This window comes from Schistosoma haematobium, chromosome 3 (genome assembly GCF_000699445.3).
Source record: "Schistosoma haematobium chromosome 3, whole genome shotgun sequence".
Lineage (NCBI taxonomy): Eukaryota > Metazoa > Platyhelminthes > Trematoda > Strigeidida > Schistosomatidae > Schistosoma > Schistosoma haematobium.
In genome coordinates this window covers 11,377,285-11,521,463 of record NC_067198.1, presented here as the reverse complement: position 1 = coordinate 11,521,463, position 144,179 = coordinate 11,377,285, and the positions used below count along the sequence as shown (strand labels likewise).

General features: G+C 33.3%; 1 protein-coding gene across 3 annotated transcripts; it reads left to right on the top strand.

Annotated features, from left to right (window-relative positions):
- The first annotated feature begins 47,894 nt into the window (after positions 1-47,894).
- Positions 47,895-136,858, top strand: MS3_00005000 (uncharacterized protein). 3 transcript variants are annotated; one of them, XM_051213004.1, is made up of 6 exons: positions 48,150-48,915; positions 109,724-109,821; positions 125,656-125,809; positions 127,682-128,498; positions 130,552-131,213; positions 134,434-136,858. In XM_051213004.1, the coding sequence occupies exons 1-5, from the start codon at positions 48,315-48,317 to the stop codon at positions 131,201-131,203; spliced, it is 2,322 nt and encodes a 773-aa protein (XP_051068938.1). In that variant the 5' UTR covers positions 48,150-48,314; the 3' UTR covers positions 131,204-131,213; positions 134,434-136,858. The 3 variants fall into 3 exon arrangements, with proteins under 3 accessions (XP_051068939.1, XP_051068938.1, XP_051068940.1); XM_051213005.1 differs by lacking the exons at positions 109,724-109,821; positions 125,656-125,809; positions 127,682-128,498; positions 130,552-131,213; positions 134,434-136,858 and adding exons at positions 47,895-48,108; positions 84,495-85,385; XM_051213006.1 differs by lacking the exons at positions 109,724-109,821; positions 125,656-125,809; positions 127,682-128,498; positions 130,552-131,213; positions 134,434-136,858 and adding exons at positions 54,001-76,158; positions 78,398-79,602.
- The last annotated feature ends 7,321 nt before the right edge of the window (positions 136,859-144,179 follow it).

The following is a 144,179-nucleotide window of genomic DNA, read 5'->3' as shown; positions in this document are numbered from 1 at the left end:
CTGCGTCACAAGGCAAGCCCTCCCATGGAATCCTCAGGGCCAAAAGAAAAGAGGAAGACCAAAGAACACATTACGCCGAGAAATGGAGATAGACATGAGAAAAATGAACAAGAATTGGATGGAATTAGAAAGGAAGGCCCAGGATAGAGTGTGTTGGAGAATGCTGGTCGGCGGCCTATACTTCATTAGGAGTAACATGCGTAATTAAGTAAGTAAGTAACATCACGAACTAATCATCAAAGTTCAATGAACATTAAAAACTAAGAAGGAATGGATATTTGTTTTGTCTTATAATTGAACTTGTCAGTAATAAGTATCTATAACCTTATTAAACACTGAACCCAAGAACCTCTGGTCTCAATACAAGCAATTAACCTCTAGTCTAGACCACTAAACTATTATCCAATGGTTTATTTGGTTAACTTCAATTAATTCACTATATTGCACAATTATCTTCCAACGCTGTTGGTAAATAATTGTTTTACATTTTAGATAGTTGAACTCCATGAGGCGCGATTTCTGACAAGAACCCCTTAAATTACCTCTCAAAATTAGCCACTTGTGATAGTGTGATTACTGTAATTACAGAAGGTTTAAAGTGATCGAAGAAACTACTCACCAATCGCTTCGGAAGATGGTTACACAATAAAAAGAACTAACTGAGGTTAAGCACGTAAACCACTGAATGTTGGAACAATGGTCTAGGCTAGTAGTTAGCCGCTCGTATTGAGACCAGAGGTTCTTGGGTTCAGTCCTCAGTAAGGTTATAGATACTCACCATTAACTAGTCTAATTATAAGACGAACCAAATATTGATTGCTCCTTGGTTTTCAATGTTTAGTTACATATCATTAGTTCATGATAACTCCGCCTGGAGTCCCTCCGGGGGCTACTGCCGGTCCCAAGCCCGGATAAAGGAGGAGGGTTGGGTATGGGGTTAGCGTCCCCATCTCGTAGAAAACTAACTCGCTAAAAAAACGCTAACCAGAAAAAATTATTCAAACCTTTTAAACTCTGCCCTTGGAGTCAGAAGGTCTTCATTTAGAAGAATTATGACGCCTCATGATGAAAGCCGAATCCCTTCGGAAGTTACGAGGCCGATGCCCCTTCTGACAACCAGAGCGACCATTTATTTAGGTACATGGAATGTTCGTACAATGTGGGACACCGGGAGAGCCTTCCAAATTGCTGCAGAAATGAGAAGATACAACCTAGAGGTACTTGGGATCAGTGAAACACATTGGACACAAGTTGGACAACAACGACTAACTACAGGAGAGCTCCTGTTATACTCCGGCCATGAAGAAGAAAATGCACCACATACACAAGGAGTTGCATTGATGCTGTCCAAACAAGCGCAAAATGCGCTTATAGGATGGGAATCTCATGGACCAAGGATCATCAAAGCCTCGTTTAAAACAAAGAAAGAGGGTATTTCAATGAACATCATCCAATGCTATGCGCCTACCAACGACTACAATGAAGACGCTAAAGATCAATTCTACGATAGGCTGCAGTCAATCGTCGAGAAGTGCCCAACAAAGGACCTGACCATTCTGATGGGAGATTTCAACGCCAAGGTTGGAACGGACAACACTGGATATGAAGACATCATGGGACGACACGGACTGGGAGAAAGAAACGAAAATGGTGAGAGATTTGCAAATCTATGTGCCTTCAATAAGCTGGTCATAGGCGGCACCATATTCCCACATAAACGCATACACAAAACCACATGGACTTCACCGGATCACTCTACACAAAACCAAATCGACCATATTTGCATCAACAAAACGTTCAGGAGGACTATAGAGGACGTGAGAACCAAGAGAGGAGCTGATATAGCATCAGATCATCACTTACTGGTCGCCAAGATGAAATTGAAACTCAAGAAGCACTGGACAATGGGACAGACAATATCACAAAAGTTCAATACGGCCTTTCTCCAGGATACTAACAAACTCAACAAATTCAAGATAGCCCTCAGCAACAAGTTCCAGGCCTTTCATGATCTACTCAATGGAGAAAGAACTACTGTGGAGAGCAACTGGAAGGGGATCAAAGGGGCAATCACTTCAACATGTCATGAGGTCCTGGGTCACAAGAAGCACCATCACAAGGAATGGATCACTGTTGGTACACTGGATAAGATTCAAGAAAGGAGGAACAAGAAGGCAGCAATCAATACCAGCCGAACAAGAGCAGAAAAAGCCAAGGCACAAGCTGAATACACAGAAGTAAACAAACAGGTGAAGAGGAGCATCAGAACCGACAAACGTAAATATGTGGAAGATTTAGCAACGACGGCGGAAAAGGCTGCAAGTGAAGGAAACATGAGACAATTGTATGACACGACAAAGAAACTCTCTGGAAATCGCCGCAAACCAGAACGACCAGTGTAAAGCAAGGAAGGCAAGGTAATCACCAACATTGAAGAGCAACAAAACAGGTGGGTAGAACACTTCAAAGAACTCTTGAATCGACCAGCTCCACTGAACCCACCCAACATCGAAGCAGCACCCACGGACCTCCCAATCAATGTTGGCCCACCAACAATTGAAGAAATCAGCATGGCCATCAGACAAATCAAGAGTGGCAAAGCAGCAGGACCGGACAACATCCCAGCAGAGGCACTAAAAGCAGACTTAGCGGTAACTACAAGGATACTCCACATTCTCTTCAATAAGATTTGGCATGAGGAACAAGTACCAACAGACTGGAAAGAAGGACTTCTGATCAAAATACCGAAGAAAGGCGATCTCAGCAAGTGTGATAACTACAGGGGCATCACTCTTCTCTCAATACCGGGAAAAGTCTTCAACAGGGTATTGTTAAACAGGATGAAAGACTGCGTAGACGCCCAACTTCGTGACCAACAGGCAGGATTCCGTAAGGATAGATCGTGTACAGACCAAATCGCAACTCTACGGATCATTGTGGAACAATCAATTGAATGGAATTCATTACTCTACATCAACTTCATCGACTACGAAAAGGCATTTGATAGCGTGGACAGAACAACATTATGGAAACTTCTTGGACAATACGGCGTGCCTCAGAAGATAGTCAATATCATACAGAACTCATATGATGGATTACACTGCAAAATCGTACATGGAGGACAGTTGACAAAGTCGTTCAAAGTGAAGACCGGTGTTAGGCAAGGTTGCTTACTCTCACCCTTTCTCTTTCTCTTGGTGATCGACTGGATCATGAAGACGTCAACGTCTGAAGGAAAGCGCGGGATACAATGGACATCTAAGATGCAGTTGGATGATCTAGACTTCGCAGACGATCTGGCCCTTCTATCCCAAACGCAACAACAGATGCAGGAGAAGACAAACAGTGTGGCAACGGCCTCAGCAGCAATAGGTCTCAATATACACAAAGGGAAAAGGAGGATTCTCCGATACAACACAGAATGCACCAATCCAATCACAATTGACAGGGGAAGATTTGGAAGATGTAAAAACCTTTACGTATTTGGACAGCATCATTGACGAACAGGGTGGATCTGATGCAGATGTGAAGGCGCGGATCGGCAAAGCAAGAGCAGCATATTTACAACTGAGGAACATCTGGAACTCAAAGCAACTGCCAACCAACACCAAGGTCAGAATTTTCAATACAAATGTCAATACAGTTCTACTGTATGGGGCAGAAACCTGGAGAACCACGAAAGCCATCATCCAGAAAATACAGGTGTTTATTAACAATTGTCTACGCAAAATACTTTAGATCCATTGGCCGGACACTATTAGCAACAACGTACTGTGGGAGAGAACAAACCAGATCCCAGCGGAGGAAGAAATCAGGAAGAAGTGCTGGAAGTGGATAGGACACACATTGAGGAAAGCACCCAACTGCGTTACAAGACAAGCCCTCCCATGGAATCCTCAGGGCCAAAGGAAAAGAGGAATACTAAAGAACACATTACGCCGGGAAATGGAGATAGACATGAGAAAAAATGAACAAGAATTGGATGGAACTAGAAAAGAAGGCCCAGGATAGAGTGTGTTGGAGAATGCTGGTCGGCGGCCTATGCTCCATTGGGAGTAACAGGCGTAAGTAAGTAAGTTCATGATGTAAACTACAAAATTCAACAGTCTCCTTATACCTCCTATGGTTATTGTCATAAGTTAATAAATGAGCATTTTCTGCATTTGTGAAATTGACCAAGTTGATTAAGTCATACTGCAACCAAAAAAGTAAATGACTTTGGATAAGTGTCTCATTGCATTCTGTATCGACAAACCATTGAGTTCTAACTCAGTAATCATAATTACAGCTATCTGCATCCTTTATTCAATTTAATATGGGTTCATGAATAAACAACTGCTGAGATGTCCTAAAATCAAAATAAGGTTGATGTTATATAATTCTTCATTTTTCAGTAACTTCACAATTACGAGCAGTTTGTAACGTAAATCAGCTGATTAGCACATAAATTTAGGCAAAGCCAGAAGCAATTATCGAAACCTCAGACGTTAGTCTATATCTATTATCACCTGCAAATTAAACTACTCTTCAGTGGTAGCCTAAATACTTCGATAGTAACATCCCAATATGGGAAGCTTAATGAGATGGGTTTTAATTTCTAAGGATCACCAATTACTTTGAGATTCGAGATACACCTTGCTAACTAGCAAGAAACCTTAATCTAGTGTTTTATGTCAACTACCTCCGATTACATAACATTAAAACTTAGTGAATACGATGCTGTATCAATTAAACTAGTGGTCAAATTTCAATTTGACCGATAAAATTCAATCAACACTACAGCACTACAGAGAAACCATATTCGTCACCAATCAGTCATCAAATACCTCGCAGTCAAAATTACGTCTTGTTCTAAATAGTGACTTGCTTCCAAATGAGTTTTAAACATAAATCATAAGTTAAACGGTCACCTCCCACGACAATGGATGGTCATTTCCCGATATAATAGATTGATTTAATTTGTAAGTATAAACCGTCGGATTCCAATTCAATGATCTAAATTTATTGTCCTTGAACGTTTATTTGAGTTCGATTGCTGACAAGATCATAAGTTTACATTATATTTACGAAACAACTCTTGAACTCTTCTAGAAAACAACCATATAGAAATTAAACGAATTACCATCAGAATTTTAAATTTAAAAAAAACAACTCGATCTACCACCAACAATCTTACTTACGCCTGTTACTCCTAATGAAGTATAGGCCGCCGACCAGCATTCTCCAACACACTCTGTCCTGGGCCTTCCTTTCTAATTCCATCCAATTCTTGTTCATTTTTTCTCGTGTCTATCTCCATTTCCCGGCGTAATGTGTTCTTTAGTATTCCTCTTTTCCTTTGGCCCTGAGGATTCCATGGGAGGGCTTGCCTTGTAACGCAGTTGGGTGCTTTCCTCAATGTGTGTCTTATCCACTACAACAATCTACAAATGAGTGAACTTTATTTTATGACAGAACAAAATAAATTATTGTGTTCTAGAAGAATTCCTGTCTAAATTTGAACAAATAGCTTCAAAGTTGGAATCGAATTAATGAAATACATTAAAAAGGAAATGATTTCTGTAAAACTCTCAGCTTTCACTCGAAAGGAAAATAACCCAAAAAATCAAACATTATCGAATATAAATAGGTTTGCAAAATATCTGTGTGCTAAGCTACTATTTGTGAAACTAACTAATTTCATTCACGATCATAGCCTAAGGCCACATATCTGGTGTGTGGTTTATGTCACATATGATTTACACAGATACATATTTCTATTTCTCTTGCAACAACTTTCACTATATCTATATTTACATTCGTACTTTAAAAAGTTCCGTATCTCTATAGATTACACCATTCGTTCGTCTTAGGTAGATTACCACTGGAAACCAGAAAATATTGAACATTTATTACATCCAAGCGTGGGATTCTTTATTAGTGGTCATCCACGGCCCCACCACAAATCAAACCCAAGGCCTTCGGTTTCACGTGGCAACCATTTAACTTCTAAACCACTGAGTCAGCGATCAATAATGTATATGTCTAAATCCAACTGATTTTTGATGTTTTTCAATCATTAATCGGCTGTAGTAGACAATTTAACATTATCAACTAAGACAAAACAACTGTCACGTATTTCCTCTTTTTCACTGATCATCTAACTGAGATCACTGTATGATGTTATTTATGAAAATTCAATAGCTTTCATAAACTTTCCGTGCCAAAAATTTCAAATTCAACATGTTAATATAATTGAACAATGGTGTAATACACAGCTATTTTGTAAATCAGTTGGTATTTATTAATTTTTGATATTTTGAATTATTTCCCACAAAGAGGTTCACATTAGATTCTTGTGTGAATTATTAAAATAATGTTAATTTCACAGATTGAAATCATGAGTCAATTGAAGCTAGACCACCATGGAAAACGTGGAAGTACTGGACATCCGTTTCGTCTTAGTATGGGACGACTCAGCAGTGCGCATCCACGATCCCGCACTCCGTGAGATTCGAATCCAGGACCTATCAATCTCGGGCCAGGCGCTTAACCAATCAGACCACTGAGCAGGCATCCAACAGTGTTAATGTCTAACTTCAACCAATCCACGAAGTTGCGCCATCGCACACCACTGTCTTGAGTAAGCTGATATCTCACAACAGACCTGGTTGAACTCCACTGGTAACGGCTTTTTACTAGAACTGCAAGAGTATTTCTTGAAGTCAGTCACTAGTGAGCAGATGATTATTATCAGAAGGGGTTTTGTGGAGATTTTAGAAATTTCACAGATTGAAATCATGAGTCAATTGAAGCTAGACCACCATGGAAAACGTGGAAGTACTGGACAACCGTTTCGTCCTATTATGGGACTACTCAGCAGTGCGCATCCACGATCCCGCACCCCGCGAGATTCGAATCTAGGACCCGTCAGTCTCGTACCAAGCGCTTAACCAATTAGACCACTGACTCGGCATCCAATGGTGTTAATTTCAATCATGAATATATTTACAAATATAATATTCATTATAAACTGCGATGTGTATTAAATTCATTGACTCAATAGTCTAAAGGTTAAGCGTTTACGTACAAAATCGAAAATCCTGAGTTCGATTCTTTTGTGCGGGTTCACAGATGTTCACTGCCAAAGATTCTCATACTAGAACGAAACGGTTATTCAGTGCTTCCAGGGTTCGAATAGTTGTCTAACATTGATCGGTTCATGATTTCAATGTAACTCATTAAACTCAAATCATATATATATAAGGAATGCCTAAGTGCTCCTTATCTAAGAAACTTTTTAAAAATACAAAAAAATAGCCAGAGATACGGTTACACTCATAAGGTTTATTATCATCATTACTATTTTGTATACTTATTGACAAAAAATATGAACAGTTGTTTAATGATATCTAGTTATTTTTTTCTCAGTTCAATATATTTATTCATCAATCTATCCTTACTACCCTACCCCCTCCATTCACCCAACTAAAATTCATTCCAATCCAATTGTACTGGAAAGTGGTAGTTATCGTTTAAGAAGAGGGAATATAACAAAGAAAAAATTTGTTTCATAAATTAGGTGATTAATCTATACCCCACACCTATCCTTGTTGTTCACCCAATTTTCCTCTGGCACGTGTTCTTTCGTTTTTTATAGATTGTTTTTACATATCTTAAATAATATAGGTATTTTTGTTAAAATGGTGAATGATTCTTTATTCGTCCATACAACACTTACTAATCTTTAACTTTATTATTATTATTATTTGAATTCAGTCTGACAATGAACAAATAAATGAATAAATGAAAACAGCTGGTTAGTAACATGCAAACTTGTTTTTCTTTCAATAAAATAAAGTCGGTTTGTGCAATCGAAAATTGTATCTTCTCTCTTTCTCTTTCTCTTTCTCTCTCTCTCTCTCCCTCTTTCTCACTGATGTAAATTATTCGTATTAATGAAAATTAAAGTGTGTGTGTGAGAGAGAGAGGGATAAAGAGAGAAAGAGAGAGAGAAAGGGAGAGTATTAGTAATTTATTTCGAGAGAAGAAATTAATTAAACACATTTTTTTGTGTACAGTAAATAGTTTAAAATTAACAGACATATATAGAAACATGAGAAAGATGGACAAGAATTGGATGGAACTAGAAAAGAAGGCCCAGGATAGAGTGGGTTGGAGAATGCTGGTCGGCGGCCTATGCTCCATTAAGAGTAACAGGCCTAAGTAAGTAAGTAATATAGAAACAGTTTTAACCTGAATTCCGTAATTTTTTTTCTTCAGTATACTATGAAAAATACTTGATTATCATTATCAATATGCAGATAAAAAAAATGATACTTGGAACAAATTCTTTGATTTGAATGTATATACAAAATAATCTAATCCAGACAAAACTTACCTTTATTATCTCAGTTAGTCATTTTTCCGTATAATACACTTTAAAATTTCGAGGCCAGTTCTATTTTATTTTTGTGCTAGATGATGATCATTCTAAATTCCAGATTATCGGAAGATATTTCTAACACGAAATGAAACTTGTGCAAACTAGGTAAAGTGAATGATTAATGTTAATAACTCTTCTGACTAAACGCTTAAATAGGTTTCCTAAACTCTTCTAATAACTTCAGGTTAAATCTACATGACAACTTGGACACGAGAGAAAAGGAGCGAAATATAGAAAAAGAACCCCACTTTACTCCAAGGTTAGTTCATGTACTGAAAATTGAGGGTATTTATAGCATTTCAGATGGTCTTAGACTTCTGGAATGTTTTGGAACTCTACTAAACATAGTAACAGGATAGATAATCATCCAATTAGAAATGTGACACATGACTCTTCACTTTCTAGATATTTCTGCGAAACCTCTATTCAATGATGATTGGATAAAATATTTCTCAGTGTTTTAAGGGCCCCTCTGAGTCTTGTTTTTTTTTTGAGGAATATTCTAGGTCTCCTCAATAAATGCACAATAGTTCAACAGTAATCTTTCACAACCAATCGAGGAAAATCGTTCGAAACTCTGGAAAAGTATAATACCTCAACAAATCGAAATTTTAATAAAAAAAAACTTAGAAGAAGCAAATACAAATTTCAGACATAAAGAGAATTTCAAACCAATAATAAAAGTAACCAATCAGATAATAGGTCAGTTGGGTAATACAATTAAGAACAATGTTACTAAAGCTTTCTTTGAATATCAGAAGTATTATTTATTTACAAAAACAAATAAAATAAACAGTCTGAGGTCCAGTATTCCATTTAATACAGTGTTTTGTTTTAAATTATATAGTGAATATAATTATGTAGGACGCAATAATTTCAATGTCATGGTGTCATATTTCAAGGTTGAAAGATAGGCACACAAAATAGTTATACCAATCTTTATGATGTTTCCATTTAAGTTATTTAAGTATTAAACATTGAGACATATTTCAATAGTTGAGATCATGAGTCAATTGAAGCTAGACCACCATGGAAAACCTAGGAGGATTGAATGACAATTTCGTACTATTGTGGGACTCCTCAGAAGTGCGCATCCACGACCCCGTCCCGCAAGATTCAAACCCAGGATCTATCGATTTCGCGCGCGAGCGCTTAACCACTACACCAATGAGCTGGCCGGCATCCAACGGTGCTAATGTCTAACTTCAACCAATCCACAAAATTGAGCGACACATCCACCGTTGTCATTACTGAATTACTATCTCACAACTGACCCGGTTGAACTCCACTGGTCACTGCTTCTCACTAGAACTCCAGGATATACATCTGATAGATCTTGGGTTTGAATATCTCGAGGCGAGATCGTGGATGCCCACTGCTGATGAGTCCCACAATAGAACGAAACGACCAGTGCTTCCAGGTTTTCTATGGTGGTCTAGCTTCAATTGACTCATGATCTCAACTATTGAAATTACTACAATCTCCACAAACCTTCTTCCGATATATATAATCGTTTAGACTTGGCCGTATAAACTGTCTTTCTTACTCTCAGTCTTCTTTTCGAGTAGTCAGAATCGTGTACACCACTTGTCATAACAATCATCCATTTCGACCAAACTTTTTTGTGTAAAATAAATTTAGATGACTATTTTTAGAGATGATAAAAAATGATTATCTTAATTAGAGAAATTAATTCATAAAATTAATTCATAGATAACTGATTTTAATTTGTGATATGGAGAGCCAATCAGAAGTAGCCTAATGAGAAGGTCAATCGATAGCAATCAGAAGTGACCTAAAGGAATGTGCATTTCATTGGCTAATTAATGGATCGATTTCGTAAGGATTAGAGTGGTATATATATATATATGAATGAGTATTCGTACAATTTATTCGGTAGTCCAACACACTTTATCGATCACTTTTGTGTTTTCACTCAAGTAGTCAGTTGGGTGTTAGCGCGTAGCACGTCATTTACCAATATCAGATTTTGTACATCTCCTGTTACAACAGTTTGTGCCTTGAATTTGAACATAATTAAATTTCAAAAAAAAAAAGTAGTTCTATGTCCAATCGAATTATTATTACAAGATACCTGCAACTGGAACTACATTCGATTGTTAAAAAGTAAATGCAATTAATATTTAGTTTACATATCATAAGTTTACTACTACTGTGAAATGTTAAAAATTATTACTCGAGCGTTCCTTAATAAGAATAAAGCCATTTCTAATAGGAGATAATTTCCAGTTGGATGTATCAATCTGAAATTATAGCTAAAAATTGGAAAAAACCAATTCCACAAGATCCATTGTTTTATTCTTTTATACGGTAAAATCTTTAACTACATCGTTGTTCCATGTTTTGTCATCATCATGTTAGCAGACAAGTTGCTTGACTCAGTCCATCAACGGTTATCCAGACTTTAAACCGTCTATCATAAAGCATCAGAAACTGTACATTTTCAATTTTTTCACCATCCAAAGAGGTCAATGTTCGTCGTGGGTTTGTATCATCCTTACAGATTCTACATACGTTAATTAAAGGCTTGATACTTCGGAATAAAATGGACTATTCTAATTAATTACATCATCTCCATCAGAATTCTTTAATTTTCTTCAAATTTCTTGAGATTATTTTGTAAATCTAATGACAACTCATCAAGTACTTACTGGACAGCTCATCTGAAACAAAGCTGTTGCCATATCCAAGCAGAAACTGTTTATTTTATCTTCATACAATGCAAAAAAACATTAGTGTAAAGATAAACTTATCTGTTACTAAGATTACTTTTATACTGATCATTTAGGCTAAACAATATTTGCTAGTATGATTTACCAAGTAAAACTATCTGTCCTTATTTTGTTCATTAAACTCCACACGGTCGAGAATTTCATCAGTCTTAACTTCCTGCTTTACCAACCTATAGAAGTTAAGACTAAGCTTCATATGAAGAAAAAAATTTATTATTTATTGTTCCTTAACCTTTACCTGTTTCTTTTCTAGTAGAAATCAATTAACATCAGTCTAAATTAACCCCAACTGATCTTCCAAATAAAAACAGTAAGATGGATAATGAAATCAAATTATTTAATATTAAAACAGTCTATTCATAATATATCATTTCACATAGATTGAATCAGTTACACTACAATTTGCAATAATTTATAACATTGACTATGAATACTATTAGATGATATTAGTCAATAGTAAACGTCATTAGTTGAGATCATGAGTCAATTGATGCTAGACTATCATGGAAAACCTGGAAGCACTAGATGACTGCTTCGTCCTATTGAGGGATTCCTCAGAAGTGAGCGTCCACGATACCGCCTTGCGAGATTTGAACCTAGGACCTATCGATTTTGAGCGCGAACGCTTAACTTCTAAACCACTGAAATTACTATAATATTTACAAAATCCCCTTCTGATAATAATAACAAATATGTCGGTTTTGATGAAGCTGTCTAGCTCAGAGAACATAACTTCATCAAAATCATCCACCTGATCTACAAATCTTCTCCAACATCTCAAATATGTCGGTATTTGTTAAATGATCAAAAGTTTAACCGACAATACATTTCTTTAACATTTTTAGAATAATCCATCTAGCTTCTATGAATTTTTACTTATTTAACATCTATTCTCTTCTCAACATGATTGACAGAAGAAGCAGTTTTATACATTTAAATTTATATCATATTCAGTGAAATAGCAATAATTGGTGACCAATAGTGATTCAAAGTCAACTGTGAGAGAACTATTTACAGATCAATCAATTTGTTCATTTAAGTATTGAAAGGAGTTGCTAACAACCGAAACATTGATAATATCATATTATAGTCGAGTATATGAAACAAGCAAAATAAAAACAAACAATATTACGAATTTTTTACATTTCTGTTTATTATGAGAATGGGGACTTGTGGATATTGTAGTGATTTAAAAAGTTGAATTCATGAGTTGATAAAAGATAGACCACTATAAAAAACCTGGAAGCACTGGACGGCCGTTTCTTCCTATTATGGGACTCTTTATCAGTGCGAATCCGTGATCCCGCACCAAATGGACTCAAACCTAGCACCTACGGTCTCGCGCGAACACTTAACCCTTAAAGCATTGAGTCGGTGTTCAACGGTGTTAATGTCTTACTTCAACCAATTCACGAAATTGCGCCACCTTTCACCATTGACTTTAGTGAGTTACTATCCCACAACAGACACGGTTGAACTCCATTGGTTACGGCTTCTCCCTAGAACTTCAGGAAATACCTTTGGAAGCCAGTCACCAATGAGCACATGATGATTACTATCGGAAACGGGGTTTTGTGGAGAATGTAGTGATTTTTAATAGTTGAATTCATGAGTCGATTAGAGCTACGGTTCGAATCCTGTGAGCGGGATCATGAATGTGCACTGCTGAGGAGTTCTATACTAGGGTGAAACGGTCGTCCAATGCTTCCAGGTTTTCCATGGTGGTCTAGCTTTAATCGACTCATGAATTCAACTATTAAAAATGTCTGTTTTTGTTTTTTTCTCTATCAAAGAAAACGATGTTTTTCTTCTAGAGTTTTCGCTTCTTTCAAATGTCAATTTGAAAATCTGTGACGAATACTACTGATAAATTAGGCTAATTTCCATAAAACCCATTAGAATACGCTATAATTGTTAGCGCAATGGTGACTTGTTCCCAGATGGTCTTTAATTTCTTGTGAGAAGCTGTAGATTATGAGCTTCAGATATACTACGAGTGATACAGTTTTCACAAATAGGATTGGCTGATTGTTGTGTTATACCGCAAACTGACTAAAACTGAAAATGTCCCACTGGACGTCAACCCAATGGTTTTGATCGCTAAGGGCCTGGAGTTTGGTTTTTTATCGGGTCTTAGGTAAATTAGTGATAAGAAATCATATGCCACGACGAAACAGGTATTTAGTTCTTCCTGATTTTGATGATTGTCTAACTAGTACTATTTCGTAAGTAAACTACACGATTCAGTAATCTTCACAAACCCTTTATACAAACATATCATAATTTATATAACAGTACCTAAAATTAGATGAACACTTGAACCATTGACATGATTTCGGAAAGTATTTATTAAGGCAGTAAAATCTAAGCGATACAATTTATTCTATTTTTATACTTCGCTTATAGCTAAACCCAGGATCAAAGTATCCACTCTCAATTAGTTCATATAACAATGGAGAGATTGGTCTAATACAACCCTGAATACCAACACCATGAATATGTGAAATTTAACAAATAAATAAACAATGCCATATAATGATTATAAATTATTCTTTAAATGTTAAACTCAGTTTAAAAATGTCATTATAATGTCTTTAACAAATGAATAACACTTGAATACACGAAAATAATTTCAAAATGTATTAGTGTATTAGTGTTAGAATTAATTAGAGATTATTAAATTTCGTAGTTTACATTACAAACTAACCGTAGTTCGATAACCACTGAAAAATAGGAGGCACTAGACATCTGTTTCCTCCTAATATAGGACACCTCATCAGTGTGCATTCAAGACTTCATTGGGAGTCAAACCCCAGATTTCCACGTTTCAGTGTGAATATTCAACCTTTAGATCACTGAGCAGATATTTAATGATTTGCGTTTTTAACTTCAATCAATCCCCTGTATTACTCAGCTATTCATTGCTCAATCATTACTCAACCATCAGATTACCATTTGTTTCATCTTAATTTGGAATTCCACAACGATGTATGATCACAACTCATTGAAATGTACTGAAAACTTAAAATGATTATGTTTTGTACATAATCTAACATTATATCATTAATCAATCACATAGAAGTAATCGAATAATCAGCATTATCAACATAAATTCATTTAATAAAATCTGGTTACCATGATTTTTCTATTTCAGCAGTGGGCATCCACGAGGAGTTCCATACCAGGACGAAACGGCCGTTCAGTGCTTCCAGGTTTTCCATGGTGGTCTAGCTTCAATTGACTTATGATTTCAACTTGTAAAATTTCTAAAAATCTCCACAAAACCCATTCTGATCATAAAACTTGAAAGTTTTTTACAATTATGATGGTTACCTTTTTCATTTATTACAATTATGAACTCAAAATTTGAAGAATTCCCATATTGTAAATTTAGAACAACATAGATACAAGCGAACAATATTGTTTTCGATTAGATCCTCATCAGGCTTTACTCTAATATACAGTAATGTTTATATGTATATACGAAATTATTAAGCTAATCAAGGTAGTTTATGAGTCAGTGATAACAATGAAAAAGATTACATAATAAGTGAAAAGTACAAATTGATAGTATGATGATAGGTGTACTAGTTTTGATAAGGAGTCCCATACTAGGACGAAACGGCCATCCAGTGCTTCCAGGTTTTCCATGGTGGTCTAGCTTCAATTGACTCATGATTTCAACCTGTGAAATAAAGGCTTAAATCAATTCACTTGGTATTGTTTTACTTGAATCTTCTCATTGATGTTTAGGACTGAAATTGATCAGTTTCTTATTAGCACATTTGCATCCAGCGCGAATGGCTTCAATATTGCATTAATTTACAAGCATTATAAGCAAAGATAAGCAATGAAACTGATCAATTTCAGTCCTAAACATCAATGGGAAGATTCAAGTAAAACACAACAAGTGAATTTAAACTTCATCCCATTACACAAACAAGTGGTTATCAGGAATTAGTAGCTAAGTGGATAACACCATGGCATTTGAAGCGAACGGTACTAGGTTCGAGTCCCAGAGTGAACATCGACTCTGTAACGCAAGTACATCCAGCTGGCGAGTCCCTAAAAGGACGAACCGCGGGTCAAACTGGATTTCACTGCTAGCCACTATCCATGATTGCTTACAAATAGCTTTTGATTTAAGGTTATATCGAGACAATCCGCCCAGGATGCACATATGCCAATGAGAGACTGATCAATTTCAGTCCTAAACATCAATGAGAAAATTCAAGTAGAACAATACCAAGTGAATTGATTATCCTCTATTATTCTTATCAAAACTAGTACACCTATCATCATACTATCAGTTTGTTATATTCATATATACGTATAAATATTACTGTATATTAGAGTAAAGTCTGATGAGGATCTAATCGAAAACAATATTGTTCGCTTATATCTATGTTGTTCTAAATTATGAACTCATTAATTTAGACCATTGAAGTTTATATATATATATATATAATATCATTTCATGATCATTTACATAGTTTGTTTTAATCGGAAGTAATTTGCTACTTTTTTTAAAGTTATATTTGATTAATTCAATGATAATTAATGTGTCTCAGTGATTTTATTCTTTCAAACAAGACAATTATGAAGTTTCAATAAAAGGATATTGAATTTACTTGTCAAGTACGTACAGATACAAAATAATCAATACAAGAATTTTAAAACAAATTTTTTTTCGAGGGGGGGGGTGGAAGAATCAAAGTTAGTGACCAGTGAGCAAACTCATATCATTCTACAAAAAATGGTGACTAAAAGATGTAACCAAAATAATAATAAAAATAATAAAACATATATGATATTATATAGAAAATAAAATGAGTTATTCATGCATATTGTCCGTCTAAGTAAACTGACTCATTTATACTTTAATTCATTCAGTTGAATATAAAAAATAAAACTTTTTTTGGAAGGGAAAGATGAGATGTAAATGCAATCAAACATAAGCCAATTGATAAGTATATGCTATTGGCTATGATTTTCTAGGGAGGGACACGTTATTGGCTTAAAAAGTGGACTTATTTTCTAAAGGATATATATATATATATAGATTTATAAGTGTAGGTTTATATTCGATTCGAATCTTTTTAACAAAACTTCCTTCTCACTCTTGTTTTTTTTTTACTTACGAAGCTGGTTGAGTTTAAGTATGAGAAGCTTTTATATCAATGGAAGAATTGAAAGACAAACATGAATACAAACTATCATTAAAATAACATGATTTTATTACTTATATTGATTAATGTACACAGTCGTAGACACGAATTTGATTGGGAAAATGCTAAAAATTTTGTTTAAGGATATCTAGAGAATATCGGAAGATTTTTGGAAGTATGATATTTGTGTCAATCTGCAATCAAAAGGTATATCAAAACAGGCTCTGTTTATCAACCTATACAGAGAAGGTTAACTAATCTAATGATCAAAGATCAAGAGAATTCTACACTCAACGTATGTAAAGCGAATAGATATGGATAACTTTAAAAACTTGAAATGAAATCTTTATTAAAAATTACACTCTTAAATCCAATATTCATCCAATGAATGAATGAAAAAAAGAATGATTAAAAGCATTGAATACAATATAGTTTTTAAATTTGGGGAGCTCTGCAGTTAACCTCAAACCTTTAAATTTATCATATTTCAGTTAATATCAGATGGGTTTTGTGGATATTATAGTAATTTCAATGGTTATGATCATGAGTCAGTTGAAGCTAGACCACCATGGAAAACCTGGAAGCGCTGGACGGCCGTTTCGTCCTATTGTGGGACTCTTCAGCAGTGGACATCCACGACCTCACCCCCCTGCGAGATTCGAGCATATGTTGATTAATATCAAATAGGTTTTGTGGATACTATAGTAATTTCAATGGTTAAGATCATGATTCCAGTGCTTCCAGGTTTCCCATGGTGGTCTAGCTTCAACTGACTCATGGTCTTAACCATTGATATTTTAATTACACACTATCGATTATATTATAAGATCATTTTAATAGTTGAATTCATGAGTCCATCTACACTAGACTACCATTGAAAACCCTTCGCGAAATCGAAAGTTTTGAGTTTGAGTCCTTCTAGTGGAAGATCATAGATGCACACTGTTGAGGATTCCTATAATAGGACGAAACGATCGTCCAGTAGCATCTAAGTTTTTAATATTGATGATCTAGTGTAGATCAACTCACAAACTCAACTATGTAAATGACTACAATCTCAACACATTCCCATTCTGATAATAGTTATAAGATAATCTTTAAAAGATAAGAACTTATTATTAAGGAATGATCTATAAAAATGTTAATCTCATTAAACCAAACAGAGCAATTCTTCGCAACTTGTTATTCGATATCAGTGAGGATGGTGTAGTGAGTGAGGTTAATTGAACAGTACGAAAATTCTGAGCACCACCACCCGTCACGCTACCGACTGGTTGTGAGCAGAGAGCGTTGGAGGTGCCAGGGGTCGAATCCGGGACACCACGTATGTGAAGCGAGAGCTCTACCACTGAGCCACACCCCCGATATATTCTTTACTTTGTTTTCTTCTTCAAATACATTTCATTTAATGATTTATATGAAATTATTTCACATTGAAGAAATTATAGTTTGATCGCATGTTTAAAGAAGACCAAGTTTATTGTTAAAATAAAAATGACTTAATCAGATAAATTTGGGTTTAATAAGATTTATATAAACCACCATGCATTCATCCATCCATCCATACATACATACGTACGTACGTATACTCACAATAGCATAATATTTGTCAATTTTAGAAAGAAACATCAAGATTCTTTGAAAGATTTATTTTAGTGATTTATGTAGTTATGATTAATTTGAAGATAGTTGAAAGGATCCATTTATATTTATAATAGAGAAATTATTGAAAACTAGGCAGTAATTTACAAAGAGAGAAAATGTGTATGTATGTTGGTTAATATGAGATATATGAGAATGTTCTAATTCTCTCTATTGGTATTAGATAATGTCTACTCTTGAAAAGGTATACAAATCTTATATGAAGTATCATGAAAAAAATAACATATTAAGTTTGGATTATGTCAGTAAAAGTGTAAGAGATGAGAGTATGAGGTTTATTGAAGAATATTGAAATTTCATAATGTAAGATCCATTCTGAATGTTTTGTGTGTGGGTGTGTGAAAATCCCTCCATGTATACGCTTGCAGTTTGTTCCTATTGATTCCTTTAGTTGTACATTTTGTTAGGCTTTTTTGATTCCATTTGAGTTGTTAATATTTGTATTTTATTATAGTTTTTATTTTTCTTATGCCTTCACTAAGTTTCCGTGTTTCTTCCTGAACTGCATTTATGTTGTGTTACTTGATACTTAGTCCTGGTGGCTGCCATATCGGTTTGTTCCTCCTTTTGATTGCGTTGCTTGTATTGAATGGAATTGTGCATTTTTGATTGTGAATTGAGGCACTCTTCCAGAATTGGAAACACTCTATGTTATAAAGCAACCAAATATTATCTTTTGAACGAATCTGTGCGTGGTCTATCCAGACAGGATAAAATAGCATTTATTTGTTGTGATTGGTAATTTCCTTGCACCCTTTATCAACTTCCCTATTTATTGTAATTTAGATTTGATTAATTGAACAATTATTGGTTGGATAGCTGGGTGGTCATATTTGTTTAGGTAACGATGTACATTTAAATTTATGATGAATATTAGAAACGTCATTTTACCCAATTACTTTGTTTTGACTTCAACCGGGCAAAGGCGCGTATCTAACCCACCTAAACAACTATTCTTCAGTCCAAACATTAGTTTAAATCTTACACATAAGACTTATCTACATAAGTCTGTTATCCCTCCCAGTGGAGTGTAGATCGTCGGTTGACAATCTCGAAATAAATCTATCTTGGACTCTTTTTCCAAATTGTTTCCAATTATTATTTGTTCCTTTGATTTCTACTACCCATTCCCGGTGTTATGTGGTTGTTGATCTTCAATTTTGCCTTTTTCCTTCAGGAGTCAAAGTTATAGCTTGCCTCCTGATGCAATTTGATGATTTCCATAATGTGTGACCTATCCACCTCCAACGTCTTTTTCTGATTTCCTCCTCAGTTGGAAGATACTTTGCTCTCTGATACAGATTGTTGCTGATGGTATTCGGTCAATGCATATGGGCTGTCATGTGTAGACACCTGTTTATAAATACTTGATGGCTGTAGTAGTTCACCAAGTTTCAGCTATTTACAATAGAAGTGTCTTGGTGCTTGTGTTGAAAATTCTTACCTAGGTTTTGTTTGACAGTTGTTCAAGGTTGCATATGTTCGTTAATTTTGAAAATGCTTTTCTTGCTTTGACAATCCATGCCTTCACATCTTTACTCTGCTTTTTTATCGATGACGGTGCCCAGGTTGTTAAATAAAATTGTTCACCTCCTAAAAACTGAGTATGAGTCCCTATATAACCAGTAATTGTTTCACTCTTAATGGAATTAGGTAAGAACAAATTTACTTATTACTAGGACATTCATCGTGGTTTTTCCACCTCCATCTTACTTTAGATGAATAAATTTTAACGTTTTGATAACAAATGAGTGATTAAATCACATTCAATAATACTTTTTAAGGAAAAATAATGGTATTGATATAAGTATCGTTTATAGATGAGTATGAGGGCCAGTCAGTCAGCTACAACTTAGGGTCAGGTACATACATGCATGGGTTCAAGTCGCCATACCTCATTAGCACAACAAAATGAACACCAAATTCATAGAAGTAGTTACTTCACTGGTAGTAATATATAAAAGAAAATTTGCATATGGAGATATAATAGAGGAAGAAAGAATTAGTTCGTAGACAGAAAGATATAAGGCGATTTTAATCTCACAGTTAAAGGGAAGACAGAGAGTGTATACACCTACGTCATTTTGATCGATTCTGAGCCATGTCACCAAGAGTCTCCAATCATTGGTTACGATAGTCACGTGGACCCCAATCAAGTAGTCTGCATCTACCGACATGGCACAGACCAGAAATTGTTGACTTCAGAAACTGATGCCACGTTTTGGTTTGGCCGCCTCTGACTTTTTTCCAACCGTCTCCAACACTTGTCAGCATTGCGCGTCGTGGTAATCGGTGGCCCATCCATCTCAGATGGTGAAGGTTCACAACCTCATCAAGTGATTTACCATCATTCCCTAATACCCTGCGTCTAACCTCACTGTTACTTACCCGGTGATCCCAGCAGACGCCAGCAATATTTCTAAGGCATCTGTGGCCAAATACTGGTAGCTTACGAGTATCTTCTACTCTTAATGGGCACATTTCGCAGTTGTACAGTAGGATGGAACGAACTGCCGCACAATATACTCGTCTTTTATTGATAGACGGATATCTCGCCTTCGATATAAGTGATGTAAGTCGGCAAAACCCTAACGAGCTTTCAGAATCCGTACAAAGATTTCGTTAGACACTAACCCATTAGGGCTGATCAAACTTCCAAGATAAGTGAAGTTGTCAACACATTCGACTACTTCACTACTTATTTTTTACTTCAGGTATTGTTATAGATCAATCCTGAAGTAACCAATTTGCATTTTGAAGGACTTCTTAAAATGACCTTAAGGTCATTATTGTTACAGAACTAATCAAATCTGTCAGAATTTAATGGTTTCAAAAAACTATCCAAGCCAATCCTATTAATTTTCCATTCTTAACATTATGAAAATATCATGAAGTAATAATCATTAATCTGAATAGGAATTCATTCATTCTGTTAATTTCTCTCCTCTTTTTCTTCTTCTTTATGTTGTATCCCGATAAGAATAATGAATAGTAATTTTTGGGATCCATTTATGGATCAATATTATGAGTACATTTTTATCGTATAATTGTTATGTAACTAAACTATTCATATTCATGTGCCTCTTATTATGAGCTTTATTTTGACCTATGAACTATTATTATACGATTTACCATTCATGAATTATTCCCTATCTGTTAATCGCTAACTCCCTCATTCACAGCCACATTTGGCTAGTTCTTGTAGAAATGTTGTTTCATACTTTATTGGTACGTTGTGGTCTGTTTGTTTGGTACATAAACTTAGTATTTTTGAAATATAATGATTCATATCTCAGAGGCTGAGATTTGCGTTCTGGACTCAACTGGCTGGGTTAGACAGGGAAGCGGTGCCAATCAGAAATCTAAGCCGTTCTTACGTGTTTACGCGTCTTTGGTCCGATCGATAATACGCTTCGCTCTAATCTGCAGTCCACAAGACTCAACACTTTACTTATCTCTATCATAGAGATAAATAGGATCATTGAAAAATTAACGATTGGTTACAAAAAAATTTTTTTTTTAAATTTTATTTATCAATTTACTATAAAAATTATTCAAGTGAATTATTATCGGCAAAATATTGTCGTTATTAAACTGATCTAATGTATTCATGTGTTAAATATTATTATCTAACTTAGCGCTCCCGCTTTATCCATATTCTTCTGATATTAAAATGAGTTTTTATTATAAACGATGTAAATGAATAACAAAAAAAACTGACACTTGATACATTTAACACTGCCATCTTTTCTTTTTCTTTTCTTTTCTTTTTTTCTTTTTTTGGTACTTTCATCATGATAAAATGGGTTTTTCTTCTGTAACAATTTGAAACGTTTTATTCCTTTTTGCAAAAAAAGTTTTTGTGTTAAATATTTATAATGTGATTAAACATAAAAGTCATATTATTGTACAAGCTAGTAGTTATTAGAACTCGGTAACTAACTAAGTAGATAGGGAGATTGTGTTTGAGACAATAGGTACTAGGTTTGAGTTCTGAAGTGAACATCAACTCTGGGAGGCAGATATATTCAGTCTAAAAGTATCAAATAGGATATAACAACTGTACTGGATTTCACTGTTAGTCATTATCCATCTTTGATTACAAAAGTCATTTATTTTTAGATACAAAAGTAGGTATTCTCAATGATGATTAACTTGTTTCTATTATCAAACTTTTATTATAATTTTAAAACAATTAGCCTCCTTTGATAAATTGAAACAGTGTAATAGAAAGATGATGATTACTAGAATTATGTAATAGATTTGTGCAGTATATTTTGAACAGTCTGATCACACATAATATACTTGTTAAGAACATTAATATTTATATAAATAAAATATAAAGTCAACTAGACAAATTAGAAGATAATGGTAAAGTACACAATGTGAAAACAACGCTGCATAATAAATCAGTATTACCATAGTAGGTCAAGGATGAGAACAAATTCTTTCGGTGCGTATAAAGAGAAACCTACAAACAATTCGAATTTATTATGATTTATTAAAAAAAATTATAATTTATTAATGATATAGTAATTATTATGTATTCTGTTTTAATCCCCTCTCTCTTACATCATCAGTCTTTATAAATGACCAGCTGAATTTAAATCATTGGAATTAAAGTGAGGCTGTTACGTTCAGTATTTATTGGTTATTATTATTGCTGTTAGTAGTAGTAGTGGTAGTAGTAGTAGTAGTAGTAGGAGGAGGAGGAGGAGGAGGAGGAAGAAGAAGAAGAAGAAGAAGAAGAGGAGAGAGCAGACATGAAAAAGAAAAATAGCAACTTTAAAGGATTGTCGAGAACAGAGTTTGATGGAGAATCCTGGTGGGCGGTCAATACTCCTTCACGAGAGATAACAGGCGTAAGTAAGTAAATAGTGAATGAAAACATTCCAATTTTTTCGTTACTTTTAGTTTAATGTCTGAAATTTAGACGGCCGGATTTTTAAGAACATTACACACTAAATGATCATATTTCTTTAGTATAATCACAAACGCAATATTTTTCTATGTAAATACAAATGAATAAAAAGTAATTTCGGTTGATTAAAATCAAACAAAACAATCAAACAAGGAAGTATATTTTTTGATTGAGATCATGAACCGATTGATGTTAGACCACTGTTGGAAACCTGGAAGCACTGGACAGCCATTTCGTTCTATTGTGGGACTCCTCAGCAGTGCGCATCCATGATCCCGCTCACGGGATTCGAACCACGGACCTTCAGTCTCGCGTGCGAGCGCTTAACCTACTACATCACTGAGCCGGCAACCAATGGTGTCAGTGTCTAACGAAACGGCCGTCCAGTGCTTCCGGGTCTCCAATAGTGGTCTAACATCAATCGGTTCATGATCTCAATCAAAAACTTAATAATCTCCACAACCCCTATACCGAAAATTATCAAAGACATTAGTTGAAGTAGTAGAATTAATAATTGCATCACCGGTGATAGAAAAGATTAGGCGTGGTTTGGTGCGAAAAGAAATAGTGGATTAATGGGATAAAAAAATTATACAACGATTTCCAAACTCACGACATAAGGAAAGACGAACACTGAATAGATGTGGAACACTGTTGTCTATGCTGAGTTGTGTTCCCGACAGTCGCCAACCATTTATTGCGGTAATTGCACGAACCCTAGCCAAGTAGTATATATCTATTAACATAGCTTAGTCCAACACTCAATGAATCAATGGGCTAATATCACATTTTGATTTTGTCAAGAGGAAATTGACAAAGCGTGCAGTTTATTTGAATAATGATTTTCGCGAAAAGTTACACTTGAGAAGCATACTTCAGTCAATATCAAAGAACGAAGCGAATGAAATAGGATCACAATAGTGTTCAAGATGAAGATAAAAATTAGATTCAGTCGAATCAAAGCGATTGATCTCAGGTCTTATCTTCTAAGATCTACAATTATAAATTACAACTAGTATGCAAGAATATAATCTAAATATTTTCACCTACTGATGTAGGACAGACTAGCTGTTTATAATATTATGAATGATCAAGGTAATCCTCAAAGTGTTCGGTATTTGTTAAGTGTTACTCCCGGAGATTTCCATCGCTTTTTCACTTGTTCAGTGGAGTTTAATAATCATAAAAGATATCATTTCAAGCTACATTTTCGTTGAGTTGCGCCACACTGGATATATCCATGAGAAACATTTGAGAATAATCTTCAGACACGTGAAATAGCTAAAATTATACTAATACTCGGTGCTCACTATCTAAATGAACGGGAAAACGATCGAAAGCGATGGGAATAACACTCTCTCACACACACAGTGAATATTGAAACCTTTGTGGATAAGTTCATCTGTTATCAACTGATACTATAACTGATGACCTGATCATTTTCTTTGGACTAGTATGATATTATTAAACCAGTTAGCTGGAATGAATATACTCCAAACTTTATCAATTAGATATACCCATTAAAGTAAGCATCATAACTTAAAATGAGTATATTTAATGTTATCAGATGAGATCTTTTAATTTTCCCAAAATCCATAGAAAAAGTATAATCTGACAAAGATAAATCTCAATGGTTAAGATCATGAGTCAGTTGAAGCTAGACCACCATGGAAAACCTGGAAGCACAGGACAGCCGTTTCGTCCTATTGAAGAACTCCCAGCAGTGCGCATCCACGACCTCTCCCCCTGCAAGATTCGAACCCAGGACCTACTGGTTTCGCGCGCGAGCACTTAACCACTGCGCACTGCTGTGGAGTTCCACAATAGGATGAAACAGCCATCCAGTGCTTCCAGGTTTTCCATGGTGGTCTAGCTTCAACTGACTCCCGATCTTAACTGTTGAAATTACTATAATATCCACAAAACCCATCTGATATTAAAGGTAAATCTATTCATACTCTCTAATATAAATTACCAATAACTGAAAAGTTGTATTACATAAAGCCTCATCTAATTAATGACTAACTGTTTCACATAAATAAGGATTAATAACTGTAAAATACGTTCTATACTCAAACTCCATAACTGAGTAGTTCTTTTATAAATACATAAAAAAGATAATGAAATATGTGATGAAAATAACTCAGACGACAGATATTTTCATTAAAAATCTATATTCATCTCCTGAAAAACAAACATGTAAAATAATCAATACAGGATCTTATAATATTTTTATTCATTTATTAAAGCATTCATGATTGTTGATGAGTTTCAGTAAGCTTGACAAAATTATTGTTTATGCAACAGGATATATCTTTATTTCTTATAAACGTATATACCATCATATTATTTCAGTTATCTATTTTTTGGGGAGATTATTTGAATTGTCTGGATTATAAATACCTCCATATTTGAGGGGAATTATGGAATAAAATGAACAGGTTCAATGCAACTAGACGATTTGGACTTCTCAGATCACCTAGCTCTTCTATCTTATACACACCAACAAATCCAGTTCAAAATCAACAGTGTGGCAGCAACCACTTCATCAGAAGGCCCCAACATACACAAGGGAAAACCAAGATTCTCAATACAACACGAAAAACACCAGCACAATCACATTTGACGGAGATACTCTGGAAGAAGTGGAAACTCTCACGTACCCAGTCAACATCATCAATGATCAAGGAGGGTCCGATGCAGACGTATAGGAATGGATCGGTATAGCAAAGACAACATTCCTATAATTGAAAAACATGTTCAACTAAAAACAATTATCAACCAACATCAAAGTCACAATTTTCAATATGAACGTCGAGACACTTCTACTATATGGAACTGAAACATACAGAATTACTACAACCATCATCAAAAGAGTACAAATATTTATCAACAATAATCTACTGAAGATACTCATTGTCTGTTGACCGGATATAATTAGCAACAGCCTGTCATTGGAGAGGACAAAGCAGCTTCAAGTTGAAGAGGTAATAAGGAAAAGACGCTGGAGATACATTGAGGACATAAATTAAGAAAATCATCAAACTGTATCATGAGACAAGCTTTAACTTTGAATGCTGAATGGAAGAGGAAACGTGGGAGGTGAAATAACACACTGTGTTGTGAATCGGAAGCAGACATGAAAAGGATGAATATCAACTGGGAATAACTTGAAGGGATTGCTCATGACATAGTTGGATTGAGAATACTGGTGGACAACCTATGCTACCCTACGAGGTATAACAGGAGTAAGTAAGTTTATGAAGATAGTTGAATTTTCATAGTTTATAACGTTAACTGATTTTGCTTGAGCATCTATTGAAAACCAAGATGAAGTGGATAACGATTTCATCCTAGTATTAGTGTGATACATTTACCCATGTTAGGTAATAGAAGATGATTGAGCATTATTGCAAATTAACTGAAGTGAAACTTGTACACTATTAGATAATTGTTCTGTGGTCTAAAAGTCATACTCTCTCATATGAACTTGAAGTTCTTTAATTTAGTCCTCATTAGGATCATTCATCTGGACTATTGAACAGTCTCATATTAGAACGAAACAACTGCTTTCAATGGTTATTTAACTAAAATCAATCCGTAATTTTAACTATAAAATAATATGTTTCTTTCTTTTAAAAAAAATAATGATTTATTTAGCGTAGTAACAAACAAACAAACTAAAGAAAAATATTTTTTATTAAGGCCTTAAATAGTTGATTTAGAATGTCATATACATTAGATAAAGAATAATAATTATGATAAACGGTTGCATATCATGATATAAAGAAATATTCAAATTCGAATGATTTATAATCAAAGAGAATATGAAAATAAGTCAGTTATAGGGTAAGAGATCATTAATAAAATAGGTGTAGCTTAGAAACACTGGATGTTAACAGCATTGGATAGGAGAGGTTAAGATTAAAAGAATTTTTTTTGTAATCTCATTTATACAGAAATATTTTCTACATGATTTCGTTAAATAATATTATTCTGTTTGTTGATTATTATTATTATTATTACTATTATTGAATACACTTTTTTTGATTGAGACCATTAACCGATTGACGTTAGACCACCGTTGAAAACCTAGTTTCGTGAGAGAATTCTCGGAGCTCTAGTGAGAAGCCATGACCAGTGGAGCTAATCCGTGTCGGATAGAGACAGGTGTCTACCTCAGTACAATGAAAGAGGGTCGCGCAATTTCGTGTATTGGTTGTTGTTAGACACTATCACCATTGGATTCCGGCTCAATGGTCTAGTAGGTTAAGCGTTCGCGCGCGAGACTAAAAGCCCTTGGTTCGAATTCCGCGAGCGGGATCGTGAATGCGCACTGCTGAGGAGTCACTTAATAGGACTAAACGGCTGTCTATTGCTTCCAGGTCTCTAATGGTGGTCTAACATCAATCGGTTCATGATCTCAATCAAAAACTTAATAATCTCCACAATCCCTATAATGGTGAATATACTTTGTTGTCTTTTTTATTTAATTTCAATCTCCGTTTACTGTTTGATTAATAAATGGTTGAAATTATTTTGATATTGTGCACTCTTATCTTTCATTTTATAGGTTCCTTCCTTTTATTATTTTTTCTTTGTCTTTACGTCAAAGATCTTTTTTGTTGTTGTTGTCCCTTGTCTTTTAATATTGCTCTGTCGAATTTCTTCCACCACTTTGATTTTCTCTTCATAAGGTTTTTTTTTGGTTTCCCGAGAGAAGAAACAGATTTTCTCTCTATCTTCAAATAATCAGTCTTAATTTGAATTGTCTTTTTTTGTTGCTTGATTTTTCTTCCTGTGATTATCAATGTTTAACTTTAATCATTGACTATTGTAGTTCTTTGTTTGCTCTATTCTTCATCTGTTTCAGTCAATTTTCCAAATGCTTTTATATATTTAAACAAAGTGGTTTAGTCAAGACTTGTTTATAATTTCATGATTTTGTAATCTAATGTAGGTGCGTGCTACTGTGTACTGGTTACCAACTCACTGAACACATCAAACATGCCAATGGAACCTTACACAAATTTAAGCAAAGAACGGGAAAGTTTGCTTTTGGATGCAAATGTAAATCTAGAGAGGCTGAAAATGAAGTAAACTAGATATCTACATATTTTATTGAACACATTCCAAAGAATACTTATCTCAATGGAAAAAAAGGATAGTTTACTCAGTTCGACTAAATTCAATGTGATGAGCATAGAACACGATTCAGATAAGAATAAGTGTATTCGAAATGGTAAGTAACTCTATCCTATTCAGATTCTTGGAGGTGATATCATCTAGGAAGTTAAAAATCTGCCTGTATGATTCAAAAAAATATATCCTTGTTAGATTTTCAAGTGAATTCATCATAGAAATGAACAGTGTGAAGAATGTAATCCTCGTTTTTCATTTGATTGGGAATACAGTTTGATGAACTCAGGGTACAATATTTTTTTAGTTCATTTCCGTCTATTCTTAGCATCCATTCGCTATAATATTATGTAATGAAATACCTTTCCCAGTATTCCACAAGTTACCACTTTATCAAAAGAAACCTTGTCAAAATTTCACTGTTCTTTAATGGATAGTTCATCGTCTTGATTTTTAAGGTCACTAATATTTTAAACTAGTTTTGGCTTATTCGATGCTCCTGTTTTAAACTGTTCCTTTCATAATAGCAGGACGCTGAATATATGAAAGACTCGCTTGTGAAATATATATTTATCACTATAGGGTTGCGGAGATGGTTGAGTTTAGATTTATATCATGAATGGATCGATGTTGGAACGCCGTTGAAAACCTAGAAGCACGGGACGACCGTTTCTTCCTAGTATGGGAATTCCCATTTGTGTGCATCCGCAATCCCATACGCAGGACTCGAACCCAAGACCTTCGGCCTCGTGCGTGAACGCCTAACCGTGTGCGGGATCGTGGACGCTCACTATTAATCTAAAATATATATTTGTTGAAGTCTCAACAAATAAAGTTAAATGATGTTGAGAGTCCCTCAAGAAAGTATTCAGAAGCTAGGAAAAGTCGGGAAATCAGCTTAGAAATCTAGGTACATCCAGATGGTGAGTCCTAAATAGAACGAAACGCGCGTCTTGGATTCCACCACTAGCCACTATCCATCTTTCCTTATAATGCTTGTGAATTAAGACAATATCGAGGCAATACACCCAGTATGTACATATTCCAATAAAACAATGATCAATTGCAGTCGTAAACATCCATGGGAAGATTCAAGTAAAACAATACCAAGTGACATTAAAATATTTTACTCAGAACATAACTAGATTTAAACGATTAATATAATAAAATGAGAACAAAAAAATAAGTAGGTTCAACGGTCTTTTAACCAAACTACGATTTGGAGCGAAAATATGGTAATTTGAATAATAAGATTATTTCAATAATTACATTGTGACTTATGCAAATTAGTTCATTTTAAAAACCGTTCTGTTGTTTATATATCTGATTATCTAATAAAGATATATGTTTTCAAATACAGATCAATTAGATTTATTAGAAATCAATATCGTATACTTAGTGAGTTTATCATTATTTATAAGTGATCAAGATATATCGTGCCTTCAATCATGATATAATCTACCGAATCAAATTATTAAAACTGTATCAGTGATTTGTAGTATAGTTGAGTAATTTCACGTCATTTATCTTGTAGCGACGTCATTTCATATATCATGAGCCCCTTATTACAGAATAGATGAAATTTGACTAATACTGGAATTCAGGATGTGCGTTTCGTTCTATTTAGGACTTGTCAGCTGGATGTACCTGTGTCTCAGAGTCGATTTTCATTCCGGGACTCGAACTCAGTATCCTTCGGTTCAAACGCCCAACGAGATATTCACTTAGCTACTGAGTTCAGATAGACACTCACTTGTACAACGAGCAGGGTTTTTAATTCATTTCGAAGTGGATTGAATTATTTCGTTGTTGGATTGCATTTGAAGTGAATGGTTATGGTTTCGAATCCCAATGTGAACATCAACTCTTAGATGCAGGTACATCCAGCTTATGAACCCTGAAAATACCAAGCGCACATGCTGGATTCCACTGATAACTACATGTCATCTCTTCTATACAAACTTGTGACATAATGGCTTTATCGAGGTAATTCACACACACACGATTCGCATTTTCTAACTGAGACTAATCAAATTTCAGCCAAAATTATCAACAACTAGATGATTCAAACCATCACAAATTGAATTATAAATATTTTATTGTTAATTGTGTAGTTTTAGGCTTTGGTTGTCGGCGCTATAGACTGATTGTGAATTTCCTACACTTTTCATTCAAGATTTATGCCTCACATTATCATTTCAAATTTGATCTGCTGCTTTAGTGTACTTGAAATACAACCATTGAAAAAATGCACTTCACATTAGACCTTTTGACATCTTGTCGTCAATCGTAGTTGAATACAAAAACGGATTTAATGTAGGAAGATTAATGAGTTTAATCAAGATCTCACTCACTGAATATTAGACTATACTCAGTAAACTATCTTACAGTCGAATGCAAAAACATAATCCAAGTATAAAATCAGAGTGATTGTACAATCAGTTTATCATGTATAAAGTAATTTAGATAGATTTTTTTCTAAATAAATTCATTCAATTGATAGATATTTAGGACGATACTGTTAACCACCGTTCAAAGTTTAGTCATGATTTGTTTTCTAATAAGTCAATTTTAATGGTAGTTCTTATAGTTCTAGTAAGAAGATATAATCACCGAAATTCAATCATATCGTGAGTCAGATAAATATCAATAATTTTAATATGAAATTGGTTGAGGTTAGAAATATCAGCTTAGTGGTTGAATATTATAGCCGATCACCAGGAGAACTGTAGGTCATCGACAAAATGGGCATCTAGTTATTTCTGATTTTCAATAGTATTTCAATTGAAATCAGTGCATTCGATAGATTAGTAATCTGCTAGAAAAAAAAAGAACGAAATCCCGTGAAGGAGTTGGATGACAATGAAGAAATGTTCAGGAAAAAATATGTTGTCTAATCACTTCAGGTTATAAATCACTTGAGATATATATACGACTCAACTAATTGTAGTTATAGGTTTAGCAAATTTTTTCCAGTGTAATTCAATTTGTATCGAAAAAGTGAGTTATCTGTGAAAAAAAACGGAAAAAAATTTCCTGACAATGACAACATAAAGTGATATTAACTGAAATTTAATTAAATATTATTACATAATTTATTTTCTCTTTGAGTCCCTCTCTCTCTCTGTGTGTGTGAGTACTTCATACACATAAATCAAGCGATTAAACACTTACTGTTATTATCAGTCTACTTAATGTGCTTTCAGTTTCATGAATATTACTATATTAAGGGTCCATAGAGATGCATCAGTGCTATTGACATCATAAATCGATCATTAATCGGCAGGGACTAGACAGCTATTCTGTTTCAGCATGGAACTACTCAGAAATGCATAGCTACAACTGGCACCACAATGAATCAAACACAGGGCCTTAACTCTGACGATGAGTTCCTAATGTTTAGACCACTAAGACGTAGACCAACGGCTTACATGTCTAACTTCAAGAAATACCCTACATGGATATTAATTATGGTAGATTGAAGACTAATTTTTCGACCATTACAACTATTGTTACCTATCCTGATACTGTCAAAATTATGAAAATAACTGTGATATGACTAAGTGAACTGAGATGATAATAACCAACAACAAAAATGATACAATTTTCTATTCTTTGTGTAGACTTTTGAAAAAGTGTATTAATACTAAGTACAGAATGATAGTTCATTTATTCATCTTCGTAAGCGTCCATGTTTTCATTAGATAACTGGATACAAGACGAAAATGTGTTAATCTATTAATTATTTTATAAAGAAAATATTTTAATGTACCTAACCATATGCAACACTAACACTGGTCAAATAAGCCCAAAACCTTAATATGTACAAGATATTAAGCAAGAGAACTTCTAATCACTTTGAATGTAACTCCGTCCATGGTTGCAGGTTAGTGACTAAACATTTCGATGGTGTAATAAGAAGACGAAGATTATCAGAACTATGTGATGATATGTTAGCGTAATACATTTCAAACAATCTGATCACACATAATATACTTGTTGAGAACGTTTACATCTGAAGAATAAAGGGTCAACTAGACTAGAAATGGAGGGTCAGAGGAGACAAGGATAATAAAGAAATAATGTGAAAACAATTTGAAACCTCATTACTTTGAATAATAAGCTAATATTACCAGGGTAGGTTTATGGTGAGAACAAACTGTTGTTGAATACACAGAGGGGGTTTAAATTCCCATATGGAAAAGACCGTTTTACACTTTTGTACAACACCACAAAAGCCGAGTGAAGATTAATCTTATGACGTGTATTAATTATGTGTTTAGCAATAGAGGATGATAGATGTTTATCCTCTACTGTTTCTGCAACCATTTAGGTACATTTTCACATACCCTAATTTTGAGATCACTATTATTCAACACCAAATTAGTCGATAATAATATTTCATTACGTTAGGTATCAGGCAATAAAACGAAACAATGGAGGTACTAATAACTTCACAAAAACCATTGGATGGAAATATATTGTGATGTGTATTGCTTATGTTTGTAGATATAAGTAGCGTGTAACACCGATCGGATGTGGAACGCTCGACAGAAGTTTGACAAGATTGAAATGAAGTGAGGAAAGGAGGAGTCTAAAAGGGATCAAGATAACAATAGGAATGAAGTAACAATGAATAATAATAATATTTACTCCAACTGATCTAACCATGCATTTGTATATCCGGAATATTGATAATTAATAGAAACACACATGATCCGAATATCTTTGCTGATAATGTATCATAACCAAGATTCAGTAACACAGTTTAGATCACGAATTGATCTTAGCTAGATTACCATGAAAGATGTGGAAACACTTGAAGGTCGTTTCGTTCTGGCATAGGACTTCTCAACAGTGCACTGTCACTACTACGCACTTGTGGATCAAAAACAGGTTAATCAAGCTAACACTTAACATCTATATCACTTAGTCTGCGACTAACGGTGTTAATGTCTATCTTTGGTCGGTTCACAATATTGCGCAAACCTCATACATTGCCTATGGTAGATAGCTCTTTCACACCCAACATGGATTAAACTCCACTGATTACGGTTTCTCACTAGAACTCGTGACATTTCATCTAGGAACTAGTTATAAACAGACACATGATTATTATTGGAATAAAGAATTTGTGAAAACCATAAATTAAATTAATATTATAATGCATTCTGAAAATACTAATTACAGAATTCCTGCCAGTTTACAGGCATGACCAACTTTATATAGATAGTAATATTAGATGTAGAGAAAAAATATGTAGTACATTTTCCACATGTATTACAGTAATGAAATGCATTAATTGGGAACTTTTAATCCTTTTTAAGGTGACATCCTGTCGATTTATTAACGTTGCATTTAAGGTCATTTCCTGTGCCATAAATAATCGATTATAACCATTTATAACTAAAGAAAATAAGACGAAAATAGAGAGCACGGAACAAAAAAGGCAATAATTACAACGATAGATTAGTCAGGTCTACCATCATACATGTGCCAGATTACTTTATGATATATTGTTCATGTTAGATATTATTCAAATTACTCGAGGTTGTCAGGGATAATGTTAATGTTGAGTATCAGCAGGTAAATAAGTTTACTTAGGGGATTCAGCAATAAAAATGGCTAAACATTTAAAGTCCCAATAATTCATCATCACATGACTGACAACTACCAGTATTCCAATCTATCCTAGGGTAATTGGACTCTCCTGTAATAACCTTAGTATTGAAATTTGAAGTAGATGCATGTATAAACGCAATAATAACAAGATCATTCACATTATCCGAACTATCACGGGCTCTGTATATACATCCTGGGAGTAGAATATGATTCAGGGTGTTGACTGATGACCAAACCGATTCACGTAAACTACCCACGATACTGTTTTCAACCTTATTAGTCGTTAGGATTCCATGGCACATATGAGAAAACCACCCCTACTCTTAGTTTCTCTGTCATACAGATAGAGTCAGTAGTTCCAAATATTTAATTCTGAATTGGGCACTATGTGTGAGCACCATGTTTCAGTGGCAAGTATGAAAAAAGGTTTGGCTAGTAATGCTAAGATCCTTAAGGTCGAGATTTCTACTTGGAAGTGAACGTGCATTGATGAGTAAAAATGAAGTATGGAGTGAAAAAACAGAGGACGTCTTCATCAATGTTACATATTTTAGAGGTGACTTGACTATGGTTTCGTATGTTTGATTCGTTGTATGGGTTATGACTTGAACAAACTGTAGTGCTAGAGGGATCAAGGATATCTGAATGCCGGAAAACATTATTATTTTGATATGATGGACTTATTTGCTGAAATTGACTTGGCGATCAGTTAGGTAAGTCACCTACACATTGGGGTTGAGTTCATGGCGTGCAACCTAGTAGTCCATCTTGCCTATCGATAAAGTGATGAGAAGGGTTATATCTTGTAGACTCAGTATATAGAGAACTACTGGTAAGTCCTATACTAGGACGAACTAGCCATTTAGTGCTTCCTAGTTTTCAGTGGTTATCCAACTTAGATCGGTTCATGATGTTAATAATATTCAACAATCTCCCCAAAATCATAGTGATAAACAATTTTCTCATTTATTTATGACGACATAATTGATATACAGTTTTGATGCGAAGAGAAATCGTCGTCATTCATTAAACTTTAAATATAAGCCATTCCCCTAGCAGTCCTCACTTTTATTCTGTGCTGTTGTTTACCTGTGATCATCGAACAGCATCAACAAGACTGATGAAGTAATTATTTTGGAAAAAAGGTAAATTATTTATTATACCCTTGAAATATTTTTTCATTGAATGAGAAAGTAACTATGGTCTATTATTATTATTATTATTATTATTATATCCTCATCTTGGGTTGTTTCACACATACACACACATGTATACTATTTCAGACAATGACGTCAAATTTGAAGTCTGATGTCACTTTGTGAAACTGAATGTATAAATATTACTTTTCTAATTAAAATCCAATCTAAATGAAACTGTTTTTCTTCTCAGACAAAATTGCCTAAAATTAGCTATAAATTAACTAACTGTATTGTTTATGAGGTTATACATAATTCTATAGTCAATGTCACTTATTATGTTCATTGATCAATAGTGCTTACAGTTGTTGGGTATAACCGTTAACTGAACACATGTTGATGTGAATTGTGCGTTTTGTTTCCAAAATCATTTTTCCAAAGCTGGTTTGGAAGAGATGGAGATTTAGAAAAAGTATGACTTTTAGCTCTATAAATGGAGAGTGATTATTTCTACATTTTCCCGTCACGATACTTTATTGGGTTGGATTCGATCGTCTGGGTTGAGGTCGTGTATGCTCACTCGCATTGAGAGCTTCCATACCAGGAGAAAATATCTATCTAGTGCTTTCTGGTTTTCAAATGTCATCTAACTAGGATTAGTCCGTGATGTAAACCATGGAAATTCAATAAACCCTACCAACCCACTATACAATTATGTAATTACTACGTATCTGTTTCCTGGTATTTTCATATTGTCCCAATTATAAACTGTCATTTAACTCATAAACTATTAATGCATGTCTGTATATATATATATTGTTCCCAAATCACCGTCATCCTGTAACTCAGGTTTGTATCAGATATATATCCCCGTTATGTATGAATTGCGGTTTTTATTTGTGAAGATCTGTGGTCATGTAATTAATCTTGCTCTTTAGTCATGTTAATAGAAGGTTAATTGGTTTGTTATCATCATTTGAATGACCGTTGAGCATAGAAAGAAAGAGCTAGATGAAGTAATACAAGTTACGATTTCCGATCATTATTGGTGATGATTTGTACTAATGTGTAGAGAGATGGTCACTGATCTAATTGGAGAGGGTGAACACGTCATTACTAAACTCTACTGATCTGAAAAATCAATGTCATACTTACAATTGGTATCTTTTGTGGAAGTAAGTACTTTTCCATTGTGTTGAAACTTAATAACCATATTAGATTAATCACTGCTAGTGAATGGAATGAACGCCTTGATATTGTCAAGTAATTACAAGTTCATAATAATCATTATTAGTAACTGTGTGAGTTGTCTAGTTGTTGACAAATAAAAATAAAATATATGTAATATCCCGATCAGTAGAAAAATTATGATTTTGAATTTTCTGATGTTTTATGACTTACTGTGAGCCACTTCTTCGGAGAAGAAATTTTTTCTCTGAAGAAGTGGCTTACACTGAGTCCCGAAACACCAGAACATTTACAAACCAGTTGTTGATGTTCAGGACTGGAGTTTAAACAGTCTTTGTTGAAATATGTGTATCATGTGTGAATTTCCCCGATATAGCGAATTTGTCACAAGAATATTAGAATAGATAGATTATGGCTACCAACGGAACCCAGGAATTAAGTTTCGTTCTGTCTGGAAATCGTTATCTGTTTTAAACATCATATCAATTAAACAAGTTAGTGGGTATCTAGACTAGCAGGTCATTGTATAAAGCCTTGGCATTTGAAGTGTATGGTACTAGATTAGAGTTCAAATATAATTATCAACACTGAGATAGTATCGGGATTTCCAGCTGACGGGCCCTAAAAAGGGCGAAATTCATATCCTGTATTCATTGTTAACCACGTACTTTAAAATAATGATTTTTTATTAATGATTAACTTCTAGTTGAATCTTTCAACATGTAATCAACTCATGGATGAACTAAGATCATGTAGGTTAATGAATTGACAGAATTATATTTACAATCCACAAGAAATTGATAATTTCTTCAAAGATTTTAATCCACATTATTCAATGTTATGGAAGTAACTTCATGTTCTCTGTTGTCCTAATGTGAAGCCTTAGAAATGAATACAGCTATTGTTCAATAACGAATTACTATTTTTAATATATTAATGCTTCATGAGAACCGGTGTAAAGAGAATAAGTCATAATGATTTAGCAAGGTATGATTGAACACTTGTATAAGATTCTTAAGGTTATTTATTATAATCCGACTTAATAATGATTTAAGCATCGTATCAGTTAGATTTGTATAAATCATGCTCTTGTTTAACATAAGAAAAATGCAGAAAGAACTTGGAATTGAAGTTCGTTACTTCAGTGGCACATACATACTGATTATAATATGTGGTGATATTCCGAAATTAATTATATTAACATGATATATTTTTCTTAAGGTAAAATAGAAAGTCATCAAATCTTATCTAATTGTCATAAATACTGTACTATAAACACACATACAATTTACAGAAATGAAATAATGATCTTCAGTTATGACAGTCCCAATCAGAAAACTTGTCAAAAAGAAAAGAAATCCATGATGATTTTGAAGATGATATTAATGACTGGTGATCAATAGACAAACCAATCCATATACAGTAAAATAAGCAAATAGAGAAAGAATGAGAGCCTTCCATAAAAATCACGATCAAATGACTATGATTAAATCATATAATCATTTGATCACCCTTAAAATCACAGACACAATATTCAAAGTAATTGCTCAGACTATTAATCAGAATGACTCGTGAAGATAAAGAGAGATGAGGGTAGGAATCGTGGAGACTAATAATAAATGAAATGGAATATAAGTCCTTACAAAAAATGCAAAACGTGTGCACAATAATTTAAGCTTTATTAATAAGATAATAGAATATATTCAACAATGAATGAATATGGATATAAGTAGTATATTGAGTGTATACTGGGATTGTGTAAGTTTATATTTATAGTGATAATCTGTAAAAGTAAATATCAGTTTCACATCCAAATTATTCCTTCGATATCGATGTACCATAAATATACCATTAATATGAGATATTTGCAAATTGATAATCCAGTTATATGTATGCGATATTGTCCAATCAGCTTGTTTTTACATCATCTACTAGTGTAATAAGAAGGAAGACTATTTCTGAACGCATCCATAGAATGTGGAGGTGTATACTGACAAAGCTGCTCCTACTATATATTCTAGAATTGTCTAGTGGTCTTAGTTCACTTCACATTGTGACGTCCCGGTTTTTGGTCATATTGCGGTGTGTGCCACTGATGTGGACAGATCTAAGTGGTATGAATCATCAATCGCAATTGAAATGCCTGTATGCAGATTATTATGAAGATCGAAGAAAAGAGAATGAGAACAGAAAATGAATAATGTGGAAACGGAAGATCAATGAAGTCTGAGACGATTGATTGACATTTTGCAAATGAAGTATTTAGTGTCTGGTTCTCATATTTTAGTAAGATGTTCTGTAATTTTGTATTCGAATAGATTCGATTATTCTCGATTGTGTTCTCGTTCACTACAATATGACAGTATGATCATATTGCTAGTGACCAATTGAGCGTTGATATTCACGAACAATTTCAAATAACTTGTAACGACAATTTATTTTCTAATGAGAAATATCACTCTGTCAGTTATTTTATATGAAGTGAATTTAATGTGCAGTTGAAAATCAACCATGTGGAAACTCTTAGAATGTTACCCACATAGTCTATCCCAATTCAAATTCTCATTACTGTCAGTATATGAAAGTAAACTCTACAGTGGTTACCAAATTTTTACTATGGAATTAGAAATGAAGTTTAAATGTCATGCTTTTCTAATGAAAATTTTATCGATCTAATAATAATAATGATAATGTGTAATTGGAAGAATGAAGATTCAAAGAATCAATGGAATTAGCCAAGAATTAAATGGTTATTGCATTACATAATTCATAAAGACAACTAACAAAATATTTCTATGAAATGTTAGTATTATAGCCAGTTATGTGGGAAGTAAAATCCGAATAGTCCGCTATCTCATAGCACAACACAATCCGTGTTGGTTGAGTATAGGACAGGTATGAATGATCAAGTGTTCTATTCTCGCTTACTTAATGAACACAGAATATCAAGTTGACTTGAATAAAGCTTGTAAGGTGATCCACCATATTCCATCAAATTTGTCACATGATTTACGAGTTGTTTAAGCTATCGGAATCCATGTTCATAAAATTTACCGTTGCATCCAAAAGAAATTTGTACAACCACTGTGACTAACATGGCCATCAGTATAAAAGTGAGTGTTTAACTGAACTTTGATCAAACCTTTTCCTTCAAAAATATTTAAACAACTTTCTAATTTCTTCCAGTTTTGTAATTTTGCATATACCCGACATCCGTTTCTTGATTCTCACATAACGACTATAATACTAACTTGTAGTCAAAATGTGTTGTTAGTTCTTTCTATATATTATGTAATGTAACAACTGTTTAATGTTTCGGATAATTACCTTGACTATTTTAATCTTTGTTCTTCCAATTATTCAATATCATTTCATAATCACTGTGACACTGTACTACTATTACGTAATGCAACTTCTCGATGAGTGTTATTTGATTGCTGTAAATAATATGTATTTTGGTGTGAGGCTATGATGAAAAGCTGATTGGGAAGACATTTCTGCTCTCCATTCGTTATTTTTACTTGTCTACTTCAGTCACTGATGTTAGCATCAAGATAACTATTAACAGAGGTATGGAATGACGACGGAAACTTGTCACAAATCAAATAAAGTTACTTAGCACCTGATCTGCATTGCAAGCTATACCGCCGGTTATCCGGCAGCTGCAAAAAGATAGTTTTCATCACGAACTGACATCAGCTGAACAATCATTGTTAATGTTAAACCCCGACAAATCTCGATTACCTAAACTAAAATTTTCAATTTGCAAATTTATGACAAATTCCAAAATACTCTTAATATTTCAAACTACCAACTTAATTACACCTTATGGCATTATCAAACGTTTATTTTTCCTCCAACTAGTGATCTATCTGTATACACACAACATTCACTTAATATACTACTTATATAGTTTCAGTAACCTGCATAGTCATGCTATTTCCATTTTATAATCTAACCATTATATTCATGATTTTATGCATTACCTTATACCGTACTGAAATCCAAATATAAATGTGATTGGTTCGATGGAACCTTTGCTATGAACTTATTTACCATCAATATTCTTGTTGATCATGTTTTTACTCATCGAATCAAGTCATTGTTTATACAATTTTCATTTGCTCAACAGTATTGCTGATTACTTTATGTATGATAGAATTTACAAATGGCGACTCTTTAGTAAATTAAGATCATTTAGACGATAATTGACTCAAATCATGATATTTTGGACTCATATGTACATGTACTGAATAGTATTCAGGGTCAACAAATATTTTCTCAAGACCATTGAGGTGGCCGGCATCCAACTGTGTTAATGTCTGACTTCAATCGATCCATGATCTTGTGCAACCCGTCATCCATTGTTTGAGGTGAATACTTGTCTTACACCCGACACGAATTGGACTTCAGTGGTCACGACTCCTCACTAGAACTCCAAGAAATGTACCTTGAAGTCAGTCACGAGTGAACACACAATTATTATCAATATGCGAATTTGTGGATATTGTAGCATTTTGACTGTTGGATTCACGAGTCAGTCTAAGTTAGACTATTAATGAAAACTTGGAAACACTGCCGGGCCGTTTCGTCCTTGTACGGGACTCCTCAGTAGTACGCATCCACGACCACGCACGAGGGACCCAAACTCAGGACCTTCAGTCGAGCGTGCGGAGGCTCAACCTCTAGACCACTGGGTGAGATCGTGGATGCGCACCATCGAGGAGTCCCAAACTAGGCCGAAACCATCGTTCAGTGCTTTCAAATTCTCAGTGGTGAGAATTCTATATTATACCAAAATATTGAATAAAGCCATTAATAATAATAATAATAATAATAATAATAATAATAATAATAATAGCTTAGATCGACTTGTGAATGCAACTGTTAAAATACTCTGGAAGAAGTGGAAACTCTCACGTACCCAGTCAACATCATCAATGATCAAGGAGGGTCCGATGCAGACGTATAGGAATGGATCGGTATAGCAAAGACAACATTCCTATAATTGAAAAACATGTTCAACTAAAAACAATTATCAACCAACATCAAAGTCACAATTTTCAATATGAACGTCGAGACACTTCTACTATATGGAACTGAAACATACAGAATTACTACAACCATCATCAAAAGAGTACAAATATTTATCAACAATAATCTACTGAAGATACTCATTGTCTGTTGACCGGATATAATTAGCAACAGCCTGTCATTGGAGAGGACAAAGCAGCTTCAAGTTGAAGAGGTAAAAAGGAAAAGACGCTGGAGATACATTGAGGACATACATTAAAGAAATCATCAAACTGTATCATGAGGTGTTATGGATGCAGAATAATATACCAATAATTATCGTGTTAAGTCTAACGGTGACCTTGGACTTTAAATGGACATTTCCCATTGGTCGATATTTATTTCACTTGTTAAATATTGTGTAAGTGTTGTTTTCTATTTTTATGGTACGATGTGGTTTGTTTGTTTGGTATATAAATAGAGTGTGTCTGAAATATAATGATTCATAACTCAGAGGCTGTGACTTGTGTTCTGGACTCAACTGGCTGGGTTAGACAGGGAAGCAGGGCCAGTCAGAACCCTAGGTCGTCCTTACGTGTTTTCCGTGTTACTGTGATCGATCGATATAAACGCTGCTTGTCAGAACCTGCAATCCACACGTTACAACATGAGGCAAGCTTTATCTTGGGATCGTGAATGGAAGAGGAAACGTGGGAGGTGAAATAACACACTGTGTTGTGAATCGGAAGCAGACATGAAAAGGATGAATATCAACTGGGAATAACTTGAAGGGATTGCTCATGACATAGTTGGATTGAGAATACTGGTGGACAACCAATGCTACTCCATAAGTTATAACAGGCGTAATTAATTAACTAAGTATTTACAAGAGTGAGGGCATTGTGCCAACAATTTGATTTTTGTGATTATTCGTCGCTCAGTCAAATCAATTTAATTTCAGTTTAACGGATAGAACGAATACAAAATTTCTAGACCGTGTTTTTAAAAATATTTATTTAAGAACTATATGTAAAATGCTGCAAAGTAAATGTGATCAGAAACCTTGAAAAAGATTCAATAGTTCTCCAGTAAATTGATATTGTAGTAATTTCCATAGTTGAATTCATGAGTCGATCTAAGCTAGACCATTATAGAAAACCTGTAAGTACTGGATTACTGTTTCGTCCTAGTATAAGACTCCTCAGTAGTGTGCATCCCCGATCTTACATGCACAACTGGAACCCAGGTCCTTCGGTCTCGTGAGCGCTTAACCTTTAAATCAGTCAGTCAATCAGCTAGTGGTCTTTAGTGTTGTTAGAAGAATAAGGGTGGTTATCACTAACCAGTTGCTCACACCGTGGAAGGGTTCTTCTAGAGGTATCTGAAAAGGAAATTGGATTAGAGGTGGTCTTGGTGACCTGAGAGCGTGACCACAGTGCTCAAGGGACAACTGCTTGAGGTCGGTCACGCACGACCTATTTACGAGTAATTTTTGTGTTAGCCCATGCTTGCTGAAACCTTACCGCCGGAGACGGATATCCGTGGGATAAGGCGAAATGTGCATTTTTAGGGTCGACATTTTCTAACTACAACTCTCCTCGTGGGAAGGCAGCATTGCTGTTATGCTGGTTCTCTGAAGGAAACACCTCACTGCTGTCACACCTCTATACAGTCAGCAGTACGACTTCGCCCTCGGACCTTAGGTTTGTTGCCTTTAGTCTTACCGCTCTTCAACCCACCTGTCTGGCATAGTAGGACCTTGAGGAACGCTTTTTTCAGCCATTATATCTCGGTTGCTTCATCACGATAGGCTAGCCCGACCACCACGTCAAGGTAGCAACAACGGTCGCGTCTAGTTTAGATCGACTCACGGATTTTACGAATGAAATAGATGGTAGATGATTAGTATGTTGTTTCATTCTATGCTACAAATTCATAAAAGAGATTTTTAGAATGTACCAATTTGTGCATTACTTAATATCACCTCTATTGCCCTCCTTTATATGCCCAAACGACTGATGATCTACATTGAAAATCATTGGACTGGTCTAGGAATTACTGTTTTCCTTTTAAGAAAAAAGGAAAATGCCCAGTTTTTTTCTTTTTTTCAATTAATCAAAGGCGAATATAGTTTGATCTTGGTACATGAAATTTGACGAATAAAATAAAGTAATTGGTCACCATAAATTGTGAAAAGAATTTTTGATATTGAACGGCGCCAAATTCTGTTTTGTAATTTATTAGTGTGTACAGTAAATGTTTGAATATCGCTTTCAACAAACGTGTGAAACCACTGGTGTGTTTTGTCATTGGAAATAATCAGATATATATGTATGGCCGTAAATATTAATGATAATTATTATTACCACTACTACGATCACATAAATCACTTATCGGAAACAAGAACCAACATATGGAGATATGCTGAGACCTAACAGTTCGTCATCTCCAGCCCCGAAACATTTAAACCAAGTTCAATATGATAATCAATCACTTCACCTAACGATCATATATTCATCTTGAATATAGACAACACTGAAGACTAGGAGAACATAATTACAATCAGTGCTCAGTAGAATTACTTTAATTTTTATTGTTATCGACAAAAAAGGAAGACATGTTGAAAGCCCAGGTGCCATGGTAACTATAAGTTTGTTATACATTCAAACTGAATACATAACTTCAATTTGCAAACCTTCTCATCAATTTTTTGTGATTACCGACACAATGATCGGAATTTCAACTCAAAGTATTTGGCTATAACTCAGTCATGTTCATAGGTGATTGCCACTGAGAATAGGAGTTTCATACTACAATGAAACTGATAAATCTATATATTGAATGCTCGATCAAATTTCCGAGTCGCTCCTAATTACGGCAAACCAAATTTACACGGTAACTTGAATGCAAGAGAAAAGGCGCGAAGTATAAAGAAGAACGTTACTCCAAGATAAATGTATGAACAGATAGTTGTGCGTAGTCATACCACTTAACGTGACCTTGGTCGTCTAGACAGTACTAGAAGAAAAAAAATATATCAGTAAGAAGATAATCATTCGATCAAAAAGATGGAAAATGATTTGTTGTCCTTCTAGTTGTTCCAGAGAAATTTCTATTCCATCCCGATTTGATAAAATGTTTCCTTGTGTTTCCTCAACCCTTACTGACTTTTCAAATAGAATTTTGGAATTTCCTAATGGAAGTAACTAATTGGTTTAACTGGAGACAGTTCATGATGTAAATGATCATAAAGTTGAATGATCAATCACCACGAGTCACCTTAACATAATAAATGAATTTTAATTCTCTGGTTTATAATCCTCTTACTCCACATTTTTAGTAGAACATCGAATCTTGTTAAATCACTCACTGTTTCACCAGTTTTTGCTTTTAATCTCAATGCTACTTTATTACTGTCATTATTACTGTTATTATTCATTGAAACTTCGATTATTTAGAATACAGTTCAGTGGGAATATTAAAAAATTGAATGCATAAAACGTTTTAGATGGAATGATTTGGTCAGTTTAAGAAGTAGGTCTATCCGCATGAAACTGTCTTATATTAATTGTGGATTTATATAACAACCATTCGAGGGATTGACTATCGTGTTAATTCACTTTAATATGTCACTTAATAGTATTTTGCACTAATCCTATTTATATCATGTATAATGAGATCATGGTTACTGGTTAATTAACAATATCCACACATTCGAATGAAAACTACTGTTTCTACTTCTTTCCTATGTTGATTCACTTTCTATTCAGTTCTGTTCTTATCTTGTTCAAAATTTATCACAGAGAACCCAGATATTCATATTGATTTTTATAAAACAGTAATCATTATTTACCATATTTATTGGTTTATCCACTTGGGAATATTATCTAAAGATGGATAAATAGATAAATAAATAGATTTCCTTACAAAAAATTTCAGGACCGAAATGGCGATAAACACATGATAGAATAGAGGAAGTAACTCAATGTGACATTGAATAAAGAAAAGACATTGAATATCTGAAAAAAAGAATGACGCGGTGAACCTTATCCATAGAGGAAGGCAGATAAACTATTGAACTGAAAAGTAAATTTATTTGTTTAGTTGTCTGAATGTACCCATTGACGTTTAGATTCACAATTGATCAGTCTCTTTTTAGAATATGTACATCCTGTAAGGATACCTCAATATAATCATTAAGTCATAAGCATTTTTGAAGCAGAATTTGGTGGCGATATGATGGGAAGAAAAGTCAAAATTAGATTGATTCACTCATTATGATTTTTATTCAACATTATTTCCTCTTTAATTCAATGTGATGATTATTCAGTGTAGCATTTGGTTTAGTTTTCCCTTATGACATTTTATTCTCTCTAACATACGATATTCTTGTATTCAATGGACATGAACTATGCTCAGCATACGATTTGTCATAACTGAGTATTTTTTATATCTGTGATTTCATCTTAATTATTAATCAAAGTGTGTGTACAATTAATATATAAATGAATGTGTTTTCGACTAGGGTCGTCGTCATAATCGTGTTTCGGAAGTTAATAAACCTTCGCATCGTGGCAACTGAAGAAGTCCTTCGTTTCGAGTATAAGTGATAAGCGTATCCACCACAACAATCAGCGAAGACCAGATATAACAAGTAGCGTCAAATCGACAAGACATTTCGGTAGCGATGGGGTTCAAACAAAGGAACCGAGTTCAACCAGTAATTGGACGAAAATCACTGTAACTATTTTGGACAATCAGCATACAGAATGGTCGTCGGTATCGTTGAACGACATTGGTTATTAATAAGTCATACAGTATTTTTCATTAGCATGATGATTCATAAAGAAATATAAAATGGCTCTCCCTTCCGATCAACCACAGTTGCTATATCAGCGACAACAGCAGTGTTTTAAAAAGAATCAGTTTGAATTTATAGACAAATTACACACACGTTTGCTGAATCATCCATACTATGAAGATGTGACGGAAATTATTGAATTCATTTCTAAATTGTGTACAGAATTGGAAAATGATTGCATAATGAATTCATGTGTCAGTGAAGGCCTCCATAAATCCTTTCTAGCACTAATACATGTCAAATGAATATATTTGTATTTCAGTGTTGCCAATTAAAACCCAAATCCCGGTATTTGCCATTAACTACTACCTGTTTTAATTATTCTTATGATAGTTCAAAGTTTAAATCGAATAGTGTTACTATTAAGTGGCGATTTTATTCATTATTTGAAAGAAACAAAAAAACCTCAATTTTGTTATTAAAAATTTATGTTCACCTTGTCGAAACAATTCTATTCAATTCCGTATTCATAATGTTATAAGATCAAGGAGATAATACTCAGCAAGTTATTTTTATTCATGGTAACATTTTTTAAGATTTCGGTATTAACAAATCAAGTCAAGTGATAAGTTATGACTTAGTGATTAGTGATGAATTCACCCTAGCTGCAGTTCATTCAAATCTGATTATATTATTATTATTATTATTATTATTATTATTCAAAATGAATAAAATATACATAATAAGTGTGTTAGATAGTTTGAAGTAGTCGACAAGAAATCCTGAACCTAGGTTTCATGTTAGTCGGGAATCTTCAGTACGATATACCTGAGGATTCGTTTCCCAATCACTTAGCTTCACAGGTTACAATTAACTAAGAAATATTTACAATTGATTGATCACTTAAATATTGATCAATGTCATGATTATCTAGTCTGGATTGAATTCTGTCAATTAAGAGTCATAATATGACTATTAGTCTAAGTTACCTGATATCGTCTGCACTATATTAAGATGTGAGATGGGTGAAGGTCGTCAGAAAGAAACTTTGAACCTACATTTCGCACTATTTCACTTGATAACTAGAATTAGATTAGCATTAGAATTAGCAATTTAAGGGACTAGAACGTACATGACATTAGTCACTACTTTATATCTTCTATTTTATTTCGATGCTCAAGTTATGTTATATCTTACAGCCTACAGTTACTTTTATATCGATATTTCATAATAAAAATCTAAAATAGCTTTATAGTTTAACTATTTTATTTCCTCTAACATAGTCATAAGAATATAGAAACAAAGAAAATCATAGCATATGAAATTACCAAATTAGAATTTCTACTATGTGTATGTGTGTGCACATATAAATATACATTCGTATGTGTGAATATGTCTGTTTACCTCATTATTGTAGTGTACAATAGAAGAAATTCCTGTCAATCATACACTTGCATTAACCTCGAAAGTCATTTCTATCTTCATTATCATCATAACTGTTGGGATAAAACACAGTAATCGAATATTTGTTGATAGAATGTGTTAGATGTTGTTTAGAGATATTCAATGTACAGAAGAAAAAAAAGAAGTGGCATTCCCTAAAACATATAGACCAATAAGAATGATTGTTTCTTATTATGATTTGGTTGTTCGCTTATCAATTGTAATATAAACATAACGATATGCAAATTGTATGTATGTTTAGGTAAAAAAAAAAAGAGAAAAAAACTAGTACGTCATGGATATAGTCATTATTACTAATTGTATTTTTTTTCCTCTTGAAATCATCAACTTAGACCAAAGATATAAATTTACCTGTCTATTCGCTCTTCTACATCTCTATCTCCTCTCTGTCCGTGTATCGCTCATTTCATTTTATGTGATAGTGGATATCTCATTTGAATGGTTATTTAAAACAGGTACACAACTCTTTGAATAATGTGTATTGGTTTATGTGCATATGAATTAAGATATTAATAGTACGGCATAAATTCAGAAGTGAATTCAAGCCAAATATATACATTGATAGATAGACAAACATATCATATTCTCGTATAGAAAGTGTGCTCGTTTGGAATAGTTTTATCTGCGACATTATGAGTAAGAGATTGGAAAGTGTGACTAGTCTTGAATATTATTACAATTACGTCAAAACAGGTTAACTATTGTGACGCATAAAATTGAGGTCATCTTATTCAAATCAACTTTTTATTATTAGGATACATAACGACACGTGTATACCACAACACATCAACAAATACGTCTACAGTAAATCCTCAGGTATTGGAAGATTTAAATTTGTACATCTTTCTTTAAAGAAGAATTCAGATCGTTTTTTTCCTGTATTCGAGAACTTATTTTCATGGTTCATATTATTTTTGGAAATATCAAAGAAAGGAATTAAGTTTATTGGAACAACAACAACAAAAAAACAATTTTTCACTGATTACTTCGTTTAATTAATTAAAACTCCTCATCATTATCACATGCCAACATCGAATGAAACATACATCTATCCTGATCCATGCCCACAACAACAACAAACGACTAAAATGCGTTCACCTAATTCAATTGAACAAAATCGTACAGAATCAATGAAAGATTTAGCGGATTGTGTTGAACAAAATGGTGGTCTTAGGGGATATTTATCTAATGAATCCATTCAATGTTCCAATAATAATAATAATAATAACAATAATCCAAAGCCAGCTAGTATAAACGTAAATACAACAATGAGTAGTATGAATGATATCACAATGACATCGGATCAGCATAGCAGTAGTAATAGTATCACAGGTGGTGGTGTTACTGGTAGTGATGGAGATCGAGATGGAGGTGGTGTTAATCAGTTTGGCAAGAAATTTTCAAAAACCAATTATTCCACACACAATCACCCTCATCATCATCAATCACAATTGCATCAAAATGGCAATGCGAGTACAGGAGCTGAGAAAATGTCAAGAACGAATTTATACATAAAAGGATTACCAGAAAATTTTGATGATGAACAATTATGGCAATTGCCACCGGATCAAACAAAAATCAAATCAGTAAAAGCAGCCACTGATGAGGATACCAAATGTCGGGGTAAGTAAAACACAATTAGTTCTTTGTTTTTGTTTTTTGTAATTCTAGGAGCTTTTTTCTCTGTAGGATTTTAATTTCAATTCATATAATTTCCTGAAAACACAACAAAAATATCATCTTTTTCCGTAATCAGTTCCCATCCAATATACATAATTATTTGTTTATCAAATACTACGACAAGTCGATTACAGACAGAGATAGTAGATGTATTGATTACTTATTACTATTATTATTATTACTTGGTAATGAATTCATGTATTCGAAAACTAATATGTCGGTTTCCCAAAACACCACTCTAAATCACCATAAATCACTTTAAAAGTACCAAAGTGTTACTGATTCAGAAATGTAGTTACAATAATCAATCGTATATTCAATAGGTATTTGTTAATATAAACTTATACTACTTATCAAATGTTTATTAACACTTACAAGTATTAACAATTATTTAGCTAGAAATCACAGTAAAGAATAAATTGTATTGACATTATTTTCTAATCCCATTGAACTGATTAAGTTGAAGTGAACATAATCATCACATAATCTAGTCGGTAAAAAATTTCAATCAACCTTACACCAACTGTTTTTTTTCTTTTGTACCTTTTCCCCCCTTTAATTTTTGTTGTTGTTGTATGCATGTGCATATGTGGTTGTACACATAGTAATTATTGACAGGTAACTGAATAACCTTTCGTATACAATGGAAATAACATTCATTTTACTAAATAATAAATAGTCATGTGAATTACTGTTGATGTTAACACAAATGAACGGAGATATTTATTTTAAAAAGAAAAGAAAAAGAATGAGAAGAAAAGGATAGACACAAACATTTTATACAAATCAAAACAATATCTTGAATGTACACTCGTACACAGAGAGAGAGAAGAAAAAGTACAATGATTACAAATTAAGTTGTAAATAGATAATGACGTAAACTAATAAGTTTTCATTCCTGTACTTTGATTGTATTAAATGTTTGTTATTATTTATTATAGTAGTAATTACATTAGTACAAATTATAGTTGTCAGTAGTATAGTAAGATGATATTTTGTCAGTTAGATTTAGTTTTATGTAAATATATATTTACTGATTAAATATTTTACCAAACATTAAACGTGATTCAATCAATATCAGTGATATATTGATTGACGTTCAAAAATTATCACCACAAACGAGATTGTTTTTACGTCAGTAGTCGGTAGATCAACATTTAATTTACCTGAATACTACTGAAAAGAAAAATACCGGTGGGGGTAGTAGTAGTATTTATTACTATTGTACCAGTAATAATGCCAATAATAACAAAATCTTTGTTTATAATATAGACGAGATTTTTTTATAGGTGACTACACGAAAAGGAAATTACAACATTACAGTTTTATATATTCATAAATAATAACGGTTGTTATTTATTTACTCATTGATATTCATTCCATTTCTTCTTAAAAGATACACACACACACATGATCAAACGCAAATGTACCTTATTTTGTTTTTCTCTCTATCTTTCCCCTTTTCCATTTTATTCTCACTTTAAATTTTATGAGAAGTAACCGAATAAATTAGGCAAGGTCAATGATAGATCATTTTATTTAAACAAGTGTTGATTTTAATAAATTATTTCATCTCATTCATATTGATTTCATCAATCAATCACTCAGAGGAACAATTAATAGAGAGTTGGAACATTATTATTATTATTATCACTGCTACCATTATAATTTGTTTTCTACATAACCGGAAACTACTTAATCATTATTATTATTACTCACCAACAATGAGAAGACCAAAAGATATGGTTTTCTTTATAGAATAAGAGTTTTTACATTGAAAAAGGTTTTGTAGATCAATTTCGTGGATTAGTTGAAGTTAGACATTAACACCGTTGGATGCCGGCCAGCTCAGTGGTCTAGTGGTTAAGCTGTTGCACGCGGGGCTGGTAGGTCCTGGGTTCGAATCCCGCGAGGCAGGATCGTGTATTCGCACTGTTGAGGAGTCTCACAATAGGAGGAAACGGCTATCCAGTGCTTCCAGGTTTTCCACGGTGGTTTAGCTTCAATTGATTTATGATCTCAACTATTAAAATTACTACAATTTTCACAAAACCCCTTCTGATCATTAACATTTCAATGAGGAAGTGAAAATAATAACATAGACTAAATGATGGTATAAGATTATGATGTTTTATCTATATCGGAATAGCAGATCTCTTGGCAACAAATGACCAACAACGAGAGTGAAAGAACATAGCATAGAGCTAAATTGTGCGTTGATTTATGTTAATTCAGTCAATAAAATTAGAATATTTTAAAAAAAATAGATTTTATGTTGGTTGAAACTAGTGCTTCACATGATTGATATCTTTCATTCGGTTTATGAGATCTTTTCTTCTCTCCTTTTCCTTTCATTTAAGTAATATCTTAATTATGTAATTAATACTAAATATTTATTGAAACAAACGAATAAACATTGCTGTACGATAAATTCAGTAACAACATGTCTTTTTGATGAATATTTTTGGTCTATTTATCTTGTTCTAGTGAAATTTAAGAATACGTAGTAGGAGATGAGAAAGTCATTTTTTTAGCTTGTTTCCATCCAACTCCTGCTTCCAGTCGATTTCCCACTCCCAACCTTTACCTTATCAACGTCTTCATTCAAAATTTATCTTCACTTAAATATTTGAATTTTTCGAATGTATTCAATACAAAAATGTAAAGTAATATGAAGGTTAAGTAGTTTGGTTAGTAAATAAAATTCACAATAACATGAATAACAATGTCATGGACATATAGAAAAATATTTTTGTATTTATGTCATATAATCTTCCATAGAAATAAATGTTTTTATGCAAAATATAAGTATATCTGTCAATTCTATCCATTTTTATGTGGTTTACCTCATGAATCGAACTTAATCGGAGTATTACTTTCAACCAAATTGTAATGTGGAGCTCCTCATCAGTATGTGCATACATTCCCATCTATCTATAACTTCTACAGCTGGGGGTGACTACTTAACTGTCAGAAGAGTTAAGCTAGCATCCACTGGTACACGTTTTCAACTTCAAATAATCCATTAAATAGCATGATTAATATCTATTACTATTTATTAGGGAGTACTTTAGTCATGTCCGAATTCCATTAGTCATGAATTCTCATTAAAACTTCAAGGAACTGTTTCAATATGAGTCATTAATGGACTGAGTGATATAGTTTAGGTAACGTAGTATGATATAAAATGAATATTTCCATGCATTTCTCTGAATAATTTTAATATCTATGCGTAAATTTTATCACCTTAAATTTATAAAATAAATCGATACACTTAAATGTATTCAACCCTCATATGTCTGAATGCACCGCAACTATTTCTGTCATTATAATTTAATTTGTACAATTTCAGCATGAATTCGATCATTATTATTATTATTATTGCTATCGTTAAGTTTTATCTATAATCGATCGATTTCGATCGATAACGCGATTGTTCTGTTCGTGATTTTTATTTAAGGAATAATTTACACCAACATACCTGTTTTTTAGGATAGACAGTTGTGGAAAATGTTTAATTTTGTAGTTTTAAATCGGGGACTAGTTTTGATCAAACAAGCATTCAAAATTAGAAAGATGGACAACTATTTTTTCTTAGTGTTGATAGTCCCTGACAGTTTGTATTGACGATCGCATCAAGGATCAAACGTTGTGCTTACGGGTTTTGCAAAAACTGTTTGACTTTTAAACCACCGATTTGAGATTCAATGGGTTTCGTTTTTAGCCTCAGTTAGTTGAAGATATCCTTAACCGTCATCCATTGCCAACAAACATATCCATTTAACGCCCTTCAGTGTTGAAATCCTCTTGACACAGTTTCTCACTAGAATTTTGAGTATCGTCTCTCAAAGTTAGTCACTAGTCATCATATTACGGTTTTTTTTAGTGTAAAAGTGTGTGGAAAATGTTTTCTTTGTTTAACCCAAGTCATTGTGTGATTTGAAACTAGATTTTCATTTGTTCTACAACAAGAATACCAAATTTAAATGTAGGTGGTGTCGTTAACTGACATAAGATTACTTGTATTGACTTAATTTATATATGTGTTTCTGTGCTCAATTTGTATTTTTCTCATTGATAAAGGTATAATATTGATTCATTATTGCAACCACATAACTATATACAACTAACAAAATTGACATGCCTTTTGAAAAAAATAGTTTTACTTATTATCAACATGGATTGCACCGATACAAAATGAGAAGCTAATCAAATTCAGATCAATCGTTTCATAGAATTAGATCGAAATTAAAGAATCAATTAAGCTAAACAGACAATGTTTATAATTCTGTATTATTCGAACATATATACATATAATTCATAAATTATTAATTTGGTCGGTTAAACTATAATGAATAAACAAGGCAACAGCAACGTTAAAATTATCTTATGATTTTGAAGTCACTTTTTAGACAATCATCATATGAGAGTTTGTACAATTCAATGGGATTTCACAATAGAAATAATGAAACCTCTTAGACTTTAGTGGTTTTTAGAAAATCTATTAGTTTTTCAAGAATTATTATCGGTTCTTCTTTCTTAATCATCTTAATATATCAGAATAGGGAGTTTGTGGAGATAGTAGTAGTCCCACGTGCTGGATTGTGAATAAGCGCTATTGAGGAGTTACATACTAAGACGAAATGGCAGTCCAGTACTTCTAGGCTTTCAATGGCAGTCTAGCTTAAATCGACTCATGAATTCATGCAAATATATTTCAACATAACCGGTCTGAATTTTTTCTCATCGCCATAAATAGTCCCATAGAAAAGTCATTATCGTTTACAAAATCGACATTAATCAATTCATTGATAATTCAATCAAATAAATTTATGAAGCAACAATGTAGGGACATCATGCATGAAAATTGTTTTTCTTTTTCCTAATTTTTACCATTCCAATCTCATCGATTCACCCGTTATTCAATGAATCACTAATAAAGTGATATGAGTTTACTCTGAAAAAAAGTAAACAGTGACAAAAATTCATTGATTTGTTTGTTTGTTTTTTTCTGAATAATCTATGTAGAATAAAGTAAGCATTTGACACATTGGCTAATATCACTGTTCCATTAATTTTGAATTTTGCGCACAAACTCGTATGTGTTTCTTTGAATTCTGATTGGCTAGACGTAACATTCTAGATTAACCATTGGACTCATGTAATTTAATCTGCAATTTCCTGTATGATTCCTATCGCAATTCATTGTTGTATTTATTTCTCTAAATTGTCTTGTATGGCCAATGTCTCATTTTTCTCTTAAAAAAATATATATAAAGCAAAAATTAAGAGTTTTTTTTTGAAAAATTGAACGTTGGTTTGGTTCAGATAAATTTTAAGCCATTCAAACGTATACTACTAATATAACTGAGCAGATTTTGTGTGATAATGGAAAATACATTTCAGTCGTTAATATACAAATCAACATCAAATAGAATTTTAGACCTTTCTCCTAGAACCTTACTTCTCATTTAGTCAAAGAATAAGTGAAAAACAACATCTGACCCATGACTGTAAAGAATGTATATCTTTTAGAGGAAAAGGGCACTCTTTTATATACAGGTTTTCAGCCTAGTGATTATTATATGGATTAAAATATTTAAAGTTTAAAAAAAAGCACGTCATAGTGAACGAACATACCACAGACTGTCAGAATGAAATTGAGTGTTATACTGACTTTTTATTGTTCTGTATTAATCTTTAATCTCAATTTTGTTTGCTTCTTATCAACACCTTCTCTATTCGAAAATATTGTAAGATTTCTTCTTTTAGTCTATATGACACACATCTATTTGATATTCCTGGAAAATTTTGTTTCACTTGATATGTCTCCTCAGTTCTTAGCCTTTTTTCTTGTATTAGAACTATAAAGAAGAATTTCTACCATCAATTTCCTTTTAGTGTTGTGTGTAAAATCAATTACTTACTGGTACTTGCGGAATCATGGGTGCGTACTACTGAGGATTTCCATACTAGGACGAAACGTCCATCCAGTTCATTCAGACTTTTAATGATGGTCTAGCTTAAAAATAACTAATGAATTCAACTATTGAATTACTACAATCTCCACAAACCCCCATTCCTAGAATTTTATTGTTTGACAATAATTTCCATTTAAAATTACCATCAACTGGAAAAATTTGAAAACTAATGAGAAATGGATTTGTGCTTTGTTTTAATTTAACCTTTCGTAATGGTACACACTTGCCAAAAGTTTGTACACAGAATCGAACAAAGAATTATTAGGCTTAATAAGGAAAATGATCCTGTATGGCGATTGAGACTTAAAACTCACTAGCTCTTGGTTTCAAATTCTCTGAATTTTAATATGCTAGCAGTTTGTTAATTTTTCACATGAATTATAGTAAACTAGAGATAAATTAGATTGAAAGCTATTATTAATCCAATCGATAGAAATAGTTGGAGAGATTTTATCAGTTCAGTGTAAATCTAGTTGAAATAACAAACTTATACATACTTCATCTACAGATTTACTCTAAATACACTTTCAGCTATTTGATTGAATTCTCCATGATAGTGGAATGCATCGATAACATTTTTCTACCGTAACTTTGAGAATTTATCTAGAAGCTCGTTAGTACCTATGACTTATTTACTAAAATGTTTTATGCAATTATTTACAACAAAGTCTTAGACAATGTTTAACAGATGTTCATTTGTCTAACGGTTTACAATGGTTTAATATTACTTACTTACTTACTTACGCCTCGTGGAGGATAATAGAATGTCCACCAGCACTCTCCATTGAACACTGTCCTGTGCAATCCCTTCCAGTTTCTATTCATTCTTTCTATATCTGCTTCCGATTCCCGAGACAGTGTGTTCTTTGACCTTTCTCTTTTCCGTTTTCCTTCAGGTTTCCAATTTAGCGCTTGCCTCGTGATACAGTTTGGTGATTTTTGTAATATATGTCTTATCCACTTCTAACGTACTTTCCATTTAAGCTGGAAGATGATTTGTCCTCTCCCACAGCAGGCTGTTGCTGATGGTATCCGGCCAACGGATATTGAGTATCTTTAGTAGACAACTGTTTATAAATACTTGTGCCTTTGTAATGACGGTTATAGAGTGGTTTACCATACCCGTCATGAAAACAAAATTTGTGAACTCCACATACCTATAGATCGTTGCTATTGTTATTATTAGTATTGTAATGAACGAGAACACAGGTGGAGATAATCAGTGTTTCTTAATAAAAAGTTACAGAGTGTTGTTAAAATACAAGAACCATATATTGAATACTTCATTTGCAAATTTCCATTTTTCCTTCACATCCTGTATACTTCTTCCCATTCCCAATTACTTTCTGTTTCCCTTTCTATTCTATTTAACTTGATCTTATTAGCCTTCTGCTGCCAGGGTTTTCACTTCTGATCAGTTTCACATACTACTTATATCTATCAACATAAGTAGCATACATCGCATTATTATTATTATGGATTTGTGAAATTTTCGTAGATTACATCACTCATTGATATTTAACAATCATTGGAGTATCACCATAGCATTGTGAAGATTGTTCAATTCTTCATCAAGATCATGAAGCGATCGATGTTATGCCATCATTGGAAACTTGGAAGGATTTGGCCGGTGCTTCTAAATTTTCATGATCTTAATAAATGTTATTGATTTCTGAAGTGATTCTTTTCAAAAAAGATTGAAATTTCACCAAAATAATCCCAAAGATTAGCATGTATGATATTTTCAACGGGATACAAAATGAATTCAACTTAGTCATCCTATAAAAAATATTGCTCTTCATCATAAATCATTAACACACGCGCACTGGTGTTCACTCATAAACATACACACACACACACACACAAATAGATGGACACATCCACATATAGGCATACTAGTTTCAATCCGTTCAATTTTTCAATGTTTAATTAATGTTTTTAATGTTTATGTTAATCTGTACCTCTTTTATTTGACTACTTGAAATGAGACAAACATGGGTACATTTTAATCGCTAACCTTCATCAATGTTACAATGTAAATATTGAAAAAACAAACTAATATTTAGGAAAAAATAATTATCCTGAAAAAGGAATTAATTTTATTAATCATTAAAAATGAAGGTTAACACTTATTGATTGAAATCATGAACCGATTGATGTTAGACCACCGTCGTCCAGTGCTTCCAGGTTTCCAACGGTGGTCTAACATCAATCGATTGATTATCTCAATCCAAAACTTAATACTCTCCACAATCCTTATACTGGTAATTTAACACTTATGTTTAACTGGTTTCACAAACTATGCTAATCATTTTATAGTCGCTAGTTTTTTTTCAACAAAAAAATTCAGTTCTGATATGTAATACACTTTACGAATCAATGTGTGGTGTATGCTACTCATTATGTTGATAGATATAAGTAGTATGTAACATCGATCAGAAGTGGAATGTCTGTCGGAGGAAGGTTGAAAAGATTGAACTGAAGAAAGCAGATAAGAATTAAGAATTGGAAGAATCATGAAGGATGAAAGATTTGCAAATGAAGTATTTAATGTATGGTTTTTCACATTTTATAAAAGAACTCTGTAATTTTGAATTATATTAGTCTTCTCCGGCTGAGTGTTTGTTCACTACAAAATTGAGTAAAGTTGAGATGAAAATTCACTTGTGAGAGAAGTAGATCAAAGGACATTGTGTGTTTTGATTACGCTTTGATTGTTTGTGTCTAACACTGATTTTCCCTCTTTTTCATGTGTAATTTTATTCTATAAATCTAGTATGCAGATTCACACATAAGTATGGACATACACACACACACACACATGCACTAAACACATTCGTACCATCATTCACGGTTGTTTATTTGCGGTACATTTGATGATTAGTTAAACTTTTGAATTAAAATGTACAATTTTCATTTCCAATAAAACAAAAAAAATTTTTTAAGTTGGGTTTCACTTGGTGAGATAATGATTGGAGACGAAAAAACGAAAAATTTTGATCATTATAGAAAAAATATCCCTTCAACTGTTTATTCCTTGTTAATAAAACGTACAATTTATAGTTGCATCAACATTATCTCATTAAATTAGTTAATGAAACTTTACTTTCTTAAGTAGAGCACAATTATGTGCTCATCAGAAACTGGATGTTATTAGGATTTTCTATCATTTTCTAATGAGAGCTTCTTACATATGAAATGAAACATGTCAAGTGCGAGAATGTTCACGCAATCGGTAATCCTCATTGAACAAGAATCTTAATGATATTGAGAAATGATTGTAGTTGGCTCTAGGAACAACTTAAGTTATTTGAGCTTTTTGTTGATGTAAATAAACGGTAGTTTTAACGTGTCAAGTTATCTGAGGTAACTTTCTTCCGATTTGTATTCTTCCAAATGACTTTTGTTACTAAGTGATTAGTTGTTCTCACGCTCAGTTTGATTTTTTTGCTGTCTCTTAAGATTACAATTGTTGCTATGTAAACAACATTGCTCTATTATAATCCTGTTTTGTGTAGTGAAATTAAAAGTCTTCTCGAAAGTCCTATCTTCTTTCGCTTCTTTACATGTGGATTATTAACGTCGAATTGTTATCGTATATTAGTCATCCTATTTGTCTAGTCCGCTTAGATCCAAAATAATTCCCATTGGTTCGTAATTCGGAATCACTGCACGCTATCACAAACCATAGTGAAAGAACTTTTGGATTTCATCTCAATGACTGAATGATATCATCTCCCAATAGATTTTGAGGTCCTGAGTTAAACTAATGTGTGTGGTGTTGTTAGTAAGCATTTCTGGTAAGCTTCAAACAGGGATAAGTCATTTGTTTGATGTTTTCTTATTCTTACCGGACCACTAGACAATACCAATTCAAATGTCTACACACCACCTAACTAAATAAAAACCTGGTGAATTAGCATCAATCTCATTTAACTAATTCGACAAAGACTATAGAGAACTGACAATATATATGACAATGTCCAGGATTTAATGTATGACATAATAGTGTAAAGGGACCATATTTTCAACTTCTTTTAAATATCTTTATCCTTCTTTTCCAACACCAAATAATGGTTAAATTACCAAACATGACGTCATTGGATAATAGACAAGAACATCAATTATTCAGTTTCATTGACACTTCCTGTGTCAGATGTGAAGCAGTCATCCCCCAAAGACAATGGAATATGATAACTCAATGTTGTGGATTGATTGAGGTTAGTGGTTAACACAGTTGGATATCGGCTCAGTTGCCTAGAGGTCAAACATTCACGAGTGAGATTGGGTGTGTCAGGTTCGATCCCCGTTTGCGGGGTCGTGAATACACACTCTGAAGATCCCCATACTAGGTTGAAACGGTAATCCATTCATCTTTAGTTTTCAATTGTGGTCTAACTAAGATCGGTTTTTGATTTTAATGGAATTCAACAATCTTCACAATCTCATACGGACACTTTTTTATAAACATAAACTACACTATTGAACAGATACTAAAGAAAATTTCCAACTCTTATGAATTCTCTTGTTCGAATCAAAATATAACTTAATGCTCTAGTCCATCTCATTGTTACTTAAACTTTAAATATGCATACAAACATATATATATATATTGAGTGTTGAAATAATTTTCTCATTAGAACATTACAATTTATGTACATCGTATGCATAAAAAATCTTCCACTTCCTGTACAACTAAGTCGGTTGCTGAAGCAGAAGAGAATAGAAATCATAAACAAGAGTATGGCGGGACACTGTGTTAATTCTTTTACGTTTACTTTCCCTCCCTTTCTCTCTTTTATCTTTTCTTCACTGTTGCTATTGTTATATGTGCTTTACTTAACTCTATACGACACATTTGTTTTAAAATAAGACGTAAAAGTCTTAAGGGAATATAATAATAATAATAATAATAATAATAATTTATCTACCGATTTCAGTAATGATAAATCCTACTATTTTTGGATGTATTTTTGAACTATCTGTTATTTTTGTAGTCTTCATCTTTGATTAACCAAATGTTAGCATCATTTGGAAAGGTATGGTGTATAGAGGCGAACCAATCAGAACTGACAGTGGGAATTTTAGGCTTTCCCGTGAAGTTCAAACATTAGGTTAACGGATAGTAAGAATCCTTTGTACTCAGCTCAACAAGTTTAAAACGATTGCGGAAAATTACCTTTTACTACTTCAGAGTAACAATGATAATAGTGAATGTATCAGTTTCTCACTTCTGTCTCTGAATTTTGTATATTAACCGATAGATCGAGATTATCCCTAAATCCTACCCGTAAACCCTTAATCCTGAAACAAACTTTGATATTTTATGGACGAACTAATCAGAAACCACAACTTATGACGAAAACCCAACTCATAAACCCTTAATCCATATCTTTAATACCTTACCCGAACTAAGAACGATGATGGGGATAATTTATATTCATTAGAACGAGTTTTTATCCAGTTGTTTTTTCAATATGCTAACAGATTAATCTGTAAAAAAGAACTTTATTACATTCATTAAATATGTAAAAATTTGTCTACGCTTTGTAATATTGTTTTCTTTACATAAGCTGTTATCTGACTGGTTAAGAACTGGTTGAAAATTAGCCTCTATTAGCTTAAACTAGTCCCTATACTATACTCTCATCCATTATTTTTAAATACAAACATGTTTTATTGATTCTGTTTTGTCAGTCGTTTCTAACACAATAATAAAATGTATTCTAAGGATAGGAAGTTTCAAATACTTAATAAATTGGAAGGTAAGTGAACGTGATTAGTTATCTATTGAATGCCAGAAAGCACAGGACAATTGTTCTGTTCTAATTTGAAACTTGTTAGAAATGTATACAACCATCAGGGATTGAACACGACACCCTTATCAAATCTTATGTCAAGCGTGATGCTTTTCGACAACCTGAATTAAAGAGAAATTGTGGATAGATGAGATGGAGAGAGTGTGAAATAAAGACAGAAAACACACACAGAGAGAGAGAAAGAGCCAAAGGAAAGTACAACCCATGAGTTAACTCATTCTAAAAAGTAACACACGTGACCGGCAATAAAAATTTCTCAACCAAAAAAATGTTTGTCCCTCTTTGCCTCTCGGGAAAATAAAGACAGAACGAGAGAAATAGTTACAGTTTCTAGTTCAGTTATATAAAATTATAATTTAATTCGTAATGTTTATACTTTTTTTCTATGGTAAAAGTGTTATCATTATTATTGAAATGTTAAACAGAGAAAAACATACCACTTGACTAGTTTAGTCTGTTTTATTTCACGTGTCTATCGAGAGAGAAAAAAACCCAATAATGTTACATTGAATAAAGTTGTATTTCATAGATGAATGATTTGACACACATTTTGTGGACATTTAGTTTTGTATTCAATGTTTCTATGTTGTCAATTATAAAATAAAAGGAAATTTCAATTCAATTCAATTCAATGTTCACTTATTCGACAACAATACTATTTTCACTTAGAGACTGTAATTGATAACTGCATAGAAACTAATTTTGAAGTATTATAAATTTATCAGAATGGGTTTTGTGGGGATTTTTAGAAATTTCACTGGTTGAAATCATGAATCAATTGAAGCTAGACCACCATGGTGTACGATGGCGTGACTTCGTGGATTGGTTGAAGTTAGACATTAATACCGTTGGATGCTGACTAGCTCAGTGTTCTAGTTGGTTAAGCGTCTGGCGTGAGACTGATAGGTCCTGAGTTTGAATCTCGCGGGGGGGCGGGATCGTGGATGCGCACTGTTGAGGAGTCCCATACTAGGGCGAAACGGCCGTCCAGTGCTTCCAGATTTTCCATGGTGGTCTAGCTTCAATTGACTCATGATTTCAACCAGTGATATTATGAATTTATTCATTGAGATTAATCATTCATAATAGATTTCATGTGGAATTCATGCAAAATGTTAAGTATTCTGATCCATTCTTAAATAAAATCAACTATCTAGTTCGAATCTTTGATACAATCATAATGTGTAATTAAAGATCATAAGTGAAATGTTTTAAAATTGGTCTTACATTGATCCTACATCATTTGAATGATGAGTTTTTATCTCATATTGGATACTTTACATCTTCAAATCTGGTTCATTTGTATGTTTGTTTATTTTTTGTTACAATCGATATTATTATTCCCATTGTGTTGTTTCTTATCTGGGTAATTACATTATAGGAAATATGTTAGCTAGAACCGGATACATTTTTGATTGCCAATGAACTAAACTATTAATTACCTACCTAAGTAACTAACTGACAAACAACTAGTCAGTGATTAAAACAATTAATCACCTATAATCAACGTAGAGCGTTGTAAAAATATTCGTTAACCTAGATTTCTGTTACTATATCAGCATGAAGAGATAAGACTAGTAAGTGTATCAAAATGATGATAGTGAGAATGACTAGACATTGAGATGGTTCAGCGAGAGGGAATGAATATGCATATACGAAGAACTACTGGATCTCGATTTCTAGATGAAGATAAAGAGTGAGTGTATGTGTACCACTGTGAGAGATTTTGAGTCATGTCATGAATTGGTGTCACATTTTGGTTTGTCTAGTTCTAACTTACTATCAGTCAAATCCTACTCCCGTCAATATTATAACTCCAAATAGGAAGTGATTGATAATGCATAACACATTTTGCAACCACTTCATTTAATGAAGATTCACAGAATAGGGAAATTTTTCAGAACCTATGGAAAAACTCAAATTTAGAAAACAATTCATAATACATTATCTTAATCTCTGTTTCACCAAGTTCTGAACTGATTACAAATTTTCTTAGTTTTTCTCAAAAGGATTCTAAAATCCATAAGTCAATTTTAATCATATGAGATAACTACTCTTCTTTTTTGTACATGAACAAATCTTGAGAGTTAAACTTCCTTCGTATCTACACCTTCTGTTTTACCCAAAAAAAATCCAAAGTGGAAGTCAAATAATCGTCTAAGAAGTCGACATGAGTTCAGTATGTTATACTTCATATGAATATAGGCCAATTTATGTATTCACATATCAAAATGGGGTTTGTGGAGATTGTAGTAATTTAATGGTTCAGTTCGTGAGCCAATTAAAGTTAGACTACCATTGAAAACCTGGAGGTGTTGGGCGATCGTTTCGTCCTAGTATGTGATGCCTCAGCAGTGCGCATCCATGATCTACAACCTCCACAAAAACCCCAATCTGTTAATAATAATAATCGTATGCTTACTAGTGATTGGCTTCAAGAGATATTTCCTGAAGTTCTAGTGAGAAGCCGTGACCAATGGAGTTTAACCGTGTATGTTGTGAGGCAGTGTTTTACTAAAGACAGTAGTGGACAGTGACGCAATATCGCGGATTGGTTGAACTTAAACATTAACATCTTTCGATGCCAACCCAGTGCTCTACAGGTTAAGCGTTCACGCGCAAGACTGAAAGTTCTAGGTTCGAGTTGTTTTTGGTGTGTAATCGTAGATACGCACTGGTGAGGAATCCTATCCAATGCATCTTGGTTTCCCATGATGGTCTAGCTTTAATCAGCTCATACATCGTTTTATTGCTTTGCAAATAAATATTCATCATTGTATACATACAAAAACATTTTATCGAATCAATAATAACGAGTGAAATAGAAGTAAATATACAAAACACTACAGTTATGATTGACCTTTGATTTTCCATTCCCGGAAAAATCAGATTAAACGCGATAGTAAGAAATGTATTTATTTACAGAGCTATGAGATACATTAACGGATTAGAAACAAAATAAACATTAAAAGAACGAATAGAACAAACGACTAAAGATAATCATGGTCTTGTTAAAAAAAAACAGATACCCGAATTAACATATTCAATAATGAATGAGTCATACATACATGTGTGTGTGTGTGATTGCGTGTATACAAGTATGTGCATACGTATCCAATTAATCGATCGGTCATTTGATTTCATTTGGTGATACAACACACACATGTGTGTATGTGTGTCTTGTAAAGACTGAGGAAGAATTAACGTGGGAACTATATTAATTAGCTGAAACGATAAATACTTTGAATAATAATAATAATAAATAAAATGTGTGGTGTTATTTTCGTTCTTTTTCGTTTGTATGTAAATAATAGATGTGTGTGTGTGTATGTGTGTGTTACGAAGACTATTTCACAAGTATTATTGAATAATCCATATAAGAGCATTGAATTATATGTCATCATATTTACTATCAACCTTGTTATTCAGTGAAATGAACACTTTTAAGGATTACTATCTAATGGGGATATTGTGAGGATGGTTGGTTTTTGATAGCTAACATAGCGGACTGAACGTTGAAAACAAGGACACATTAGACATTTGATTTACGACTCAGAACTGTGGACCGATTGATATACTTCTGGGTTTTCATCAACTCAACGATTGAATTACTACAATCTTCACAAAAAAACCCAGTCTGAAAATAATCTATATTATCATTGTGATTAGTTACTATGACAATGTTATTCTTGATGACAGTGATAACTGCCAGAAAGAGAAAAATACTTGAATCTAATATGATTTAAGTTGTTATTTTTTGGTGTTGAGTAGAAGAGAAACAAACAACATTTGTTTCATTTCATAGAATACATCATTGACTGATCATAATTAGACAATCGTAGAAAAACAGCCAGTTCTGCTCATGTCTTTTTGTCCTAGTAAAGGTCTCATCAACAAGGTGCATACATCATTTCATCAGAGACTTATTGACTGACTAAACAGTTTACCAATAATTAATGATTTTACCGTTACGTCATTGATCTGTCTACCCGATGATATACAGAAGAGAACTTGTCTCGATATAGGTTAGGGCTTTGACATGACAGGCTAACTAGTTTAACCTTGAAGCTAGAAAAATGCGCCAGTCTGAATTGCGACTGACAGCCTTGGGTAGAAAAATGAGAGCTATTCTATAACCTGATTGGTTGACAAGCGAGAGAGAGAAGACAAGTCAGTTGGAACACTACTCGATGTATTTCCGGTTACCGATTCCGACTCCCAATTCAGATTAATGTAAAAAATATATGAATAGATAAATAACTAACATGACCACAACGTACAAACATTTAGAAAAATACAATTATGTTCAAACTGAGCATTGGAACAGAAAGGGCTATGGCAATAAATCCTACATCAAACCAAAGCTTATGGTTTGTAGAATAAACCAGGGACAAAGCTAAATTTTAGTGTTTTAGAAGCTTTGAATTAAGTAAAATAACGTCCCCAAAAATGGCCTCCGTTGTTTGTCATGGCTTCTTTGTTTCTCTGATTACATCACAATAGATGGGATTTATTATTTATAGTCGACTAATAATATATTACAGACTATAATTACTAAACGGAATAAGCGTGGGAAAAGATCGAAATTATCAGCAGTATGTTGTTTTAAATGGTGATTAGAGATAATTAGTAGGAAACTCCGATCCTAGTTTTTGTGCTAATTAGGAAGACATAATCTACAGTCATGAAGTAATACATTTTCTGTTTTCCAACCCCTCTTATCAGCCAATGTCAAGGTCAGGAGTAGTTGACTGGCCGTACTGGAGATGGTTAAACAGCTTTACTGTTGGTTAGTTCTCAATAATTCAATTAATTCCATATTTCATAATTTACGTTACGGATTGATATTAGTCTTTTTGGAAAATAACCGAACACTAAAAGCTAACCGCGAGACCTTAAGATCTCAAGTCCATTAACCATTTCTAAAGACTATCATACTGAATAGAAGGAGCTGTGAATTGCTTCCTGATTCTCAATGGTTATCTCACTAAGATCAGTCAATAATTTTAACCATGAAATTCAAGTCTCTACATAGCTCACATTGTAGTATGCTTATTGCTTTACATTACACAATGGAAATAATTGCAATCCAAGAAAAAAGGATCCAGTAAATAAGTTGATAGACAACATCCATTCACATTTCCAATAATAATAATAATAATGAACAGTAAATACTATACTCACTCTAGAACACCAATAAGAAAATACTCTTCAGGAAAATGGAATCAATCATTCTACTTCATGGAATCGATCGTTTTCTCTCTTAAAATATTATACAAGGAGAAAATTTTATATCAATTAAATATTAACTGATTTGTTTTTTTCCATTAAAATACATTTAATCAGTTTGCTAATTTTAAATAGTATCGTTGATCTCATTCATCATGTTCACCAAAGAATTAATCCCTGATTTCGTGCTGTTCTTTTTCGATTCTCGAATCTAACTGTAAACTTTACAGATTGAAATCATGAGTCAATTAAAGCTAGACCACAATGGATAACCTGGAAGCACTGGGACTCCTCAGCAGTGCGCATCCACGATCCCGCACCCCGCGAGATTCGAACCCGGGACCTATCAGTCTCGCGCCAGGCGCTTAACCAACTAGACCACTGTCAATCAAATAAGAAGTTAATTTATAGTAGTTTAGATTATCCTAACAGGTACACCAACTAAGATTAACTGAGGAGATAATCTAAATTATTACAAATAAAATTAAAATTCATATCCATTACTCAACTAAGTAACTATCTAGTCTCAATGAGTAAATGGATAATGCATTAGGTGTTTGAAACAAAAGATACTTGGTACAAATCTTCCTGATATGAACATCAATCCTAAGATGTAGTAGACATACCAATTCCAAATAGAATGAAACATTCATCCTGAATTTCTATACTAGTCACTTTCTATCTATTTGATATAAACAAATGAAACAAATTATGATTAACACCAACCATTTTAATCATACAACTAATCTTCAAAATCCAAAAAGAGACAAAATTCCCTTCAATGGTTGTATTCTTTCAAAAAAAATATCCATTAAATCAATTTATGCTTCTTTCTCTTTCGTTCTATTTTGTTTGTCCATTGATTTAATGAAATAATTAGATTTTCATCTGTCCATCATTTTCTTCGTAGCCATTTTTTTCCCTTGAATAAAAAAACGAATCGATTTGTAAATTACAAAAGTCCATTTGAATTGAAAAAAATTTTTTTAATATAAATATTTTTCGATAAAATAATATTTTATTTGGGTAAACATTTCAAACCAACCCCCTCCAAAAAAATCATAATCTCCATGCTTTATATTGAATGAGATGGAAATTTTAAATTAGTGCTAACGGGCCGGTGGTCTAACGGTTAAGCACTCGTGCGCGAGACTGATGGGTCCTGTGTTCGAACCTCCCGGCGGGTGGGATCGTGGATGCGCACTGGTGAGGAGTCTCATACTAGGACGAAACGGCTATCCAGTGATTCCAGGTTTTCCATGGTGTTCTAGTCTCAATTGATTCATGATTCCAACTATTAATATTTTCTAAGCATATATATATATATAATGATCAAGTTTAAGTGAGATAAAGTGTTGTGAACATTAGGCACAGATACTGTAATAAACAAAAACATAGGTGAGGATAACCGAATGTATATGAATACAATATCACAGAATATTTTGGTAAAATTTGAGAACCATAAAGTAAATACTTTATTTACAAAATATTCAACAGTTATCTCAGATTTTGTTGTTCCTTCATTTCTATATCAATCATATTATGTTCTCATTCTGAGATGGGGGAGAAGATTTGTAGCTCAGGTAGATGATTTTGATGGAGTTTTGTTCTCATTCTCTTATTTGTTCAATGTTCTCAACTTTCTGCCTCTAGGCATTCCACATTCGACTGGTAATACATACTATTGATATCTGTCGATATCAGTAACACACACCACAATATTACTAAAGTGGTTATTATTATTAATATTATTAATAGCTTTATTCAATATTATATTTTTGGTACAATATAGAATTCTCAGAACAAAGTATTTCGACAAGTTTCCTTTTCTTATTTCTTGATTGATCCTGGCGATAAATATTGAGTGATCATCGATTAGATTTTAGCAATTCACGAATCGATATCTGAATAATGTTGATTCTTTTCAATACCCATTGCGACCACGATGTCTCTGATGACTGTACTTGTACAACGAAGGGTTGTAGACGTTACATAAACTCCCCTGAATAAGTTATGCAATTAATAGATATAATGATATGTTAAAACAAACAAGAAATAGATAACTTGTTGAAATATCTGGATGACAGAAACAGGTAGCCGAGGTATTCAGGCAGGTCGCCGTCTTAACTATTATTATATTAACACCAGTTTAAATGTATCTGAAGTTAATCGAAATGTTTTGATTATTCAGTAATTACATTTTATCTGACAGTTTCTAGTCATTAAGTTAGTTAATTTAATAATTGCATTCTGTATATTAGAGCGTAATTTATAGAACGAAATATGTTTCCCTTCTTGAATTGATATAATTTCAAATTTGTTGGTGGACTGTAGACAGCCTACATGGAACTCCTATTATATTGAAGTTTAATATTATTATTTATGCTGTCAACTTCTCAGTCACATATATTATTTAACCTTAAATTATCTCATAATTTCTAACGATGTTACTTAGTATGAACCTGTTTAAGCTATACTTTTATTATTCCACAGAGCGAAAATGATTACACTGTCAATTTTTTTCATAAAACCGAGAGTAGAAAGATAAGTACTTTACCAATTATAACATTTTCCAGGATCTTCTGTATCCATCAATATTGGGTTGTGGGTATTATTAAGTTTTTGATTGATATCATGAACCGATTGACGTTAGACCACCACTGAAAACCTGGAGGCATTGGACGGCGATTTGGTCACAGTGTGAGACGCACCCACAGTACCACTCGTGGGGTTCGAACCCAGGGCCTTCGGTCTCGAGCGCGAACGCTTAATCTCTAGACCAGTGAGCCGGTATCCAGCGGTATCAATGTCTAACCCCAACCAGTCCACGAAATCGTGCAACCATCTTCCATTGTACTGAGGTAGATACCTATCTCTACCTGAAAATGGGATTTTAAAGTTTTCGTTTTGGAATAGAAAAGAATACGACAGTGATTTATGTATTAAACGAATGCTTATGATCCACGACATCAGCTACTACTTAATGAACAATCAATGGAAATATGAATCAACTTATTGTTTTTCTTGTTTTAATAAAATGAAAACTGTGTCATGAAATCCATTACGAAACTCAATAATATTAAGAAATGATCAAATTGATAATCTATTAAACGTTACAACAAAACGAAGATCAATTAAATCCGCACACACACATTCATACATTAAACGACCAATTAATTCACATAAAGTCTTGCCTTTTCAGTGAACTGTTTATTGAAATTCATGGCATAGAGGTGATTTAAGAAGAAAAATACTGAAATGAATGCATCTTTTCATAGTGTAATATGAATTAGAAATATAATTGTTACGTGAATCGTCAGTGTCATATATGTATCGTCCACTTAATTAAGAGTCACAATACATACAGGATTCAAGGAACCAGACATTGAACTCCACCTTTTATCTGATTTTGTGTGACAATCATCTAATGTATTCACTGATAACTGTTTCGTTGATGAACTGGTTGAAGTTGGGAATGTGTACCGTTAGTTTAATCGGCTAAATGCTCTCCATGTGATATGAAGGTCCTGGCCTTGAATTATCGCGAAGTCGCACTATAAAGAAAAAACGCGTTTTAGTTTTCTGATATTTCAAGTGATATATTTTTTTTCTAAAGTTAAAACCAAGATCTTAACCACTGTCCTCATAAAGACTGTTTCAAAATGTTCATAGTTAGCTGATTAGTAACTATAATCACTGGTCATCTTTTTAAGCGGTTATCAATGTAAAATTAATATCACTTAGTTTAATAGACGAACTGTCAAAGATTATATTCAACTTGTTATGAAAAATACTTATTACATTAACTTAAAAATTATTCAGTCAACAAATACCCATAATTCCCATGGATTATTGAATCAATGACTTTGAATAATGTTCTTGTTGGATGCCCTCAATAATTTTCCGAAAAACCCTTCAGAAGTTAGGAAAATGTTGACAACACTCCAACCAAAACAGTTTTCTTTAGAATACAAAAAAAAGAAACAGATTATAAGCTGAGATGATAGTGGCTAGCAGCGGAATCCAGGATTCGTGTTTCCTTCTATTCGGGACTCGTCAGCTGAATGAACCATCATCTCAGCTTACAATATTGAGACAATCCGCAAAAAATCCACATATAACAATAAGAGACTGATCAATTGTATTCCTAATCATCAAAGGGGAGATTCAAGCAATCAGTACAAAAGTCGAAAAACAGATTATTTTTTCATTATCCAGACTGAATAATTATTGATGATTTTTAACTAATATTAGCCCATTTTCGAGACGCATCAACAATTTAAAAGTCATGTATAATTGTATAAACACCCTTGTTTTATATGCTTGAACTGACCTTGAAAGTAAAGACTTCTCCATAGTTCCTGTCTTTTGTTTCTCTGTTCATGACTCAAAGTGGTAGATCATTGAAGACTACGAAACGGTTAGTTGGTCGTTATCTGCGTCTAGACGTATCAGTTCCAATTTAACGCATACAGTGGTGAACTGATACTATAAGCGACCTAGTAGCCCTTTTTTCAGAAATGAGTAGAATAAAATCAACATGAGATAAAATTCAATCAGATCATCTTGAAATATTTTATTATATTCAAAACATAAAAAAATGATTCCATTTAATCCCTCAATACCAATCGTATTGGTATGGTGAGATGCAACAGTTGAATTTACTCTTATTGATTTTCTATTTATTTAGATTCCCAACAACAATAACAACAACAAACCCCTATTTTTCACTATAGATTACTTGAAAAACGAACTGCTACTTCTTATAATTTTTAAAAAACACGCTACAATTGTTTTATATAGTCCAAGTATGAAAGCTGTTGAATTTATCTCCCCTTATACCACCCAACCTATTTATCCTCTTTTAAATCCATATCATTCAATGGAAGAAAGAAGAAGATAAACAAAATTTTCTTAATTCTCGTCAATATTCGAATTAAAAATGATCCAGGAGATTCTGCAATTTGAAATTTATAATTTATATCGTTTTTTTTCTTAATTCGAAACTAAAGTTATTTTCTGATTTGACTGATATATGTGATTAGTGTATATATACATATATGTTTGTGTATGTATTTATTGACACTACTTATATCGATACTACGATGATTATTACTATAATACCACTAGTGTTGATATATGGAACAGATGTTGTATGCCAAAATTTCTTTTTCCTTATCATAGAAACATTGTTTACCTAAAAAAATATTGGCATATGATATTGGATAATTGTATTGTTCGATTATTATTATGATTATTTTGTCAAAAGAGTTTTTTTATGTATATGACAATATTACAGTTGATATACATTTACAATATTTATCAAGACTCAGTAGTTCAGGGAATAATGAGTTAGTAGGTTTGAAGCGAAAGATATCCGGCTAAAGTCCCAGTGTGAACAATAAGATTGATAATGAGTTTCAAATAAGATCAAATGTGTATCCTGAATAAAAAAATATTAGCCACTACCCAGTATTACTAAACTTGTATTAAAAGACAATACTGAAGCAATCTGTTCAGAATACACATACACCAACAGAGATTGATCAATTATAGTCCCTAACATCGATTACGGGACAACTTAGACGTTCACATATATATTATATCATATTTTTAATAAAAGCTTAAATGAAAAGTGAATTACATACAAACTCTCCTGAAGTTGTCTTCTTCATTACTGTCTTCCCCCCTACTTCAAGTTTCGTAACGTAGGCAGCCTGAATTTGGATCCTTTGGTGCACATCAGTTTCAAAAAGATGACAATTTAGCTGTGTTGTTTAACAAGTACCAACTAATACAAAACTTAGAATTAGATTAGCGTTAGACCTTTAGAAAAACATAATTATTGTTACTTAACGATCAATCAGTATACTGTTTCTCTCTCTTACTCTAATTTCAATGAATATTGATCTTTGTTATAATAAGAATTTTGTAGAGACTGTTAAATATTTTAGTTTCATATCATAGACTAACAAACACTGGATGGTTATTTCGTCCCAATGTCTGACTCTTCAACAGTATATATTCAGGACTAGACTAGAAATAGAACTCAGTAATTTCTGGTCTCTCATAGAGCGTTTAACATTCAGATTATTGGAATTGATGTTGTTATCGATAATTAAGCATGAGATATAATGTATATCATGATAATATCACACTTCATATATTATAGTGCATTGAGTACAGAACCTTAGGTGATATCAATCATTCTATAACTTATCTCTCGTTTCTATATTTTAATAATATTTCCTCATGTATACAATGGAATATAAAAAGACTTTTATAAGCAATTATACTGCATTAGGATGTGTAAGTAGAAGTTTTATTAAGGCAGGTTCCCATCAATGAAAACAGAAAAACTATTGACAAATGTTTTCTTCGAGCAACTAACTTCTCTAAGATACAACTCTGTTTGGGTATCGAATTTACACAAATTAGGTCTTTGGACAAGTACATGGGTTCACTTTAAACCATTGAGCAACTACCATTTAATATTTCATTACTCAATCACGAAGTAAGACCGTCACTGGTGATCGTCATCAATGATCTCTGCCATACAGCTAAAATCACGAATGAAATCTACCTATGTGTAGTAGCTTTTCAGAAGAATTTCTAGAAGTATCCTAAATCTAACAATGAACTGAGTATATGGAACTTCAATGAGTTCCATTATCTAAGTTAATAAATATTGATTTTTAATTCACCGAACAGTCGACTGATAATCTTCATCTTATTTGCGCTTTGTTAAAACCTTTATGTATGTACGATGAGATTTAGCATAACTTTTTGTAATGATTTATATTGCCTTAAGCTGTTTAATAGTTAACTTTATCATTTCTCCCAACATTATTGTTTTTCTACAACTACCTACCTACTAGCATTGCTTTAGTTCAATATTCAACCTTTTGTTAAATGTTTTATTATATACTAGTGAGAATATTTTAATTCACTAAATAGATCAGATAAAGTGTGAGAATGGTTAAATCCTGGATTCTTATTCTTCAATAAATATTGAATCCTTTTAATAAAGTTCAATAGTAACTAATTATGGAGTACAGGACGTGTATTTTATACTTAGACTGGCCGTTTACAATCGCATGTACCTCTGCGTTGATGTTTGTATTAAAACTTGTATATAGGTACTTACAGAATCAAATCCCAACTTTTTATCCATTGAATAACTGAACCCAGATACTCATCCATTCAATAAGTATGAACTTTATTTGTAAGACCTTGTATTTTTCTATTATTTATATTAAGAACTTCAGGTACACATTCCATTGACTAGTTCATAATGAGATAATCCAAATTCACCAAAAGTATATAACTGAATGACTTGTAACAACTCACTAAAGAACCATAGATACCAATAAAAAAAGAAAGAGAGAGAAAAAAACTGATCAGCCGAAGATTTTAACATCAACAATGGGAAAATATAAAACCCTAAAAGTAATATTGATTTGCGTCTAGTCTTTTTTGTATTTAGACAAATTTCTAAAGTGAATTAATTATCTTCTTCAGTAATCACTTTTTTCCTTCACCTTTAAATCATAATTATTAAGAAAAAAAGTTGTTATGAGTATAGTGTTTGTTAGGAGGAATACTACACAAAAATTGTCCCAGTTATTGTACATTTTATTATATTTTGTGTTCAGATGACTGGAAAATATGTATAAATTTTATTCTACACTCAACAACAAGAGGAATAGTTTTTTTTAAATTTACCAATAGATAAACATAATTGACATACGTTGTTTTATTCTATGGAAAATCACGTGAAACAATGAAAAAGTAGTTACGTTTTAAATTGGGACATTTACCTCGAATAAAAAAAGAACATTGATCAAATTAATAATTAAGAAAAATATATAAAAAAAATTGTTCCCATGGTCAAGTAAGTTTCAAAAAGGACATTATATACTACTAAAATATGGTCATATGGTTAAGCCATGCTCTACTGACTACCCTTAGTCATCCTTTAAATGACCATGAAAAAATGAAGTCAATATTTGACCAATTACAATCCAGGTAATATGAATAAATACTTATTCACTTACTTACGCTTGTTACTCCTCGTGAAGGAGCATAGGCCGCTCACCAGCATTCGCTATCCAACTTTGTCCTGAGCAATCCTTTCCAGCTCCTTCCAGTTGTTATTCATCTTTTTCATATCTGCTTCTATTTCCCAACGTAATGTGTTCTTTGGCCTTCATCTTTTCTGCTTCCCTTCAGGATTCCAAGTTAGAGCTTGTCTCGTGATACAGTTTGACGATTTGCGTAATGTATGTCCTATCCATTTCCATCGTCTTCTAATTTCTTCTTCAGCTGGAAGATGGTTTTTTCTCTCCCACAAAAGGCTGTTGCTGATGGTATCCGTCCGATGGATGTTGAGTATCTTGCGTAGACAGCTATTTATAAATACTTGTACCTTCTTGATGGTGGTTGTTGTAGTTCTCCAAGTTTCAGCTCCGTAGAGTAGAACTGCCTTGACGTTGGTATTGAAGATTCTGACTTTGATATTGGTTGAAAGTTGATGAGTGAGTAACTCATGACATATATTTTTGAAAAGACAAGGGTTTCGAGTGAATAGTTGAGATCAATATTTCAAATTAGGAATTGGAGCTAATAGTTTGAATTACAATCAATCTTTTAACTTAGTGTATGGAAATCATTGGGTTGGAATTGAGAAATAATAGTTTGTACTAAAATGAATCACACTTTGTAAACATATGAATGAACATTGAGATGGTGGAGAAGACTTCTATCTGAAGTTTGTGCTGATGATGTCGGTCAGAAGAATGATGAAAGCTCCACGACCAAACCATCCAGCTCAGAGAACAAAACTCCACCAAAATATGAATGAACGCCTATGCAGTTATTTCATTGCCTTTAAATATCAGGAATCATTGAATTATAAATTATAGTCCTTCTGATATAATCAATTCTAAATATGATCTCAGTAACTAAGTATTGACAGGGTTTAGAAAACTCTTTATAGGGTTCAAGCTATCCATCAATGTGTTTCGAATTTCTTCAAAAATCTAAATAGTCCAACTTGAAATTTGATTAATTGGTCGATTATCTTACTAGTTTGACACTCTGAAGTTAATTAACCTTATGAATTGATTCCAATTGAAATTTCATCGAAAATGAATTTTTTCACTTTACGCTTATTTCGCCCTAATCAAGGATTCTTCAACAGTGTGTATAACGATATTGATTATCATTTAAGGTGCTGAATCTCGATGTCATACACAGTTCATATTCTAATCATTTGACCTTCATCAACCTGGCTTAATTGCATTATTCACCATCCTCGTTTTTTTTTCAAGTTTCATTAAGTCAGAAAGAAATCAAGATATTATACAGTTACAAGTTTTCCCCTCCTCCTACCTTGAAATCACTGACAAATTGATTGATTTAATGATAATAATAAATAATATACCCACTATATATATATACATCACTTGAAAGACAACAAAATTAATCGATACTGTATACACAATGTTTGTGGTAAAATAATAAAATTATTACTTTTAACTTAGGTGCACTACGGAACATTTATGCTGAAATATGCACCTTGGGAAATTTGACAGATTATTAAAAACTATGGGTTTACGTTTGTATATATATATATATATATATACAGAATTATTATGTTTTATATCTAACTTGATGTCAGTCTTCTGTCATTAGATGTCACTGGGTAAGAAGATGAATTGGATAACTGACATATACTTATTTATTATCATGAAATGGATGTTTATTCAATTCATAACCAAATATTCATCGGCTAAACAGTGAAGTTGATTGGTATATTTTTTTCAACTGAAGTGGTTATGTTTATTATGTGGCGTCAAAAATTCCATTCTAATTCTTTCATTTTGTATAATGTGTATAGGTTCTCTTTATAAGCAGAGATGGATGATAGTTAGTAGTGGAATGCAGGACACGCATTTCGTCCCATTTGGGACTTGTCAGCTGGGTGTGCCTGGATCCCAAAGTTGATGTTCACTCCATCCATCTCTGCTTATGATGCAACCCACAAAGAATGCACATATGCCAATAAGAGACGGATCAATTGCAGTTCTAAACATCAATGGGAAGATTCAAGTAACCAATACAAAAATGAATTAGAGATTTACTTTGTTTAATTCGTAAGTCGACTGATCTTGGAAATATGAATAATCGTATTTTTAGTTAAATGGATAGAAAAGTAGGCCGCTTTTCACGAGACCCATTAGGTTATTAGTTTGACTCCCTCGTATGATGGCCATATACACAGGCTCTTGTTGAGTAGTTAATTTGAAATCTTGCACGAACTAATGATCCTTTTCAGATTCAGATTCACATGGTTTGGCTTCACAGTCTATATTATTATCATTGAGCTATTCGGGCGTGTAACCAACCTCCTATAAGATTGAGGTACTCTCGTCGATTGGCTACAGATCAATGCTAACGTCATGTTTCTCTAGCATTTAGTGTTGGCCAAATTCTATCTGTCAACTCTTCAAATTTTCCTATTGATTGATTCTACCCATTTTGCATCCAGATATATCATACGCAACTTCAAATCACTTCAGATAGTGGTCATATTTCAGTTTGATGGACACACTTTAATCAATACTATTGCCCAGATAGACATGACGTTGATCACAATTCAGTAATCATTCAAAGTAAACAGTTGAGAGAAATTAATCTATAAAAAACAGAGTTCTCTACATAAATTTCATATTAGTTATGACTCGTCAGCAAGGTACTGTTGCATCCGAACGGAGAATAAATGATTGGTAACTGCTAGGAATTATTTAAGGATTATTATTACATATATTCCTATTGGATAATTATTAAGGCACTATATATATTATCATAAGCTTTCATTTGACCTATTGGGTATTGTTATACGATTTACCATTCCCAGTCTATCAGTTGCAGTCTTCTATAATCACAGCTGTTTTAGACTTGATCTTGTATAATTATTATTTTTTTCATTTTATGGTGTAATGTATATTTAATGAGAGAAATTACAAAGTATTTGCATAACGCATATAAATAGCCTTCAATCGTCTATTTGCATCTAAACAACTTTCTTGACTGACTTTCAAGCGTTGAGCCAACGCCCTGCTTCTGACACACTGAGACTATTCACTCTATCTGATAATTGTTGCAACTTCCTCACCATGTTTTGCCACACACTATTTATAAACATCCTTGTAAGTAACGTCCAACATACTATGGTGAAAATATTTCTTGTTAGTTGTTTCAACGAAAAGTGAAGTATGAGGAATACTAGATTGTAGCCTAGTAATCCAATAACTTTATTGACAATAATTATAATAACTGCAACGAAACCAATTCAGTCAACGAATTCACCACATATTCATTCATTTATGGTTTGAGGGGATACATAATTGCTATCACATTGACTGTCACACGCACACAACTCTACACATATTCATGTACATATAACTATACACTGACGTATAATTTTTCTCTGATTTTTCAATATACTGAACGATGAATAAATTGCCTGAAGGCATCTTGTATATGGTGATAAGTACATAAACTTTTATAAATTAATTCATGTGTTTGCGTGTATGTAGTATGTATATGTAAGCAAATGAATGAAAGACAACCGATTATAGATGAAAAGACTGTATTTTCTCCTCTATTTATACATTGATTATTCCATTTGTCTCTTTTCTTACCACAAATTCCATTTCTCTTTCTCTTTCTCTCTCTCTCTCTCTCATTTCTCTTTTTCTCCATCTTCAAATTGACTTCCACATGTTGGTTTCCTACTCTTTTTTTTCAATTCATTTATCCTATTTAGATTTCATTTTCAAATGTGTTTTTATTCTATTCTGTTGTTGTTGTTGTTCAGCTGTCAGAAAACTTAACATCTGTAATTACTTTCTAGTAAATTATTTTACTGTGTAGATAATACATATGTTTATTAGACTATTCCTTAATAGTAGAATACTGAATGTATATTTTCATTCTATGTAGATTTTGTTATCAGTAAATCGAATGTGAATTTATTGTTGTTATGTTCATTTGTGTTGATATGAAAATACAAATTTCAATTCAATCTATATATATATATATATATATATATATATATATATATATCTTTTAGGTGCCATTTCTTATTAACTAAGTTACATAATATTCAATCCGTTGTATAGTACAAATTTATACAGTTAACAAATCTTCACTTTGTAATCGATAAAACAACTTAGTGTGAAATCCCTAGATAATGTGAATCTTCTATTATTCTATTAATGATTGAACTAATATTCTTAAAATATGAATTTCTTGGAATCCAAACCAAAAACAAAAATTATTGAGTTTCTCTATTTGTCTATTTATTTATTCATTTATTTTAACACATAGATATTGGTACAAGGAGGCACCAAATACATATGCGCCACACAAATCTCATTCAATATGTGTGAGGGCTGTGATACTGTTCGGGTGCCCAGACCGAAGCAGGTGGTTTTCTTAGTGGGCTACACCCTGAGCCTTCGACCTGAAGGTCTGATCCACAAGACGGTGGAGCATCGTGAGGAGATGCATTCCTATGGTAGCCGGTGACCAACGATTGGTTCATACGCTATTTGTTCCTTCAGGATACTGGAGCCCATGTGCAACATTGGTTTGGGATTCGGTTGAAGCGCCGGACATTCGCTTTTCGTCCTCTCAATGTCGTAAACAACACCCCCGCCACGAGAAGATAGTGATTAGGACTTTCCTGGGAGAGGCTGTATACGCGTGGCCGTGTGAGAGCATTTCGAGACGGAGGGCGGGCCGACCCCACTCTCGGCCAAACCAGGGCATTTGGAATTAATATTCTTAAAATATGAATTTCTTGGAATCCAAACCAAAAACAGTAACTGTTGAGTTTCGCTATTAGTCTACCTAGAAACTAATATTAACAAGTTTATCAATAAGATTCATTTTTAATTGATACAGTTAGATAACATGGTTTTAGGAGCAATTTTTAGTCTCATTTAAACATCAATCACTACTGTTCTATGCTCCTTTTTGTGATACCTATTTAGCTTATTTCGAATCTTGTGTCTTTGTGAAAAAATATTTCACTGATAAACATTAACCACTAAATAACAGGTATATTAAATTCATTATCAGAATAGGGATTTGTGGAGATTGTAGTAATTTTATTAGTTGAATTCATGAGTTGATCTGGGCTAGACTACCATTGGAAACCTGGAAGCACTGGACGACCGTTTTATCCTAGTATGAGACTCCTCAGCAGTGCGCATCCACCATCTTGCATGAAAGGACTTGAACACAGGACCTGCAGCATCGCTCGCGAACGCTTAACCTGTAGACCCTTATATATTAACACCGTTGGATGCTGGCCCATTGATCTAGAGGTTGAGCGTTCTCACGAGACTCAATATCCTGGGTTCGGACCTTGCGTGTGGAGTCACGTATGTGAATTTTCAAGGATTCCCTTACAAAGAAGAAGCAGCTATCCAATGCTTTCAAGTTGTCAATGATGGTCTAATACTGATCGGTTAGTGATTTCAATCAAATGCATTTTTGTTTAAACGGTTGAGATAATTAAGCTGATCAAATTTTTGTTATGTATTCATCATGAAGTATTTTATAACATATTAATTAGGTATATTACATTGTATTCTGATATATAGTCCAAGCAAATTGATGAGAAAGCATATTTTCCAAAAAGTAATACACAAAATTTTACTCATAAAAGTCAATGGAATGTAAAATAATAACTTTTTCAATGTGTTTACTGTCGATCAGCCTACACTAGAAATACCATGTTATTTTGTATGAGTGCCTTATATATACATATTGCAATGAATACACACATCTGGTAGTTCCTAATCTATGATAGAATTATTTATGGTGATTGATATTAGACTCTTCATTTGTCAATATCCGAAAAAAAGACAGATGAGATTAGTACAGAAAGTTCTGTTGATCTGACAGGTTGACCACTGAGCTAATTTCACACAAAAATGTATTTTTCATTTATTATTAATATTCTAACATTAGCATTAATAATGGAAGTAAATCTACACCACTTATCTATCTACCTAGGTAATATAATAATAATAGTAAATGTCTGATTTTCAATGTAGCTTATTTAACTAAGTACACGTACATATGTACTCAACTTTGAGCTACACTACTTTGTGAGTATAAACCCTAGTGGTTATTTCACAACTGTCGTAAACGAAATAAATGAGATTGGTTGATACTGAACCGTCTATCTACTGCTTGAAAGTTGACGATTTCAAATTATCAAACTACCGTTTATCATATCAATCAAGATATTAATAACCATATGTTGACTTGTGACTGATATTGACATTTAAATGAAAGCTTTGCATATCACGCTTATTAATTTTTATTTACAAGGATTTTGTGAAGATTGTTCAGCAATATGTATGTTGTATTCGTTGCAAATTAATATCAGTCCAGGTACCACTGAAATCCATAGAGTAGTGGAAAGATATTTTATGTTAATATGGAACTCCTTAGTGATAATCCACTCACAACCTAACCGGGAATCTATTTCATAACCTTCAGGTCTCATAGCTAACATTTAATTTGTAGAACAATTGATTCAGTCACCAATAATATAATTCCAACTTTAATCAATTTATTATATATTAATCACCATGCTCACTCAATTTCAATGATGACAACTCTTTCCTTTTTGAGATGTCTATACTCTTCCAGACAATGTCTTATTAGGATTTGACAAACATCGTGATGAACTAGATATTCTAAGTTTAGTGAAGATCAGTTTGAATTATAAGTTATATTCATGAGAGCCTCATATCATTACGTTATAGTTTATTTGTATAAATTTCTAGTCTAAATGACATTAAAAACATATATGTTACTGGAATTTCAAATAAATTCTCAAGGTTAAATTTCTCTTCCTGGGTTTGAATCTCACGAGGCGGGGTCATGGATGCGCACCACTGAGGAGTCCCACAGTAGGACAAAACGGCCGTCCAGTGATTCCAGATTTTTCCATGGTGGTCTGGCTTCAATTGACTCATGATCTAAACCATTAAAAAAAATTTTTTCCCCAAAATAATGAAATCATCAATGTCATCATTAATTCAGAAATGAACAAACAAATTCATTCTGTTCATAGTTAATTATTACCAACTTGAATTCAATTATTAATGGGTTTCTTTTATTTAATTAATTTTATTTATAAAATACTAGAACATATATTCTATTCAATTAAGGATAATTAGCATTTCTAATGAAATGGTTAATTAGCTTCCATCTACTTATTTATTTGTTCATTCATTCATTCATTCATTCGATGTCATATGATGATAATGTTTATTAATTAGGGATAACATAGGGAATAAATATATTAACTAAAGAGGTAAACAACTTGTACCATATGTGAATAAGGCTAATAATAATGATGATGATGATGATGATGTATGCTGAGACTGAATAAAATCTTCACGTCTATTATTTACGTTCTTCCTACTCCTTTCTTATGCTTTCGACAATACAATGATACACATATACCATATTCATATCTATTTATCCATGTGCATGGTGTGAATTTGCCTATCAACCATGTTTGTTTATCATCCATTTAATTGAAATCCATATTTCAAAGATTTATTTACCTAATTTTTTTCTCTTGACAAGGTAAATTTGCGGTGAAATAAGCAAAAAAACAACAACAATAAACTGATATACTGATATATGTACTGATATGATGTACATATCCATTTGATGTATAATCAAACTAAATTCAACTTTGGCTATTACAAACCCATTACAATATCATGTGGTACTAGGGTGAATGTGTTTAAAAAATAAACAGAATTTTAATTGTTGTAAATGATAACAGAACATAAATCGGTATTATGTGGGGTGTTTTTTTTTATTAATCCCTTTGATTATTACAGTACAGTGTATTCATCACATGGTGTAGAAAAAAAAAGCAGAAATATTAACGATAATTTAAGTTGGGAAGAAAAAAAATGTAATTCATTCATTCAATCATGAAGAATAGGACAATTTCTTAGTCTAGACATAATAAATGATGATTTCCTGATTATAATGTTATATGGAAGGAGTAAGATATTAAAATGTATACTGATTGTACATGTGTGTGTGGCTTTTCTTCAATCTGTAACTAACTTATTCAGCGTTTGAAGAGAAAGATATTGGGTTCGTATCCTATAGTGGATATCCAACCTGAGATAAGCCAGGTACATTCATCTAGCTTATAACAAGTCAAAAATAGGACGAAACCAATGTTCTGGATTCCATTGCTCGTCATATTCCATCTATTTTATATAAACTAGGATATATAGTTTAGAGATGATTTTCATACACAGATGTTGGATGAAAAAGATGAATAAAATATATTTTATGGCTTGAAATATATCGTTTAATGAAAATCACATTCTAATAAACAGCAATCATCCACTGAATGAACAGAAAAATAACCCGGAGTTGTGGTTATAACAGACTGAACGTTGAAAACGTCCTTAACTCCTCGAATTGATATCTTATCAGTGGCTGACTAAGATTTCTTGAATTTCTTGGAATTCTACTGGGATTTTATGGTTGGTGAATTAAGTGAGGTCAAAAATTAGTCAGTAATTTATTGATGATAATCTCAGTTAAAATATTATCTTTAAAAAAAATGTAGATCATTAGATTTCAATTCAATAGTTTAAAAGCATCATGTTCACTGTACTAGATTGCTAACTTAGTCTGAATCCTAACTCATTACAAATGTGTATACACTTTTAGGCAGTTACTAAATAGACACGAAATTTTTATCCGATCCTCTTTGATTTCCGTTGATTGATTTGATGTCTACAAAGCAATTTAAGTACATTCTAACCAATATTATCTGATTGGAAGTATTTAATACTTAACTGATAAACTTGGGGTCTTTCTTACAGCTTCCCTAATATTAAGGTTGAGTTAAATGAATAATAATCTATAAGGTTACCACCTACTCCATGCCAACCAGAATGAAAAAAATACTTTAAACTATTCGTAAATCAGTGTAGAGAGATTTATGAAGAGTGTAAAAGAGTTATGGTTTAAATCACGAACTGATCTTAGCTAGACCACGATTGAAAAACTGGAAGCACTTGACAACTGTTTCGTCCTAGTATGGAACTATTGGGCAGTGCATATCCCGGACCTCCCATTTGGGTTCAAAGGGTTAGGCGTTCACGTAAGAAACATAAGGCTGTGAGGTCATGGATGCACACTGTTTAGTATCCCCATACTAGAACGAAACCCCTCTCCTCTCCCCCTCAATACTCATAACTCGTCAAAAAATCCACTTTGTATTGAAACATAGTTATATGGATGGAGAACTCCTTTCAATAGTTTCTTAACATGTTCTACACGTATAAATGCAAATTAATGTCTACAATCAATCCTTGCATTAACACAGTATAATTTTAACTGGTATATATCTATCAGTTTAGGGGTTGTGGAGGTTGTTAAGTTTTTGATTGAGATCATTAACCGATTGATGTTAGACCACCATTGAAAACCTGAAAGCACTGGATTGGTTGAGGTTAGACATTAACACCACTAGATGCCAGCTCAGTGATCCAGTAGGTTAAGCGTTCGCGCGCGAGACTGAAAGCCCTTGGTTCGAATCCCGCGAGCGGTATCGTGAATGTGCACTGCTGAGGAGTCCCATAATGGGACGAAACGGCCGTCCAGTGCTTCCTGGTTTCCATCGGTGGTCTAAAATCAATCGGTTCATGATCTCAATCAAAAATTAACAATCTCCACAACCCCTAAACTGATAATTACCATGTGCTTACTAGTGACTAGCTTCGTGAGGGAATTCTCGGAGTTGTGGTGAGAAGCCCTGATCAGTGGAGCTAATCCGTGTCGGGTAGAGATAGGTGTCTACCCCAGTACAATGGAAGTTGGTCGCGCAATTTCGTGGATTGGTTGAGGTTAGACATTAACACTATTGGATGCCGACTCAGTGATCCGATAGGTTAAGCGTTCGCGCGCGAGACTGAACGCCCTGGGTTTGAATACCCCGAGCGGGATCGTGGATGTGCACTGCTTATATATATTTGCCTAAAACATGACTTTACCCTCTTAAACACAACTTAACAAATTATTTTCTGTATTTCAAAAGAGTTGGTCAACTAGTAATACATATTCATTCATAAGGTATAATTATGTTAAGATGTACATCTCTCTTAATGCTATATACACATTTTGACAAGAATTGTACAGTTCAATAAAAGTAAATCGTATCACATGATGATTAAATGATCTTTATACATAATATATGTATCATCTATATGAGTAAGTGCATACTATTCAAACAATGTGTTACTAAAAGTGTTCTATGAATTATAAATTTAGTTGATATATATGCTTAGAAATAAATAAAACTATTTTATGTATTATATATACACACTTATTTGTATTTATGTATGTATTTTAGAGATGAGCATTTTAAACGGAAAATTTCACTAATTTCAAATTAGTCTTGTCAATTAATTCATAACAGTAGTAGTAGTGGCAGTGGTGGTGGTGGTGGTGATAGAGACAACATTTGTACTTCTCTCTTTCTTTCTTTCTTACTGTACTTGTGTATGTTGTATGTGTCAAATTTCTGTTTTATTTTTACTTCTTAAAGTGTTCATGTAATTCTTTTTCTTGAAAAAGTATTCTTTATATTCTAGAAACGCACTTAAAACTTACACTTTTCAAATAACAAATTCACTATTATTCATACAATGTATTTGTATAGTAAATAAAACTTATTTTATGCTTATTTAGTCACCGTTCTCACATAACAATAATAATAATAATAATAATACAATAAATTCATATTTACTTGCACATAACTACACACCACCTACGCATATCAACAACATACATACACATATACATGTGTATCAACATGCACAAACTTGGAATATCTTTACAATTTCAAATTCATAAACTTTATTACAATCGTGTGATTGTAAGTACTACTACTACTACTATTATTATTAGTAGTAGTATTATTATTATTAGATATGATAGTGGTAAACTGTTTAAATGATACTATTTTCTGTTGTAACAAGAATTATTGATCATTAGAAAAAGCATATATACATATATATATTCCTTGTTAATCGTCCGAAAATTTCTGGTGCTCTCTCTATCTCTCTCTGTCTCTCTCTGTGTGTGTACAGTGATATAAATATGTCAGAAAAACAGTATAGTTGATATGACTGAATAATTAATTTAATCATTTTTCAAGTTATATATTATCATGTTACAACAAGATTGATATGAATTTTGATTAGGTTTCATTGTTTTTTAAAGAAAAGTCTATAGATATTCGAATCATAATTGACAAAATCTAATACACTCAATTTATAATAAACTATTTAGACAATTTCAATTTGATTTATTGAAGATTATAATTAGAGAGGGGTCAATTGAAAAAAACCCGGAAGCACGGGATGGCCATTTCATCTTAGTATGGGAATCATCAATAGTGCGCATCTACTATCTCGCCTCGCGAGATTCGAACCTAGGACCTATCGGTCCCATACTAGGATGAAACGGTCGTCCAATGCTTTCAGTTTGTCAAATATGAATATTGATCTGCCAACACTTATTCAAGGAATCAAAATCTCTATTAATCAACATATTAGACAGAAACTAATCTTTCAGCAGTTTAAAAATCTCAATAGAATATTCAAAAATAAAGAATATTTGAGTGAACTTCAATTACACTGAACCGGTTGAATAGTTAATCATGATAGTTGAATTACCATCATTCCTTTTTCAAATGTACCAGTTTACTCATATAAAAATAGACCAATATGTTTGTCATTAATCCTGGTTTAATTTCACATTGCTGTTTGTATTCATTAATTTGGTATTTGAAAATACACTTAAATACACTACTTTTAACATTTTATAGAAATAATATAGTTCATGATAGATTACATTATCGACAAAGCATTGTTGTTATAGCGAATTATTATCAGTCAAAGGACAATGACACAATTGTCTTTTTGTAGATTGTAGCTTCTCAGCAATGACTTGTATCCGTCAGGTCAACACATGTATGATCTTGTTGAATATCTTCATGTTCTGTTCTTAGTATAATTCCATTAAACTGTTGATTCAAAATTTTATCATTTAAAACAACGTTGGTGCAATCGGCTTAAAATCCATATATCCCAATAGAGACTAATCATTTATAGTCCTAAACTTGACAAATAAAATTCATATACATTAGAAAACCTGGTGTCTGTCAGTAACCCCAATGGATAACACTCTAGGCGTTTAAAGTGAAAAGTACCGAGTTAGAGTCTGAAGGATATTACACACGCAGCTAATGAGTCTTAAATTACCAAATAAATACTTCTGTAAAGGTAACTATTTCTACTATCAAGTGTTTAAATCAGAAATGATATTAATTACTTTATGATTATCTTTCCAGTTAGTATACACCATGGTGTGTCTAGCATATTTTTAAAGTAACATTCAGATCTTCAATCATTCTACTACTATTTTAGTGAATGACAACTGAGGTGGGAACAACCAATTTATTATTCAGTGCAAAATTACAGAGTTCTTTCGTAAAATATGAAGAACCATACAATAAATACTTCATTTGCATATCTTCCATCACTTGTCTCAAACTTCATCGTTCCTTCATTACTATTACAGTTACTCTCTATTTGTATTTCTGTCCTCTTTAATTCGATCTCTTCTACCTTCTGCTTCCAGGCATTCAACTTCGGATTGGTGTTACAGCCTAATTAAATCTGTCGATATAAGTAGCATACACCACAGCATTACCTCTTCAATGCTTTGACAATCGAAAGAAATCCATTAATGATTAATTAAATTTACACACCTTACAATCAAACCATAACATAATGTTAGAAAAATAGACAGTTCAATAAAAGCAACAAAAATAATTAACAACTACACGGAAACATTCTCTTCCCCAACTACCTCCTCACCAACCTCCCCATCCCCACTCCGTTGTTATGGTAACTTGTTTAATTAATAATAGTGGACGATAGACCACTTGAACAAGTGTTCTTTTTTGTTTGTATAAAACTTTAGACTACTAACCCTAACCGTCATTATCACCAAAAACAAGAAAACAGAAATGATACAAGGAAAACACTGATTTTTTTCTATTCTCTATTATCTCACTTTAACCGTAACAACAACAATAATAATGGTAAAACGCTTGAAAACAATGCCAGACGAACAGACAATGTAAAATGAAATTAGCGCTCACGAGAGAAAAGAGAGAGATAGAGAAATAGAATTAGTCAGGAAATCGGAAAACAATAATTCGATGGTAATATCATTATAAATCACAAAAAACTAGACCAAACAAATAAACAAATAGATTTTACTTTGGTAATTGTGTAATAAACTACTTTCATTGACGACCACGGCAACAACAACAAAAAACAAATAATAAATTCTGCTAGAGGCATATTAATTTATAAGCATTCAGGAATATTTAATAAGGACAACAGCTTTATTTGTATTTGTTTTGTCGACTTTGCTCATCAAAGGGTTGAGTTTTTCTAACTTTGTCGTTCTCTTATAAGAAGATAGCATCATTACAGATACTAGTTGTCTGTAAGGGACAACTTACCGACACCATACCTCAGTACAGTTGATTCGCTCCATGACCCTAAGTTCTTGCTTTTAGTGTTACCTCCACACAGCCAGCCAACTATAAAATTTTCCTTCTATCTTTTGGAGAGAGGGAGGATGTTGTTACTGTTGGTCTGTTAGTGTTGTTTTTTCCTAAACCAATATCATCCGGATATATTCCCACGTTGTGAATTTTTCATCTATTCTTTGCATAAACTTTTTCAGTGAATCTTTTTACTTTTTAAGTACATGTTGTAGCAATGTGCATGTGAGTGTGTGCGTTTATGTCCCCCTATTTGTGTGTTTTGGCATAAAGATCAATAAGTAAATGAGAATTTCACACGAAAATAACTAGTGAATTAATAAGTCCCTTTGTATTTGGTATTAAATTCTTCATACGTAAATCATACTGTGTTTAAATTGAAACAAAATTTTCTCTAAACTGTCTGTTTCTGTGTGAATTTCTCAAAATGATTGATTAGTATTCACTTTTTATGATGTAGATTATATGACAGAAGTAGGGGGGATAGTGTAGGATGAGGAGAGTAACCAAAAGTAAATGAATATAGAAAATGAATGAATTTCAAATTGTCTCAGTTAATTGACAATATCGGGTGAAGATAAGTAATTAGTAAAGAAAATTGTATTAAAGATTACTCGTTCTATTCACTGATTGATTACTAGACGAGCTTCCTGTAGAAAATTTCAAACTGTTGAACATTAGATATACTATTGTGATGAGTGAAATTGTTTGATTGTGTCTGATCAGCATCAAAGAGTAGAATCTAACAACATAAATCAAGACTAATTAATTGTTAAGTGAGAATTACTGAGACACCACACTACTATCAATGCCAGGAAACATTTCTAAAAGTGTTTCCGAAAGATTCAGTGGATACCCAACTTCCTAATCAACAGGCTGGATTTCGTAAGGATTAGTCATGTACCGACCAAATCGCGACACTATGAATCATTGTTGAGGAATTAATTGAATGAAACTCATCACCATACATCAACTTCATTGACTGTGAGAAAGCATTTGACAATGTACATAGGAGAACCTTGTGGAATCTTCTTCCACGCTATGATGTACCTGAGAAGATTATTACCATCATACGGAGTTCTTACGTCTAATTATATTGGAAAGTTGTGCATGGCGAGCAGCATTCTGAGTGAAGACTGGTGTCAGGCAAGGCTGTTTTCTCCCGCCTTTACTATTCCTTCTGGTTGTTTACTGGCTTATGAAGACTTCCAAAACCCAGGGGAAGCGTAGAATACAATCGATAGCATGGGTGAAGCCAGATGACTTGAACTTCCCGGATGACCTAGCTCTTCTACCCCATAAACAGCAACAAATACAGGTAAAGACGACCAGTGTAACAGAAGTTGGCTTCAACATTCACAAGAAAAAAGCAAGATTCTGAAATACAACACAGCGAGCACCAACCAAGTCACACTTGGTGGAAATGCTTTGGAAGTATCACTGATAAACACACAGGATCTGATGCAGATGTGAAAGCACGGATTGACAAAACATTGGCAGGATTCCTACAATCGAAGAACATCTGCAACTCAAAACAACTATCAGCCAACACCAAATTCAATACGAGCATCAAGAATGATATTTTTTAGGGAGCCGAAACTTTGAGAACTACTACAACCATCATCAAAACAGTTGTCTACCCAAGATATTCCATATCCATTTACCATATACTATCCACAGTGACTTATTACGACAGACAACAAACTAGATTTCAGGTGCTTGAGGTACATAGGTCACCCTTTATAGAAATAATCGTAATGTATCAAAAAGAAAGCTCTAACTTAGAATCTTCAAGGTGAAAGCAAAAGAGGCTGATCAAAGAACACATGTCACCAGGAATTAGAAGCAGTTATCAAAAAAGCGAATAGCACTTGGGAACAACCCTAGAAGAGAGCCAAGGATAGAGTAGGTGGTAGATTGCTAGTCCGCACCCCACTAGGTGTAACAGACGTGAGTAGATAAACATTCAATAGTCCTTTAGAAAGGAGTTAAGTTCTGATGCGTACAACTCAAAGGTAACCTCTTTTGATGTAGCATTAGGTGACTATTTTATTTTGTGGTCCGATTCAGCTATAATTATACACTCCCTACGGTGTATCGAATACACTATGCCAAAGAGAAAACTGACAAAACTAGGAAGGTTTAGTTGCCTAAATTAAACATACTGTACATAGATCACAGGTATATTATAAGATTGTTTTTCTGACCAAGATATAAATTGAAAAAATGAGTAGGTGGATAATCAACTTCTCTTAACGGTGTGACTTGCATATAATTTCTCACATGCAGTGAGAGATGTATATGAGTACAAACATTTAATATATCTATCATTGTCCAAACTTATCTGTGACTTGAATTTACATGTCACATAAAGTATTAATTTCTCTCATAATTGAAAATGTATGATGGCGACAATACTTGAATTGTACCAAAACTTAGGTCTAGAGTTTCTGTTTTCTTCAATCATATGACAAACTCCGTAAATGTTATTTAGTTGAAAAAGAACTAAGCATACAGATTTTACAATAAATACAATATTTGTTAATGTTATTATCGTTATCTATACATTTTATGCACAACCATTTCAAGTATTCAGGTGTTCATAATATGTTCGTTTTTACAAGCTTTAGTCAAATCACATTAACATTTGAAATGAAATCCAGAACAGGCATTTTGTATAGTTTGGGACTAGTTAACTAGATATACTTGCATCCATGCATGAACATCAACATTGGTTTGCTGATATATCAAGCTGACAAGTCTTCAATAGGATGAAATGCCATCTCTAGATTCCATATCTAGCTAGTATCCTACGTCAACAAAAAATCACTCAACGGTAAGACTATAATTTGTGGACGATTTTTTTGAGCAACGTTAAAATGAATTCGAGAGTATCCACTTAATAGTTAGGACTAAATGAGGGTTATAGAACAGCGTGAGGAATTGGAATTATGATTTAGAGTTGATGGTTAGGATTAGGAATTAGATTTAGGGTTTTCATCTCGAACTGACATCAACTAAAATGTCGAAACGCTATTTCACTAAATGGATGAATGGATTTCGCGCCCAAATCCGAGACATGTTATCTTGTATCTGATTGATTCGTCCATAAATTATAGTCTTGCCCCAAAAAAACATATCCATTGAACAAGTTAGTAGCTATTTAAACTCAATACCTCACTGGATAACTCTATGAACCTTTGAAGAGGAAGATATTGAGTTCGAACTCCAATATGAAAATCAATAACGGGATGCAGATAAGTTCAACTGTGACAAGTTCCAAGTAGGACTAAACTCACTTCTAGCCGAAATCTATCCCTTATTTCAGTTAATGTCACTTTTTGTCAAGAAACTCGTATTTTTATTTTCAAATTTGAACTAATCTCTTCCATACAAAAGTCCACTTACATTGATTCATCTCTTAATTTCTATTTTTTTTTTCTTTTTGGTCTATCTTGGATACAAATAAACCATTTAAACAAATTCGATAAGAAAGAAAGATAAACAAAAGTAAACCAATTATTGATTTTTCTCGTCGAATTACTGTGTTTTTCCCCCACCGAAACGTTTCTTCTCTATTGTTTGTCTATGTTTCTATCAATGACTACCCTGGTTTAGTTGAATAAATAATCAAATTTCTAATAGCCATTACACATTTTAAGCCACGACTGTTAACTCGTTGTTAAAAAATTTCTCCTAGAAAATTTATTGAAAGTAATAAAATAGATGGTGGAAAACTTGACCTCCCCCATCTTTGTCTCCCCTTTGCACACACACACACACTCACACTCGTTTTTATTTAAAACTAGACGAAACGCGCGTCCTGGATTCCACTGCTAGCCACTATACATCTTTGCTTATAACTATTTTGAATGTTGAGAATTATAACACACACATGCATATGCGTGCGTAAATTATGTATAAACGGCTAGATTTATGACTTATTCCATGTGTGAAAATTTTTGATTTACTATCAAGATCCATTTATTTATATGAAAAATTTTCAAACACTCGACTAGTTAATAAGTTGAAATCCAATTTTACTAAAAAAGTAGTTATCACATCGGTTGCTTAGTAATCTATAGATCTTTGTATTTTTTCGATTTTCATCACTGAACAAAAACGCATACACACACACACATAACGATCACAACTTTGTATGTATTTCTGACGCAAAAAAATAGCTTCATTATCAAATAGGAGAACCAACAATCATTAGATGTATGATCAAAAATGATAAGAGATTAGTCTAGGTTCAAATAGCTCAGTGATAATGTCTTACACCGGGTAGTTTGAATCCCAACAATGGGTATCAGTTTCCTTAAGGCAGAAGAGACACATTATTCTAGCAAATGACAACTGACATGAAACCTATGTGAAGTAGGGTTTCATGCCGGACCACCTTTAAATGCCTAACATTTTACTAGTTTCAGGTTGGTTTTTTCGAGGTAAACTTTTAATTTCTATCGAATGCGACATAAAATCATCTACGAACAATATGTGAGCAATTATTCCACATCACAAACTGGGTAGTGTTAAGAAATGTACCTTAGTGAAGAAAACTTATTGTCTTACTGAAATTACTTACATGTCATGAAACTGAAATCTCTTTGGTTCGCCAAACAGTCCTCGAAATGCAGCAACTCTCTTCACAATAGGAGATCTATGCTGAAGTATAAAATATCTCATTATGTAAACTTGTCGTTGAATAATGCCCAAACTCTTTAATTTAGCATTGTTCTAGAAGGGTCAGCTAGTTAAATCCAACGTAGAACCTGGAGCATATATACATCAGTTCAACTTTTAGCACCCAAACCAACACAGTGAATTGAAATCGTCATGACAAATCCACAGTAATCGAAGTAGTAGTGTTAGCGATAATAGAAAGGATTAGGTTTAGAAAAAATTAAGATCATATAGGGAGATTTCGGGACTTACGATTTAAGAGAAGACAAAGACTGAATACAATTGAACCAGTGCGAATGTTTCTGATGTATAACGTCTAAAGTCTTTAACCATTGGTTAAAATAATTGCCCCGACCCAAAAAAATGATCTACATCTATATAAACTGCTCAATGACTTCGTAAACTGATCTCACTCTTGGGTTTGGATGTTTCTGGTTTCCTTCTAACATACTCCTACACCAGATATCGTTGTGCGTAGGCATTAGTTAGATAGGAGAATAGGAATATAAACGCGTTTAAATAAATAATAAGATAACTAATTTTTCCTGTGTATTATTCACAAAGAAGGGTGAGGTGGAAGTGAAAAAATCTAATTGTAAATAAATAACCATATGAAACAAGTAAACAATGATAGTTACTTAGGTAGGCAGTCTGGTAGCTACTGTAACTAGGATGACGTATCGGTAAGTAAATAAATAAAGTTGGATATATTAACAGTGCGATGAAAACGACATATTTAATCGTCAATCCAATGAAGTATAATTAAAATATTAATAAACACATTATTTGCCATTATTTCTTATCAGTTTATATTAATATCAGTAAATCAATTCGATAGTCTGATTCGTACAATACCATAATTTAAGTGAGATCACAAACCGATCAACGTTGGACCACCATTGAAAACCTGAGAGTACTGGTTGGCCTTTTCGTCCCCGTATGGTACTCCTCAATAGTACGCGATCCACGAACGTGCGTGAGAGACTTAGTCCCAAGACCTATTCGCGTTTGCACGAGATCGTGACGTGCGCAATGCTAAGTAATTCCATAACAAGGTGAAATGACTGCTTAGTGCTTCGAGGTTTTCAATAAAGGTCTAACATTGATCGATTCGTGAAACTCAACGATCTCTACAACCCTATACTGATTATACTTCAATTTATCAATATATTTGTTTTATTGAATGAACATTTGAAAATTGTGCATAGAATTATTTGATCACATTTGTAGAAACAATTTTCTTAGTACTCTTAAACTAAGTTTATGTGATAATCGATACTTTACTAGGAAAATATGATTGTTGAAAACTTAATCAGTATTTATTAAGTGAATAGTATAAGCATATAATCTATGTCTTATTGCAGTGTGGTTGTGTTTATAGAGTTTCTGTTAAAAAAAAGAACCCGGTTAAATTACACTGTTCAATTACAACTCTTCGCTATTGACCAATTTCAAAAAGAAATCCCTGAATTTCTACTGAGAAACTATGATCACTGGGGTTCAATCATGTCAGGTGTGAAGTAGTTATTTGCGAATATCGATAAGAGTTGATTGCACAATATCGCGGATTCATTAAAGTTGTATGTATGAATCATTGGATCCCGACTCACTGGTCAAAAGGTTAGACGCTTATCCTGAGATCTGAAGATTTCAAATTGTTCACCTTCTAAGGTTTTATTACACTGTCTGAACACTTTCTTTTTCTTCTTTATTGAAAACGATGAAAATGTAGTTTTTTGATAATTTACACTGATAAATTATGAAACACAAATGCAAGAAACAAACTTCTTTTTATTTCATACCCAATTATCTGTAACGTTTCAATTCTAAGTACCATTTTGTATATTTGGTAATCAGTCATCATTTATCTTAGTATCTGTTGACTACATTAGATTGATACTATTATACTGAAATTTGGATCATACATGAAGACTTATTGCCTTTCACCCACACACACACACACTCTTTTGCTACATTAGTATACTTACTGTTACATATATATGGGACAATAAAAAAGAAAAACACACCATCATTGAAATTTTAACAAGTTTTTTGCACGGTGTTATTCCTCCCCCCCAAAAAAAAAAAGAGAACCGACAAACAAACAAACGTATTAGCATACAATAAAAGGGAATATTCTAAATGGTTAATTAAAATATACCGGTATATTTAATTAACAAGAGAATTCTCCTCTATTTTCTATGAGTCAAAATGAAATGACGTCATAGTACATGTACATATATTCAAAGAGTATTAATGATACTATTTATCTCTCAAAAAGCTATAACTATACAAAAAAGAGATGTATTTATTCTTTCATGAATAGACACAAGATAACGATATATGTATCGCTTAGAAATACTAAAAAGAAAATATTACACAGAGCAATTCTAATTTCATGAATACCTTACGTAATTATGAATAAAGATCAAGTTAAAGTAAGTAATAATGTAACAAATAAAATTAATTGAAAAATAGCTTTCAGATGTTACCAGTTATTATGATAAATGTTATTATTAAATTGTGATAAAAAGAAAGGTAGTGTCTACAACTATTGAATACCCAGAAGCACTGGATGACTGTTTCGTCGTAGTATGGGACGTCTTACTAGTTTGTAGCAACAATCCCGTAGCCAAGATCCATGTTAGGAGAGAAAAGAGTTCACCCATTGGAAACAATAAAAGGTGGTGGTGCAACTTCTTGGAATGATTGAATTTAGACTTGTAAACCATTGGATACCTATCAGTGGTCTAGAGGTTAGGCATTCGAGCGCGAGACCGAAGGGTTCGATTCCCAGGAATGGGTTCGTCGGTATACACTGATGAGTGGTCCTATACAAGGACAAAACGAAAGTTCATGGATTCCAAGTTTTCAATGGTTGTATAACTTAGATCAGTTAGTGATTTCAGTGAGAAAAAAACACCATCTTAAATACTACACAGTTATACATAATATATAATATTAATTTTCAAAAATGACCTAAATCTCACTTGGAGGAGAAAATCAAACCAGAAAAAATCGAATGATGGTTGTTTAGCTAAACAAAAAAAACGCTTAAGAACCAGAGAATGAGACAATAAATTATCTGTGCTTTCATAAACTGATTATCATATTTGATCATGAATGATTTGAATGAGAAAAAACATTGTAGAACATTAGATTCTAATTTAGTTATTCTAATGATATTATCCTTAATATAACATTTGAATGTTGTGAATTCAACTCCCAGTGCATTGTAGCTTATGAATTTGAATTGTTTAGGATTTCCATACTATAATATAATGCAATAGTTCAGTGATCTTCGGTTGTCACTGGAAGGGGTAACTTCTGATAAAGACCTTATTTAAGTTCATCTGAAATCTCCAACAATCGATAGATCTTTGAGTGATGGCCAATGTCTAGTGTTTAGCTGTTTAACGTCGATTCAATACTATCAATCAAATTGTAATGCAACCATTAGTTTTGATTCATAGAATTCAATCAGAGTCAAAGGACTATGCAAATGTAATAATCGTCACTACTCACTAATCAGTGAATTTTTAAATATTTTAGCTTTACTGAAGGTTTCCCGCTTTTCAAACAACCAAATTTAAAACTCATTTTCTGGTTGTACCTGTGTTTCAATGTTGATACTCACACTGAGACTCAAATCCGATGCCTATTGTTTTAAAAGTCAACAAATTATCCACTAAACTCTACATCCTTTCATCATTTGAAATTCTAGTGTGAATACAGAATAATCGGTTGTTTTCGTATGTATTGAATTATAAACAACAAACAAACAGATATGTATTTGCAGTTAAGCTTTAGAAATAGAAAACAAAGATTGAATAGTGAACAAACACTAATGTATTTGTTTATTTCCTTGTTGACCTAACTAGAAATTAAGTATAAATTGTGAAAAGAATCAATGTCTGAAGTTTGTCAAGATTTACACAACTACAACAACGATGATAATGATAATATAATAGTAGCGATAGAAATAGTATTCAATTCAGACTAGAAAATTATCGACATACATTACAACCCGCATTATTGTAATCACAATGATAATCTATATACACATATCATAACGGTTGTTTAAAAGTAATCGAATAGCTGAATAGTCATTTTTAAACCTCGATGCTTCTTAAAATAATGTTATAGTATATAAGTTTTACATTATTTTATAACTTACATTACCGGTTGATCTTAGTTAGACAATAATTTGAAACCAGGAAGCACTGAATAATTGTTTCATCCTATTATGGGACTCTTCAGTGGTAGTGTGCATCCACTATCACACTCGGTTTCAAACCCACGACCTTAATATATCACAGTCAGTCCTTAAGACATTAGATTACTGCTGAGGAGTTCCAAACTAGGACGAATTAACTGTTCGGTGCACCCTGGTTTTCGATGGTTGTTCAGATATGGTGGCTTTATGATGCACATGATAAAATTTAACACTCTCCACAAACCCTTTATACTTTATATTATTTGATGGGTAGTGTTCAATTATCAATCCAAATAACCATATTGACTCATAGATTAATCAGCATATAGAAATATGATTGATAGGATTTCATCAACCTTTAATTACTGAACTAGCATTTTATATGACTCGATGATCATTTAGTGTGAACTTAGCGCAAATTTCATTATTATTAACTTCATTTTGTATTGTTTATTTGAATCTTCCCATTGATGTTTAGGACTACAATTGATCAGTCACTTATTGGCATATGTACGTCCTGTACGGATTGCCACGACATTGCCTTAAGTCACAAGTATTATAAACAAAAAGTCCTGAAGTGAACATTAACTCTGGGATACAGGTACATCCAGCTGAAGAGTCTCAAATAGAAAGAAACCAGTGTCCTAGATTCCACTGCTAGCCACCACCCATCTTTTGTTATTGTTGTTTTGTAGGTTCGCTCTTTAGTTTAATATAGAAATAACGTATATTTGCTTATTTTCTCATGATTACTTCCTCTTGATATAATCAGTGTCGGTATTATTATGGTTTTCCACCCCACTCTTATTATTATGATTAGTATTGTTAGGATGGAAGATACCTCCATATTGGAAACTATTTTTTGAAAAAAAAAACCCAGCAGACGACTATCTTGTAAACTATGTATGCTTTGTCAGTTTTTGAAACGTGAAAATGAATCGACCATATGTACATAAACATATTAAAATGAGGGTGTTTAACTATTTGTCCAGAGATTTGCCCCAGATATTCTAATAGACATTCCTTTTTTGCTCATAAGTCATGTTGATTTTAGACGTTCATTCGTATGTTTATCTTTTTTTGTTTATATGTCTATCTAACTGTATAGTTTTTCAAATATATAACTTCATACAAAAGTGGAAAGACGAAAGGAGTGTTTGATAAACGGTATCTGAATTCTATGACTTAAATCTGAAAAACAATCACCTACAGTCATGAATTGTCAATTCCCCGTGTTTTAATCGAATTTCTGATTTTTTATTTTTGATGAGTAATATAGAAAGTTTTTGGACATTGTTCAGTTTTTATAATGTTGCATCAAAACTTGAGTTTAGTTAGACAACTGCTGAGGAATCCAGGGTATATTAGACAGCTATTTCGTCCTAGTATAGAACTTTTTATCAGTGTACACTTACAACACTTCTTCTAGGGATTTAACCTGTTGCGTAAAATTATACAACAGGTTTTCGTTATTAATAATTTAATCAACTAGAGCTGACCGATGTACAGTGTTTAGAGTGCTTCAAACAAAGGGGATTCAAATCGGAATTTAGTAAATCAAATATGTTGTAGCCCTAGTTTGTATATCGATCGCCAAGATTTCAAGAATACATGATCTTGAACAGATATTAAAGCAGCTTTCTGCTATGACCGGTTTTAATGACTTACAACTTTGACCTTGAAAATATAAATGTACCATGATTTATTCTTCAGGATTTTACATGATGAAGAGTCCTATAAAATCTTTTAAAAGCAATATAAAGTCAGTTACCATACGTTGATCTTTTCACCTTTGAATCTCCTTTGTTCCGGAAACTTTACACAGGTTAGTTAGCTAATATGTTTTAATCAACATTATATACGTCTACTCTGTATTGTCTATCGGATTCTCCCAATCTTGTTTCAATATTATTACTCGTTTAATTGACTTAACATCTGATGGATAATGTTTTGAGGTTAAGCGATGGGGATGTTTCCACTTTATAGAATTAATAAAATTCAGTAATTTCTGTATGATAATTAACAGGATTCAGTGCACCTCTCAATGATTAGTTGAATTCTAATAATCTAACTGGAACAAGATAGAAGAGTTTATCATAGATATATGAAGCGGTGACATATATATATCTTGGCGATCCAAACATTTAACAAATATTAATAGTTGAATTCATCAATCGATCTAAGCTAGGCCACCATTGAAAAACTGGAAGCACTGGTCTAGAGGTTAAGCGTTCGCATGCGAGACCGAAGGTCATGGATTCGAGTCCCTTTAGTGAGGGATCATAGATGTGCACTAATGATGAGTTCAGTACTACTGCGAAACGGCCGTCCAGTGCTTCCTGGTTTTCAATGGTATTCTGGTTTAAATCGACTCATGAATTAAACTTTTAAACGTACTACAATCTCTACAAATCCCCATTCTGACTTAACAGATATGCTATATATATATATAGAATGATATTGATTAATTGGGAAATTTGTTTCCACTCGAAAACTATTGCTTTCATCTGAAACTCAAACTGCATATATGTCTAACATTTAACTTTACTTGTTACACAGTCAACTTGTTATCCTATACAGTTTCTAACTAATTTTATTCCTACATTAGTGCTTCAATCAATATACTTTTTATACACAAATACTTTGTAAAAGTAATTACACTAATCTATGATAGTGGTATGAGGAGTAGAATAAGAAGAGAGAAATAAAATCTCAGTCAGACATTTGATCAGTTTGGCTCAAATGGAATAAGCCCAAAAGTGTCTGTCTATCTATAGATCATGTTTATCTCTATACATGAATAGGTACGTATTTTTGTTATTCAAAAAACAACAGATTATCCATTAGCTAGGGAATTTAATCCTAATTAGTTAGTTAATTCTACTATTTTAAAGCCTAGTTTCATCTTAGACTTTTTTTTCACCATTTCAACTCAACTGTCATAAATGTCATACTTAAGAAACATTTCCTCTTGTTCTTATCTCTTCAACTAAATTTTCCTTCTTTGGGGAAACAGAGTTTTGTTACTTAGCAAGAAAAACAGTCTTAAAAAGTTATTCACAGGATTTTACTTATGATCATAGTTTTTAAAATTTTTTTTCGGGAGAAACAGAAGGAGGGATGGGGATACTTCGTTTTTTTATATTTTAAGGTAAGTTATACATTTTAAGAGGCTATACCCTGATTTTTCTTTAAAAAGAAAAAGTATTGAGGGGTGAAAAGTACAAAGAAGATCTACAAGTATATCATGTGTTTCCCGTTCGATAAATCTGTGAACCACATGAGTAGTGAAAGCTAATGTCATATTAAAATGATCTAAATAAAAGATAAACTGTAGTTTAATAATATTTCAGAGAATGTTAAATAATTAATTATCAGTAAGGGTTGTGGAGTTTATTGAATTTCATTGAAATCATGGACCGATCTAAGTTAGACCATTATTGAATACCTGTAAGCAGTGGACGGCTGTTTCGTCCATGTCGGTTGAGAGGCAGTTATTCATTAAAAACAATAAATATCGAGTATTCAAATCAGCATGTAAGTTGTCCATGGGACAATGTGCTCACTTCACGCTCTAACCATAAATCGGTTTAATATCGACCATTGTGCACTAGTTACGCTACAACTTATAACTGAAATAAAACTGATGTGACAATTCGAAGGGAAATTTATAGACGATGAATGAAGATTTAGTAGACAGCACAAAATATCTATGTTCAAAATGATAAATATGAATATATTGACTCTTTTGTATGTTTTATTTACACTAATCGATCGTCAGAATTCGAGTAAATTGAACTAGATAGTAGCACACAACATTAACTAGTCAATAAATTACTATGCAAACAAAATTTACAATCATATGATGAAACTGAACTCTTATACCCAACAGATAAAACTAATTTTTCATAGTTACATACAATTACTTCTTACTAACAGTCATTAATTCTTATCTTGACTTTAGAAAATCTGTCACTATACTACTTATTAATGTAGTCTTATCTAAGTGTTACAATCTAAAACAAAGCGGAACTACTAAAGATTTCTTAGTTTTCAGTGGTTCTGACTTTTAATTAAATTCAGTTTTCCTTGAATTCATGAACCAATCTAGGTTAGACTACCATTGAAAACCTGGAAGCAATCGGAATCCGCTGCAGTGCATATTTACGGCTTCATACTTGCGAATCGAACAGAGATTCTTCGTTTTCGCAGGTGAACGCTTAACCTTTAGACCACTGAGTTGGCATCGGATGATGTTAATGTTTAACTTCAATCAATCCACGACATTGTGTGACCATCTTCCATTGTCTTTGATGGACAACTACCTCACATTTGACACGATTAAGTTCCACTGGTCCTAGCTTCTCATCAGAACTCGGGAAATTCCCTTTCCAAGCTCGTTACTGGTGAGCATGTGATAATTTCCCCTATGAGGTATTAGAGGTTATTGAATTTCATTGAAATCATGAACCAATCTAAGTTAGACCACCGGTTTGTAGTTAAATCTAACATCAAAATGATAGGTAATATGTAAAAGAGAACCAACTTTCAAAAAATTTAGTTAATTGGCATATGAGTACTACTGCTACTACTACTACTACTACTACTACTACTACTACTAATAATAATAATAATAATAATAATAATAATAATAATAACAATAATAATAATAATAATAAGAAGAAGAAGAAGAATCTTAAACTCCCTGTTTTAATTTGATCTAATGGATGAATTGATAAGACCATCTAAGCTAGACCACAACTGAAAACCTGGAAGCATCAAACAACCATTGAGTCCCAGTATGGGACTCCTGGGTTCGAGTCCCGCTTGCAGGGTCGCAGATGCTCACTGCTCAAGAGTCACATGCTAAAACAAAAGGTCGTCCAGTGCTTCAGTGTCTTCAGTGGTGGTCTAGCTCAGATCAACTCATGAATTCAACCATTAAAATTACTAAAATTTCCACAAACCCCCATTCTGTTAAGTTGATGTAAACAGATGAGATTATCGACACCATTTTAGAATGTGGGGACTTTGTTTTTCTGTAATTTTTAATCGAATGATTTTTGAAAATAAAAATTTAGAAAATCCGTTAATTCACCATCCGTTGTTGTAACCTTTCTCCTTATACAGTAGAATTTCGATGAGGAGAACTAGATTTATTATTTATAATAATAATAATTATTATTATTATAGAACGTTGTTTTCATTATGTACATCAAGGTCAGTAGAAAATTGATTGATATTAACCAGTGTGTAAAATTAAACTTAGGAATTACGTATTCAATCAACTGTCTGTTTGTCATTTACATATGCGGGTGGTAACTGTTTAGCATTTGTATTCACATATTGATTATAAAAGAGTGAACAGTTATTGAACAATGTGTAAGTAAGACAATACAGTTTTGTTTCTGTATAGACTAACGATGGGACTATTTATCCGTTTAACGGTTTTATGAGAGTTAATTGTGCCATGATGTTCCATGTCTGGTGCTTAGATTCGTTTTTCTCTTCAAGTTTCATGTGTTACGATGATTGGTTAGTTAGTTGGCTTCATATATACTCTCATTATGCACTACGTGATAAAGCTTCTCATAGAAACAAACATATAGACACATTACAAATAATGGTCACTTTAAATTACGAAAATAATGCATATAACTTGACTCGTAAACTCAGTTTCCTTTATATAACTCGAAAACTTGTAAAGCGGGCTATCATGAAACAAACAGTGTTAGTATTTTAACCAATGAATCAACCAGCTACTCATAAGTAGTTTAATTATATTACTTAGTTGTTTTATAGATTTTTTATTAAATTCACAACCTACCAACGTTAAAAGGGTGAAAGGCGAGAAAATCAGTGGAAAACGTGTTCGAGGTTTAAATTGATTTGGAAATAGTTTCACTTAGAAACCTTCCTACAATTAAATAAGATTGTTTATCAGATGAAAATAAACCTTATTTTATTGTATTCAGTTTTTGTGATCTCGGTCCCGTAGATGTAAGAATCTAATGTTTGGTCTTTACTCTGACCAGACCTTACAATATATTAGAGTAGTTTAAAAATTTAGTGTATGCATCAAGTGCCACTCCATTTTTGTTACCAATTGACGGAAGATCTACAGAGTAAAGAACTTGAATTAGATAGTTATTGTTTAATCCCCTTGACATACCATGAAATGTGTCAAATCCAAAATCTTCATCTCTCTGTAGAAGTGTGAATTTAATACAATTAAGTTTGTGAATTCTGAGATCCATAAGTATAAATAACATAGACATTCTAACTCTGATTTCAGCGCTCCATATTGGTACAATGCTCCGAACTTAGATGAAAGTACAGTAAGGTACTTTCTGATTTGAAATATTGATTTCTCAGTTAATAGTAGTATTCTAAGTAAAAGTCACGGCAAAAAATCTCCTCACAAACCACATAAATCGATTCTGTGATGCATCGAACTAAATTTCTATAGTTTACATAAAAAGCTGATCTTAGTTAGAGAACCATTGAAAACCAAGAGCTAATAGAGAGTTGTTTCGTCCTAGTATTGAACTTATCAACTATGTGTATTCTCAACGTTAACGTGTCGCGTTGTCACCAATGACTAATAATGAGAAATATTTAACTGTGACCAGTGAAGTTCATTCATATGAATTGAGGGACAGTCACTTACCAATAACATAGAATGATGAATTGTTCAATATCATGCAAAGATTAAAGTCGCAAATGTAATCAATCACTGAATGTTGATTCATTGGTCTAATTATCAGGTACTTGCTGTGATGCTTGACATTTAAAGGTAGTGAGTGCATAGTTCTAGAAAATTTCATACTAGGATGAAACACATGTTCAGTACATGTTATTCTTCAATGACTGTTTAACTAAAGTCAGTTCATAATGAAGAATATGTAAAAACTCAACAATCTCGACAAATCTTTGTAATAAACGGAGTACACCCATTGAGACATTAAATAAGAAAGATTGGTTCAATGAAGAGTTATCTTTTTTCGGTGAATTTATTTTCAAAGCTGTACAATCGCAAACATATATTTATTTTTCAGGATGATAATTACAATAATAGTAATAATAGTAATAATAATAATAAACTTCTGTTAGACATGGTAACAGTAAGGTAGAATAAACAAAGGTATTTAAAGAAAATTTCTTAAACAGGGAAACTAATAATAGTTTAATTGTTAAGGGCTTAAATATTCATTAAAAGATAGGTAGGAAAATTATCATTGGAAAAGGATGGCTCAGCGTGATGTTAAAACTGAGATGAAATGTAATTAAGAGTACCATAAAAACAGAAATAAACCAGTTGGGGGTAGGAGGTTTAAGGCGATGGTGGAAGGGGAAGCAGATAGCTGTAAAGGAAGAAGAGTATGAAAAAAATTATGGGACATGAAGATCATGGTGGAAGAAGAGGTTGTACCAGTTTCTTCTAGATACACAATTCTGGTTTTCCCAGATATATGGATATTGCTGCGGCAATGTTAAGAAGATGCAATATAACTACCTTTGGAAGACCTCACTGTTACCATATCTAACAGAAGTTTATTATTATTATTATTATCATTCTGAAAAATAAATATATATTCGCGATTGTATAGCTTTGAAAACGAATTCGACGAAAAGAGAACACATCATTGAAACAATCTTTCTTACTTAATCTCTACAAGCTTTTTAAGACTAGTGATTTTTTTCTCAGCATTACGCATTCACGATCCCGTCCCTCAGGATTCGAACCCAGGACTCATCGGTCTCGCGCGCGGACGCTAAACATCTTAACCAATGAGCCGGTATTCAACGATGTTAATGTCTAACTTCAACTAATCCACGAAATCACACCACCGTCCGCCGTTGTCTTCAGTGAGTTGATATCTCACAGCACACCTGGTTAAACCCCACTGGTCACCGCTTCTCACTACCGCTCTAGGAAATACCTACTGAAGCCAGTTACTAATGAATGCACACTGTTGAGGAGTCCCATACTACGACGAGACAATCATCTAGTACCTCCAGGTTTACAATGGTTTTCTTAGCCATAATCGACACATAAATTTTACTATTGAAATTACTAAAATCTCCACAAAACCCTCTTCTATTGTAAAACATGTTCACTAGTTCAAATGCAGTTATTATTATTTTTCCTGTTTACTTTCTTTTTTGTTTACATTGCTATAATTAATTTTATAATGAATGTTCAAATTTCACTAGTTGGAATTATGAGTCAATTGAAGCTAGACCACCATGGAAAACCTGGAAGCACTGGACGGGTGTTTCGTCCTATTGTGGGACTCCTCAACAGTGCGCATCCACGATCCCATGTCCCTACCCGCGAGATTCGAACCCAGGACCTATCAGCCTCACGCGCGAGCGCCTAACCTCTAGACCACTGAGTTGGCTGGCATCCAATGGTGTTCATGTCTAACTTCAACCAATCCACGAAGTCACGCCATCGTACACCATTGTCTTCAGTGAGCTGATATCTCACAACAGATTGGTTGAACTCTACTGGTCACTGCTTCTCACTAGAACTCCAGGAAATCCCGCTTGAAGTCAGTTACTAATGGATGCACACTGTTGAGGAGTCCCATACTAGGATGTAAAAAAAATTCTAAATTAATTCAAATTAAATACGATTTATTATTAATGAATAGTTGGTATTGTGTTTTCTTTTATATTTAAATAACAATTTAAATCATTATTCAATTATATTTTTAAAGAATTTTAATAGAAACAACACCTAACTGTCATTGATTTATATTCAATTTCATTGTTACTAACCAAAAAATTACTAATCACTAATTTAAAAAAAAACAAGGAGAAAGAGAGAACACTAATTCACTCTCTAACTTGCAATATCCCGACTAGTATAATGAGTGGTAACTCTTGACAACTATTTATGAACCAATACGATACATATATTTTTATTGTATAATTATTAAGCAGCAAAACTATGCATATTCATGTTCCTCTTATTATAAGCTTCATTTTCGCCTATAGAGTACTATTACACGGTTTACCGTTCTTAAGTTATGTCCAGTCTACTAATTACAGTCTCCCACATTCACAGTCACTTTCTGACTAGATCTTGTGCAAATGTAATTTCCGATTTTAGCGTACGATGTGGTCTATTTGGTTTGTATATAAACCCAGTATGTTTGAAATACATGATTCATATTGAGGAGGCTGAGATTGGTGTTGTGGAGTCAACAGGCAGTGGTATGCAGGAAGAATTACCGATAAGGAATCTAGACTGCTTGTACGGGTTTACACATCATTGGTCCGGTCGATAAATCACTGTTCTTTAATTGGTAGTGTCATTACGTAATACATCAATAGGTCACAAAGCCTCAAGCTATCTCATGCATAGAACTATTCTAACAAAAGAATGATTGATCATTTAATCCAGTTAAACCATCATTTATATGTGGTTGGACCAACGGACTGATTTTTAGATTGTTTATAGAATTTATTCATATCATTTCTATGCAATTAAGATGGTAATTTATATATGGGTTACTTGTTGGAATAAAAAATCGATGATTTTACCAATGGTGAATGGGGTGTAATTAAATGTTTCTAACTGATATTTCATTCTTTTTACTCAACCGGGCCAGAGAAAAGGTTGTTAGTCACTGAATTGCTTCATTCTAGAAATGTACTGTAGTTTAGCTAGTGACAGAGGTTTATCTTATATGAAATAAGGATTCGATCTTAGTTCATTATCATCCATTAGTCAATAAGAAATAATTTCTTAAAAAACTTAAAAATTCCTAGTGACTGGCTTCAAGAGGTATTTCCTAGAGCTCTACTCGGAAGCTGTGACCAATGGAGTTCAACCCGGTCTGTTGTGAGATAGTAACTCACTGAAGATAATTATAGTCTCACCTAGAATTTTTGTGGGTTTCAAAAAGTTTTTTCTGGTTTTTAATCATGATTATCAGTTTTTTGATTTTGTTAAGATATCTCTATATCATATCATTAATTTGAATGTGGAAATATTCACACTTTATAGCTATGAATTCTTCTTATGGAAAACTCATTTACTGCCTATAAAATCATCTTTATCCGTTGAAGATTTAGTTAGATGGAGTTACAAGAAAATAGATATAAACAGATCATATATAAAAATCGATATGTAGTTTCACATTCTAACTTCACCGATTCACTCATGATTTAATCAATCTCTTTGCAATAAATGAAGTAAATTAATGTAAAAACTTATTGATACACATGTTATTTAGAATCAGCATGTTTCAATTAATATCATGAATGGATCAATGTTAGGTCACCATCGAAAACCTGCAAACACTAAACGGCCTTTCTGTCCCAGTATAAGACTTCTCAGAAGTGGGCGTCTACGATCTCGCACGCGGGACTCGAACCCAGGACCTTCGATCTTCGAGGAGTCCCGTGCTAGGACGAAACGGCCTAGGTTTCCTACGGTGGTTTACTATTGATCCGTTCATGATATCAATTGTAATTCAACAATCTCCACAACCCTTTACTGATATTTTATATATATTCAACACAGTCGTTTTCACTCTATGGTGGCTTAATTATAGGAAATTTTTACACCATAATTTTATGTATTCCAAACACCATACAAAGATGATGTAATTTTCATGTTATATATGATGAAGGTCATTTATTTGTGAATTTCATTCAAAAAATTCATTTTCTCTATTCTGATTAGCTCGTCTCTAAAGTACAGTTACTATCCAACATGGCTCTTTCTTGCTTTTCTTTAATGTTAATTGTTATAACTTGTGCCCTGTGTGCCCTGGTTGTTGTATAACGTAATGAGCAGTGAATTATCGATCGGACCAGTGACGCATAAAACCCCTACGAGCACTCTAGAGTCCTTATCGGTCCTGCTTTCTACCTAGCCCAGCCAGTTAAAGTCCAGAACACCAATCTCAGCCTCTGCAATATGAAACGTGATTTCGTCTGGTTCTTTAGCTGACCGTTTTTTTAGACTATAAAGATTGTATTTATCGTTTATATTCCCACCACAGTTTCTAAATGATATACTTGTTTTTCATTAGTTCCATTTTTACACATTTTTTGTCATATGCTCATGGAAGCCAACGAAATTTAAAATTTATTATTACTATATTAGTTTAAATAAGCATCAAAATATTCGGTGTTGTCCGTCATTCTACTTCTCATTTTTACAGAGTTAGTAGATTTGTACAGGCGACAAGTTAAGAAGGAGGCTTAGGTTGATCAGTGTATCAAAAGTCAGATTACTCTGAATATTTCTCTGTCTATCAATATTTATACGTAAGACAGCCATAAGTGTAATTAGTTATCATTTGGATAACCTTTTGTGAAATATACATCTAAGCTGGTCAATTCCACCATGCTAGCCGCGATAATTTTACATTTTAGTTTCTTCACTATACTCAATAACATTTGTTTTGATTGGGATAAAGTAAAATTGGATGTCTCAAGTTTCAGTTCGTTGTCCATTGTATAATAAATCTGCACATGGAGGAATATATAGATGCTCCAATATATATTCGTTTAGTTTTATGTCACCAAAGTGAATTGTCTCTCTCGACTGAACCTATAAAAGTGTCATTGAAAGTAATTTTGAATAAAAGTTTGGTTGAACACTGTGATGTTACTATGCTGTATTTATTCTTAATATACAAAAACGTTTTGGTGGTATCACATGTTAGTAAAAATGACCCGGGTTATACATTTTTCTTGCCTTTGTCAATGTACTCATACCGAGGATACTGAGCAACTGTAAGAATGTTATCATTATAACATCTGAAACTGGTTAATTTATTTTAGAAATCACAGTAAAAAAGAAATAATATTGCTAAGAATAGTGGTGATGAATTAACTGCAACGTTTCTGCAGTCGAATATGAATAAGCTCCGAGAGTATTTGTGTGTTTTATCAATTGCCTAATGAAACTATATTCATGAATTTTGGACTAATTATTTTTTAAGAAGTTCGTTTTAGATTCTATGACAGAATTACCAAGTGGCTTAAAGAGGATTTGAGTACCTATTAAAGCTCTAATGAAGCAAGCTAGCTAATATAAAATATCCTGCAGATGATTTATTTCAAGCATACTGGGTTTATATACCAACTAGAGAGACCATAACGTACCATAAAATATGAAACAACATTTGTACAAGAATTAGCCGAATGTGGTTGTGAATGAGGGAGGTAGTAATTAATGGACAGGCCATAATTCAAGAATGGTAAATCGTATAATAATATTTCATAGGTCAAATTAAAGCTCACAATAAGATGGACATGAATATGAACAGTTTAGTTACTTAATAATTATACAATAGAAATATACGCATTGTATTGGTCCATAAATGGATCCCAAAAGTTACCATTCATTATTCTTATCGGGATATAACATCAATCTTTTGTCATTCACTTCAAATGAACCATCAGAATTCTAATATACACTAAATTATTCAATAAGAAATTCATTGTAAAGTCTCATCAGGTTGAATTCAAACAACAATATTAAACGATTGAATCTAAGTCATTGACAATATCACAGAGAAAATATTAACTTATCATTTTGTTAGCAAACAAAAATTGGTTTTAATTCACTTGGTATTGTTTTACTTGTATCTTCCCATTGATGTTTAGGACTGCAATTGATCAGTCTGTTATTGGCATACGTGCATACTGCGCGTATTGCCTCGATATTGCCTTAATCTACAAGAATTATAAGCAAAGATAGATAGTGGCTAGCACTGAAACCCAGGACGCGCATTTCGTCCTATTTGGGACTCGTCAGCTGGATGTACCTGCATCTCAGAGTTGACGTTCACTCAGTAGCTAAGTGGATAACACGATGTCGTTTTAAGCGAACGGCACTGGATTCGAGTCCCAGAGTGAACATCAACTCTGAGATGCAGGTACATCTAGCTGACGAATCCCAAATAAGGTAAAACGCACGTCCCGGATTCCACTGCTAGCCACTATTCATCTTTGCTTGTAATGCTTGTAAAAATTTATTTTATTTTTTTAATTTGACGTATGTTTTCTGTTCCTAACGTTTACACTAAAATCGTTGTAATTTTTTATACATTTTGTTTAGGATATGGATTTATTGATTTTGTCTCTGAAGATGCTGCCAATGAAGCATTACAACAAATTAAAGAAACTCATCCATCATTTACAATTAAATTTGCAAAGGTATGATTAAGTGAGCTTTTTTATTGTTGTTGCTATTCTATTTAACATGGTCTTACTAGTTTTGTTTCTCTTTTTCACTAATTATTAGTATATAATTTTTCAAAATGCAAATCATTCAAATAATTTTATCAGAATGGGGATTTATGGAAATTGTAGTAGTTTGAATAGTTGAGTTCATAAGTCGACCTAAGCTGGACCACCACTGAAAACCTTGAAGCGTTGGACGACCGTTTTGTCTTAGTATGGAACTCCTCAGTAGTACACTTCCTAGATCCCGCATGTGGGACGTTTTGCAGTTGCCAAAGCCTGTTACTGATGATATAAAAACTATATACATGTGATCCTAAACTAACCACTTGAGTGGGAACTCTTAGAGTGATTAGGAAGTTTTTATTGGCTAAATTGAGGCAGCGATTTGTCCACAACTTATTCATGAATATATGTCTATCCACTGGGAGAGTACAAAAATATCCCTCGTCTAAATCTCTAGAGCCTCGGAAACTCCTGGAAATAGTTTATCAGCGTTGAACAGAGGCATCGTAGAAACATCTAGGGAACGTAGAATCATGTATCATAGTATAGACTGGATATTTACATATACTGCTACTACATTTATTATGGTCCCAAAGATTTCCAGAAACCCAAGGTCGTATACGACTATAAATACCCTCGTTTTTTTCTGTACATAAACTAACCTTGGAGTAAAGCTCTTACTCGCATTTTGCTCCCTCTCTATTGTTCAAGTTGACGTGTATAAGCAGTTGTGTTTGTAGAAACCGTCTGGGCAGAGATTTTAGGTGTATTGATAGCAAGACTTATCAACATCTCCTTTTCAAAAAAAATTAAGCGGCATTTTCAGTAAATAGAGTATTTCTGTTTTCTTTGAATGTTAAATCAACTCCCAAATCCATCAGCACTTTTCATTTATTATTTGGTCCACTTCTGACTGACCCAGTATATCATTTTATAGTTTATATCGCGAACTGATTTTAGTTAAACAATCGTTGTTAACGAGGAACCACTAGCAAGCCGTTTCATCCTAGTATGAAACTTTTCAACAGTGAATAAAATTTTCTAATGACTGTGAGTTGTCTAAAGGGTGACTTTCCAAAAAATATCATACTTAACTGATTATTGTGCATTTTCTCTTAGATATAGTTAAGTGAAATTTGTATTTTCACTACATGCATGAGGTTTGACGAAAACGCTGAGAAAATACAATATCTTTAGAGCATTTTCATAGAAAAATTTGGAAACTTATTGAGTATCATTTAAAGAGATAACATTTAGCATGGAGGTGATTGTAATGATGGTGATTTAGTTAGAAACAGTTACCGCTTTACATACTTGGAGATTGGCACTGATTCTGATGGTTTCAACATAGAATCCTCAAAATGACCTCATCTCTGAGTTTTATACACTACAAGATAAATACGGTGTGGTGAAAGTTGGTATTTAGTTACTGATTCACAGTAAGCAGTCGTGAGGAAGCCTAGGACCCAGGTATTATTTTAAATGTTATTCATCACAACACAACTTATCTTCAATTTTGAGGCAACCGATTAATGCTCACCTCGTTACTCACTGTCATTTTTAGAAACCTTGCTGCTGAACTATTTAAATCAAAACCAACCTCCTCTAACATTGATATATCTAGGTCACTTATTTATTGTGGCCTGTACCATGTGTTTATTTATTCCTTTAGTGCGAATAGTATTTTATCAATTAAGATATAGTATGTTCACCAGTCTAAGTGACTTAACATTACAAGCTAATTGTTTTTAAACATTTAACATCAAAATATGATGTATCATAATACCAACTTCATTGATCAGCTCTACTTAGCACTACGAGCTGGACAGAAATGGCAATGTTCACCACTGCTGAATGATCAACTAGTGTGAACTCCGTGTTTGAATGGAAAAAGTAATCTTGAACACTAACAGTAAATAATGGTGAAATTTTAATTTACAATTGTCATGTCAAATGTATTTCTTTTTAAATATTGTTGTAATTTTGTTCAAAAAGGTTTTGTACTTTCTTGTTGTTGATGTGTTAAGGTCTGTAAATGATCGGTCTCTTTATGGCATCTTGAAAGGATCACTTTTATATTGTCATTATGATTATGAGTTTTTATGAAAGTTAGTCTGATGCTAAAGTAGTGGAAATCAGGGCATCTTCTTCGTACTATTTAGAACTCATCAGCTGTTTGTGTCTATATCTTGGTCTTAATGTTCACATCGAGACTCAAATTGAATACCTTTTACTTTAAATATCAACGCGTTACATTGGTGCAATTGTTATCACTTTTTATGTGGAATAATTGTGAAATAAGTAGAGAGGATATTCGTTTGGATTTTGAAAATAATTCCATTTTACCTCTTCCTCTTTATTCATACATTATTAATCTGCACTAAATCTTTGCTGATAATGAATTTATCTTACTAATCCACGCTCATAAACACTTGTACTCAAGCACACATACACACAAACCTTTGTTCTTGAAGTCAGTATTCCATTTGCGCTATTTTATGCAATGATTGTTTACAGTTTCTCTATAAAGACCCTTTACCGATTCTTGTCAAGTCTTAATGATAAAGCTAATCATTGATATGCTTATACACAGACACATACAAACTAATGTATCAGTAGAGCAGATTAAATTCCTTCAACTTCAAGTCAATACTAGTTTAACCTGAAATAAGCGATCTTTATTTGGATATTTCAACTTTCGACAGGGTTTGATAAATTTGAAGGTAATGACTGTATTCGAGAAAAATTATCTGCATTAGATCCTCCATCTAACAGATGGTTGCGTCATCTGTAAACAATTAAAAGTCAGTTAGGCGATTATTGAGGGACCTGAAGTTCTTGAGCACAATCACTTGAATGTGTACTTCTGAGGAGTCACAAACTCGAGTAGTAGGAGTTGTTGATTGCTTCCTGATTCCCGACAGTTGGATGGGTGATAAAGGGTTCCAGATTATAAATTCATCTGTTCTCGTGTTCATTTTCTGAAATAGTGTTTCCAGTGGTTGTATCTACACATGGTAAAATGCAGGCTTGTAAATTCAATTTTCCAAAGGTTGGCTGTAATGAAGACATAGATGTGTTGTGACTCTAAGGCCAATTAGTTATCATGTGCTTTATTTGCCAATCAACATACCACTTATTCAATCTTAGTACCGTGCTAAAACAATGACGTTCAACTGGTATGAACAGGCTAGCGTCCTTATTGGCACTTTGCTTGCCTAGCCCGTCCAACTGAGTCCAGAACACAAATGACAGCTTCCACTATGTGTACTTGGTTTATATATCAGCCAAACAGACTGCATCACACCATAAACTAGGAAATAACATTTATACAAGATCAAGCCAAAAGGTGGCTGTGAATGTGAGAGGCTGTAATCAATAAACTGAACATAAATTAAGAACAGTAAATCGTATAATAATAATAATCTTTAGATCAAAATGAAGCTTAAGGGGAATATAGAGTATACAAAATCTAGTTACTGAACGGTTATGCAATAGGAATGTATATATATATATATTAGCCGATTAATAGTTCTCAAAAGTTACTTATAATTTAATCTTCGCTAGGATATAACAAGATGAACAGTAAGTTCTGCTATTAATTTTATTTATTCATTTTAACACATAGATATTGTTACAAGGAGGCACCAAATACATATGCGCCACACAAATCTCATTTGATATGTGTGAGGGCTGTGATACTGCCCGGATGCCCAAACCGAAGCAGGTGTTCTTAGAGGTCACGCTCGGAGCCTTCGACCTGAAGGTCTGACCTACAAGGCAGTGGAGCATCGTGAGGAGATGCAGTCCCATGGTAGCCGATGACCAACGACTGGTTCATACGCCACTTGTTCCTTCAGGATAATGGAGCCCATGTGCACCATTGGTTTAGAATGGGGGTTTTCCAACTCCTCTAGGTGGACTCTCCATTTCCACCAACCCGGTTAAAGCGCCGGACATTCGCTTTTCGTCCTCTGAATTTCGTAAACAACACCCTCGCCACGAGAAGTCAGTGAGTAGGACTTCCCTGGCAGAGGCTATATACGCGTGGCCATGTGAGAACATTTCGAGAGGTAGAGCGGTGTCTCCCCACTCTCGGCCGTACCAGAACATTTGAGGGCTCTGCTATTGATGTCTGCAAAGTTCTCTATCAAATTCATCCTGATACTAATGTCTTGTTAAAGATTACGTCAAGCTTAAGAACTCGATTGTAAATAATATCTTGAAACACATTCATTCCAAGATAAATTCACTGTCTAATGAAAACATAAAATTTATGATCAGTAGTCTAGAAGTAGTATTATTGTAAAATGAACTAATATCATTTCAAAGATCACTAAAGAATCAACTAAATATCAGTCAGTAGTCTTAAACCAATTGAATAAAATTTTAGAATTAGAAAAACAAAATAAAGACTTAACTTTATTTTATATTTCATAATCGATAGAACAAATATTACAATTCGAAGATTACATCATGATTTATATATATATAGTTTTTATCGATGGATTCTAATTTAAGTGGAGGGTAATCTGTATTGGACATTGAATCTTATTTGTTTTTTCAAAACAAAAAAAAACAAAAATGATCAACCATATTTTATCACAAAACGGTTTGGTTTAAATTTAGTTCTTTATTTTTTTTTCTTTGGAAAAATCAAATTCTCATAACGACAACAACAGCGATAGCAACAACAGCAACAACAACAACAGATAAAGCCTTAGGAATAGTGACATTTTGTTTGTTTAAATTAACATTGTAATATCACTTAGGTATTTTTGAATATTTCAAATTTAAATAGTAATAACTTAGTTTAATCCATTGTTGTTGTTGTTTTTTTATTTCACTAGAGAATTGTCTATTCATGAACATAAATGAGAAATCAAGATAAATAAAATCAAATTTTGTTTGTTTGTTTATTTATGTATATCAGTAATTAAATTTTATGTTATACACATGATTGTATGTAAGTGTTTGTGTATTGTAGAATTCGGTGGATTATCATTATCATGGTTTTATATAACACAATGTTTCATAATCTTGATTAGTGTGATTGTTAAGTTTTTTGATTGAGATCATGAATCAATTGATGTTAGACCGCCGTTGGAAACCTGGAAGCAATGGACGGCCGTTTCGTCCTAGTATGAGACTCCTCAGCAGTGCGCATCCACGATCCTGCTCCCGCCCTGCTGAGGAGTCCGATGCTAGGACGAAACGGCCGTCCATTGCTTCCAGGTTTCCAACGGCGGTCTAACATCAATTAATTCATGATCTCAATCAAAAACTTAACAACCTCCACAACCCCTATACTGATAATTAACATGTGCTCACTAGTGACTAGCTTCGTGAGGGAATTCTCGGAGTTCTAGTGAGAAGCCGTGACCAGTGGATCTAATCCGTGTCGGGTAGAGAAAGGTATCTACCTCAGTACAATGGAAGTTGGTCGCGCAATTTCGTGAATTGGTTGATGTTAGACACTAACACCGTTGGATGCCGGCTCAGTGGTCTAGTTGGTTAAGCGCCTGGCGCGAGACCGGTAGGTCCTGGGTTCGAATCTCGCGAGGAGCGGGATCGTGGATGCGCACTGCTGAGGAGTCCCGTACTAGGACGAAACGGCCGTCCAGTGCTTCCAGGTTTCCAACGGTGGTCTAACATCAATTGATTCATGATCTCAATCAAAAAACTTAACAATCTCCACAACCCCTATACTGATAGTATGACTGTATTGACTTTATATGCTGAGTTTTCAACAAAAAAGGTTTATTTATTTTATGGATTGATTTCAGTTGGGAGAACATTGAAAATCAGAGAGTAATGAATAGTTGTTTGGTTTTGGTATGGTATTTCTCAGCAGTCGTTCACATGTAACCTCATTAGGGATTAAGTTTCTTTTTAACTTTTCAGGTTTCACTGAAAACACTTAGCCATTAGAACTATTGGGTTAGTGTCGACTAGTAAATTTCCAACTTTAATTATCGATATAGTACAACGATTGTTTAATGTTATAGGTGATAGTTAGTTCATCCCTGAAATATCTGAACTCCACTAGTCATGATTTTTTTAGTAGAACTCTTGTGATAAATATAATCAACAAATCGAGCCAATATCCACAATACCCATTCTATTAATCCGTTTATTTGTTTGATAATTGATATGACTTATTATCTTGATTCACCTTTTATAGTTACATAATCTCTACCATATGTAGGTTTGTATATACATGTAGGTATTTTTCTTTAGTTGAAAAATAATGTCATCAATAGTTCATAGTATTAAAAGTTATTCGAAGAAAAGCCTTGAACATAGGTTTGACCTCCAGCTAGTCAGACAGTTCAGACAAATGTCAGAGTAGTCAAAGTAGCAGCAGTATTAGTAGTTGTGGGGAAGATTATTTATCAATGATACGGTCCAAAAAGTAAGAAGGAATTCGTGGAAGAAGTAGTAAAACATAAGTTTAAAATTCAAGATTTAGGAGAAGGAAAAGCATAAATGCATTTATGCCATTGTTACCGATTCTCAGTCATGACATACAATGTCTCCGAGCACTGATTGCGACTATCATGTTGATCTCACCCAGGTGGGCTGCATACACCTACATGTGTCAATCTAGCTTATTCACTCTTAGTTTCTTTCCAAACCACTCTTCACCTGATAACATCACGTGTTTGGACGTGCTTAGTACATATTGAAACGGACTCAATCTATGAAGGATCTTAACTTTATCAACCGACTAGCTATCTTTACTTAGTACCTTCAGTCTAAGTTCAGTGTTGCTTCCTCGGTGATTTAAAAATACGCGAAAAAGTTTTGCAAGGAATCTATTATTAAATACCAGATTTCGACCGGGTCATTGCTTGTTATTCAATCATCTCTGGAACCTTGAAGGAACTAGTGCCTCATATACAAATCGTAATAAACATCTCCATGCAGTTAGATTTCGAGATGTTGTGATGTGATGGTTAAGTGGTAACCTTCAAAATTAAGTTCAATTTATACTTAATAATAAATTCAGCTGATGAGCTGGTTGAAATCAGAAAATTTTTAAACAAGCAACTTATTACTATCTATATTTGAACCTAATAATCTACATTCTAACAAGAGGTTGCTTGTAAATAATGTAAACGATTGAGTGAACAATGATGAAATTAGAATTAAGAGGCTAAACGAAAATGACAGATTGGTTGGTGAGACTGTTAGTACTCATCAGCTGAGGTTATAGGGATATATGTAACATATCTTCAATAGCCCGTCACCTCGATGCACAATGCTGAAAAGATTAGTAGTAGACTGGGAACAAGCTAGAGGTGACCAAAACGAAATGGAGCAAGTTATTGACTCCTGAGCTAAATTGCGTTAGAAGATGAAAACTAACTGGTTTTTTGATCTCTCCAATAACCCGATCATTAGTTAGTGATCCAAGGTGACATGATGGGTGGACACATCATGCTCGGTCTCTTTTTATATCATCAACCCCATTATTATTAATATTTATACGTTTTATTTCATGAATTCTTTTTTTCTTCATATCGAGTTCTGTATTCCCTATGTTTAATCTATCTTGCAATCAATGATATTAAAATTATTCTGACTCACTTTGATATACATTTTGTTAATTTCATCTTGTCGTGTTCCACCTTGATTTTATGCATAAATAACATCCTAACATTGTCTACTGTCATTAGTCTTGTATCTGGTAACTAATTTAGAAGAAGTATCTTGAAGTAAACTTCTAGCTTAACATAAACTTAAATATGAAGTTAAAGATGGTTATCAGAACAACGATATGTGTTATGTGATTGGATTTAGTCGATAGGATACCCTATTTGGCATACCTTTCATACTATTTAGGACTTGTTAGTGTGATGTATCTGTAAATTCAAGAGAATCGATGTTTCTTGTGGGATTTTAATTTGAGTTACCTATTTCCACAGTTTAAGGCATTACTACTGAGCTATTCGCATGGCTATTAACAATTTATAACTGATTTACCACTGAGTATTGACCAACATGAAACATCAGTTCCCTCAAAATTAAAGATGTATGTCTGACTAACGATTCCCAACTGTCATCTAGTATTTGTTGCATACTATCGACAATAATCTAACATCTCAATATAGAACATACAGAACATGACGAGTTCCAAATAGGACGAAATGCGCGTCCTGGATTCCATTGCTAGCCACTATCCATCATTGCTTACAAATAGCTTGTGAATTAAGGTAATATCGAAGCATACGCACAGTATGCACATATGCCAATAACAGACTGATCAATTGCAATCCTTAACATTAATGGGAAGATACAAGTAAAACAATACCTAGTGAAGAACATGTAATGTTGTAAATAATATTGGTCACTACCTAGTGATCACTTGTGAATCTTATTAAAATCAATAGACAATAAACAGGATATCATAGTCTCATGATAGTCTTTTGAATGATATGACAGTACAGTGTTTACAGAATTTATTTATTATGTAATAGATATATATATTCCCTTTACTTGATATATCTTTATGGTTCATCTATCCAAAACAACTTGAAACAATGTATGAAATCCTTTTTTTAAAAAAAAAATTATTTTCGAAAGTAGATTTCATTCCTCTTTTAAGATCTTTCAAAGATCTTTGATCTCAATAATGAAATTCTTCAATGAGAGGTTACTTTTCAACGAATTACTTTACACAACAACTACAGTAGGATAAACACGCAATAGAATGTCGTTAATTATTTCAATATTGATCAAGTTAACATAAGAATCACTGATTAATATGATTAAGAATAACCATAATGACAATAATAATAATACTTTCTTTTGATACTGCATAATGCGATAATAATAATTTATGCGTAAAGAAAAACTTGCATAAAATAATAATAAACTAGATCACGAGCCACTTGGTAACCTTGATGTTGGAAACAAATATATGAATGAATAAGAAAGATATCATGCATATAGATAGATATATACATTGACAGTTTGAAAATATGCTTGATTTATGATAAGTAACAATTGTGGTATTCATTAAATTCTTTGTTATGTTTAACTGGTTCAATGATTTTATAGAATGTAAGAAAAACAAACTATTATATGAGAATTGATTTATTTGAATTCAAGTGAATTATTATGTATTTTTATTTTAAAAAAAGTATTATGATCTCGCATCAAAGGGACTCGAACTCAGAACTTTCAACCTTGCATGAGAACGCTTAACTTCGAATCCCGCATGCTAGATCATGGATGCTCACTTTTGAAGAATCTCATGCTAAGACGAAACAGTTGTCTAATGATTCAATATTTTCAATTATGATCTAACATCCGTCCATTTATGATATCAATTTGAACTCAACAACCTCCGCAACCCTATACTGATATTTCATTTGTTTAACAGGAATGAATACATAAACTGACGTTGTAAAAGCTTTATTTGATAAAATTATCTATCGTATAGAGATAGGGCGACAAATTTTAGGTAATAGGTTAGCAAAAATAAACAGATAGCTTATGTCAATGAATAGTCTGTCAAGAACAAACGTAAATGTAAAAAGAGTTTAAGGGTTTTAATATAATTCATGAAACGTTTATGGGTTTTAATGGTTGAACGATCAAAAAGCAAAGATATAAATTCATTCATATGGGTTTAGAACTTACATTTTTTCCAATCCTAATAATGACCCCAGAAAGACTTTCCATAACATTGTTCCTGACAATATTTTAGAGATTTATATTCAGAATCAGGACTAAGGGTTTAGGGATAGAATTGATTTACGTATCATATACCACTAACATAAAAACAATTTAGGGCTTGATACATGTTACACTATCGTTCCTACTCTATGATGGAAAAAGGCAATCTTTTGTTCTTGTAATTTTAGACGTTTTGAACACTATCCGACGATATTTCCGATGCTCATTGTACGTGATCTACGATAGGAACCATCCTTTTGTTAAATGCCGCACGAATAATCGAAAATGTTTTACTAGATTCTGATTACGTCGTCCCTATACTACACTTTTACCCGTTAAGCTTAATAAAACGAAATATTGTATTTAGAATTTAATTCTGGATTGAATACGTCTTCGTGAATTTGCAGACCATCTCCTTCTTTATGTTCAGTATATGTATGATATCTAACATTTTCCCATTCATTTAGTTTGTTATAGCCTTGTACCTTATTAATATATGACGCAATGATACCGCCAACTAGAGAACAGTGAATTATCGACCGGACCAATGGTGCGTAAACCCACACAAGCAGTCTAGATTCCTTATCGGTAATTCCTCTTCAAGACAAAAATCAGTAACAACCTCTTATTTTCCATTTGACGATTTTCCACCAATTGTATCATGCCATAGGTTTTTCCAGGTTCTTATTAGTTTATTAAGACAAATAATATGGTATAAATATATTCTCATTCTCTTGTAATAAAACAACGAAATTGGATTCGAATATAATGTACGAAATACCTCCTGGAGTTCTAGTAAGAAGCCGTTAACAGTGGAGTTCAACCATGTCTCACTGAAGACAATGGTGTACGGTGGCGCAACTTCGTGGATTGGTTGAAGTTAAACATTAACACCGTTGGATGCCGGCTCAGTGGTCTAGTTGGTTAAGCGCCTGGCACGAGGCTGGTAGGTCCTGCGTCCGAGTCTCGCGGAGTGCGGGATCGTGGATGAGCACTGCTGAGGAGTCCCGTACTAGGAAGAAAAGAACCGTCGCCCAGTGCTTCCAGGTTTCCCATAGTGGTTTAGCTTTAATTGACTGTTGATTTCAATAAGTGAAATAATTAATTATTTAATATATAAATTAATTTGAAGAAATCTAAATTCATAGCTAGTCAATAATTATTGGTAAAGAGATATTCGTAAGGGTTTACATTACCATGTTACTGATATCCAAACTAAGTACTGATTAATTCCTGTTGTTATATGTTCTTCTTGATTAAATTGCCTCGACATTTCTTTTTTAATAACAAATTTTTGGTATATCTAGATAGTGACTAGCAGGAAAATACAAATCCTTAGGAATAACCATTATACTTATTGAATAAGTTAGTAGATACCTGTCCGTATTAGCGTAATAATCTTAACCAACTGGTACTTGGTTCAAATCTCAGTGTAGACATCAAAATTAAGTTACGTATAGATTTAGTTAATGGTTCTTCAAAAAGTAAAGACTAATTAGTAATGGATTTTTGTTGGAATTCTAAAAATAACAGATATTATTTTCCAGAGAAATTGAGACTGCAAGGGACAAGGGCTCTCAACAGTGGAATAGCTTGGCATTTACTTGACACTGGACATACTATTGACATACCTCATGCTTTTAAAATTATTAGCAGACAAACAAATACTGCTTCTCGCCGTTTTGCGTTAGCGATCGCGATAAACATAACTCAAACCGGATCTTAGAACAAGGGAAAGAAAGACTCTGAACAGTGCAATCACCAAACATCTCCTTGATACAGGACATCAATCCTTTAGAGTGATCAGTAAACAGCCAAACTCCAATCTTCTGAAGTTTGCTGAAGCCGTTGCCATCAGGCGTTAAAAACCCGACCTATGTGTTCAAAAGGAGACGGTTGTTAATCTTTCCTTCCCCTGGTGACAAATATTCCTTCACTGCACCTTAAAGTTTTTTTTCCTTTTTTCTTTTTTTTCTCCCTTTTGCATTTATTACATCACTGATGTTATTTTATTTTTTCAACTATCTTTCAAATGAATAGTCTTTCAACTGAACTCTACTCACTGTATTCCTATCAATGTTTATTCATTATGTAATCATTTGTTTCTAACCCCCTTTTGAACTGTTGTCACAATTATTGGTGTAGAATATTCTTTCACATTAGGTACATATTTACAATATTCAGTAAGCAATTCGAACCCATTATGTAATTATGATTTTTAAATATCACAGGTTGTAAGCAGTTGACGAGAACCTACGAAATAAAATGAATTCATGCTATTCTGCTAGAATCTTTGTTCTTGCTCTTGCCAAAATGATAAGGGGAACTATGAGTATTAATTTGATCAAATACATGAATCAAGTTAATAATTATGAATCTTTTTGATTGAGATCATGAACCGACTGATGTTAGACCACCACCTTCGGAAACCTGGAAGCACTGGACGGCCGTTTCGTCCTATTGTGGGACTCCTCAGCAGTGCGCATCCACGATCCCACTCGTGGGATCCGAACCCAGGGCCTTCGGTCTCGCGTGCGAACGCTTAACCAGCTGGACCACTGAGCCGGTATCTTATGGTGATAGTGTCTAACATCAACATCCAACATCCAATCGCGAGCGGGATCGTGGATGCGCACTGCTGAGGAGTCCCACAATAGGACGAAACGGCCGTCCAGTGCTTCCAGGTTCCCAAAGGTGGTGGTCTAACATCAATCGGTTCATGATCTCAATCAAAACTTAATAATCCCCACAACCCCTATACTAACAATTATGAATCTTATTGGATAACTACATGTATGCTTTTATGATTTATAATAAAGAGTAAAATGGTTAGTTTCTTGCAGATTGTTTTCAATGGATCTTCTAGGATTAAATTACAACGATTACCAAAACTGTATTATAATTCAGTTTAGTGTCTAAGTTCTTTGCATGTTTTTCCTCCCGAAGCAAATCACATTTCTTAACAAGCATACTTAGTGTTGCATAAATAATTATGGTAATGATAATTTAATGATTATTCAATGCATAATTTATATCTAATCAACATTTTTGTTTGAATGAATAAATAATTTTAAGATTGGATTCAATTTATGTGCTAGTTTATACTATGAACTAAAATGAGCTAGGAAATGATTGTAAAGAAAATGTTTGGGTGCTGCTTCGATTTGGGCACCCAGGCAGTATAACAGCCCTCGCACAAATCAAATGGGATTTGTGTGGAGCATATGTATTTGGTGCCTCCTTGTATCAATATCTATATGTTCAAACAATAATAATAATAAGTTAAAGAATAATGTGCAGTTCTTCTGTTGTAGTTTAGAATTTTTCAGTACTGTATGTATAATATCATATAGGGTTAAGTTTTAAAGTCTTAAAGTGTCTCAGTGATTGTGATAACAGTTGATGTACACAGATAAAATATATAACGATCTGAATTTTGCAACGTTCCTTAACTAATAGGATCAATTCTCATAAACCGTTATGTGGTTGAAAGTAGTCGATAAGAAACTCTGAATGTAGGTTTCTTTCTAATGGCTAAGATTATGTTCCATGTCTCATACATTGGTCATAATTCATAAATAAATAACTAAACACTTAGGTAATATTTGTGTTCATATTATATCCTTTTGTGATCATTTGTTTACTAAAAAAAGTATGTTAACTTGGCTCTGTTAAATGATATAATCACTTAAACAGGATCATGTTTAGACCATTATATTCTTTACGAAATCTAACACATAATAAACACTTCACTATGACAACTATTATCTCCCTTTCTTATTACTAATTCAAAAGAATAAAACTGATTCGTTCATACTGCTTACATAACAACTCTTTGTCATTGACTCATTAGATTACTCATTTTTCTCTTTAAAAAATCTTCTTATTCCTTAATATACTGGTTAGGTAGTTGAATTCTGAATGAATATTTTATTGCCCCCAAATGCCCTGGTACGGCCGAGAGTGGGGAGACACCGCTCTACCTCTCGAAATGCTCTCACATGGCCACGCGTATATAGCCTCTGCCAGGGAAGTCCTACTCACTGACTTCTCGTGGCGAGGGTGTTGTTTACGAAATTCGGAGGACGAAAAGCGAATGTCTGGCGCTTTAACCGGGTTGGTGGAAATGGAGAGTCCACCTAGAGGAGTTGGAAAACCCTCATTCTAAACCAATGGTGTACATGGGCTCCAGTATCCTGAGGGAACAAATGGCATATGAACCAATCGTTGGTCACCGGCTACCATGGGCTGCATCCCCTTACGTTGCTCCACTGCCTTGTGGATCAGACCTTCAGGTCGAAGGCTCCGAGCGTGACCTCTAAGAACACCTGCTTCGGTTTGGGCATCCGGGCAGTATCACAGCCCTCACATATATCAAATGAGATTTGTGTGGCGCATATGTATTTGGTGCCTCCTTGTACCAATATCTGTGTGTTAAAGTAAAAAAAATAAATTTCTGTGAGAGGAATATTTGTAAAGAGAGAATTGACATTCAATGACATCATTTTCTTATCACATTTACATTGATATTTCTAATTGAGTCGACAAAGTCACTTGATTGCTAAATAGTTAGTTGATATGTTACAATCCGTTAAAAATCATAACAATAGATACAACTCTCTTATTTCCTTTGATTTTATCGACTTAATTAGAAATATCAATGTAAATGGTAGAAAAATGATTACATTGAATATCACTTCTCTCCTGACAAATGTTCCTCTTACAGAAACTATATCAGAAGGGGTTTGCGGAGATCTTTGAAGTTTCACAGATTGAAATCATGAGTCATTTGAAGCTAGACGACTATGAAAAACCTGAAAGCACTGGACCGCGATCTAGTCCTAGTATGGGACTCCTCAGCAGTGCGCATCAACGATCCCGCAACCCGTTAGATTCGAACCCAGGACCTATCAGTCTCGCGCCAAGCGCTTAACCAACTAGACCACTGTTTTTTTTGTGTTTTCTATGTTTTTTATGTGACTATATTGAAAATAACAACCTTGATATTTGTATCCTAAAACATTATCTAAAAGAGCTACTTCTCAACGTACAATTTAGATTTAATGATGATTTCTACAGACAAACAAATGGAGTTACACTGGGTTCTCCATTGGGTCCCCTATTGACTGACTGATATTATTTCATGTTACAATAGAAGAAATATTCATTTTTAATTGTACCAACTCATCTAAAATAGAAAATGAAAAACACATTATTCTCAATTCTACAGTAATCAATCATAATTAAGATCATTATAAAGTGTTATTATGGAAATGTAATTTACATCAGTGATGTAAATCAATTGCTTGATCTAAGGAGACTTAAAAGTTCATAAATCGACTCACAATGAGGTCGTACTTACACGCTGTTAAAAAGTTTCATACTAGGATGGAATAGCTATCCTACATGCTTACTAGTTTTCATTAATTTTCTAGTTGGATATAATTTGTGATGTAAACCAAATTATCTGGATAAATTTTCTATCCTATCCTATTTCATCTATAAGGGTGAATGATTTCTCATGGTTAATGTTAAAAAATGCTACGCATAAGTCTCTACTGGTATATTTTGAACTGGGTTCGAGTTCACGAGTGAAAAGCAACGCTGGAATGCAAGTAAAGCCAGCTAACGAGTCTTAAACAAGATGAAACCCGTTTCCTCAATTTCATTGCTAGCCACGTTGCATCCATTATATGTAGACTTGTGTCATAATGTCCATATCGAGGCAATTCGCATGGAATGCACATATGCCAACTAGGACTAACCAAAATGTAGTCATGAATATCAGCAACGAGATAATCCAAACCACTATAAATTAAATTAAAATTCATACCCATTACAAAGATCAATGATTATCTGAACCCATTAACTCAGTAGATAACGTTTCGTTGCTTCAATTTAAAGGTATTGGGTTCAAGTCTCTATGTGAACAGTAAAATTAAGATATAGTTACATTTAGCTAACGAGTCTTAAATAGGACGAAACTCACAACCTTGACTCTACTGCTAGTTATCATTCTAATTTAATGATTGTTTAAACTGGTTTGTTAAAACCTACTTTATTTTAACTGTTTTTTTCATTATATTACTATTGTTGTTATTATTCTATTTCCAGGAAAATGAAAAAGATAAAACCAATCTATATGTGACAAATCTTCCAAGAACATGGACAACAAAAGATAGTGATCAGTTGAAAGCAGTATTTGAACGATTTGGTCATATACAATCAGCATTTGTTATGATGGAACGCTTAACCAACAAAACAACTGGTTAGTGGTGATAATTGTAGTGTAAAATAATAAGAAAACGTTATAAAAATGAATTACTATGAAAAAAATGGTTTGCACTAGTTTTAAAATGCTAACCGGTGTTCGGGATGGTTGAGAGAAAGTTAGGGTCGGTCAAACCAAAACGTGGCACCTGTGCTTGAAGGCACTAACTTCTAGTCTGAGCCATGTTGGTAGATGCAGACTACTTGGTTGGGGTCCGCGTGACTATCGTAACCAATGGTTGGAGACTGTGGGTGACATGGCTCAGAATCGATCACAATGGTGTAGGTGTATACACTTTCTGTCTTCCCTTAAACTATGAGATTAAAATCGCTTCATATCTTTCTTTCTACGAACTAATTCTTTCTTCTTGTGCTATACCCTTATTGCAATCTTTCTTTTATATATTACCACCTCTGAATTAACTACTTTTATGAATCCGGTGTTCATCTTGCTGTGCTAATGAAGTATGGCAACTTGCACCGATGCATATATGTGCCTGGTCCTACGTTGTAGCTGACTGACTGACTGAATGAATGATATTTAGTTTTCAATTTTGAAACAATTTAGTATTAGAGTGAACTATACAAATGTTTTGTCTTCGGTGTGTGATACATCCACACAACCCTACTTGGGCTCGAGACGAGAATTTACAAATGATTATTAGTGTAAGGGAATTTGCAGGAGTTGTAGAACTTTCATAGTTTAAATCCCGAACTTAGCTAGAAAACCATCGAAAATCAGAGAGAGCCGAATAGGCATTTGTATTAGTTTGGAACTCCTCAGAAATGCTCATCCACGATCCCACAATAGAGGATCGAACCCAGGACCATCAGTCTTGTGTACAAACGCTTAACCTCTAGATCAATAAACCAGGATTTGTGACTTAAACTGTGAAAACTTCACAATTGCCACAAATTTCCTATACTAGTAATAACCATGTGCTTACTGCTGATTGACTTCATAATGCAACTTCTGGAATTATAGTGGGAAGCTGTGACTAATGGAATTCAACCATTTCAGGTATGAGATAGTTGTCCACTGTAAATAATGGGTGGAGGTTGAGCAAAATCTTAGATTGATTGAAGTTGGACACTAATACTGTCGGATGTTGGCTGAATGATCTGGAAGTTAGGCGTTCATGCAGGAGGCTAAGTGTCGTGGTTGATGTCCTCCATGGTGAATAAGCACTACTCAGGAGTCTTATATTAAGATATTAGGTCCGTACTTTTCTCTCAGGCTTCCAATGGTTATCTGTCTAAGATCAGTTAATGATTTATCAATGATACAACAAAGTTTTCACAAAAGTATTCCAGTTATAAATAGTAATAATATTAATGGTCATATACCTATTTAAGTTTGAATCAATGAACGAATGACTTGAATCTCATTAATTACGCTTTTATTTCAAACCTACTGAACAGGGTAAAATAAATATTTGGTAGGGCTATAATTTATGGACGACTTTTGAGCAACGCCAAAGTAACCTTGAGACTATCCACTCGATAACTAAGACTAAATGTGGGTTATAAACCAGTGTAAGGTATTAGAATTAGGATTTACAGTTGATGGTTAAGATTAGGAATTAGATTTAGGGTTTGTATCACGAACTGGCATCAGGTATAATCCCAAAACTCTATTTAGCCAAATGAATGAGTTAATTTTGAGCCAAAATCCAAGACCTGTTATCTTTCATCAGATTGGTTCATCAATAAATTATAGTCTCGCCAAATATTCTCATCGGTAATATATCAATCAATATAATAATAATTATTGTAGTAGCACTTATTATAATTGTTATGTAAGCTTTTTATAACCATGCAAATTTACTGATTTTCTTCCGATCATATTCGCATTTATGTTTATTTATAGGTGTTGGTTTTGTACGGTTTGTCAATGAACAAGATGCGGTGAATGCTTTAGAATCTTTAAAATTGCATCCACTCACTTTACCTGATTGTTCTGTTCCAGTCGAAGCGAAATTCGCTGATAAACATAATCCAGACACAAGAAGACGACGTTATCCTGTCACAGCGACAACTGCGGCAGCCGCGGCAGCCGCAGCTGCTGCCGCCGCTGCCTCAGCAACAATGATTGCTAATGTTAATTATAATAATCTATTGAATTGTCCTTTATATACAACACCGAATGGTTTAACATTAACATCACATGATGCTTTAGCTTCATTATTAAATACAGGTTTAGTTAGTCCATCGATTGTCAATAGCCAATTAGCAAATTTCTCCGCTTTACAACAAAAATCCACAACAGATTTTACATCACGTTTTAATTCCGACTTATTGAATGGTTTTATACAACCAACTAAATTTTCTAATGATTCATCGAACAATACTACTTGTAATAATACCACTAATATTAGTCATTATAATCATAACAATAGTATAAATAACAACAATACTAATAATGCTAATGGTTTAGTTACTGATTTCAATGGTAGCGGAACACGTGAATCAAATTTAGCTGCATTGGCGGCTGCCGCAGCCGCTGCGGCATCAACTATATTCTGTGGATCACCAACACCGAATAATTTCATGAATAATTGTCTACGTTCTAATCCTACTGTTAATGGTACACCGAATTTAAACGCCGGATTATTATCCGCTAATCAAATTGCTCTACTTGGTACACCGACTATTCCTTCTCCAGATACAAAATTATTTGATCCTAGGTAGGTTAGTCAGTTAGTGAATGAATAAACAATTGTGTATTTGTATGTTCATCGCTTATTCCTGATTTCATTTTTGTTACGTATAAATAATTATAAATAGAAATATAAATCATTGGATGGGAACACAGTAGTCTGAAGATTAGCTGCTTGCCTCGAGACCTTAGGTTATTAGGTTCAATTCGTGAATAGATCATAAAAGCCCATTGCTACTAAGGAGAGCCGTATTAGGATGAAATAGTTATTAAGTGTTTTACAGTCTGAAACCATTTTTTACATTAATTATGCGGACCCAAACCACGTAATCTGCACTCATAAATACTCCTTGGTCCAACAGTCAGTTACTTTATTGACTGATATCCCATTTTTTATACGGCCATCCTTAGCTTTCTTTAAACCTAATCCTACACCAGCAAACACCGTGTATAGGAGTAAACGATGGTTGGGCAGCGTAGTACTTATCTTGCATCTACACGAAATGACTCGATAACTTCGAGTTATTCTACTTGACTTAATATTCGAAAGTTCTATTTTCAACTCCATTGTCTATTTGGTCGTTGTGAATACATGGTGTTAACCACTAAGATGATCACAAATTCAGATCACATTCAATATTTCTGATGTTTTATAACATTTATACTCGTATTGTATAATTGCATATTTATTATCATATGCAGTAATTCATGTCTATGTATACAAGGAACAACAGCCTAATGGTTTAAAATTTTATTCATGAATTCACAGCTTTGAATCTCACTTCACCTAAACTGATAAGGGTAGTATGGATGGAATTGCCATCCCTGAATTACACTTACACAAGGAGAGAGGAAAAATTGTAAATCAGGGTTGAATAAATGAATATAAACTTGGTGCATGAGTTTAATAAGTAACATAACAAGTTACATTCGTCGAGCATTGACCTCAGTTAGGTTGTCATAAAAAAACAGAAGGTAGTGGGTAGTTGTTTCGTCCTCCGACTGTGCTCCTTAGAATTGACTATTCACAAGTCCGCTAGAGATTGAACTCAGAAACGTTATGTCCTGCAGTACGGCGAAACAACTGTCCATTCGTTTTTAATTTTTAAAAATACCCTAAGTGAGATCAGTCTGCGACGGAAACAACCTACAAATCAAGTCAATCTCTGTAAGAAAATTCTTATCAACTGGTCTTATCAAACACATATTCATGTGTTTGTTAGTGGTAGACTTGTAAATTTTCTAAGGACAACTTGTATCCTGTAAAGTTCTGTGATGGCGAATACCAGACAAATATCACAGATGGCTATGGATGATGGATACTTGATATTGTGGATGAGCTGAAGTTGGGAATGTGAGTCAATGAATGTTAATGTTGTGCTCGTGTAGCAACACCTGAAGTTCGTGAGTTCGATCCCTGGTGGCTTAATAGTTATTTACTATTGTGAATTCGTACACTGAAACGAACAGTTGTTCGCTGCTACTTGGATTTCAATAATTCCGTTATGTTCTGTCGTCCTCCGAGTCTGTCATTAACACAAAAGCTTTATATTCGTGATCCTAACCTGCCACATGAGTGAGAAAATCAACATTGTGTAGGATGCTGGGATTAGATAAATCGAATAGAAGATACGTGTACAACTGTTTCATAAATATTTATCTATTTGCCTATGAAAATTAAGCAACCTTTTCAGCCAATAGCTTATATCGATTTATTCGAAAAGTGAAACGAAATCTTGACCAGTAACGTCCGTTCACCAGTATCTAACATAATGCAGCCATAAATTGATATACCCGATTGATTCAGTGTATCAAACTGACAATGTTCCATGACTTTATACTACCTTCAAATTGAACAACCGTTACAAATCTTCTATACCCGGGAAAAAACATTGTCTTGGATTTGTGGATGAACGCCGCTGAAGAGTCCTATACCAGGACCAATTAGCTGTTTAATTCTTCCTGATTTTCAACGATTATCTAACTAAATTTATTCCATAATGTAAACCATAAAATTCTTCAATCTTTTTGTATTTTTATAGATTAATTATGTTGTCACTTTTTTTTAACCTAATAACCAGTTTATACGGATGTTCATTATACGGGACTGATTACTTTCGCCCACAACAACAATCTCATCAGCATGCACAGCAACAGCAACAACAACAACAGTCTCACCAACAATCACAAAAACAACAACAACACTTACTCTCTGTTGCCATGGCAGCAATGACCAATCCGACTTTACAAGGATGTGTTTATCCAACAACAGCTGATTTAAATACTACTTTCAATGCTACTTATCAAAATTTTTTGAATTCACACAATTCAACAACTATTCCAATACAAACTGATGCACTTGGTAACTGTTTAACTGGTACACCAGAGAATATTACTCTGAATGGTACAATTTATGCCAATCATCCTCATCAATCCCAACAACAACAAACACAACAACAAAATAATTTACTTCCGTCAACACCAATTCCAGGTTCCATAACACATATTCCTGATGCATTAAATAATAGTACTAGACCAGAAAGTGGATTATATCAATGGTTAATACCAAGTCATTTACTTAAAACTAACAGTAATAATAATAGTAATACTAATAATAATACTAATAATGATTGTCATATGACAATACCGGCTTCGCCAGCGTTTTCATTGAACCCTGCCAATCATTTAATTGGATTAGATAAAACCAATCGACATGTGCAAATGTTATTATAATCAATAAGAAGTGAGTCTAGTTCGTTTTTCCCAAGTGTCAAGAGTATCGTATAGTAGGTACATCTAGCTGACGAGTCCAAAATAGGACGAAACGCGCGTCCTGGATTCTACTACTATCCAACATCCATATTTGCTTATAATGCTTATGACCTACTCGCAATATCGACGTAATCCGCACAGGATGCATAGTTGCCAATAAGAGACTAGTCAATTGCAGTCCTAAACATCAATGGGAAGATCCAAACAACCAATATAAAATGAATTGTCGTATAGTGTTGGATTTTGGCTAGAGTAGTGGGATCCAAGATTAAGTGTTTCTTCTTATATGGTACTCGTTAAATTTATATATTTGATACTTAGTGTTGATATTCACACTGAAACTTGAACCTAGTAATCAAGTGTTGCTATGCACTGAGCCAATGAGTTCACATAGCTGCTAACTTGTCTAACGGGTATTAACGTTTATGTTCTTTCATTGTTGATATTATGGACTGTGATTAGTTATTCTTTGTCTGTGTATATGTTCACCCTGGTCATATTACTGAAATATAACTAGTTAGTCAATGAAGTTTCAATAAAGTTGAATTATATCTATCCACTGTTAAGAAAAAAAGAACACGACACACTTTTTCTCTTAGGTGGATAGACGTACCTGTATCTTAACGTTGATGTTGAACCCAGTATTTATGCACTGAATTATTTGTAAGTTGACATTAGATTTTGTGATACCATTTTGTATTCAGTGAATTCCTAATGTGCAAATTACAATTAACTAGACATCGGTAGTGGGAGATGAGGATAAACACAAAGCTTTTAATAAAGAAATAATCCAAATCATTTAGGGTAAAATGTACATTCTTACCTACAAGCTCATTTAAACACATATACAAACAAGTAGATAATTTTTGAACACGTTTTCTTCATGATGATCAATTTACCGCACACACCTGTTATGCAAACACGCACGAGTAAGCTGTTTCAAAATTCTTCTTACAGAAAATAAATAGCTATTTATTTTCAAGCTCTATTTTTATTTTAATTGAGATCATGAATCGATCAATGTTAAACTATCATTGGATACTTGAAAGCATTAGACAGACGTTTCATTCTAGTATGGTACTCCTCAGTAGTGCGTATTCACGATCGCGTACGCGGGATTGGAACCTAGGACCTTCGGTCTCGCATTCAAACGCTTAACGTCTTTTTTTCTCTCATTACAATTGATGAACGGCTGTCAAGTGAATTACATCTTAAAACATTTAATTATACTCAAACTTACTCATTTGATTCCTAAGTCATTCATGGTGGTAGACAATTTATCCACGTGTACTCACACATACAGAGACTTGAATATAGAAGGATACATACATAACTGTGTAGAATTGAATAATGAAAGACGATAATCTATACTTTTCTTATGTGATTGATTTATACACATTTGCTTCAGTCTATTCCTACCCGCCTGGTCTGTTTCTGAGTCTATTTAATCACCACCCTTTATTCATTCATCATGAGTTTCTAATCTAAAATTCCTCATGGGTAAAGCTTATATGAAATCTTTTTTAAGCAAGTAGGAGACTAAATAATACATCCAACATCCATACTTGTTTACATTCTATCTTCTTCCATATACTTAGGTGAATAGTACCTGAACGTGCACACATACATGTACTTGTTCGTACAACGTGAACACGTACATGATAAGTCAGTGTTGTGGTGGTAATCACTGGCGATATATCAAGATTAGATTATTCACCTAAAATAATTTTGCGGATATTTATCGTTGTTGTTGTCGTTGTTATGTTATGTAGAACATTACAATGTAGGGGGAAAACTCCACTGGTAACAACTTTACGAAGGGAAAAAGTAAACCGGTGGAACTTTTTTCGATGAAGTTGCAAGGATTATACTATGCTTATTTGTATATTGACAGTATACTAACAATCTCAAGAATGAATTGAGAAATTGACTAGATACATATAAATATATATCCTTGGAATATGTATTTCGTCGTTCCAGATATTTCTGTATCCAATTTTCTGATGGCTTCCTGATAGAATGGGAAATTTTACAGTGTACACCATGAATTGATCTCATTTGGATATCCACTGAAAACCAACCAGCTCTATTCAGTCGTTTCGTTCTACTATGTGACTCTTCAGTGGAAGTGTTCATCCATTACTCCACTTGGGGATCAAACTTAGGACATTTTAAGTTTTAGTGAGAGAATTTGACGTTCAAATTAATGGATTTGTTATCTATTGGTTAACATTACTTTGAAACATTGCTTCTTGATTGTCAATGATTGTTTAACTAATATCAGTTCACAATCTAAACTGTGAAATTCAATGAAATTCATTAACCATTGATACCAAGAATATAAATTGTTGTAGAAATAACACTACTCATACAATTTGTAGCTTAGAACTCGATAGGATTGAACTATTCCTATCGTGTTATATAGTAGTGTACTGTTTGAATTTTCTACCTTGAAAAGCCCAATAAAAACAGAGATAGAAATGATTTTAAGAGGATAACGTGAATTTCTTTTTTTTTCATATTCTAAAGGTTTTTATTAGCTAATATAAAACGGTACCTTAGTTATTAATTTACTCAGCTTTTAAACAATTAGGTCACAGGTTCGAAGCTTTCTCCGCCATCAGTCAACTGAGTAATATAATTAACACGAACACTATTATAAAAGTTGATAAATGAGACACACTCACTTACGTGCTTATTGTTAGATGTTGGTTGTAATTTATTACAATTAAAATTAAAAATCCTTTTGTTAGATGGTTAGAGGCAGTCAATAGGAAGCTTTACATGGGCTAAAATTTCTTGTCAGTTGACATTCGTCAGCAAGGAGTATCTACAACCTTAAGGGGGCTGCAAGATTCAGATCAGTGTCCTAAATACTTGATTGTAATTATTCTCATGAACTAAGTCATAAACTTTTCTTTTTGATTGAACTCATGAATAGATCAATGTTAGATCATCACTGAAAACCTGGAAACATTTGACGGCCGTTTCGTCTTAGTACGGGACTGCTCGATAATGCGCATTTACGATCCCGTACGCGGAATTGACACATAAGACCTTCCGTCTCGCATACTAACGCGTAACCTCTAAATAGTGATCTAACATCGATCGATTCATGATCTCAATCAAAAACTTAACAATCTCCACAACTCCATATTCATAAATTTTTCCTTATTTCCCCATTTTCTTAGGTATTCCGATCATGTTAAAAAGAACTGAGTCAACGAAGAAATCGGAAGTCTTTTTGATTATTCAATTTCAATAATAAAGAAAATATTGATATCATTCACTGTTCTTAACCATACCTTTTCTTTCTTTTCTCTCTCTCTCTCTTTACCCTCACTGTTTGTTTACAATCATTATTTCTTTGTGAATAAAACTAGTTTCATATAACGAAAAAGTGAATAATTCCTGCTCATATTTCTGAATAAGCAGACAACGTACATACGTATGCATGTGTAAAGTTTGAGTGTGTGTGTATTTGTGTGTGAATGTGTGTGTGTGTGTATTGGAATGTGTTTGCACACATGTAAGTGATTTCTCAAATTCAATCTTGTAATCAATCACTTAATTGATAATTAAACAGGCAGGTTTTATTTGTTAAAGAAAAGTGCATTGATCGATGAAGCATTTTACAGGTTTTTTCTTTTTCATTTTTGTTTGATTTCTCCTTTTTTTTCTTTCTTTCTGTATGTGGATCTCTTCAAGCTCTTCAAAGATGAATTATTATTATTATTATTATTAATTCCTTTCATTAATCAACGAAATCAGTGATATGTGATGTGTGTGTGTGTGAGTGCATGTGATTTCTTTTCTATTCCGTTTTTTTGTCTGTTAATCAATCAATCAATTAATCAATCAATCGATTATTTATTGATCAATCAATCCATTTGAATTTTCGATTATTTTGTATGTCTGTGTACACAACACAATTTGTTGTTTATTTATTCAATAAATAAAAAAATAATTGTTTTAATGATCCATCTATTTTGAACAATTTGCCTTTCAACCACACACACACACCAACATACATACACACACATATATTACACATATACAATATGACCTGAAATGTTAAAATTGTAACTGAATCGATAAGATGGTGTTAAAAATTGGAAACTTGAAGCACACAACTTCTTTGTTTGTTTGTTTGTTTTTTAAAATGCTCTAAAAGAGAAAACAACAACAACACTGATTTAGTTGTCAAGACAAAAAAATAATAACCGATTTGTTTTTCTTTGGTTTCATTCAATAGATATATATATATATATATATATATATTGTCTATTGTTATGACTGCCTTTAGTGTATTGTATATTATATGAATGTATCGAAGATATGCACAGTTGTAAGTGAAGAGATAATGTTCCGAAAATGGTTAATCCAAATATAAATATGTAGGAAATATTTTTTCTGAAAAAAAACCGTCAAACTAAAATCACCCCCCTTTAATATTAAAAAAAAAGAAAAAAAACAATATGGTGATAGTTCAAGAGTGAAACCATAGAATAGAATTGAATTCAATGAAAGGGATTGAAAGGTACTCAATCTTTTTTGTTTGTTTGTTTTTGCTTTTTGTGCATCAATCTAAAGGTGAAATTGTTGTTTATTTTCATTTGTTTTAAACAAATCTACTACTTTAATGAGCTCCATCTTGTACTCTTTCATTTTGTGTAATAGATGATATTACTTCTGTTTTTGTTTTTTTTTTTTTTGTGAGTAAGATTATTTTTATCTTGTACATGCGCAAGCGCATACAATTGTGTATTTAAACAAATGAAATGGATATATTGAAGAAAATTTTTTTTGTTAAGGAAGAAAAGTGGGTAATTTTCTGTGATCTGTTTTTCACATGTTTGTCTGTTTTTATGACAAGGAGAAAGAGAGGGAGAGAGTGAGAGAGAGAGAGAGAGAGAGAGAAACCGAGGTGAATAACAAACTGTTTGTTTGTCTTTTTCTTTTTCTTCTTGTTTTTTTTGTTTTGTATTAGTTTATTGGAGATTATTGATAGACATTTAAATAAAACAAAATAATCTTTTATGAAATAATCTGTCTTTTATTACGATTGGTTAGTGTTGTTTTCATTACTTTACTGGTTGTCTATTTCAAACCTTTATTGGAGTCAGGGAGATATATATATATATATATTCAATACTACTGATTTCTAATGAATTCAGTAATTACTAATTGACATATTAAGAAAAAAGGGTTGTCTTTTTTGGTTAAAGTCTGAGAGGTCTGTTTATATTGAGGAGGAAATTTGTATGTAAAAAAAATTGACAGGGATACTTTAAAGTGATGGTCAGGTTTGTCCATCAGAGGACTTTCAATTGAGCTATATTTGCTGAAATACTTGTTCTTTAGACTTTACGATCTCAGATAAGTTGATAGGAGAATGGTAATACCAAAAGCAGTAAACGTATGGTCCGCGGGCAAAGTCGTACAGGTAACTGTACTGGATGTTATGGCAGTAAGGTGTTTTCAGGCAAACAGCGTTTAAAACGGTGCTGTTTACCCATAAGAGAAGGACACGGTTAGAAAAGGTTGACCCTAAAAATGGTATACTTCATTTTGTCATACAGATTTTCGTCGTATTCTTCTCCCCAATTGACTGGTAACTTGTTGTGTTTTCATATTGATTCTGACAATAATAGTATAATTGTTATCAACATTCAATCCAATTCACTATCAAGATAATAAGTAGTCGACCACTTGAGGAGAAATTTTGATTGTTTAACTCATATTGACTGATCGCTGAGTAGTAAACAGTGTCACGTTTTTCTATTCCTTGATTGCTGATCTAATTCTATCAATCAACTTGCGATGTAGCCACTGGTGTGAGTGACTCAACATCTCGTGCACTATGTTGAGGTTTTAGGTGGTTAGAGGTAGTCGGCTGGAAACCCTAAATTCGAGTTTCGTGTTAGTTGCTATTTGTTAGCAAGGCGTATCTTCACTCTTGGGGGTGTGGGATAGGATGCTCTCTATGTGTTTAGCATTCACTTCAATCAGCCTTGTAGTCTGAAACATAAAGACTGAGTTATTCGGGCTTTGATTTACCTCTTTTAGTACTGATATATTTACACTAACCGGTCACTGAGTAGTGCTCAATGATAAGTTTGTCAATCACCACCGGCATAGGTCGATTGTGATGTTTAAGACTGTGAGTCTGATCGACATATTTTTAACCCTATAGAAATCACCAGCTCCTCAGAGATTGCGATTTAGCTTTCTGTAAATTTTTCTCCCACTTATCTTCAACTCACTTTGCATTTATAACTCACTTTCTTGTGAAGTTTGTATTCATGAGATCATCTAAGAGGTTAAAGCTAAAAACCTTCCATCTAAATCATCTTGATTACAGAGAATGCGATTTCACTGAAATCATTGGATTTATATTCAGTTCTATTTACTATGTGATAACACTTTCGTATGCAGTAATGAATCATATGATCTATGTAAATCGTTTGGGGATTTTAATTTAGTCACTGATAAGTAAAAATCACTGAAATCACAATGAAAAATTAGTTGTCTAGAAATGTGACATATTTATGGAAGATAAAAATGAATATCATGCTGAAATAATGAGGAAAATTTATAGTTCTGGTAGAACGTTTTAATGATGTTGTATTCTTTGAATTTGCTATGAATGGGCGAACAAATAAGGATGAGAAACTTTGGAAGTTATTTGCTTTAGTAAATCAGAATATATACATGTAATTTTAATGGAACTCCTCAGCAGTGCGCACCTATGATTCCGCATACGGGACTCGGACCCAGGACATTCGGTCTTGAGCTCGAACGTTTAACCTCTGAACCCGTGAGCCAGTATCCAGCGGTGTTAATGTCTAACTTCAATCGACCCATGATCTTGCGTAACCATTCATCCATTGTCTGAGGTATACACCTGTCTCTACCAGACACAGATTGAACCCCACTGGTTATGGTTTCATACTTCACTCATATGATCGCATGAGTTTTATAGCCTAGATAATTTACAGAATAGTGTTATTCTTAGCAAAGTTGTCAACGTATTTTATTTGAATTAAGTGTCACAATAAAATCATTCAACTCAAAGTCCAATAGATGAATATCATGTATTTATAAACCTTGGAATGTAGTGTGTTCATAAGTTATTTATGCAAACTAAAAGAAGATAGGAAGATTTCTCTTGTTCTTCAGGTAAGGGGACATAAATAAATTACAATAAATCATAAAACCCTACTTAGTTATATATCATATGAAAGTAATAACAATGAACAATAATAAACCATATATTATATTTTGATAAGAAATAAGTCGTTCAAAATAAACAAAGTTCTAAAAAGTGACATAAATATGGAACCTGGAAAAAAGAGATTCAATGTAACTAACATCATAAGTAAAGGTATGAACAAAATATTGAAATACAATGACATGTGTGAAATTAGTGGATTATTACAACGAAGAATTACTAAAAGTTACGATACATACTCTTTAGAAATGATTGATTATAGCCAAACTACTGTTAAATTACAAGTAGTATGATTTCTATGCATCAAATAATAAAGAGTTGATGAAATAACAATTTCTGATCTCAGAAGAAGTTTCTTATTTCAAGAATGGTTTAATAATGAATATCAAAACCTTAAAACCTAATTGTGGTATCAAAAATTAACTTTCTGTAATTATCTTACATGTTGATTGGACAGTTAATCAGTATATAATTGAATTATCATATAGTAGTAATAAATGTGATATTTGTCTAGACCATTGTCGATGATTGAATTCTGTCGATCAAGTCACAATGTGTTCATTAGTCTATATGATTCAATATTTGAAGAACTGTGTTGGTATGTTGGGTGCTAAGACATAATCGACAGAAAATCCTAGACTTAAGTTTAGTCCAAGTTGACACTCGTCAGTAATGCACATCTGCAATTTTGAGGAAATATATGCTCCCTACGTGATTTGATCTACATCATCCATATTTGTAACCGGGATCGTTATTACTTGGCTATTTGGGCTGAGACTGATCCCATGTATGAATATGACATTTATAATGGACTGACCGATAGAATTCGTTTGACACTAAATGACTAGACAAACATAACGTTGGTCACTACTCAGTGATCAATTCATATACATTTATAATACCTGCAGGGAGTTATTACAACTTGAATAAATTAGTAGTGGCGTCTCAAACTATGACATTGAGTGATTTAGGTTTGTGGTGACCCATATGCATCTGAACCAATGTTTTGAAATAAAATATTATCTAAACGCTTGTCAAATACTTTCATCCAATTTTTCCCTTTTGATTGAGATCATGAAACGATTGATGTTAAACCTTTTATTTTTTCGAAGGGTGATACTTTCAGGGGCACGCGTTAACCTGGGGGTGGCTTTATGTGGTCTTGAATCATAAGCACTTAATAAGAATTCATAAGAATAACATGAATTATTGTGACAGACTGTAACAAACTGTTATACATCATTTTTTGATGAATGAATGCTTAATTGTAACATTATTGATTACATTATGTCCATGCATGTCTAGCTCCACTTGCTTGTATTACTACTTGTCTAATTCCAAATAGATGCTCTTGTTAATTATTCACTATCAACTTTAAACGTGTTTTCACGTGTGTTTGTATGGTATTCGAATTATCGTATGAACTAGGAATTCCAGGATTAACGCAATTGAATTAAGAAGACACAGGCACAAACGAATGTATTGTATTTAGAATTCGAAATCAAGCATTCAACCAGTACAAAGGAATCATTAGTTAATTCAAACACCACAGTTTGGCATGTGTACGTCTATATACCAATTCATCTTGTAGATTATCTATCCCCTTGGTCACATTATTCACAGTCTATCTTGATCTGTATTGACTTTTGGAACGTGTATTACATTGGGTAGGCTTTTACTTTCACGTTTATCTTCCCTGGTTTGTCCACCAAACGGAACATATGAAACATACATACCAAAAACATTTTTTGTATTTGATCTCTTACTAACTCAGTCTGTCGACGGGGGATAGTAGAAGTTGGTCATGAAGTTTGTTAGCATTCATTCATGAAGTCGAACCGAGATCCAACAGGCTTAAATCGTATAGTGAGCATCAATATGCAGGACAAGCCTTGTCAATGGCTGCCAGCTCGCCCGGTGCAATCAATACTGTAAACATTAACTGAATTTTCTCTAGAGAGTTTCATGTGTAGCCTCTAAGAGATATTTATTTGCAATATGTCTCACTTTATTTATTGTTTGATGATTGAATATCATTAGAAAGCTTTCAAGTTAATATTTGGTGGTTGCTGACACCCAGAAGCTTAATTATAAACTAACTATTTATACCATAATTAAAATAAATCACTGATGAGTGTTTGAACCTCTAGAAAAACATTCTTTTACTCAAAAATTTCAGTTATTTCTTTCCAGTTATTACTGAATGGGTTGAAACTTTCAAAAACAGCGTCTCAACAGTAAATATGATTCTCTGAAATTAAGTGACGTCTTTTATATTACTCTTTTATGTCTGGAATACCAAAAATGTGAAACATTAACTTTTTAACTAGTTTGTGAACCACTTAACCCACTTTAACTTTCCATTCCTGACAAAATCAGAGGGGGGGTGATATACGGCTGGAGAAATTTTTCCAGAATAATTCGGACTAGAAAGATCGAGTGTAATGAAACGAACACACTGAAAACCCCTCCAAAGTATTTTATTGGACAGCATTGTTACTTATTTATTCCTTTTTTCCTATCTTGTATTTTAACTTCTAATAAGCCCACAAAAAGATGATTTAGTTATTATTTATGTGTCTGACATAAAAAAACGTCCAAATGTTGAATTTCAGAATGTATTTGAACTTAACAAGATCGTTGATTGGTTTACAGTACTTTAGGTACTTTTGGACGTTTTTGAAACATCGTAAGTTATATCTGTACACACAATCTTCGATCAATCAGTGGTTTATAATCACATGTTTACGGGTAAGTTTTTTGAAAGTCGAAATATTGTAGCACTTGGCTTTCATAAAGATATTTCAATCACTTAATAAGGTTTATGAGTGTGCTAGAACGAAGATGCATGAAAAGTCTGTGCAAGCCTATTGTTGAATGAACGAGTACAAAATTTACCACGTATGTTACAATCAACTGTGTCATTGTAACCATATTGGTCATTTTGTATTCATTTATATGACTTAATACATGTATGTGTCCCCATGACTATATTATTATTTCAAGTAAACGTATTATATAAATTTATACAGTTCCGTCTTCTTGCCTCACGTCTTTGGTCTGGCAATATTATGAGCCTGAACTACACATTTCCGTATTATCTCCTAATTTTATTTCCATTTTTGTAACAGTCGACAGCCGTAGACGCTAATATGTTTTAATAGTTAAGTAATCATAAATGCATAGCAGAGTCACGAGTTGGAATCATATTCGTCTAACAAAACAGTCAATCCATTACAGTATGCTCGCACAAATGCTTTAGTAAACTTTATATATCCCAAGTATATATATCAAGTACACAGTGATATAGTTTTAAAGTGAATGGGATGATCAGTTAAGAAATTAACAAATGATAGTTAAAGCCGTACATGCTTTTTGTTCGCGTGTATGTATGGGCTTGTTTGTGAAAATCCATCGACGTGAACTGTTTCGCACATCAATAACCCTTTGTTTTGGCACTTGAATGAAAAATGGTCATTTTTGACTTATTCATCTGCACGTTTCACTTATTTTTGTTCCTAGATGAACTTTTCATATATCATCGTACTCATGATTCGATTTCTTTAGTGTATCGCATTATTCTGTTAATTTTTTTATAGATTGCATTAATTTCGTTTTAATTATTCTCGAAATTACATGACTGTCATATTACTTTTTTGGCTTGAATTTGTTCCGTTTAAATTTACTGGACTGAATTAGCTCAAAACGGTAACATAATTTTCCTAGATTGTTAGAAATGTTCTTTTCTGGTTGAGAAGTAATTAACTCGTATTCATTGAAAATTAATGGATGTATCTTCAAAGCATTTTTGACAATACTGCCTAGTGCTGAGTAATTCTTTTGAATGTATAACGTGGTGGTGCTATACGTCTATATTTCTTGTATAGTTCATGTTCATAACCCTTATAATTAGAGCCAGGTCAATCCAACTATTGTGTTTTAAATTTATCTATATTAAAGGATGAGTACCCAACGTTTAATTGAAGGCTAAACATAATCCAAACTATATCGTTCTAGAGGTAAGATGAGTAATCGTGAAGTGTTTAAGATACATCGATAAGATGCACAGATCTCGTTTACATATACGTATGCGATGAAAAAGTCAAATAATTACTTAAAGGATAACAAGTTTCATGACGTGAAAATTAGACTTATACGCTCAGCACTAAGCTTTAAAGACAAATATCGTCTTGAAGTATAAAAGCTAGAAACTAAAATTCAGAAATAAATTTAACTTGCCAATACATAAATTTATCGGTTTTGCAGCTTTGGTTACGTACCCTTTGTACACCGGTTCGTTGTGGGTCCAATTCATAATTAGTTTTGGAGTAAAAGGCGATATGACGAAACACATCGATCCTATACACAATTCTAAAACGAGAGTTTATAAGTGGCTGAATTAGAGAATTAATAGGCAAGGCTAGAATTCCATTATGAATATGATGCAATTTCAGATAAAAGGCCGCCGGTATAAAAGTATGTCACATGAATTTTACTGGTTCAATACTAAATCGTCTTTAAATATATTTCAAAGGCAAAGGGTTATTTGAAAAATCCTGGATAGCACTTACAGGTAAAATACTCAGGTGTTTCGATCGCAAGGCTTCTTCCCACATTTGTTGTTGATCCCCCTTAATTTCCTAGATTCCTGTTTCCGATTTACGTTATTCGCATCGAGTTACAGTTATCTACTAGATTTGTTAACACTAAAACGCAATTTCAAAATACCCGGATGTAGTTAAAAAATAAGGAATAGAGAAAGTTCAGATAGGTGGTTATAGGAAATATCTGACAGTATTCTCCGGTTTCTGATGTAAATGTTGTGCTTCTCGCACACGGATGGATTGTGATTTGTGTAGCATTCAAGTAAAGTTCTCAGAATTAGTTTACACCACTTAAAAAACAAACAAAGGCCTATACACTAATGCATTGCCAGTTACGACCGAGAACTAAAAGTTTAGTAAAAACACAGAGAATGATTCAATGACACAAAGGACTAGTCTATTGGGCCATAATACTTCATTAATCTGAATAGAGTACGGAGGTTATTTGAATTATTCACTGTCAACTATGACGTCGAAAAACACATCCTGTGCTAACTTTGTGTGTTAATAATATGATAAATGATCATGTCATACTGGCTCAGTCAGTATACAGTTAAAATTCTTTCTAGTATAAAATAATTTACTATACAGACGAAAACCGGCATCAGATGCACCTACCAAGTACCCAAGAATCAGCAAGAATTTTCCGAACAAAATGGGATCAAGTCTCAATCCACAAGAACTAATACGGTCAAAGAACGTTTCCAGTAAAAAGCAAAATAGCAGTAATGATCAACTGTTGCAGGCTGGAACCTTGAGTTCGGTCACCCAAGATATTAGCAATGAAAATTCAAGATGTGGCAATACAGTGCAACAAGAAAATGTTGAAGTATTTTCAGAGCATTTATTATGTTACACGATCGACCACTTTTCAATCTTTTTAATGTATGTAATTTTTTTCACTGAAGTTTACAATATCAAAAGAACTTCTTTACCACAATTAGATGCGTTTTTGTCTGAAAAGATATGGAGATGTGTACTTAGGGGAGTTTCTGAATTAAGAAATTGACTTCCTCTCTCTACCTCAGAAAACGGTGGACATTTTGGTCTTAACCGATAATGGACATTGATTCTGAGTACCCCGGTAAAGTGGTACTAC

Bases quoted from the DNA above. Each gene is read 5' to 3' on its own strand.
- MS3_00005000 (XM_051213004.1), top strand. From the start codon at position 48,315: ATGCCAACATCGAATGAAACATACATCTATCCTGATCCATGCCCACAA. The intron at 48,916-109,723 runs GTAAGTAAAACA...CATTTTGTTTAG, and splicing joins TGAGGATACCAAATGTCGGG to GATATGGATTTATTGATTTT. The intron at 109,822-125,655 runs GTATGATTAAGT...TTCTATTTCCAG, and splicing joins TTACAATTAAATTTGCAAAG to GAAAATGAAAAAGATAAAAC.